This window comes from Thalassophryne amazonica, chromosome 13, assembly GCF_902500255.1.
Source record: "Thalassophryne amazonica chromosome 13, fThaAma1.1, whole genome shotgun sequence".
Lineage (NCBI taxonomy): Eukaryota > Metazoa > Chordata > Actinopteri > Batrachoidiformes > Batrachoididae > Thalassophryne > Thalassophryne amazonica.
This window is the reverse complement of record NC_047115.1, coordinates 43,045,213-43,168,907: the sequence shown is the minus strand read 5'-3', so window position 1 is coordinate 43,168,907 and position 123,695 is coordinate 43,045,213. Positions and strand designations below refer to the sequence as shown.

General features: G+C 40.4%; 5 protein-coding genes, 1 long non-coding RNA gene and 1 pseudogene across 6 annotated transcripts; 4 read left to right on the top strand and 3 right to left on the bottom strand.

Moving 5' to 3' along the window:
• The first annotated feature begins 2,371 nt into the window (after positions 1-2,371).
• LOC117523522 lies at positions 2,372-18,072 on the top strand (annotated as a pseudogene).
• LOC117523523 lies at positions 7,314-7,919 on the top strand. The gene is made up of 2 exons (XR_004564527.1): positions 7,314-7,643; positions 7,821-7,919. It is a non-coding gene; the product is annotated as an uncharacterized LOC117523523 (long non-coding RNA).
• Positions 18,073-21,496: 3,424 nt separating the features above from the next.
• Positions 21,497-45,909, top strand: erlin1 (ER lipid raft associated 1). Its single transcript, XM_034185199.1, has 12 exons — positions 21,497-21,606; positions 30,514-30,642; positions 34,436-34,517; positions 39,358-39,404; positions 39,498-39,559; positions 39,654-39,779; positions 39,891-39,964; positions 41,087-41,145; positions 41,285-41,376; positions 42,391-42,480; positions 44,062-44,141; positions 44,232-45,909. Exons 2-12 carry the CDS (start codon positions 30,530-30,532, stop codon positions 44,421-44,423), a joined length of 1,017 nt encoding a protein of 338 aa, XP_034041090.1. The 5' UTR covers positions 21,497-21,606; positions 30,514-30,529; the 3' UTR covers positions 44,424-45,909.
• Positions 45,910-53,198: 7,289 nt separating this feature from the next.
• Positions 53,199-63,406, bottom strand: spef1 (sperm flagellar 1). The gene is made up of 7 exons (XM_034185251.1): positions 63,095-63,406; positions 62,860-62,971; positions 59,531-59,678; positions 59,344-59,389; positions 54,004-54,085; positions 53,802-53,907; positions 53,199-53,391 (listed from the first exon to the last, which is right to left on the bottom strand). The coding sequence occupies exons 1-7, from the start codon at positions 63,201-63,203 to the stop codon at positions 53,281-53,283; spliced, it is 714 nt and encodes a 237-aa protein (XP_034041142.1). The 5' UTR covers positions 63,204-63,406; the 3' UTR covers positions 53,199-53,280.
• A 383-nt stretch (positions 63,407-63,789) lies between these two features.
• Positions 63,790-94,010, bottom strand: adam8a (ADAM metallopeptidase domain 8a). The gene is made up of 25 exons (XM_034185250.1): positions 93,725-94,010; positions 93,535-93,641; positions 93,381-93,454; positions 91,135-91,213; positions 88,252-88,328; positions 86,507-86,738; positions 77,600-77,677; positions 77,408-77,476; positions 74,999-75,168; positions 74,841-74,922; positions 74,591-74,733; positions 74,306-74,483; positions 73,593-73,682; positions 73,202-73,397; positions 73,018-73,099; positions 72,744-72,924; positions 72,576-72,662; positions 72,418-72,502; positions 70,897-71,008; positions 70,606-70,798; positions 66,529-66,576; positions 66,390-66,446; positions 66,240-66,290; positions 66,024-66,104; positions 63,790-64,195 (listed from the first exon to the last, which is right to left on the bottom strand). Exons 1-25 carry the CDS (start codon positions 93,768-93,770, stop codon positions 64,151-64,153), a joined length of 2,643 nt encoding a protein of 880 aa, XP_034041141.1. The 5' UTR covers positions 93,771-94,010; the 3' UTR covers positions 63,790-64,150.
• Positions 94,011-95,724: 1,714 nt separating this feature from the next.
• Positions 95,725-103,561, top strand: znf511 (zinc finger protein 511). The gene is made up of 6 exons (XM_034185304.1): positions 95,725-96,025; positions 96,094-96,170; positions 98,924-99,125; positions 99,306-99,430; positions 102,904-103,167; positions 103,371-103,561. The coding sequence occupies exons 1-6, from the start codon at positions 95,852-95,854 to the stop codon at positions 103,441-103,443; spliced, it is 915 nt and encodes a 304-aa protein (XP_034041195.1). The 5' UTR covers positions 95,725-95,851; the 3' UTR covers positions 103,444-103,561.
• Positions 103,562-105,386: 1,825 nt separating this feature from the next.
• Positions 105,387-106,654, bottom strand: msx3 (muscle segment homeobox 3). Its single transcript, XM_034185305.1, has 2 exons — positions 106,186-106,654; positions 105,387-106,000 (listed from the first exon to the last, which is right to left on the bottom strand). Exons 1-2 carry the CDS (start codon positions 106,601-106,603, stop codon positions 105,591-105,593), a joined length of 828 nt encoding a protein of 275 aa, XP_034041196.1. The 5' UTR covers positions 106,604-106,654; the 3' UTR covers positions 105,387-105,590.
• Between the last annotated feature and the right edge of the window lie 17,041 nt (positions 106,655-123,695).

Here is a 123,695-nt window from a genome sequence, read left to right as displayed (position 1 = left end):
ATTTGCTATTGTTAAATTCACTATGAAATTTTGTTGTCTTATTTGGGGATTAGGAGAACTATACATTTTTGAAAGGTTTATTGCATAAACATTTAGAAAACCAATGATTCCATTTTCATTAAAACAGATTTTTTTATTATTATTACCCTATAATATAGAAGAGTGTGTTGATAATAAACTAGACCATTAGTCAGCTCTACTGTCTGTGTCGTTGAGTTTTTTTAGGTTGGGAGGGCAGGGATGGTGTCAGCAAAACTACGTTTTCATGAAAGAAAACCAGTGATAGCTAAAGTCAAACGTGTGTATTGGAAATTAAGGGGAACTATGAAATTTGTACCACCTGTGAAGAGTCTGAAGAGGGCAGCTATTTTGTCATCATGCGGACCACGCCCACTGAGGCCAACATTCACTTGGACTGTTGTAAACCTTGAATTATTTAGATGTGTAAATTGTGAGTCAGATTAGTTGTTAGGTCCATAAAATGCAAATAAATTAATAAATACATAAAAAAGAAAAAGTTGAAAAATGTCAATCAGTGTTACCCAGAGCCCAAGATGACACCTTCAGATGCCTTGTTTTGTCTGTAGCTCAAAGGGTGTATTCACCCTCTGACGATTAGCCTGGAGCTTGCTGACGGAGAGTGAAAAGTTAATCAATTTCAATCAACTCCATGCTTTAAATCTTTGGCATTCATGCTAAAATGCTGGCAAAAGTTGAGTTCCGCTACCACTACATCACCTCCGCTAGTATGCCCTTACTGCTCTGTTCGCCTCTGCCAGCCCCCCTCTTACCAACATTAGAGTCTTGACTGGATGCACAACCTCCTCTGGACCCCTTGGACATGAACAAATATGAAGAAATGTGAAGGAAAATGTAGACCCAGTTTTGATGATGCACCAGTAGCAAGCAACACATTTGCAGAGTTATGGTGAGTTTATATGGGCTACGTCATGTGATGTCTCAAATGTTGAGTGAGTGATCAGCTCAGCCAAGCTGCACTGCCAGTGAGCCCATCCTCCAATGGCGAAAGTTGAACTACATCCTATAGTAAGTCAGCGGACTGTCAACAAACGTTGACCTCCGCCAATAGAATATTGCACTCTGCTGAGCTCCTTCGGCCTACGTTGAAGACAAGAAATCTGGACCTCTGGAGCAAGCCTTCGCTGGCGTTTTAGAGATATTTGAGAATCTGCTACCTCAGCCAGCATCAGCCACTTCACATCATGGTGTGAATGGGCCCAAAGATATTCGGTTTCCTGGCTGATAGGAGTAAATCAAAGAATTTTTAATTAAAAAAAGACTCAAAATGATGAATCAGTTATCAAACAGTTGTTGATTAAGCATTCATTCTTTCACTGTCTATAGCTGCTTACTTTGCTTAAGGGTCAGGGGTGGGGGAAGCTGGAGCCTATCCCAGCAGTCACAGGGTTAGTGGTGGGGGTTCACAATGCCAGTCTAAAACAGGGTCATATATAGACAGACAAACAGAGCCACACCCTCACTGACATCTATTGTCAATTTGAAGTTTCCAGTTCACCTAGCTAGCATGTCTCTGAAGTGACAGGAAGCCAGAAAACCCATTGGAAACCCGTTTGCAATGACAAATGTTCCCACTATGTCATATTAAGTCAAGCAACCACTCCATAACAAGTCTTCACTCCATGCCACTTCAAGTATCCAAGGGCTCACATCATGTCCCTGCATCCACGCCACAGCAGGCTGACATGTCAAGTCCTCATGCCACGTTTTCAACCCAGAACTTCCCAACTACACTTTTAAAAAAAGTCTTGATTGTGTTCAAATGGCTGGGTTCAGTTACTGGATTAACTTTAAAAATAATGTATTGTCATTCCCCTTTCAAACTAAGACTTGTCATAAGATTATGGCTATTCGGACGGCCATGTTGATGCCATGAGCTGCACAGTTAATTGCTAAAAGTTCAATGAGAAGTTACATTTAAAAAAGGAACATTAAAAAAAAAAAAAAAGTGTTCTAGGACAAACACGTGGCGTGGGTGTCTTGAGTTTGCCTGTAGAGCCAAATTTGGATGTCGGGCCACCGGATGTTCGAGCCCACGGATCAGGGCCGTTGTCGTGTGTTTATTTGGATCAGCGCAGAAGCGGTGGCGCCATCTAGTGAATAATTAAAAAACCGACAGTTAGAGGCGCATTCGTTTTTGAAGGAGTTGTTGCTTTAATATACAAAGAAAACACGTCTTTTAATCACCGATTTTTCTCTAAAACGTGCTTAAAGGTTAATTTATGGATGTGTGTTAGTTTGCGGTGTGGCGGGAGTTTGGGAGGAGAAATCCCCCAGCAGAGGGAGTCGGTGCAAAACATGAACTCCGTGAACCGCAGGAGCGGCTTTGCGCATGCGCAGAACGCAGCAGACGCTTTCACTTTGCGCTAGTCGTCATGTTGACCGTCGTAGCTTCGTTTTCATCAAAACTACAACGCAAACACACATGAGACTCCTTGGGGAACTGCTAGGTAGATTCGCAGGTCTTAACATTGTAATTTCAGCGAATCCTTTGAAAAACGGAGCGTGAAACACGGTTCAGGGAGTCACAATGTTCTTACACGTAAGAGTCGTCGTCTAAATCTGACAGGTGAGTTCATGATGTTTACGAATTTGTATCATGTCGTCGCCGTTGTTTGTTTGTTTGTTTTTAGCACATTTGTTTTTTTTCTGATGTTATGTTTTGGCTAAACGGGACATGAACCGCGGTTTAACACCTACTAGCCTTGAAACTTAGCTTTAAGCTGCCGTGAATTCGCTTGGAAACAAGAAGCTCACATACAGGAAATAGAGACCTTAAAAACACAAAAACGTATATATTAAGCGTAATCAGCAGTGTCAAAATCTAAATGTTTGCTGATGTTAAAGAAATAAATATACTAAGGCATGCACGTAGTGTGTGTTTACCTCAGTCAGCCTTATAGTATGCAAATATTCATTAAATGGACCTGCATGGACCATATCGGAATTCTGCTACTGTGCAAAGTTGTGGTCCAGAAATGGTAGTGTTCATATTTCCATGCATTTCACAAAAAATTAAACTCTAATCTTTACCATGATCCTAAACCATTTAAAATGGAGTAATTTGCAAGGCTGGACCGTTATGCAGAAAGCCTTTTTTTCAGATATCAGAACATACGCCCCTAGGGTTCAGTTTCAGGAGTGTAAAAACTTAGTCTGTCACACTTTGCATACTGTGCTGAGTTGTTAGACCCCACAAAGAGTGGCCAGAGGGATATTGGAATGGGCTGGCTCATGCTTCTGTCTGCTCTTTTTTGGGGATCATATAGGACAGGGGTGGCCAAGTTCGGTCCTCGAGATCTACCTTCCTGACACTCTTAGTTGTCTCCCCGTTCCAACACACCTGAATCCAATGAAAGACTCGTTAGCAGGGTTTTAATGAGTCTTTCATTGGATTGAGGTGTGTTGGAACAGGGAGACAACTAAGAGTGTCAGGAAGGTAGATCTCGAGGACCAAACTTGGCCACCCCTGATATAGGACAACCTACAAATTAACCAAGCACTTAGTCTGCACTAACCCATGCTTTTCTCCAGAAGACTTTTGCAAAGTACAGTTCACTGTTTTGTTTTGTTTTTTTACCTTTGCCCTTTTGTCCGCAAAATCATTAGGCTTCTTGGGGGTCGGTATACGTAACATACATACCATGTTTGGTGGCAATCAGGCAGTTAAAAAAAGAAGTTCTTGCACTCACAAGCATTTTACAAAGTATACTCCAATGACCTTGACCTTTGACCTTTTGATTGTGGAACCAATCGGCATTCCTGGGATCATCATGCCTAACCACGTTTGGTCACAATTAGGCAATTGGGAAAGATGTTATGGTGCTCACAAGGTTATTACAAATTACACTCCAGTGACCTTGACTGGTAACCACAAAACTGATAGGCTTATTGCAGTCACTGTGCATAGTGCCTATCCCACATTTGTTGACAATGGGTTGATTGCAACTGAAGTTACCTCGCTCACAAGTGAAATGCCACATGAAGGAGTGACTGACTGACTGACTCCTCACTCATAGCCCACTGGCTGTGTAGTGGAAGAAGAGAATTAGTTTAAATTTGACAGGTTTCATAAATGTGTGCTCATTTAAAATGAGTCTCAAGAATAACATTGTCCGCCCATTTTTGAGATGATTAGTGTCTCCTCTTCCACAGGCCTGGCAGCAACTATGCAAACTATTGCTTACAAATCATATTCTGTGGAATGTGCTACATGATGAAAGTATTTTGTTGGCATACCAGCAGTTCTGCACTTGAAAGAAACTGTAATGTGTGTTGCAGCATCCACCACACTACAGAACCACCTTGGGTCCTGGGTAGCAATCACAGAGGCAGACAACCAGCATCCATCTCCACCTCTTAAAAATAGCCAGCCTATGTGCTGCACCTAGGTAAAAATGTGGGTGTTCTCTTGGCCTTTTCCAGTTGTTGGGTATCTCTGTATGGAGGCACCTGCTTGATGGATCATGTTCAGAGAAGTGTGCCACATGGTCAAGATGTCGTAGCTGACGTTCCCTCACAATGCACATGGTACTCCTTGTCTGAGTCTCCCTAAGTAACCGTTCATTTGAGACAAAGTCATCCCAACGATACCCAAGGATCCTCCAAAGAGACAAACATCCAGTTGTTGCTGTAGATCATTAGTTGATGTCGCTGACAACTGATCAGCATCACAATTTAACCATCTCCTATCTACCAGTATGTAGACCTGAGTTTGATTCTGAGTCTGTATTTTCAATCTTTATACATATTTACTTTTGATTGCTCATAAGAGGAAACACTCTACCTGTAGTTATTGGGAGGTAATGCACTATTATTCGTTTAATATTTGATTACTTCTTTTATACACCATATGTGGACAGTGACTTCATATTGTTTTGTCCATACTTAAGCTGAAGTCAAGAGTATTTTGTCCCAGCAGACCTCAAAATATGGAGCGGGCCCCACTCAAACAGAACCAACCATGTAGCTCATGGGAAATGAAGGAGAGGCTCGGCATGGGAGGCTTTGGGCACATCTATCTGTATCAGCACGTGGTAAGTTGTATTGTTCTACTTTGATGGCAAAGAGCACATTAAAAAAGGCCCACATGTGCCTTCATCTTGGTTTTATTTTCTGTTTGGAGTAGGAGTCAGGAGAAAAGATTGCTGTGAAACTGTGTCGCCTGGAACTGAACTCTAAGCACAAAGACCGTTGGAGCAGAGAGATCCAGATCATGAAGAAGTCAGTGTACATTGTGTACTTGGCGTTATGCAGTGGTTCATTAACAAACGTTGTACATTTTGTTAAATAAAAACACAATCTCTCTTGGTTTTTCCACCTCTCTTTTATCTGCTGTAGGCTGAACCATGTGAATGTTGTTCAGGCCAGAGAGGTTCCAGAGGAGCTGAGTGCCATTGCTTTAAATGATCTACCTCTTCTGGCCATGGAGTACTGCTCTAGAGGTGACCTACGCAAGGTACCCCTGAGTGCTTTAGAAGAAAGTTCATATATTCTTTTCACTTGCTGATTGTTTAAGAAATTCTGACTTATTTCAATTTTAGCTCTTGAAATAAGCCAGAATACTGTTGTGGGCTTAAGGAGAGTGAAGTTCTCTCTCTGCTAAATGACATTGGTGAGGTTTTTCTTTTTGCTTTACAGTAAAATAAGTTCACTATTCATGTATTATATTTGGATGCCACAGGTGAATGTCTTTCGATCTGTACAGGTTCTGGTATCCAGTATCTTCATGAAAATAAGATTATCCACAGAGACCTAAAGCCAGAGAACATAGTTCTCCAGGAGATTAATGGGAAGGTGAAGCTGATTCATACTTTGAGGCAGCCTCTGAAATTCTACTTCATCATTGTTTATGAGGATCCTTGTGTGCTGCTCACACTGTGCAATTATTTTTTCTTTTAGCTTGTTCATAAATCATAGATCTGGGTTATGCAAAAGACCTAGACCAGGGTAGTCTTCTGCACATCCTTTGTTGGAACTCTGCAGTATCTTGTAAGTCCTACAGGACTTTGGTGTGTTTCAATAAACAACGTGACAATACCATTACAGTGCAAATGTCTTGTTCATTCACCTGTTTTTACTAAATCTTTGTGCATGTTTGCCAGGCTCCCGAGCTTTTTGAGAGCAAACCCTACACTGTAACTGTGGACTACTGGAGCTTTGGGACAGTGATTTTTGAATGCACTTGTGGCTTCCGGCCCTTTTTACACCACATGCAGCCGGTACAGTGGTGAGTCACCTACTTGTCTTTAATTTGAGTTAGGCGAACCAAGGATAAAGTGCGTGTAGAATCTGTGCTGGGAAGCAACCTTTAGATTTGGTCTCCTGTAATCTTCTTAAAATATACTTTGTAATGAGAAGAACTAGTGTTTCTGCAGTTTTAGTGACAGCTCAATCTTGCTGTGAAATCAAAATATTACAGTGTTATGTTCAATAAAATAGTTCAAATTCAACTACTTTGTTAACACTGTGTAAACATATAAATACATGGTGACAACCTCATAGGTCATTTAAAATCCACAGGCATAATAGAGAGGAATACAGGGGAATCAAAATATTTGCAAGCTGCCATATACAGTGTTAATTGTTCAAGTAACCAGCATGTATTATAACTGCACAGTGTAGCATAGTGTATTGCACATTACCAGCATAGTTATTGTACACATACAGTGAGAGGTTATCTTAGACTGATGAGATAACAGAGTTCAACAGGTTTATGGCAGTTGTAAAAAAAAAAAAAAGATACTTCTTAATCTCTTTGTGCGTATACAGATTGACCTTTAGCACCTGCTTGATGGGAGAAGCTTAAACAAATGACATTTGGGATGAGTGATATGCTAGATGATGTTTTTACCCTTTCTCACACAGCAAGTATGGTGAAGGTGTTCAAGTGATGGCAGGCTTCATTTAAAATTGTTGAGTATTACAGACTGTGATTGGAAAATCTACTGGATTTTGGAATTTAAGCGTGCGAGATTGTAATTTCCATTCAGATATTAAAGATCAACCTAAAATTGTTGAGTATCTGTCAGTTGCTTTGCTCATCTTTGATATTATAGAGTTGTTTATTGCTGAATTTGGGGAAATGTCTAAAGTCCTACATTTATAAGCATGGTCAGTTTGATCTTGTTGTGTACTTACCTGTTTTGTTTTTTAGGACAGTAAGTGAAGAACAAAGGTCCCCAAAGACATCATGGCAGTGGAGGATATGAATGGAGAAGTCAGATTCTCTACACACCTCCCATATCCCAACAATCTCAGCAGGTAGATAAACTAGAGTGCCAAGGGCCCTGTGGGTTACTGGCTCAATTAAAGCCCAAGGCAAAATGGCCATTTTCTGCATAAAAATAGCTGCCATTTCTAAACGAACGAATCTACACAAATAATTTTGGGACAGGAACAGTGTCAGTGACCAATATTGTGCCCGTTAAACTAACAGAAAAGTTATCAGACAGTTGTTGAGGAAATTGAGTCCAAATATCCAAATTGGCGGTTTTTGACATAAAAATGGCCGCCATTTCCAAACGAACAAATCTATGACTATATTTTTTTGATCTGAAATATGTCAACGACCTATATTACGCCCTTGACAAATTAGAAACAAAGTTATCAGACAGTTTTTGAGAAAATAAAGCATTGAGTGCATTTTAGTGCTCAAAATGGCTATTTTCAGCATTTAAAAAAACATGGCCGCCATTTCCAAACAACAAATCTACAAATATGATTTTTAGAGAGGAACAGTGTCAGTGGCCCATATTACACCCTTGCAAAATTTGAAAAAGGTTATCAGCCAGTTTTTGAGATATCACAACAAACAGACGACGACAACGATGGACGCTGCACCATGACATAGGGTTAGCGGCCTATCGGCTGGTAACCCCCCCCAAAAAAAACAAACAAACTTGGAGTTACTAAACTCAGCCATTCTTTGTTCTAATGCAAGCGTGCATGTGTGTGTGTTTAGACCATTGCTGGAGCCTGTTGAGTCCCTTCTGCAGATGCTGTTACTGTGGGATCCTGCGGCACGTGGCGGAGGGTTGGATCCTGACACAAACAAGCCGTACTGTTACACCGCTCTACAGAATATTCTCAAAATGAAGGTTAACAGCACACGCTTGACTCCACTTGCACTCAGATTTACAGTTATTAAATGTGAAGTGACCCAGTGGTTAGCGTCTTTGATTCCTAGGTGATTCACGTGTTGGACATGACGTCAGCCCAGCTGCACTCTTTGGTTTTGGATGCTGAAGAGAGCTTGCACTCCCTCCAGCAACGTCTAGAGACACACACTCAGACTCGCATAGCCCCGCTGAGTCAGGAGCTGCTGCTGGAGACGGGAATCTCCCTTGACCCTCGCAGACCGCCAGCACACTGTCTACCAGATGGATTGGTAAGTGATATACACACACATACTCTAAAATACATAATGACAAATAGGCCCGGCCACAAGTATGCATTGTTGGCCAGTCCAGAATGTTTTTGTCACCATATTTTAAAAATATCAGCCAGTTCTGCACTATAATTATTTTGTTGCTTCAGATCATATGAATCTTGCTGGAATGCGTTTTTAGAGCTACAGATTTAAATAATGTGTTTTAGTATATTGTTCTTGGATGCTCTTGAGAAATCTTATGTAAACTGTAGATTAAATGTAAATAAGCAGATGAGCAGTTGTATTTAAAAAAAAAAAAAGGCTGTTCTCTGCTTTCAGCGAGGGTGGGACAGCTCCATAGTCTTCCTCTTTGATAAAAATCTGACCAAGTACTCTGGACCGCTGACCGCCAGACCTCTCCCAGACAGTGTCAACTTCATAGGTGAAGTGTATAACTGAGTCCTGAGAAGCACATCCCAAAGGTTTTCCTCGTTCACCCTGTGTTGGTGTCACAGTAATCGTGGATGCATATTGTGCACTGTGATGTCTCAGTTAGGGAGACAAAGACCCAACTCCCACTGTCTGCGCTGAGGAAGGTTTGGGGAGAAGCAGTCAGCTACATCTGTGGGCTGAAAGAGGACTACATACGCCTGTACCAAGGACAGAGAGCTGCCATGTACGTCCACAAAATTGCTAAAGTGCACAGGTAAATGTACAGTATGCTTAGATATTCCTTTGTTTGTTTGTTTGTTCATGTCCAGGCTGAGTCTGCTGCGGTACAACACCAACTTAACGCGGTACAAGAACCTCCTTTTCTCCCAGTCGCAGCAGCTCCGAGCCAAGCTGTCCTTCTTTAAGACCAGTATCCAACACGACCTCGAGCAGTACACCAAGCAGAGACAAACTGGCATCTGTGAGTAGATTTTTATGAGGGAAAATATGTAATTTTGACCAAACAGAAGAGAACTCGGTGCTGTTGTGTGTTTTAATACAGCTTCGGAAAAAATGCTAAAGACCTGGCAGGAAAATGAAGAGAAAGCCAATGGGTTTACAAAGGTAGGAAATTGTGAAAATCTTCCAGAGGTTTTGTACACTTCGCATGTAGTTTGAAACAGGAGAACTGTTGTGGGGATTTTGCAGGTTGCTGATGTTGGATATCTGGATGAAGAGATTGTGGCGCTACATTCTGAGATCGTGGAATTACAGAGGAGTCCATTTGCGAGGAGACAAGGGGATGTGATGGAGCAGCTGTCAGTATTGCTCATACTTACACTAATCAATTAGTTATTTATAAAATGATTAACACATACTGAAAATAGCTTTGTGTCTCTTTCCAGTGAGGAAAAGGCTATCGAGCTCTACAAGCAACTGAAATCCAAATGCAAAAGTTAGCTCCTGACATCAAAGTGGTTGTCGTTGTGTGTTTATACTTGAGGCTGTCGTGTTTGTATGTGAATTGTATTCAGCGTTTGTGGTTCATACAGGTCCTGACCCTCCACATGGCTACAGTGACAGCTCAGACATGGTGAAGATCATACTTCAAACAGTCCAGAACCAGGACAGAGTGCTCAAAGACTTGTACACTCACTTGAGGTACTTTGAGAATAAACATTCAGAGTTCAGTGTGACAGAGAATGCATTTTATACACGCAACAAAAATATAAATGCAACACTTTTGGTTTTGCTCCCATTTTGTATGAGATGAACTCAAAGATCTAAAACTTTTTCCACATACACAATATCATCATTTCCGTCAAATATTGTTCACAAACCAGTCTAAATCTGGGATAGTGAGCACTTCTCCTTTGCTGAGATAATCCATCCCACCTCACAGGTGTGCCATATCAAGATGCTGATTAGACACCATGATTAGTGCACAGGTTTGCCTTAGACTGTCCACAATAAAAGGCCACTCTGAAAGGTGCAGTTTTATCACACAGCACAATGCCACAGATGTCGCAAGATTTGAGGGAGCGTGCAATTGGCATGCTGACAGCAGGAATGTCAACCAGAGCTGTTGCTCGTGTATTGATGTTCATTTCTCTACCATAAGCCGTCTCCAAAGGCGTTTCAGAGAATTTGGCAGTACATCCAACCAGCCTCACTACCGCAGACCACGTGTAACCACACCAGCCCAGGACCTCCACATCCGCATGTTCACCTCCAAGATCGTCTGAGACCAGCTGCTGAAACAATCAGTTTGCATACCAAAGAATTTCTGCACAACTGTCAGAAAACAGTCTCAGGGAAGCTCATCTGCATGCTCGTTGTCCTCATCGGGTCTCGACCTGACTCCAGTTCGTCGTCGTAACCGACTTGAGTGGGCAAATGCTCACATTCGCTGGCGTTTGGCACGTTGGAGAGGTGTTCTCTTCACGGATGAATCCCGGTTCACACTGTTCAGGGCAGATGGCAGACAGCGGTGTGTGGCGTCGTGTGGGGTGAGTGGTTTTCTGATGTCAATGTTATGGATTGAGTGGCCCATGGTGGCGGTGGGTTATGGTATGGGCAGGCGTCTGTTATGGATGAAGAACACAGGTGCATTTTATTGATGGCATTTGACTACACAGAGATACCGTGACGAGATCCTGAGGCCCATTGTTGTGCCATACATCCATCACCTCATGTTGCAGCAGGATAATGCACCGGCCCCATGTTGCGAAGGAGATGTGTTGCACTGCATGAGGCAAAATGGTGGTCACATCAGATACTAACTGGTATCCCCCCCCAATAAAACAAAACTGCACCTTTCAGAGTGGCCTTTATTGTGGACAGTCTAAGGCACACCTGTGCACTAATCATGGTGTCTAATCAGCATCTTGGTATGGCACACCTGTGAGGTGGGATGGATTATCTCAGCAAAGAAGTGCTCACTATCACAGATTTAGACTGGTTTATGAACAGTATTTGAGGGAAATGGTGATATTGTGTATGTGGAAAAAGTTTTAGATCTTTGAGTTCATCTCATACAAAATGGAGCAAAACCAAAGTGTTGCATTTATATTTTTGTTGAGTGTAGTTCTTGCTGTATAGCCCCCCCCACACCCACCCACCCACACACACACACACACACACACGCATACATACGTCTCTGTTTTTTCTTTTATTCTTTTGCAGTACAATTCTGGTGTGCAAGAGACGCATCGTGGACTTGTTCCCTAAGTTGGAGAGAGCAGTGGACAACATAAAAACTGCAGAGTCAGCAGTGATGCAAATGCAAATGAAGAGACAGAGAGAGTTCTGGTACCTTCTCAAGATTGCCTGTGTGAGTGTATAACAAAATATTCCATGATGTCAGAGACCTTTGTACAATAGTCAGAGTAAAAGTGCCTTCCTACAGTAGTAAATCTAAAAGAACAAAATTAGTTCACCAGTGGTGTTTTTGGTTGTGTTTTTAGGCTCAGAGCCATTCTCCACCACAGTCACTTCAACAGCAGCCTGTTGAAAGGTAAGGTCTGCATAAGAAACTTGCTTGCTTCCTTTTGTGTGTCCTTGCATGTCAAGCCATAAAAGTACCTTTGAAACAACCTCTGATTGAACTGGCTCCCTTCAGGATGTTTGTGAGAGTGAAGAGCTGATCAGTTGTTCCACGGCAGGGCGGAACCTGTCCTGCATTGTTTCTCTTCAATCTGAGGTTCAACGATCAGCCAAACCCTCCTTTCCAGCACCTTGTAGTAGACTTTACCAGGGAGGTTGAGTAGTGTGATGCCCCTGTAGTTGGCACACATGCTGCAGTCCTCTTTTTTAAATATGGGGACCACCAACCCAGTTTGTCACTCCTTTGACACTGTCTCAGACCTCAATGCAATGCTCAAGAGACGTCTCACCCGAGACGGTCCCCCCACACCCAGAGCCTTCAGCATTTCTGGACGGATCTCATCAACCGAGTTTGAGTTCCTCCCCACAACCCGAAGGTGCAGGGAAGCGACCCTCTCATCTACCGGGGTAAACTCCAACACAGCGACGCTCAGCCGGGGACTCGTGACTATTTCCACACACGCCCGGCGCCTCACACCCTGAGCAACTCTAAAGAATAATAAGGTCCAACCCCTATCAAAGAGAGCGGTTCTGGAGCCGAGCCTGTGCGTGGAGGCGAGGCCCACCACCTCTAACTGGTAGCGCTCCACCTACCGCATAAGCTCCAGCTCCTTCCCACGCCCCCAGAGCTAGTTTCTGCTAGTGTGTGTGTGTGTATATATAATATATATATATATATATATATATACAGTAGTGTTCAGAATAATAGTAGTGCTATGTGGCTAAAAAGATTAATCCAGGATTTGAGTATATTTCTTATAGTTACATGGGAAACAAGGTACCAGTAGATTCAGTAGATTCTCACAAATCCAACAAGATCAAGCATTCATGATATGCACATTCTTAAGCTGTGAAATTGGGCTATTAGTAAAAAAAAAGTAGAAAAGGGGGTGCTCACAATAATAGTAGTGTGGCGTTCAGTCAGTGAGTTTGTCAGTTTTGTGGAACAAAGAGGTGTGAATCAGGTGTCCCCTATTTAAGGATGAAGCCAGCACCTGTTGAACATGCTTTTCTCTTTGAAAGCCTGAGGAAAATGGGACGTTCAAGACATTGTTCAGAAGAACAGCGTAGTTTGATTAAAAAGTTGATTGGAGAGGGGAAAACTTATACGCAGGTGCAAAAAAATTATAGGCTGTTCATCTACAATGATCTCCAATGCTTTAAAATGGACAAAAAAAAACCAGAGACGCGTGGAAGAAAACGGATAACAACCATCAAAATGGATAGAAGAATAACCAGAATGGCAAAGGCTCACCCATTGATCAGCTCCAGGATGATAAAAGACAGTCTGGAGTTACCTGTAAGTGCTGTGACAGTTAGAAGACGCCTGTGTGAAGCTAATTTATTTGCAAGAATCCCCCGCAAAGTCCCTCTGTTAAATACACTCAACAAAAATATAAACGCAACACTTTTGGTTTTGCTCCCATTTTCTATGAGATGAACTCAAAGATCTAAAACTTTTTCCACATACACAATATCACCATTTCCCTCAAATATTGTTCACAAACCAGTATAAATCTGTGATAGTGAGCACTTCTTTGCTGAGATAATCCATCCCACCTCACAGGTGTGCCATACCAAGATGCTGATTAGACACCATGATTAGTGCACAGGTGTGCCTTAGACTGTCCACAATAAAAGGCCACTCTGAAAGGTGCAGTTTTGTTTTATTGGGGGGGATACCAGTCAGTATCTGGTGTGACTACCATTTGTCTCATGCAATGCAACACATCTCCTTCGCATAGAGTTGATCAGGTTGTCAATTGTGGCCTGTGGAATGTTGGTCCACTCCTCTTCAATGGCTGTGCGAAGTTGCTGGATATTGGCAGGAACTGGTACACGCTGTCGTATACGCCGGTCCAGAGCATCCCAAACATGCTCAATGGGTGACATGTCCGGTGAGTATGCCGGCCATGCAAGAACTTGGACATTTTCAGCTTCCAAGAATTGTGTACAGATCCTTGCAACATGGGGCCGTGCATTATCCTGCTGCAACATGAGGTGATGTTCTTGGATGTATGGCACAACAATGGGCCTCAGGATCTCGTCACGGTATCTCTGTGCATTCAAAATGCCATCAATAAAATGCACCTGTGTTCTTCGTCCATAACAGACGCCTGCCCATACCATGACCCCACCGCCACCATGGGCCACTCGATCCACAACATTGACATCAGAAAACCACTCACCCACATGACGCCACACACGCTGTCTGCCATCTGCCCTGAACAGTGTGAACCGGGATTCATCCGTAAAGAGAACACCTCTCCAACGTGCCAAACGCCAGCGAATGTGAGCATTTGCCCACTCAAGTCGGTTACAACGACGAACTGGAGTCAGGTCGAGACCCCGATGAGGACGATGAGCATGCAGATGAGCTTCCCTGAGACGGTTTCTGACAGTTTTGTGCAGAAATTCTTTGGTTATGCAAACCAATTGTTTCAGCAGCTGTCCGAGTGGCTGGTCTCAGACGATCTTGGAGGTAAACATGGTGGATGTGGAGGTCCTGGGCTGGTGTGGTTACACGTGGTCTGCGGTTGTGAGGCTGGTTGGATGTACTGCCAAATTGTCTGAAACGCCTTTGGAAACGGCCTATGGTAGAGAAATGAACATTCAATACACGAGCAACAGCTCTGGTTGACATTCCTGCTGTCAGCATGCCAATTGCACGCTCCCTCAAATCTTGCGACATCTGTGGCATTGTGCTGTGTTATAAAACTGCATCTTTCAGAGTGGCCTTTTATTGTGGGCAGTCTAAGGCACACCTATGCACTAATCATGGTGTCTAATCAGCATCTTGATATGGCACACCTGTGAGGTGGGATGGATTATCTCAGCAAAGGAGAAGTGCTCACTATCACAGATTTAGACTGGTTTGTGAACAATATTTGAGGGAAATGGTGATATTGTGTATGTGGAAAAAGTTTTAGATCTTTGAGTTCATCTCATACAAAATGGGAGCAAAACCAAAAGTGTTGCATTTATATTTTTGTTGAGTGTAAAAGACCTGCAGAAGAGGTTACAATTTGCCAAAGAACACATCAACTGGCCTAAAGAGAAATGGAGGAATATTTTGGTCGACTTATGACAGTAAACTGTTCTTTTGGGTCCAAGGGCCGCAGACAGTTTGTGAGACGGACCCCAAACTCTGAATTTAAGCCACAGTTCACAGTGAAGACAGTGAAGCATGGTGGTGCAAGCGTCATGATATGGGCATGTTTCTCCTACTATGGTGTTGGGCCTATATATCGCATACCAGGTATCATGGATCAGTTTGGATATTGAATTGCAATACATAGTTACAAAATGCAATTACACAATCCAATTGTCCTTAATTCTCTGTCCTTTATGATTGTTTTAAATTCTCCCAAAGTTACAAGATGTGTCAAGTTGAAATCCTGCAAAATGTTCCATGTGGATGGGGCAGTAACTTTAGTCTGGTCTATCGAGGCCCATGACTTTCACTGTCACCCATGAGACAGCAGTTCCCCCTGCAGGTGGTGAGCCCACAGGGTGGAGATGGAAAGTTCACGTTGCCTCTTTGGGCTGAGCCTGGCTGGGCTCCATGGCAAGCCCGGCCACACAGCGCACGCTGATGGACCCTCCATCCAGGCCTGGCTCCAGTCGGGGGCTCCGGGCTTCCTCCGGGCCGGGTCACGTTCCCACTGCCTTGTTTGTCCGTGAAGTCTGTGTTGTGTAACAAACCAGATAAAGCATGCAGCTGTTTTTATATATATATATATATATATATATATATAATCATTAAAATCTGTAAAGGTATTTGTTTTGTATGGCACCTGGTGTATCCTGTCTCTTGCCTCACAGTGATAATATACAAGTCAAGCACACTCATGCTCATGTTTATGCTTATGGGCAATTTAAAATATGTTTTGTTTCCAGTGAAGGTGTCCATCATTTGCTGGATGAGAATCAGCACTATTTGAGGCAACTGACTTCACTGCTGCAAGATGCCACTCAGGAGATGAAGCACAGTGTTATGGTATGTTATATTATAGAAATAATGAATGTTTATTGAGTTCTCAATGGTACGAATATTTTGCTTTCACCAAATTAAATATTCGTTCCATTGAAAGAATGTAAAAAAACATTCATTATTTGTTTTATATAATGGCTAAAATAGATTCTTGTCATTTGATATAATATCAATTTATAAACAACAGAAAAGGGACATTTCGGTGCATCACTGCTACTTTGACATCAACTATCCAATACAAACTTTAAATAGGAATCCAAAAGTAATTCTGACGATGTTGTCCATTTTGCTGTGCACTGACTTTGTGTACTTCCAAAAAAAAAAAAAAAAAAAAGACTTTGTGTACTTCGTCACTCCAGCGAAAAATCACATCAGAAATTTGTCCAGCTCTTCATTCTAACTTCATCCTCTTAGCAGCTCTTCATGTCTCCAGATGGCTTACAGCTTAGTGGATTTGTCTTTTGTGTGTGTGTGTGTGTATGTGTGTTAGAAGAATTAGCACCTTCAATTGGCTCGTTCACATTGTTTGTCCATTCAGCAAAACAAACTCCGCCATGTTTAGCTAAATGCCGCCCCCACTAGTGTATGTGTGGTGTGGGATTTGCTTGCGTTCAATGTACAAAGTGTATGGAACCAAATTGCCACACTAATTGGAACAAATTTCACGTGTCATACAAAGCATCAATCAAATGACAAGGAGCCACTCAGCTGTTAATAATCTGTGATGTTTTGCAAGACCATCCTTGTTGTCTGCACTTGTTGCAATAACTTACCAATCACCATGAGTCTGGTTAGAAGAGGCAAGTACCTCTGGCTTCACTCATTTGCAGGTCTTTGTAACTGGAGGGCTGCACAAAATCATACCATCTTATCTACTTTTTATATATATATATATTATATATATATATAAAAATTTTTTTTTTTTTAAAGCCCTGTCATTTTGTCCATATGCTAGTGTCCAATCCCAAAATTTTGTCCAGAATTGCAACTTGCACTTGTGCCTTTCAACTATGAATTAGTGCAGGGGTGGGCAACATTGTGCCCAGACGGGGGTGCCTTTCCTTGAAACTCAGCAGATAATTTTACTGATGAGCTCCTCTCTTCAATTTAAGTCTTGATCACCTGTAAAATCACCTGTTGAGGCGATCAGTAGCAAGGAAAACCTGCACCATCTTGGCCCTTCATGCCTACTCTTGAAATAGGGCATCTCCAAAGTCAGCATGCTATACCCATTGTAGTTTAAGTTGTGATAATGGTAAATGAAAAGCCAGTAGAAGAAAAAAAAATAGTCTGTTTGCTTTGGGATTTTTGTTAAACATGATGGTGATTCATTGCACACCATGAAAGAACAAACAAAGTTGATTGTCATTATAGTCACATTCTCAGACAAGTGTGGAAGTCAGACTAGTTTACATGCCTAGTTTGACTTGTTTGTAGACCCCATACAAACAAGGTGGGGACTAGTTTTCCTTCCCCTTGATTTGTGCAAATCCTGAATTGTGAAATGAGAGTGGTGTTGAGTACATCAGTTCATTGCTGTGCTCCTCAGATTCAAATGGATCATGAGCACTAAATTAATTTTCAAACCTCGGTGATGAACATCAAGTTCCTTTCTATGAGCGAGACAGACTTGCTTGAAAGAGCACCATTGAAATATTCAATAATGTGAAATTTTATGTATTACAAGATAACCATTTTGATAGCTGTGCAAAATTTTTCTTTTCAGGACCAGGACTGGAGCTGGACTCAGTACGGAGCAGTGAAAACCCAACCTCAGACACTGTAGAACCCGACCAAGAAATCATGTTGCGTGAAAGCTTCCACCACGTGCCTTTGTGTCAGAACACTTGGGATTCCATATTCTTTCATTAATAATGATGAAAGCAAGCTATTCATGTTTTAACTTAAATGTCTTGTTTTAAATAAAAGAATCGAGCTGTAACCAAGATTTATTTATTTTATTGGCAATATCAATTGGAATAAACAACTGCTGCTGACAAACCTACACATGATGAAATGTAAATGTATAACACTTCTATGCCATTGTTTCTCTTTGTACTGTGGGTAATTGTCACATTGTGGATTTTCAGTCTGTTGGTGTTCTCCATACAAACAGTAAACTATACACAATAATGAGTATTGATTTTGTTTTTTTTTCCAAACATGTTAATAAAAATAAACTCTAACAAACAGTGTACATTCACAGACAATGAAAAACATAAAGCCACAGAAACTAGTCTGGATTTTTCAAAAAGGAGTAAGGAGTACAACTCATGTATTCCCATAAAACTTTCATTAATGCTTATCCTGCTTCCTTAATGTGATCCTATACTATTTAATTTCCCTTGATTTATTTAAATATAATAATAAGGCCTACCTTTTATCTTTGCAATCAAAAAAAATATAAATTCTTTAATTATCCTTATCAAATACATAAAATTATCAAGCAAAATTACAAATTCAATACTCAGAAATACCTTTAAAATACAAGTTAATTACGTTTCATTTAAACTGAACTTCATTATATTAGTTACCTTTCCATATGTGATATCTATAACAATATATAGACACACAACATACTATATTTACCTATTTGCAAAAATAGAACTGCAGCATAAATATTTGTAACCCAGTGAATAAACAATAACTCCTGTAAACACCTGATAATTATCAAACCACCACCTCATCCTTGTATCTAGTGAGAATCATGTACTTCTTTCTAAACTAGTTAATGTTTGTACATTGCTTTAGACCCACATTCAAACCCTTTCACAGCTTTACTTCACATACTGACCAAAACTTCTCATGTAATACCTGTGAGTTTTGAAATTAAAATTTCCCCTTAACTTGTAGTCCCCATTTATTTTCTGATAATTGATTGTTTTTGACCTTAAAGATTACACTATGTAACACAATTTTTGTTCCTGGCTTCTAAGTGTTATATTTCAACTGCTTATGTCTGAAGTCTATGGAAAAATGACTACATTCAGCACAAACTTTGATTTGATTTTTTTTTTTTTTTTTTTTTTACGTTGTAGAAAGTTCTAAAAGTTTCTTGAAATTTCTAGATAATTCTGGAAACTTCTAGAAAATTCTGGACAGTTCTAGCAGTTAAAGAATATTCTAGAAGACTACTCAGTATAAGTGAAGGCAAATCGAGAATATTCTTGAAAACAGACAAATTTCAAAATCTCATTGTCCTGATCACAGAAGCAAAGTTTCTGTGGAATAACAGCTATTTTCTATTTATTTAAGGCATAACAGGTTAGGAAAACACACTGTGTACCCAGGAACAAAATAAAAATTTGTTACATAGTGTTATTTGTACTGTTTGAAATCTACAATAAATATCTGTAAACATTTATAATTTTGAGTAAAAATAGTGCGTGTAATCCAGATACCCTACAGTATGAATAATCTGTATTACTGTTTTTTGGAGAACAGTATCTGGTTATTATAGTCACTGTCCACTTAATACAGAACATGCAGTGTTTATGCAGTAAACACAGGGTCAGGATTCCAAATGACAAAACAAGAACGCACAAACAAATTTATTCAAAAGCTGCAAAGGTATGACGTATAGCGCAGTTAACTCTTGGGACACATGTATGTATTCAAAAGAATATTTAGATGCTGCTGACAGAGGTTCACATACACTTATAGTGAACGGGGTTCTCCCGTAGTTCTCCAGTGAGAGAACGTCTGAAACATCCGACGGCTGTGATTGGTAGGTTCTGGTGAATAAGCGCGTCGCTGTTTTGCATTTACTGCTATGCATTATGGGAAACGTGTTGTTGGCAGATTCTAGAATTGAATCGCTCCTTATTTGTAATTTATTGTATGTTTTTATTGGTGGGACGTTTTAAAATTTAAAATCCTAACGAAAAAAAATTATTTAAAAAAAAATCGTGACGCTATTAAACAACACCCTGACTAAAATGTTGGATCGCTGGATGCTTTTTATAAAGCTAGAAGCTTACTGTAGAAACTCGGATGTGAGGGCGATCTGCGACATCTGTCACCCCATTGATCGCTAGGGTTGATTCGGCTGATCTGGCTGGCTAGGCGGGTGTCCCCTTCCTCCCTCAACGCTCCATGTGTGTCCCTCCCGAAGCTCCGCGCTCGGTCGATGAGGACAAGTTACCCCAGCGGACGAGCACCATCGTCGGTATACCAGTAGCTGCGCTCCCTGCTAGAACCTCCAAACAAGCTCAACGCCCATTTGTAGGAGAAACGTAGGGAACTCAAGCTCCAAGCTTCAGACACATCCAAATGAGGCGCTGCACGTGGCAGTCTGCCTTCCTTTTTCTAAATGATGTGTGGTTATAGTTGTTATTTTTCAGTTGACTGACTTATTGGAGCTTTCGTTTTTTGTTTTTTTTTACTTTTCTGCGCGATTGCAAAGATGAAATTTCCTTTTGTGGGATTATTTCATACATTGCTTCATTTAAGTTTCGTCCTCTAACATCACATTATTACATTCACTCATATATTATTATCAATACTATTATCAATACATTTTCTGTTTCTGTGATACAAATCAACTAATATATACATCTATTTTGTAATACACTCACCTTCACACTCCAAAGCTTTTACATTTTGTTTTCTTTCACCACGTTTTTTAAAACAAGGTTCTTTATACAATATTCTTTAAATATGTGCATTTCATTCAGAAAATTTCAACAGCAAATTTTAACAACAAAATCTAAATTAATTAATAATTATTTTGGCTTTAGAAATCCTGTTTCTGTTTCATGACAAAATGATTGAAAAGCACAAGTCAGGGGATGGATACAAAAACAATATCTGACTCTGAATGAGTCTTTAAGTTATAACAACCATTAAGAAATAGTTTTTGCCACTGTGTGTAAAATGATGCTAGTAAAAAAGAATAATACATTTGCAAATATTAGAACAAGGGTTCTTTTGTTAAGTATCACTTGGTATAAATGTGAAAGTACCTGCTTTACTTTTACTGGAACTTAATACCTGCTTTACCTGTTAAATTATTTCACTGATTTGAATATCCATGTTATTATCTACCATTTACAGTTAAATGTTGTCCTCAAAGTTCCACAATTCCGTGACTGTGGATGTTGAACCTGCTCTGTGGAAGCGGTTATTTAGGCCTGAAGCAGACACTTTTTAGACTTCTGTGATATGAGTCACCTAAGTCTATATTTGGATCCAAACTCTGATGGGCATCTGCATGTGCCCACTGTGCAGGTGGCTCTGTGACACAGAATACTTCAAACTTGAATATATTTAGTAACACACCCGGGTGACCTACTATACCTCTGTTAGTTAGACACATATTGCTCATCACATTTCTTGTAATACACACTTGTGACCAGAAGATGCCTCTCGTATATAATCGATCGAAGCTTCGCCCAACGGACCGATTTTAAACAGATTTTAGTGGAAACCAAAAGTTTGCCTCAGCAAATCTTTAGATCATAATCACCATCTTTATCGACAGTGACCATTCGTCAGACATCCACATTTCAATCCGTTTTCTTCCAATCATGATCTGGATCGACGGCTAGCCTCTTGATATCCGACAACACGTGAACGCAGCACAATAGTGAAACCTGTAGGAAGCGTATGGGAGGGGGGATGGGTCGACGAAAGCCAGAAGAGGAGGAGGTGTTTGTGCACGGCGGTAATTTTTTAAAATTCATAAATTAGTGCTTTATTCTGACGCTTAAGCACGGCTAATTATCAGTCTTAAGGGAGCGTTAAGTTAGTTCGCTGCGTGAGCAGCTTGATGATCGCAAATGTTAGCCTCGAGCTGGCAGTGCTTGGAGGAGTGACTTGACTTCCTAAGCTACATAGCTAGCTAGTAGCAGTTAGCTTGGCTATTGAAACAAGCCAACCACAGGGTGTGTCGGAATTTGTTGTTGGCGTATTTAAATTAACTTACTAAAATCCTTACAGTTTTGTTTTAGCAGATGCATTTGTGATGGCTGAGGTCTTGACACATTATGTAGTGACAGAAGAACGCACTTAACGTCCTGGTTTCTCGACTTACAACTCTGCGCTAATATCATGCTAACGTTAGCAGTTTTACTGTGACGTACAGTTTGCAGTTCGGTGTTGCCATTTGTCGCTTCTAGATAATTTCGCTCGCTACTAAAAAAAAAAAACATGCGGTTTGTAGGCAAGTTTGGTGTCACCCCGGCGTTACCAAATGGCTGCTTAGTTGTTTGATTAACGTAACCCACACTGTAAAGTTGTATGTTTGAATTTTAATTAGTAGAAAGTAATTATCGGCTGACGCATTCAAGTAACTGACATTTATCTTGTGTAACTTGCCAGAAAAAAGAAAAACCTGCCCCCAAATAAGTTGTCTATGCGCTCAATATTTTACAGCTAGCAATGTTTTGCCGGTTCTCCTATCTGATTGGCTAATTCGTATGACGTCATCGGTACCAGAACCTGTGATGAAATCAGTTCTGGCAGAATTGAACTGGACGATATTTTGCCATACACGGCTTGCGCTGTTTTGCTGGGCGTCTAAATTTATTCACGGCGGAACAAGGCGATCGAAGTTAAAGATATTAATATTGGTGATTTTGAAATTTGTTTGTCTCCAACTATCAACAAGGACTGGTAGTCATTTTCGACAGCAGCTCTCTTCCTCCTTTGTCAGCACCAACGGTACAGACGTTGCCCAGTTCCGGATCACCTTTTTTAAAGTGCCGCTATACAACCCCTGGCAAAAATTATGGAATCACCGGCCTCGGAGGATGTTCATTCAGTTGTTTAATTTTGTAGAAAAAAAGCAGATCACAGACATGACACAAAACTAAAGTCATTTCAAATGACAACTTTCTGGCTTTAAGAAACACTATAAGAAATCAAGAAAAAAATATTGTGGCAGTCAGTAACGGTTACGTTTTTAGACCAAGCAGAGGAAAAAAATATGGAATCACTCAATTCTGAGGAAAAAATTATGGAATCACCCTGTAAATTTTCATCCCCCAAACTAACACCTGCATCAAATCAGATCTACTCGTTGACATTGACCCTATGCCATGACATTGACCCTATCTGTCTTTTTACAAGGAATGTTTTCGCAGTTTTTGCTCTATGGCAAGATGCATTATCATCTTGAAACATCCCCAAACATCCTTTCAATTGTCCAAAATATCAACGTAAACTTGTGCATTTATTGATGATGTAATGACAGCCATCTCCCCAGTGCCTTTACCTTACATGCAGCCCCATATCATCAATGACTGTGGAAATTTACATGTTCTCTTCAGGCAGTCATCATTATAAATCTCATTGGAACGGCACCAAACAAAAGTTCCAGCATCATCACCTTGCCCAATACAGATTCGAGATTCATCACTGAATATGACTTTCATCCAGTCATCCACAGTCCACGAATGCTTTTCCTTAGCCCACTGTAACCTTGTTTTTTTTTCTGTTTAGGTGATAATGATGGCTTTCGTTTAGCTTTTCTGTATGTAAATCCCATTTCCTTTAGGCGGTTTCTTACAGTTCGGTCACAGATGTTGACTCCAGTTTCCTCCCATTCGTTCCTCATTTGTTTTGTTGTGCATTTTTCGATTTTTGAGACATATTGTTTTAAGTTTTCTGTCTTGACCCTTTGATGTCTTCCTTGGTCTACCAGTATGTTTGCCTTTAACAACCTTCCCATGTTGTTTGTATTTGGTCCAGAGTTTAGACACAGCTGACTGTGAATAACCAACATCTTTTGCAACATTGTGTGATGATTTACTCTCTTTTAAGAGTTTGATAGTCCTCTCCTTTGTTTCAATTGACATCTCTTGTGTTGGAGCCATGATTCATGTCAGTCCACTTGGTGCAACAGCTCTCCAAGGTGTGTTCACTCCTTTTTAGATGCAGACTAACGAGCAGATCTGATATGATGCAGGTGTTAGTTTTGGGATGAAAATTTACAGGGTGATTCCATAATTTATTCCTCAGAATTGAGTGAGTCCATATTTTTTTCCTCTGCTTGGTCTAAAAAAGTAACCGTTACTGACTGCCACAATCTCTTTTTCTTGATTTCTTATAGTGTTTCTTAAAGCCAGAAAGTTGCCATTTGAAATGACTTTAGTTTTGTGTCATGTCTGTGATCTGCTTTTTTTCTACAAAATTAAACAACTGAATGAACATCCTCAGAGGCTGGTGATTCCATAATTTTTGCCAGGGGTTGTACGGAGCCATAATGCAACTGAATGTCCTTTAATTATGTATTGTTGTTTTGGGTATTTGGATGTTATTTAGCTGAAAAAGTCTGGGTGGAGTAGCGCTTCTACTTAAAGTGTGAAGCCACATTATGTGTGCCAGAAATGGATCACTTTTGCCGGTTCCGGATCACGACACTCTGTCACTTTGGGGGCATTCTTGGCATCTGGCTGGAGCTCTTCTAATGCAGAATGATACACACTGTGCCTGACAATGTGTTTTGAACACAAAATGATATAAATTATACTTATTAAATGAGAATTTACTTGGTTTCGAAAGGCGCCGTTATACGTTTTTACGAGCAAAAAATGAAGTGTGGAGGAGAGATTTCTCCTGAATTAAAAAGTAAAAGCCCCCACATTCATGCCCATTCGTGATTTTGAGATGACCCCTAAAGTACACATGGCTCACAACTACAGACACGAGGCTGCTGTTTCATTGATCCGCAACCGGCAAATTTTCACGTCGGAGATAAATGCGCGCAGCAATTAAACAGCAAGACATAACACACTGACATTTTCTATGCAAGTAAGTAAGTATTTTCCCACTCTAGAACCAAAAACACCGAATGGCTAACTCACCTTTGCAATGTTTTAGATATCGTTACTTTAAAACTTGGAGGAATGAGTGAGTGAGAAAAAGCACGCACACCGCAGACGTTTTGATTCCTCTGCTGATCACAAGGATGGCTGGATCTGGTCGAGCTTGTTGTCGTTTGTAGACAAAACATCAATCTTTCCATTGGTACCAAGTATTAGCTTATTCGTGCTGATTACGATAAACGGCGGCACAAATACTACAGCAGTGATCCAGAACTGCCAATGATCCAGAACTGGGCAAGTGACTGTAGTTTCTGTACTGATGCAGTACACGCAAGGGCAGCAAACTCTTCTTTCCGTTTCTGTCCACTGCTGTATGCAGGCCTGGTTGTAACAGGCAATCCGCGGAGCTTACAAAAATGCTTTAAATTGTCAACTTTCCAGCAGTTGAAATGGTCCAAATCATAGCACTCCTCGCTGCTTTCCGCCGTCTTTGAATGTGGATTGGTAACCGAAAAATTACGGTGTACCCATAATGCACCGCGCGGCCCGAGATGTGCACTTCACTTATTACGGCAGCAGCCCCAACTGTAACCGCTTCATATTTTTAACCCCCACAAACCAGTTGTTTTGCTGCCATTGCAGTCAGTTAATATAACATGAAAAAATGTTTCTCAAATGAGAAGCTCAGTGGCTCACCCTGCAGAGCAGCGCACTTGGTGTGGGTGTAAATGCTTTTGCTGAGCTGAGTTGAAATGTGGGATTTATACCTTCCAGCGATATTTCACTCCAACATGATCAACACAGCGTAGTGTTTATACATAAATGCATGCTTTTTAGTGATTGACATCTACATGGACAATGGTAAAGCAGTCCAGAGTTTGCAGACAAAGGAGCATGACATTTGGAGGAAACAGTGGTGCAAAGAGCAATGAGCAAAACTGCCCAAACATAGGTGCATCAAGCTTGTGGCATCATATTCAAGAAGACTTGCAATAATAATAATAAAAAACAACCTTTTTTCATGAGGGCTTGCCTCTACTGGTCGTTGGCTCTCACTGCGGTATTGTATCACTTCCTGTTCCGGAGAACAGCGGTGTTTTGCTGTATCTGTTAGCTGTTAATCTGCGCAGTTAGATTGCTCTAGTTACCTAGATAACGATTTGTTTCACAGTGTAATCTTCACGTGCCTTAACTAAAGCACTCCCTCTGCTGAATCACCTCTAAATTATTTACACATTATTCACTTTGTGTGTTTTTAGGAATCCGCTAGCTTAGCGCAGCTACTAGCTCTTAGCCGGTTTAGCATGGCGGCTTCTCCTGTCTCTCCCACACTTTTCTGCTCTGGGTGTGAAATGTTTAGTTATTCCTCGGCCTCCTTTAGCAGTAATGGTACTTGTAATAAGTGTAGCTTATTCGTAGCTTTGGAGGCCAGGCTGGGCGAATTGGAGACTCGGCTCCGCACCGTGGAAAATTCTACAGCTAGCCAGGCCCCTGTAGTCGGTGCGGACCAAGGTAGCTTAGCCGCCGTTAGTTTCCCTCTGGCAGATCCCGAGCAGCCGGGAAAGCAGGCCGACTGGGTGACTGTGAGGAGCAAGCGTAGCCCTAAACAGAAGCCCCGTGTACACCGCCAACCCGTTCACATTTCTAACCGTTTTTCCCCACTCGACGACACACCCGCCGAGGATCAAACTCTGGTTATTGGCGACTCTGTTTTGAGAAATGTGAAGTTAGCGACACCAGCAACCATAGTCAATTGTCTTCCGGGGGCCAGAGCAGGCGACATTGAAGGAAATTTGAAACTGCTGGCTAAGGCTAAGTGTAAATTTGGTAAGATTGTAATTCACGTCGGCAGTAATGACACCCGGTTACGCCAATCGGAGGTCACTAAAATTAACATTGAATCGGTGTGTAACTTTGCAAAAACAGTGTCGGACTCTGTAGTTTTCTCTGGGCCCCTCCCCAATCGGACCGGGAGTGACATGTTTAGCCGCATGTTCTCCTGAATTGCTGGCTGTCTGAGTGGTGTCCAAAAATGAGGTGGGCTTCATAGATAATTGGCAAAGCTTCTGGGGAAAACCTGGTCTGTTAGGAGAGACGGCATCCATCCCACTTTGGATGGAGCAGCTCTCATTTCTAGAAATCTGGACAATTTTCTTAAATCCTCCAAACCGTGATTATCCAGGGTTGGGACCAGGAAGCAGAGTTGTAGTCTTACACACCTCTCTGCAGCTTCTCTCCCCCTGCCATCCCCTCATTACCCCATCCCCGTAGAGACGGTGACTGCTCCCAGACCACCAATAACCAGCAAAATCTATTTAAGCATAAAAATTCAAAAGAAAAAATAATATAGCACCTTCAACTGCACACAGACTAAACAGTTAAATGTGGTCTATTAAACATTAGGTCTCTCTCTTCTAAGTCCCTGTTAGTAAATGATCTAATAATTGATCAACATATTGATTTATTCTGTCTACAGAAACCTGGTTACAGCAGGATGAATATGTTAGTTTAAATGAGTCAACACCCCCAAGTCACACTAACTGCCAGAATGCTCGTAGCACGGGCCGAGGCGGAGGATTAGCAGCAATCTTCCATTCCAGCTTATTAATTAATCAAAATCCCAGACAGAGCTTTAATTCATTTGAAAGCTTGACTCTTAGTCTTGTCCATCCAAATTGGAAGTCCCAAAAACCAGTTTTATTTGTTGTTATCTATCGTCCTCCTGGTCGTTACTGTGAGTTTCTCTGTGAATTTTCAGACCTTTTGTCTGACTTAGTGCTTAGCTCAGATAAGATAATTATAGTGGGCGATTTTAACATCCACACAGATGCTGAGAATGACAGCCTCAACACTGCATTTAATCTATTATTAGACTCAATTGGCTTTGCTCAATAGTTTTACATCCTCATTGAAGACAACTTTGGATGCTGTAGCTCCTCTGAAAAAGAGAGCTTTAAATCAGAAGTGCCTGACTCCGTGGTATAACTCACAAACTCGCAGCTTAAAGCAGATAACCCGTAAGTTGGAGAGGAAATGGCGTCTCACTAATTTAGAAGATCTTCACTTAGCCTGGAAAAAGAGTCTGTTGCTGTATAAAAAAGCCCTCCGTAAAGCTAGGACATCTTACTACTCATCACTAATTGAAGAAAATAAGAACAACCCCAGGTTTCTTTTCAGCACTGTAGCCAGGCTGACAAAGAGTCAGAGCTCTATTGAGCCGAGTATTCCTTTAACTTTAACTAGTAATGACTTCATGACTTTTTTTTTGCTAATAAAATTTTAACTATTAGAGAAAAAATTACTCATAACCATCCCAAAGACGTATCGTTATCTTTGGCTGCTTTCAGTGATGCCGGTATTTGGTTAGACTCTTTCTCTCAGATTGTTCTGTCTGAGTTATTTTCATTAGTTACTTCATCCCAACCATCAACATGTCTATTAGACCCCATTCCTACCAGGCTGCTCAAGGAAGCCCTACCATTTATTTAATGCTTCGATCTTAAATAGATCAATCTATCTTATTAGTTGGCTATGTACCACAGGCTTTTAAGGTGGCATTAATTAACCATTACTTAAAAGCCATCACTTGACCCAGCTATCTTAGCTAATTAAGGCCAATCTCCAACCTTCCTTTTCTCTCAAAAAATCTTGAAAGGGTAGTTGTAAAACAGCTAACTGATCATCTGCAGAGGAATGGTCTATTTGAAGAGTTTCGTCAGGTTTTAGAATTCATCATAGTACAGAAACAGCATTAGTGAAGGTTACAAATGATCTTCTTATGGCCTCAGACAGTGGACTCATCTCTGTGCTTGTTCTGTTAGACCTCAGTGCTGCTTTTGATACTGTTGACCATAAAATTTTATTACAGAGATTAGAGCATGCCATAGGTATTAAAGGCACTGCGCTGCGGTGGTTTGAATCATATTTATCTAATAGATTACAATTTGTTCATGTAAATGGGGAATCTTCTTCACAGACTAAGGTTAATTATGGAGTTCCACAAGGTTCTGTGCTAGCACCAATTTTATTCACTTTATACATGCTTCCCTTAGGCAGTATTATTAGACAGCATTGCTTAAATTTTCATTCATCTTATCTTAGGGACCTCATAGTACCATATCACCCCAATAGAGCGCTTCACTCTCAGACTGCAGGCTTACTTGTAGTTCCTAGGGTTTATAAGAGAAGAATGGGAGGCAGAGCCTTCAGCTTTCAGGCTCCTCTCCTGTGGAACCAGCTCCCAATTCAGATCAGGGAGACAGACACACTCTCTACTTTTAAGATTAGGCTTAAAACTTTCCGTTTTGCTAAAGCTTATAGTTAGGGCTGGATCAGGTGACCCCTGAACCATCCCTTAGTTATGCTGCTATAGACTTAGACTGCTGGGGGGTTCCCACGATGCACTGAGTGTTTCTTTCTCTTTTGCTCTGTATGCACCACTCTGCATTTAATCATTAGTTATTGATCTCTGCTCCCCTCCACAGCATGTCTTTTTCCTGGTTCTCTCCCTCAGCCCCAACCAGTCCCAGCAGAAGACTGCCCCTCCCTGAGCCTGGTTATGCTGGAGGTTTCTTCCTGTTAAAAGGGAGTTTTTCCTTCCCACTGTCGCCAAGTGCTTGCTCACAGGGGTCATTTTGACCGTTGGGGTTTTACGTAATTATTGTATGGCCTTGCCTTACAGTATAAAGCGCCTTGGGCAACTGTTTGTTGTGATTTGGCGCTATGTAAATAAAATTGATTGATTGATTGATTGATTGATGTTGCCATCATGGGGTGTTGTGAGTAGAATTTGCGTGAAGTGAATTTACTCACATTTGCAATATGGCTGTAACATAAAATGTTGAAAAAGTGAAGCGCTGTGAATGCTTTCTGGATGCACTATATGTGGAATTTTGACTCTGTTGATTGCAGAACACCTAAGTGAATTTAAACTTTGTTTTTGTTTTGTTTTTTTAACCAAATTCTTGAATTTGTTTTCCTTGTTTATTAAGCTGTAGGACTGTACAGTCATTCTGCCAGAGAAAAGAACAGTTCAAAGGAAAGGCTAATATTGCTATAATATTCATATTAATGTTGAGCGTATGTAAACTAATTTTTTTTCGTGTTTTTGTATAGTTTTTAAATTCGAACACTCTGTCAGAAACATGGTGTAAAATTTGTGTCATTTGGCATCAGACTGTCTTCAGTGGTAATGTAACTTTAAAAAAAAAAGGCAACACAAGCTGGCATTTGTATTTCTTGATTCCTATAGTTCAAGGAGATAACTTGTAGATAAAACTTAATGAGTTATTTATACTGTACGGTATATGTGCAGATACTGGACCAGCCCATCAGTGTAATTACCAGCAGGTGCATAAGTTTCATGTTGTAAAAACATAAGTAAAAGCAATAATTAAAACCCATTATGGCATAAAACAGATTAAGGAATAGCTTTTAAAAGTACAAGACACATAGGCAAATATTTCAAAATTGAAGATCCAATTATTGTAAATAAAGATGCCGTTTTGGTCATAAAATGCACGAAAATTATAATTTTTGTGCGTTTTCAGATTTTCAGATCAATTTTCAGAAGAGAGAAAAATTCAGTTAATCAGCCAAAAACTTTGTGCACAAATGCCATACATTTTTAAATTGGTCAAACATGCTCTCTAGAATTAAAGATGCCATGTTTTCATTCATGTTTATGATGGGTTGGAAAAGATGAATATGTAAGGAAAATTGGAAATTCTGAAGCATTGAGTTCTTTATGGACAGAATTACAATCCAAGTTATTAAGAATGAGAAATATGCTTCTGTCTCTAAAGGTGAGTCCTGGTGAGAATGACAATGCCGCATGTTGGGGCAGTATTTGCAGCAATAGCAGGAGTGATGGCCATCCTGTTACACTCCTCCATTCACAAGATTGAAGAAGGTCACCTTGCTGTGTATTACAGGTATCAAAACACCATCCTCTACTTTATTTGCTTGACAGGAATAACCATACTCATAATGACTGACTCAAATGATCTTTGCACCAATTATCTATTCAGACAAAAGGACCATGCCACCACTGTCTTCAGATTACTGATCCATGTTCACAAATTAGGCAGTCAATATTTGTGAACTGGACTATACAGTGCCCTCCAAAAGTATTGGAACACTTGGTATTTCACACATTTTAATTTGAGTATGACATTTCAAATACAAAACATAAACATTTCTAAAGTTATCTTACTTAAACTCAAACTGAAAGCAAATATCTACAAGTTGGTATAAATTAATTAAAATATAAAACCCAAGATGATGGGTTGCGTAAATAATGGAACGCTTTGTATAATACCTGTAAATGATAAAATATTATTAACTGTTATAAAAACGTAGTGACTGCAAGAAAGAGAAGAGTGAGGAAAGCCACCAAGACACCCAGGCAACCCAGAAGGTATAGGTTTCTCTGGCTGAGATTGGAGAAATTGTGCACAGTGCATATTTTGCATCATCAGTTATATAGCTTCATGACTGAATGAATGAATGAATTTATTCGGTACACAGTTCAACAACAAAAACAACTCATAACAAAACCACTTTACACAGATCCCGTGTGGCCAAAAGGGTGGGGGCAGAAGCAAAGCTTATAATTGCCCATCCCTTACACTAAAAGTAAGAAATATATACACATACAGTAGTGTTCTGAATAATAGTAGTGCTGTGTGACTAAAAAGATTAATCCATGTTTTGAGTATATTTCTTATTGTTACGTGGGAAACAACATACCAGTAGATTCAGTAGATTCTCACAAATCCAACAAGACCAAGCATTCATGATATGTACACTCTTAAGGCTATGAAATTGGGCTATTAGTAAAAAAAAAAAAAGTAGAAAAGGGGGTCTTCACAATAATAGTAGTGTGGCATTCAGTCAGTGAGTTCGTTAATTTTGTGGAACAAACAGGTGTGAATCAGGTGTCACCTATTTACGGATGAAGCCAGCACCTGTTGAACATGCTTTTCTCTTTGAAAGCCTGAGGAAAATGGGACGTTCAAGACATTGTTCATGAATGCTTGGTCTTGTTGGATTTGTGAGAATCTACTGAATCTACTGGTACCTTGTTTCCCATGTAACAATAAGAAATATACTCAAAACCTGGGTTAATCTTTTTAGTCACATAGCACTACTATTATTCTGAACACTATTGTATTTATACAGGCATGCAACCATAAACACAATTTTCAGAATACAACCAGACAAACACTGTCACACAGCATGCAATTAAAAAAAAAACAATAAACCCAAGTCTTCAACTATAAGAAAAAATTTTATAATTCCTGTAATGCCTCCTAAAGTCCACCAAAGTACAAAGTACTTTAATGTTGTCAAGACAGTTGTTCCAGGTGTTAACCCCTTTAACAGAAACAGTGACCCTTTGCAGTAGTTCCGATCTTCAATTTCTCAAAAAACAAAATTCCTCTTAAGGAACTACTGGAGTTCCTCAGCTTAAACAGATTGTGGACATGTTGCGGCAGCAGTTTATTTTTAACTTTATACATAATTTGTATTGTAATGTAGTCAACCAACTCCCAGAATTTTAGAATATGTAAACAAGCAAACAATGGATTCGTTGGCTCGGAATATGATTTGTTACAAATAATTCTTTAGCTTTCTTTTGCAACAAAAATATTGGATTAGTATTCGTTTTACATGTATTTCCCCATACCTCAATACAGTAGGTCATATATGCAGGGCTGTGAAAACTCCGCGGATTCCGCAGTTTTCATCATGGGGAGGGGGGTGGGGTGTTAGTGTTATACTCTTTAATCATGAACATCACTGAGTTTTTAAAATGCTTATTGCAAAGCGTTCTCTTTTTTTACGACATCGTGTAAGTTTTATAAGTCCGTGGACACTGAGCTGTGTGTTACAGATACAAATCGGTTTCCTCGGATCCGCGGAGTTTCGCGGAGGAAAAATGCCACTCAAAGTGTAGCTGTTATGACAGTTGTCGTAAAGCAGGACTGGTTGGTTGCTGCGGCGACGCTGTGTGGCTCCTGTGTGACGCTTAAGCTAAACTTAGCATGTGGACATCCCAAACTTTGAGCTTTCAAGTTTTTAAAAGAAGATTTGTGCAGCATGTCTGTGTCACGGAGCGACGTCGCACAGAGAGAAGATGGCGAGAAAGACTGTCTGAAAAGTCTTATAAGGACAAGAATCCGTGAAATCGTCGCTGGCTTCATCAACACACCTGAAAGATAAAATAAACGGGGAAAGTGAACTGTGCCCTCTCAGGAAACGCGGTAAGAATTTTTCTCTCCCTTGAAAATAAACATTCTGCTGTACAAACAGGATTTTAAACAAGATTATGTGACTTTTTTCACTAATCTAGACTTTCTTTCATTGTAAAAAAGACATTGTGGCTTTAAATTGATTTAGGCTGCATGAATTTACACAAGAATATGTGACTTTTTGCTATAAGGTATGTTATTGATATTTTACCATGATTTTCCAAATATTCTACAAGCTTTAGCTGTGGTTTTGAAATGCTGTAACAGTCTTTTCAGTCCTCATAAATTTCATGTGGTTTAATTGTTGTAGTTAATGCATAATTTGGTTTACAATTAAAAGGAAAATCATTCCAGGTCCTACTTCCACGTCATATTCTGTTGTTTCAACATCATTATTGACAGGTCAAATAAAAGGTTGAATATAGGATCATTTAAATATCCACTAATTTTAAGATTTGTTCTTTCAGGAGATGCTGAAAAAGTATCATTAGATAAAAAATTAATTCTGGGGCCCCACGGGGCTCTAGACCCTGGCTCCTGGGGAGCTGTACCCCGCCCCTCAAGACCCCCTGCAAATTTTCCTCGGATTTCACAATTTTCATTTCACAGCCCTGTATATGGAATGAGCAATGAATGAATGATGTAAAATAGGTAATGAGTGTTGGGAAATGAAATTTCGTGCTTTATGCAAAATTGCGATGGCTTTTGACATTTTAGATTTAACAAAATTAATGTGTTTTCCAGCAAAGTTTATCATCAATAACAGCAGAAAACTAATTATTTACAGGTATTATACCAAAGTGTTCCATTACTTATGCAGCCCATTAGCTTGTCTTTTATATTTTTAATTCATTTATATGAAGTTGTAGAGATTTGCTTTCAGATTGAGTTTAAGGAAGATAATTTTAGACATTTTTATTTTTTGCATTTCTGTTATGTTTTCTTTTTTGGATTTGTAATGGCATTAACAAATTAAAATGTGTGAAATGCCAAGTGTTCCAATACTTTTCAAGAACACTGTAAATGCACAACTAGAATTTCAGAGGGACATTACTTAAATATTACCGTAAGTGTTGACAATTTGTAAGACATGGCAAAATGGCAAGTGCCTTATAACAGAATGCAGTCCCTTGAAACAGCCTCAAAAGCACACCCTGAAAACCTGCTATTAATCTTTAGCCAACACCTTTGTGGAACGTTCCCAACATATCTAGGCCTGAAAATTGATTACTATGTTAATCAAGTAGTTGATTCACAATAAGTTCATTTTCTGTAATTGATTAAACTCTTTATCAAGCAAATATAATAACGTTCTCTGGGTCAAGCTTCACAAGTTACAGTATGTACTTTGGTTTATGTCACTGTATTGAAAAAAGTTAGTGTATTGAATCTGTAATGAAAATTAGATGCTGTGTGCAGGTGATGTGCTGTTGACATCTGAGTTCATACAATATAAATATATTTGTTTCAGGGGTGGAGCATTGCTGACAACTCCTAATGGTCCTGGATATCATATCATGCTGCCTTTCATTACTACTTACAGATCAGTGCAGGTAAACTATCCTTTACAACTTGGGTTTATATTTACAAACACTACAAAATATGAGGTGATTTGTATGGAGAAAAGGAAAACATGCACAAACTGGTGGTGTGTGAGCATTTAATGCATGAGAGTCACACCCTGTGAAACCACTGCGCCTCTCCACCTTTACAAAGTAACGAGTGAGTGACATAGCCCACAGAGCACTGTATGCTCAAGATGGCAGACAGTGTTGACTTTTTAGAAATTCCTTCCCCAAGAAACTGTTCAGTTCTGTCAAGGCCTCTGATGAAGAATGTGGCCCGACAACAATCAGCGCAGGTCTGGATCTTCCCCAATAAAGAACCCCTCGAGCTGCTAAAAGATTTCAACTGGCGTTCTGTCTCTTCAGTGCAGAGGAGGGGAGGTAGAGTGCCTTTATTAGAGAGAGTGGCGACATGGTGAGTCAAAAAAAAGCGGTCACGTGACTCATGGTGCCATCTTGGGGCAAAAATAGCATTTGCTGTTAATGTGTCTGCATGTAAATCCAGATATTTTATTTATTCACTGAAAATGCCGGGTTGTTGTACATTTGGATGCACATATAGGTACAGCACGGGCTTCAAGATGTACAGATTCCCTTCAGATCCGAACAGAAGAAAAATTTGGGAAAATAAAGTCAGCCATGTGGGATGGAAGCCGACTTCATCGTCAAAGCTTTATGAGATAGGTAAATTTATTGTTCAGTCCCATGTACAGTAAAACTCACCTAAACCATCGTCGTATAAACCAGATATTCGCAGTCACCGAACAAAAAAGTCCCAAAGTTTTTGTATTGTTTTCCATGTAATAAACACTGTGTACAATGGATTTTTGTCTCACAGCTAATAAAATGTCCCGCCCGATCACAATGTATTTCCATTTAAAAACTCCGAGCAGTCTGGACGTGCAGAGGCACAAATTAAAATTCAGCTCCAACACTCGCCGATTTGTGGAAAGTGGGAAAGGAGTAATTTCTGTGATTAAAAGTCTGACCGTTTAGTTTTTCTCAAACGGTGTTCAGACTCAGACCCACAACCTGTAATGCAGCTGTTAAATCAGACACAAAAGGCTGAGTTTTGACACTTTTCTGCTTTTAATCCTTCGTCTGCCATCATATTATATAGCGTGCACACTGATAAAGGATCAGAAAAGTCTGCATCACATTTAAAGCACGAAGTCGGTAAAAGAGGAAAATGTTCAGCTTATCTTTGATTTGGAGATGATGATTGTAGAAAGAAAAGCTTGTTCAGGGTCAAATTACTCCATAATCAAACATAATCCAGTGATGGAGAACTTTAAAAGTGTCACGCACGTCATTGCATGTCATGGAGTTACAGAGCAGCAACTGCATAAATCAGGCTTTAAATTAATTAAATAAATCATCATAAATTGGAAATTTATGTAAATTTGATAGCTTAACTATTTTTTTTATTTATTTTGATAGCACCTGTATCTGGATGTGGTTAAATTATTATTATTTTTTTTTTATATAATGTTGAAAACATAAAAGGTCCATTCAGTAGTTCAGAGCAGTTAGACCCAAAATCGCACTATGTTCTGAGTTGACGCCACTTTCCAATCCAGGCACTCTAAGGTGAGGTTGGGAGGAATGGCCAAAGGGTAACCTGTTTTGGTTTTGGTAGTGTGACATCTACATCATTTATAGCATATGTAAGGCTGACATGTGCATCTGTTAAATGATTGTAACTGCACTGCCACAACCCACAGATGCTGTCACGCCTCTGTGACATTGTAACTGTGTGTAAGGTTGCAGGAACAGTTTTTGGACTCTAATAGAAAATTATTTTCTCCTGCATATTTCACATTCTTCTGCTTCAATCTTTTGGATAGTTTACAAACTGCTCTGAAAAGATGGTCTCTCTTTCTATATAGTAAGGACACAGATACTATTTCTTTGGTACTGTCAAGAATAATTTTCTCTTTTTCAGGTGCTGTTGTGTATATACAAACAACTCATAATCCAAACCTAAATCCTTTCACTTTCAGTGTTCTTTCTGGCTAAGAACAACACAGTGCATTTCCACTGTCTATTCTCAAACTAGTGCTGAGTGTTTAACCCAGACGTATCAATGCTATATTCAATAGCCCTCTGTGACATACTTTTTGGACAGACCTCGTATCGGACCTTTTTATTTTTTGCAAAAACCATATGGATTTGAATCACGTGTGATTGCATCAGCCAAGCTTGAACCTTCGTGCGCATGCGTGAGTTTTTTCACGCCTGTCGGTTGCGTCATTCGCCTGTGAGCAGGCTTTGTGTGAGCAGTGGTCCACCCCTCTCGTCGGATTTTTATTGCGAATAAATGTCTGAACGATTTGGAGCTTTGCTGCATCAAATTTTTCCAGAAACTGTGAGACCTCCAGCTGGACACCATTCTGAAAATTTTAGATGGCTTTCAGCGACGATTTTATGGGGATTACACAGATTAAGGAGTGCTCCAGCCGGTTTAAAGACTGCCCACAGCGTCTGAGAGTGCGCCGTGCTCTGAGCGCCGATCGACAGGCTCAAACCCCGCTCAAACAACCAGATCATTTCCAACGTGAAGGCTTTGTTGATCCTGGACGTCGTCTAACTTTCACAAAAAAGGCAGAAGGCGTGGACATCAGCACTTTTTCGGCACATTCTACTGTTGCAGGAGTTTTTTTCATGGAAAGAGAAGCGGAGGATTGCGCCACCATGCCGCTCATGGCGCGGGACAAAACCACCTCTGTGTTGGTCTCACAGGCCGGCTTTCAGGTGGCTTTCAGACGGCTTCCAGTTGCTTTTCAGTCATGTGAGTATCCGAGAAATTGTGCATGAGCCTGGACATGCCCCAACATGTGCTGTGAGGCTTCATCACGGCGGTGCTTTGCGCCATGCGGCTCTGCCGCGACGCGCGGAGTTCCTCCGCACGTCTGTCTCAATGTGCCGAAAAAGTGCTGAAGTCCACGTCTTCCGCAATTCCTGTGCTAGTCAGACGACATACCAGATCAAGACAGCGTCCAGTTTAGAAATGAACGGCACATTCCACTGTTACAGGAGTTTTTGTCATGGAAAGAGGAGCGGAGGAACTCCGCGCGTCGCGGCAGAGCTGCATGGCGCAAAGCAACGCCGTGATGAAGGCTCACAGGACATGTTGGGGCATGTCCAGCTCATGCACAATTTCTCGGATACTCACACGACTGAAAAGCAACCGGAAGCCGTCTGAGCCATCTGAAAGCCGTCCTGTGAGACCAACAGAGAGGTGGTTTTGTCCCGCGCCATGAGCGGCATGGTGGCGCAATCCTCCGCTTCTCTTTCCATGAAAAAAACTCCTGTAACAGTAGAATGTGCTGAAAAAGTGCTGATGTCCACGCCTTCTGCCTTTTTTGTGAAAGTTAGATGACGTCCCGGATCAACAAAGCCTTCACGTTGGAAATGATCTGGTTGTTTGAGTGGGGTTTGAGCCTGTCGATCGGCGCTCTGAGTGCGCCACGCTCTCAGACACTGTGGGCGGTCTTTAAACCGGCTGGAGCACTCCTTAATCTGTGTAATCCCCATAAAATCGTCGCTGAAAGCCATCTAAATTTTCCGAATGGTGTCCACCTGGAGGTCTCTCACAGTTTCTGGAAAAATTTGATGCAGCAAAGCTCCAAATCGTTCAGACATTTATTCGCAATAAAAATCCGATGAGAGGGGTGGACCACTGCTCACTCAAAGACTGCTCACAGGCGAATGACGCAACCGACAGGCGTGAAAAAACTCACGCATGCGTACGAAGATTCAAGCTTGGCTGATGCAATCACACGTGATTCAAATCCATATGGTTTTTGCAAAAAATAAAAAGGTACAATACTTTATGGACAGATCTCGTATGGCACAGACACATAACATTAGACATGGCACTTTATTTACTGCCATTCTGAATTTGAATCCAACTTTATCCTCAAAAATAAGATGAAATTTTAAACCATACTTTCGTTTTTGTTTTGCATGAAATTTAAAGTTCCTTGAAAAGCAAATAACCTGCAACAACCTCAGCCTTTACATAATGTTACTCATCAACCTTACAGTTGAAGATGAAATGTGATGCAATAGACGTGGGTTAACTTTCAACAATCTGCTGCAGTTTTCCAACCTTTATACTCATAAATTGATTGGGCAGGAGTGTTGGTCAAGCTGTTAAGTGCACTTGTTTTCTGTGTGGAAGGTTGCCGGTGTTGCCAACCGAATGGTCCCCTGCTAAAAATCGGTCCCACCTGCCTTCACTGCGCATACATCATTTTGGAGTGTCAGCAGCAATTCACAGATTATTGCTTAGTTTCTGCTTAAAACTGCACTCCAGTCATCATCTATCGATTCAGCATTATGTCGTAACAAAAGACTTGGGGGGGGTCACAGCAGCATGTCTGAGTCTGACTCTGTGCACCCAAATCAGATGACAAAGTAAAACCTCTTAAATCATTCTAAAGTCAGTTTTCAGCAGAAACAAGGCAATAATCAATGAATCGCTGCTGATGTTCCGAAATAAGCATGAGCAGTGAAGGCAGGGATGACCGTTCGGTCTGTGACGCTGGTTCAAGGCCACCCCTGCCCATATTCTCCATTTAATATGGAGTTGGGTCAAGTATTGCATCCTGTGTGAAATGTGCCAAATAATCAACATGCAGATCCACCTCAGATCTGCTGTGGAAACCCAGAGTGAAACAAGGGTGAAGAAGGTGAAGGGACTTGCTATACTCATAAACTGGATGATACAATTTATAAAATGATTGATGTTACATATCTACCCCAGGTATGTTTATCAGAGCACCCATGTTACTTCCCAATCACGTTTGGCTCTTTGTTTCAGACTACCCTTCAGACTGATGAGATAAAAAATGTGCCTTGTGGAACAAGGTAAAAATAAATAAGTTGAATATATGCTGCTGAAATGTTGTGCCATTACTGAAAAGCTTGTTCACTTTTTTCCTCTCTCCCCCCTGTCTTCAGTGGTGGTGTCATGATATACTTTGACAGGATAGAGGTTGTCAATATGCTTGTCCCTACAGCAGGTACATTTCCTCACTTCTGTAATTTTTAGTTGGCAAATCAGCTGTGCAGTCTGTTTCGTATTGCAACACTGTTTGCTTTTGTTTTTATCTTCAGTGGTGGACATAGTAAGGAACTACACTGCAGATTATGACAGAGCTTTAATTTTCAACAAGATTCATCATGAACTTAATCAGTTCTGTAGTGTACACACATTACAGGAGGTCTACATTGAGTTGTTTGGTGAGTAACTAGAATGACATTTTGATCTTCAAAAGGCGTATTACCTGTTCTCTCCTAATATGTGAGTCACAGTTTATGGTGTACTCTAACAGCTGCTTATTTGTGTTTCAGACATCATAGATGAGAATCTAAAGACAGCATTGCAAAAAGATCTTAACGTGATGGCTCCTGGACTCACTATACAGGTACACACGCACACAGGGCAGCGCACTCGCACAGCACTAGGACTCCATCACCATGGCAGATAGAAGAATTTGGTTTCCTCAAGACCATGATACGTCAGATTAAAAATTAAATATGTTTGGGCAGCGTTTTGAAGACTGGTAGAAAAATATTAACTTTCTCTGAGTGATTGAGATTTCTGTTGTTGGACAACCTACAGATGTTGGGGCTCAGTTCAGGGACTGCTTCCTTTGAAGACTGCTGTCATCAACCACATACATCATAGTGGTGCGGCTAGGCATTTCCAAAGCTCCTTGGAATGCGGCATATGAGCACAGTCTAGGATACAAAGTAGAAGTCGACTGATACGATTTTTAAGGGCTGATATTTGCCTGCAGTAAAATGTGTCAAAATTTAGTATAACAAATCTTTCTTTTAAATATTTTGCAGCATATGTTTAATTCACAGAATGTTTCAACATGACCTTCACACAAAAAGTGTGAGGAGCTATAAATAACATTATTATGAAGTTGAACAAATAAATAAATACAACCGATACAGCTCCAGTCTGCACAATGCTATCTTCTATGCCACTTTGTGGGACAGCAGCCTTCAGCACTGACAGGCTGAACTTGTGACGTCTAACAAATCAAGTAGTGCTGTGGGAGGGACTTTGTTACGAACCAGGAAGCAGGGATTCATATTTTAAGATATCGGCGCCGATAATCAGCCAGGTTGACAATCATTGAACCCCTAATACGAAGGATACAGCAGGTGTGTATCCTGTGTAGCCCAGACAATCCCAAGAGTCATTGTGCAGTGCACAGTGTCTCTTGGGCCTCTGCAGTATCGAGAGGCCAGATCTTAGCAGAATACAGCCTTTGAATGGGTGTGGCCCCTGAAATGATAGACAGCCCATGTTCACATGTGGCTATTAAAAGATGCATGAAAAACAAGTCATGTAGATGAAGGATATGAATGTGGAAGAAATGCTTTTGGGTGCCCTGAAACCATAACTTTTCTTTTTTTTTTTTTCCTGCAAAAACACCACAATCTGATCCATAGCTTGATCTTGATAGCTGGTGAGTTATTCATTGGTTGCATTTCCTTCTGTTTCTCTGCGTTGTTTAAACATCCTTATTCAGGCCGTCCGTGTTACAAAGCCAAAGATCCCCGAGGCCATCAGGAGGAACTTTGAGCTCATGTGAGTTTTGTGGAGCTGTTTTTACCAGTCCAGTTATGCTGCAAGTTCAGAATTCTCACTTATGTTGTACCCACGCAGTTTAAGTCCAAATGTCCAGAGAAGAAAATATGACAAATAACACTGTTTTCTTTGTTTTCAGGGAAGCAGAGAAGACCCGCCTGTTGATAACAGCTCAGACTCAAAAGGTGGTGGAAAAAGAAGCAGAAACAGAAAGAAAGAAGGCCATTATTGGTAAATGTCTGTTTTTGTAATGCAACTTCAAAGGTTTTTCTTTGGATAACTGTAATTTCACGTTTTAGCACCTTTGGTGCCATTTTTGGTGGGAAAAACAGGTCCACTCTCTCAGTGCACCACGTGCATCTCACTACTTGAGGGCAAACCTAAATGCACTGAACACTTAGCATGGTGACGAGAAGGAACTGTATGTGGCAAAATGTTTGCTAGCTAGGTTACAGCAGCCACATAATCTACCGGCATAATTTAACAAACTACCCCACAATCGAGTTAAATTAGTTAAATTTGTCTCCACATATGTCACAATGATTAACAGAAAAATTTCGAACCAAGCTGATGTTAATCCACAGAACTCCTACTTGAACATGTCATTTACATATATTACTTTCACTAGAGACCTAATGAGAATCTAAATCTTCCCGTTTAAAATGCAGAACAGAACCAGATGCAAACCCACCTGTTAACCAGCAGCAGTCTTACATTGCATTGTTTTTAACCATAATATTTTAACAAATACTATAGAGAAAGAAACTTAGCATGGTTGATGTTAATTTACCCTAAACACTGTCTGAGCTCCTTCTCTCTCTCTCTCTCTCTCTCTCTCTCTCTCTCTCTCTCTCTCTCTGCCAACTTTTATTAATAAAATTTATCAGGAAAATTCCGTTTTAAAGATATTATGTACTATATTTGTTTTGATACAATACATGAAATTAAATATTTTTTGCAGGGGTGGTGGCCAAGTGGTTAATGCGCTTGGTTTCAGTCCAGAAGGCCACATTTCTCCATGTAATGTGGAGTTGCGTCAGGAGGGGCATCCGGTGTAAAACCTGTGCCAATTCAACACGCAGATCCACCTTGGATTTGCTGTGGCGACCCCGAGTGCAAACAAGGGAGCAGCCGAAGGGACTTACATTGATATGGGGAAGCAGGGGGAAACATTGCGTGTAACTTGAATTTAAAAAAGTCCTCTCTTTGACCAGCTGTTAAAATTCTTAACTTTCCCTCCCACAGAGGCTCAGAAAGTGGCCCAAGTAGCTGAGATTCGGTTCCAGCAGAAGGTGATGGAGAAAGAGACAGAGAAGAGGATCTCTGAAATAGAGGGTTAGCCTGTATTCACTTCTCCTGTGATTGACATTGTATAGCACCAAAGCAATAAGTTGTTTCTCTGTTTGTGGATTAACAGATGAATCAGCTGTTCTAAAAGAAAATAAGCATCTGGAGGAACACATGAATGTGATTATGTCTTGAGTGTTTGGGTAAAATTATTTGAAGACGTGAATGGGCTGTCAGTTTTTATTATTATTTATTTATTTTTTTTGCATTTTGACATTTTTAGATGACTGTGTGAGTAATGTGTGCTGTGGGAATTTGGTTAAAAGCTGAGTTACACTTACGCAAAGGTGTATGTAAGTGTGCTCTGTATCAACATGATTACTGTAGTTACAGTGCATCTGGAAAGTATTCAGAGCTTCACTTTCTCTGCATTTTATGTCACAGCCTTATTGCAAAATGGGTGAAATTAATTTTTTTTCCTCAGATTCTGCACACAATACCCCATAATGACAATGTCAAAGCTTTTTTTGAGATTTTTTCACATTTTTTAAAAAATGTACAGAAGGTGTTTGTTTTTTTTAGATTTTTGCAAATTTATTAAAAACAAAAAAGTTTGGAAAAGTTCTTCCTACAGCTGGCCGCCCATCTAAACTGAGCAATCGGGAGAGAAGAGCCTTAGTTAGGGAGGTGACCAAGAATTCCATGGTCACTCTGTCAGAGCTCCAGCATTAATCTGTGGAGAGGAGAACCCTTTGAATGGCTGTGGCCCCTGAATTGATAGACAGCCCATGTTCACATGTGGGTATTAAAAGATGCATGAAAAACAAGTCACGTAGATGACCATCTCTACAGCAATCCACTAATCAGACCTGTATGGTAGAGTGGCCAGATGGAAGCCATTCCTCAGTAAAAGCAGGAACTGGGAGACTAGTCAGGATTGAGGGCAAGATGAATGCAGCAATGTTCAGTGCTCTTGACCTCAGGCTGGGGCGACAGTTCATCTTTCAGCAGGACAATGACCCTAAGCACACAGCCAAGATATCAAAAGAGTGGCTTCAGGACAACTCTGTGAATGTCCTTGAGTGGCCCAGCCAGAGCCCAGACCTGAATCTGATTGAACATGTCTGGAGAGATCTGAAAAAGGGTTGTGCACCAACGCTCCCCATCCAACCTGATGGAGCTTGAGAGGTGCTGCAAAGAGGAATGAACAAAACTGCCCAAAGATAGATGCACAAAGCTTGTGGCATCATATTCAAGAAGACTTGAGACTGTAATTGCTGCCAGAAGTGGATCAACAAAGTACTGAACAAAGGGTGTGAATACTTATGTATGAGTGATTTCTTAGTTTTGTTTTTTTTTTTTTTTAATAAATTTGTAAAGTAGAGTAGAATTTTGGGGGGGTGGTGAATTTACTCCATTTTGGAATAAGGCTGTAACAACAAAATATGGAACAAGTGAAGAGCTGCGAATATTTTCCGGATGCACTGTAATTACAGTAGGATTCACAGACATTCCAAGATTGCAACACATTGCTCTAGGTGTCACGTCAATGCAATACACTGAGAAATTCAGCTCTTAACTGGCGTGTCACGTCCGTTGTTAACTTCTCACACTTCCTCTTTTTTCCAGATGCTGCCTTTGTGGCGAGGGAGAAGGCTAAGGCTGATGCCGAGTATTACACTGCTGCCAAGTTTGCAGAAGCAAACAGGGTAAAAGACATCACTGATAACAGCTTTGGGTGGGAATACAGTATTATGTCAATATAATCACATAGTCTGGTCTTTCCTACCTCTTTACAGCTGAAGTTAACTCCAGAGTATCTGGAGTTGATGAAGTACCAGGCCATAGCAGCGAACAGTAAGATCTACTTTGGTCAGGACATCCCTAACATGTTTGTAGAGGGAAACAGCGGCCCACCCAAGCCTGGAAAATCATCTAATCTGCCCAATCTTGAACCAGAAACACATGAGGTGAAGTCAGGGGAGTTCTGATTGCTCATGTCTGCCTCTTTGCACAGGACAGGGGAACCTGTTGAGGACGTGTCTGTGTGGTAGGGAGTTCTTGAGACGATGGCTGTGATAGTTCTCTTGAACAAATACTTCAGTCTTAAATCTGAATGGGAAGAAAACAGAAGGTAAGGGGTAAGAAGGTCAAGTAAAAAATGGAGATAGATTATAAAGATTATACCTTGCTGTCCTGGAGGAGACGGTGGGATTGCGGAATGAGAACAATGCCATAATTAAAATCACAAGCATAATGAATGATGATGCCCAGGAAGGCATTGTGTGTGCTTAATGTGTGCTTAGAGTCTGTGCAGTGTGTAAGTTTGCTTTTGGATGTGTCCGTTTTTGTTTGATGTATGCAAGATTAACCTAATGATTTTGAGCATTACTGTGTGTTTTGGCCGAACTGGAATCTGGCAGGTGACACTAATTAAAAGCAGGGTGCTATACATATGTTATGCAATGGGGAGGTTGTTTCTGTTCTCTTACACTAAATCATTAGTTGGTTCTTCTCTTGGCATGAGTCTGGACTGTGAAATCGTGTCACATACTGTTCACTTTTTTTCTTTTTTTTTTAAGGTTCTTGTAACGATTCTAAATTAAATGATTTTCAGTTTTCCTTTTCAAGTTGGAAAAATATGAGGTGGTGTAACAGCGTTCAAGAGCAGAGCTTCTTTCCTTTGGAAGTTCATTTAATTGACTTAATTCGCAATGCCTGCAGTGGTTTCCTAACTTATTTTTTGCGCTCGTTCAGATTTTTGATTGCCCGAGAAGATTGAACAATTGTAATGTAGAACTCGCATAAAAGTTGCCGTCTACGATCAATTTGGAGGAGACACCTTAGCTAGAACAGCAAAGACATTTAACAAGATATGTAGTTTTTTTTTGTTTGTTTTTGTTTTTTGAACAATGAACACTGTCTTTTTAAAATATGAAAATTTGAGACTCCACTATTAGTTAAAATTGGAAGCTTTGTACTGCAAATATTCCAGTAACAGTTGATATTGCAATTTTATTTCATGTGTTTAAATGTCAAACCTGATGATTGCATTTGTCTGTTAATCTCACAATGGCTCCTTATCCCTTTTGAATGTTTACATTTTTCTATAAATAGTTTAACACAGAGAGACTGAAGCCTTAAATTTTTGGGTTATTCCGATTATTAAAGTTGCTAAGAAGGACAAAACTAGCGGTGGACACCACTCGTGCACGGAAAACATCCTGGCTGTTGACCTCTGAATAATAGTTAAGACTGCACTTGTTTCGCTTCGGTGTTGGGATCATGTAAAAATTAAAAGGATGGGATCATTTAAAAATTAAAAGGAGGGGGTATGATTAACTCGTTTTTTTTTTTTCCTTGTCTATTTTGTACAGTCTGAAATTTACACAATGTCTCCTTGTTTTAAAAGGTTTATATGCAAAATGTTTAAACAATGATCTTAAGTGAAATAAAACCTATTTTGGTACCTCTCTCTCTGTTGGTTTGAGTGAGCACTGCACTACACTCCTGCGCCAGCAGGAGGAGTAGTCGAGCCATGTGTTAAATAGACACTGGCTCAGTAGAGTTGAGGTCAAACTAGCGTGTTGCCTGTGGGGATCCACGGCCTCCAGATTGGGTAGTGTTTATAATAAATAGGTAGCTGACATTTTTCAAGAGTGGTAATAAATTAAGCATACTTGTACAATGAGTTGGAATGGCGTGAATCCAGAATATTTTTAGAACCTTAGACCTCAACAATTTTTAGAAGAGGAACTCTACCTGTTTATTTCCTGCTAATTATGTATTTTTTTTTATGTTAATTTACTTAATGTATTTATAAATTGTTTAGGTTCTTGTTATCATATACACACTCTGTTTTGCTTCTATTTTGTCATTTGATTTTTAAATGGACCACAATGGAAATGTTTACACTTTCTTGTCGTCCATGTATTTACAATTAATGTACTTGCATTGAACTTAAGATCAACATAAGACTTAAACGACTAAACCATTTGAACTACAAAATAACAAATCATCATACTAACAAAACTGTTTAACATGAACCACAATAATTAAAACTTCGAATTCCCATGGTTCATTGCAGTACAATGTCCATTGTTTACTTGTTACCTAATCTTTGTCCTATCATCTTTGTTTTTGCAGCATTCTTTACCCAAAATACATAAGCACACTACATGGCAAATGTCTGCTCTACCCAGTTTTTGCGTGATCAAAGCTAAACGCACACAGAGGGCACTTGGATGTTACAGATCGTGGTTCATGTTTGTTTAAGTGTTGTTAGTGTCATTGATTTGTTTTTTGTAGTTCAGTTGGTTTAGTTAAGTCATGATGAAGATGTAACCTTACATTGAAACGTCAGCCCTTGTTTTTCTTATGCACCTTTAAATAATTGTAATTTGTTGCACAGACATCTGTGTTGCGCAGGTGTTCCGTTCCTCTTCAAGTTTCATCCTGACCTGGTTGCACCATATTGCGACTGGCAGAAGCATGGGTGAACCTTTCTTTTTTTGCATGAACAATTTCATGTTATATGTCTTGGACGTCAATAGTTAAGAAATATAAATGGCACTATACTGTATGGTAAATCTGTCTGGAGTACGCAGTTCTCAAAAAACAGGAAAGATACCAAGGCACTCATGACGACTCCGAAGGAGTTGCGTGTAAATGAAGTACAAGACCTTTTCAGCGGTTTGGAAATGTTCACGAATCTATCCCATGACTTGTCTGAAGAAATCTGGCTGTAAGATTGATAATTTGTATTAAAATAATTTGTCCAGTTACTTCAGGGCTGCAAATTAAAAATAAATAAATCAGTGTCTAAATACATATGGGTCTGACTGCATAGGCTTTCTGAATGCCAGTGTTCCCAAGTGTTAGCTTTTCATGTCAGGATTTGTTATAGATTGGATTATAAATCTTGCGAACAATTAGTTCTTCCTTTCTTGAACTGAGGCGGGTTTTGTGGGGTCTCACTCGTTGAACGGATGGTCTTGTTTGGGGTGGAGGTGTGCACTGTGCACCACTCCTTTACAGGAAATGAGCTGAAGGTCAGCCCTGCTACTTCCTAGATGATCAACACTCACTCATCTTTCCTTCCTTTTGTTGCCAAGTTTCCATTTGCTTGATCCTGGATGTGTCCCTCCCCCACAAAGCAGGGCATGGCTGCTGCTGCCGGACATGCAGAACATGTGGAAGTTGAAAACTCTGAAGCTTGCAAAACCACCCCTCCAAACCTCACCTCGGCGAGATGCTGACCATGATTCATCATCAGCACTCGCCTGCTTCATCAGCAGCTGCTCTGTTACACACATTCCAACACTGTGTTAGTGCAGTAAACACTCGCACAAAGATCATTAGCTCAACTATTTCTCATTTCTTTACTGTCTTCTCTGTGAATCGCAAACAGGAATGCTACAGCTTCATTTATATCTCTTGACTCCTCATACTCATCCTTCTGATTTTGTCATGCAGCATCTGTTATCAAGGTAAAATAAGTTGCACCGCTGCCAGAGGACCTTGGTTGATTGTTAGCAATATATCTTAAGAATGCCTAATCTGATTTTGCCCAAATGTGGTTACGTTGTGCGCGTGAATGGGAAGAAATGTTTTTATTTTTGTTATGATCGGACAACAGTGCAGGTCAGAGGTCAAGGTCAAATTTCCCTATTTAAAAGCCCATATAACCTTTTTTTCTGCATGGATACTTTGAAATGTGGCTGTGGCTTCTCAATACTGTTTGCTTTTACTGTAGTTACATATGCTGAATTTTTTTTCCCCTCATTTTTTAATTTACTGAAACACAGAAAACAAATTCTTCTTTCTAGACAGCAGTGTACAAGAGGTGATTGTCCTGAACAGAACACCTCGCTGGAGCATTCCACACTGCTTCTGCTTAACTTTCTCCTGCAGTTGTTGCAAAAGGAACTGGGAAGCATAATATGTCTCGATGGTTTGTCCCTTCTGGAGATAGTCCACCGTTACGATGCTCTCAACATCCCAGAAGACAGAGACCATGATGTTTTCAGCAGATAAGACAACTTTGACTTCGACAGGGGAAAACTCACAATTCTATTGCTTCAACTGTTGTTTGGTCTCTGATTCACATGAAGCTATCTATATCTGCCTCAAAAAGCTGAAGATTTTCCCCAGACATCCGGAATCTTGTGTGTTTCTGACCTGTCGTGAGAACCCTTGGAACCCAGTGTGCTGACAGTTTCATCATTCCCGGTTTTTCCATCAGAAATGAATGAACTCTCTTCTGGGAAATGCCTACAGTACTGGCTATGTAACATTCACACATCTGTCACCAAGGACCTTATCAGTGAAGGTGGCAGTTCTGGGTCTTCCTGATCTTGTTCCATCTTCAACCCTTGTTCTGCACTTCTTCAATTCAGGTGACGAGCACTTAACTGTAACATAAGACAGGCCATCGTCCTCTATTATATAACGGCTGAGTGGATCCTTGTCATTTGATTGGTGCTTTGTATGTCACATGACATGGATTAATTCATCCCATTTGTGTTGCATTACATTTAGAGTGCAGCTTGGTTCCATACGTGTTGTACCATTGCACTCTGCATGCGCACACCCAACACGTGCACACACTCACACACAAAACAAATCCACTGTGCTGTCTGGAGGCTGTTAGCAGGAAGAAAAAAACGACTCATTTCTGACGTTTTTTTTTTTTTTGCTGCACTAAGGACGTACACGGTCTTTTTTTGGTAGTACATGCACGCACAAGCACCGACCAGGTTGCGTGTGTGTCCGCGGGGGACAATAACTCTCTCAAGACATAATTTTCTTCCTCCTGTTAGGAGGAAGAAAAAGACAAGCTGGACTCATTTCTAATGTGATTTTTTTTTTTTTTCCCACTGCACTGAGGACGTATAGTCGACCGAGCCGGTTGCATGTGTGTGCGCGTGCGAGTGGGGGACAACGACACGATGATTTGATTGAGCTAACTGACGCTGCTTGTAACATACACACAAAATCCACTCCGCTGTAAGCCGTCTGGATGCATGAAGACCTGTTGACATGAAACGCTGATGTGATTTTTGGCTGGACTGAGGAACTACACACAGTGTTTTTTTTTTTGTTTTTTTTTTTAAATGGAAGTCCGAAGTCAGTGCACAGCATCACTGGACTACATGTTACAGTGTAAGAACAAAATGTAAGTCCCTTTTCTATTGTTCATAAATTAATAAACTATCAAATGACAATGATCTATTATAGCTGTTATGTTCCAGCTTTCACCTCATGAAATATTCGAACCATTGAACTCATAAACATTCATTATTTGTATAATGTCACTACCATGTCCTCATATATCTCCTTCGCATTCTTTTTTTGTGAGATACTGAATCACACCACGCCCATCAGCTGTGTCCATTTTGCCAATCTGACACACCCCTACTCACTTTACTGAAATATTGTCTGCAAGATTGAATTCAGTGACTCAAAATTTCACATGCTGCCAACAGAAACAGTTTCTCACTATGCAAAAGATGAAGAACCACACCCCAAAATTTTCAAACATTTTAAATGGTGAAAATGTTTCAACAGCCGGAAATGGGTGTGGCATGTGCCACTATGGGCAGAACATTCCAACGAATCAAGCAAAGTATGACGGCTCAGAAGTTCCAAGCAAAACGTGTCGGCAGGTAAATGCACACGTTTTTAGATCAACAATATCAAACTGTATATAACATGTTATATCTGTGTGTTCCAAATTGAAGCTGTTGATATAAAAGTATGATGTAAGATCTGACACGGTTATTTTGCATTAGACTTGGTGATTCTGACTGAGTTGTGTGGGATGAAGATTAATAAGTACAACAAACCTGACGCACAGCAGGAGGTAAGCAGGTCGTCCAGCTCCTGTTGTTCTGCACTAACAAAAGGGGCCATAATCAAAGACAGCACAGGGACAGATAAAGACAGACAGACGCACAGGTCTCTGTCTTATCTAATGTCATTTAACCTTTTGTGAATTGCCCCACTAACCCCGCTGTCCTGACCCGATACATGGGAAAGTTTTTTTTTTTTCTGTGAAGCATAAACTTAATTTTTCCATCCACATTTGAGATTTTGCAGAATGCATGCTGCACCAAATTCGGTCATCTTGTCACCTTCATTGATACATTCATTCAGGAAAATTAATGACTTCCTATTTTTTGCTGATTACCACACTTAAAGAAAGGAACAAGCAATTTATAGAAAATGTAATTTTAGATGTGTGTAACAGCAAGCAAAATCTTCATGAGTCCAGCTGTTTATTTTAGGATAGTCATCTGAGCACTTGTTGATCAGATGTCAAAGGTTTTGGCAAGGCACGGAAGTGAAAGAATAGAAAAACAAACATGCAAAACCTAAACTCCTCACAACAGAAGTTACTAGATTGCGTAATAAATCCTTTACAACAGAAAGTCATTCATCTGATCTTCAGATATGTAAACACACTCATTAAACACAGTCAGGCGGGATATCTGTGACAATGCAAAGATATATTTTACGATGGGGACAAATGTTGCTATGCCTTTAAATAACAATTACCACCAGATCGAGGTTTAATGAAAGAAACTGACCAGCAAGCTCATTTCAAGTTACATGTAACTTTAAACCCACATGCTGCGTTTTCTGGGGTATAAGTGTCACAGAAGTATAAGTCACAAATGTTAAATAATGCCTCTTGAAGAGGAAAAAACCCATATATATATATATATATATATGGCTCACAATATGCTAAACCATTATATTACACCTGAGGTATTTCATGAATGTGTTTATGGATTTTTGAATAGAAATGTTTGTTATTGTTAACACTAATGTAACTAATGTATATATAGTATGCATAATTTGAGTGTATTTCGTTGCTCATAAAATAAAGAAAAATTGAAAAGAAGTTTGGAAAATCCACTTTTTTCCATCACATATTATAACATGATTGGACCTCACTTTTTCAACCAGGTCATATTTTTTTCAAACCAACCTCAAGGCATTGTGCGTTCGTCAATAGAAAACCCATGAAATGAAAAATTAAAAGTAAATAAAAGGCCCTTGAGTCAATTTTAAGTACAAAAAAAAAAAAAATTAAAAATGACCCTTGCGGATGTTAAGCCATCTGTCAAAACCAAGTGGGAGATATAGATGGTTAAAAGTCGCATAAACTACAGCTAACCTTTACACTTAGATGGGCATTCTACTTTGAAATATGTATTCTCTGATATACATCATCAATTTGTATAAAAGATACGCGTTTTAAGAAATTATAACAAGTTGAAAACAACCTGAGAATTGTCCGTCAAAAATAACATCCGCAAGGGTCCATACTCTTTATTAATTTCACTTTTCCATAATGGAAAAGTGAAGTTTTTAAAGTTAATAGTTAATGAGTTATCTTGAGCTTTGTGGTTTATGAAAGAAATATATGTGTACTACAATTTCAAACTAGTTTGCAATAAAAACATGTAACTTGAAAAATTGACCTTTGTGTTACACTTTCATAACAGTTTAGCATATTGTGAGCCATATAAGCCACGCTGGAGTATAAATCGCACCTTTTTCTGAATTAGAAGCTCTTTAATTTGGGCTTTTTGTTCCTTGTTCTATTGTACTTTTTTATTATTGCCATTTATTGTTTTATTAGTAAAGTTTATTTTACTTAGTGTTTTGATTCCTGGGAAAGTCATATATAAATAGTTATTATAATTACTATTATTAATAACAAACATGATTTTTCCGGATATAAGTTGCGCCAGAGTTGCAGGTCCTCTCAAGCTAGTGCGCCTTATACTCCAAAAATAGGGTATATGTTGAGAAAGACAAAGAGAGAGATGGAAGAAGCATCTGCTTCTACTACATTGATATGCAATCTGTTCTGCAGGTTTGCATGAAGGTATAACTGTGTTATTTCAGTTTTAACCACTGCAAAAGTTTTTATAAAAATAATGGTTTGTTGCTTTGATTTCTGTGCAGAAGTAGTCTGTTTCTCTCACTGACAACCACACCTCCTCCTAATCTATCATCAGTTCAGTATCCAAAAGGCAGAGGAGGCAGACTTACCTGCAGAGGCAGTTCTGGTGCGTCCAAATTCATTTTTAAGCCACAAAGTGACAGCATTTATTGTTTTTGAGTTATGTGGACAAAATGTAAGGGATGGGCTTTATCCATCCATCTACTTATTTACCTACCCACTGGGTTTTACAACAAAATGCAGGTGTGGCAAATAGCCTATAGGACAATCATGGCTTCTGGGGATACGTGACTATATCAAATTCATCTCTATCTATGAGGTAAACATTGTGGTTCACTTTCTTTGTCTGTTTGTTTATTAGCAGGATAAATTAATCTGTTGTACACTGATTTTGGTAAATGGGAAAGTGGTTTGATTTTGGGAGTGGAAATTTTCACTATATTGTGATTTGGTGTTTGCACAAAGTCTACAATGAAGTCCCCACATAAGTGCAAAAAGGCTCGTTTGTGGGGAAAAAGTCAACGTCTCAGTCAACGTACAACTGCCATTCTTTGTTAGTTGGCAGAGGTTAAAAAAAGGCATTGGTAGTTGACAGATGTATCCATTCTGTGAGTCCCCTTCTTGTTGATAAAGTTATGGACCACAAACTAGCTACTCTGGTACTCACATTTAACTATAACTATAACGACCAAACCCCTCCATTTATTTCACATCAACACATTAATTACTGGTTAATTACAGATGTGTAGTCACCTCAGTACTTTATATTGCAGCATTTTATAAAATAGGAGTTTATTGCATTTGTCATCAGAGCCACTCTGATCAATAGTAAAACTCTTTGTGGGCTAGTGCGTGATGTGTTTTGATCACTACATGGTGCCTTTTGCTTTGTACATGTCCAGATGCCGTGTCAGGTCTTCGATGCGCATGTCCTTCAGGTGTAAAAGGCGCTCTAACCTATTCACTTTCGTCTGCAGGATCTGCATACACATACACACACAAAAGGGTTTGGTGAAATTATTGTACATCTGCACAAACTGTAACAACCTCATTGATGACATTTCCTACATCTTCTTAAAAAGACATTTCACACATTTGTGCCATCCTGTTATTTTAACATGAAGATGTGGCCAGAGATGAGTACTGTAGGAAAAAAATCTGTTATAACCGCTGAGTCTTTTATGACTCACTAACCGCTGCTGACACAGTGTATGACACACACACACATCACCCTCTCACCCTCTCGTTCTCTCAAACATCTGTAACTTTATGGGCAGCATCTGCATAATTTTTCCCTTACCGGGCTTGAAAATTAAAAGTGATTTTGCTTGCAGATGTTCTCCAAGCCACTAGAAAGGTTTCCCCTCACGACTGGACTTTGTGTACATACCTCCACAGTCTCCTGCAAAGCCACCACTGCCTGCTCTTTTTCCTGCAGGGCGAGTTGGAAAGAAGGGTCCATCTCTGTGTAGAACTGCTCCATCTGATGCTGTTTGCTGTACAGTAGAATAAAAAAAATAAATAAGCTGCACTAATATTAACACAGCTACTGACTGACTCATTGACTTTGAAAGCAATTTTTTTCACCACACCTTTTTTTCAGTTTGTTTTTTTCATCTTTTTTCAGATCTCTCACTTCCTGGGGCGGATGATTTGCTTTGATGTGATGAGTTTCTGAAGATTAAATAAAGCTGTTAATTACACACACCTACAGTCAATTTAATTCAGCTTATTTTATATAGCGCCAAATCACAACAATGCTGCCTCAAGGCGCTTCACACAATTAAGGTGTACCAACTCCCCCGAGCAAGTACACAGATGACAGTGGTAAGGAAAAACTCCCTTTGATAATAATGAGGAAGAAATGTCAAGCACACCAGACTCAGAGGGGTGACCCACTGCTTAGGCCATTCAACAGTTACAAGGTTTCTACAAAGTTTTAACATTTTTTTTTTAAACCAAAGAAACAGAAACAAAAAAATAGAAGAGTACTAAAAACAGAGTCTGTTGTGGCGATAAAAGGCAATCCATCTTGGTACTTAGTCACTGCCTCCAGGACTTGAATACAGTAGGAAGGGTGTCCTAAGGTCAATCCTGTGCCTTGGGGTGCAGGGCCAGCATCCACTGAAGATCTCATCAATGCCTCAGACAGAGAGAAAAAGAGCAGAATCAGTTGGCCGGAAATACCTGCACTTAATGCATTTATTTACCAGTAATAAATCAACAGGGGAGCAAAGAGATTACTAAGGTAGCTAGCCCTGTGCTTCACTAACAGACCCAGAATTTAGATGTAGTGAGGCTGGTATACTAGCCATACAAGAGGAAGAATTGGGCAGTGCAGTTTCATTTGAGGGCAGGTGCTAAAGGGGTAAAATATATGCATATTTTAATTTAATGATGCAAAATGAATTTAATGAATATTTTAATTACGCATAATTTCTCTACTTCCGGGAATAGGAACATGGCACTTTCTCAGAGTGTTTGGGTAAATTACACACAAACAAAGTGAAAATGCAGAGAGACGATGCGGTGGAAAGAGGACATGTGTTGCGGGGTGTTTATGGCTCAGAGCTCAAACATGTCGAGGCGGTTTTACACGCGAGAGACTGCAGCTACTCTGGTTACCTGTGTAGGCTAACACTTACTGACATGGCCTCGCACATTTGCCTCATCTTCCCTTGTTCACTGGGAACTGAAAAAAAAGCCACTTTTCAAAACTGTTTCGGTGATTGCAGCCGAAAACAAAACAGTACACCATTTTCCCGTGTGAAGTTATGGCGTGGCTGTTCCCATAAGTGGTCCCGCAATATCACGCAGGGTTCAAACAAGACTGTTCTGCCCTATTGATGCATCTCTAGTCTGGATTTGAATGTCTCTATGGAATCTGACTGTTTTATCTCTGCAGAGAGATTGTTCCACAAAACAGACACATGATAAGAGAAGGCCCTGTGGCCTACCGACTTTTTGTTAACCTTAGGGCCCTGTCCCACTGGCGTTTAGGAGGATTTAGGTGGGCGGAAATGACAAATGTCCCGGGGTGGATCAGCGAATACATGAGGAAGAAAAGCGGATATAACAGGGAACAGAAGCGAAGGCGACCGCGGAGGCGCCCCCATGAGGGGCACAGCGGCAGTGATGCACTCGCTTCATCCGTGCCCACTCTGTCTGCATGCGCGACATACCATTAGCGACCGTGATGTGGCCGTGCTGGGCATGCATCATATCTGTTTTGCATGCTGTCCCGGTCCGCCACCAAGCCGCACCAAGCCGTCGGTTGCGGATATCAGCGGATGACAGGGGATATGCGGTGTGTTGGTTGTGTATGTCTTGCGTATGTCTTCAGTATGTGTTCAGGCAGTAATGCGGATCTCATCTGCAGCAGGATTTTTGAGCCGCTCAAAAATCCTGGCTGCGGACATGCGTGCCTCTGCAGATGATCACGGACGTGTTCGGATGACGGCCGACTCATACAGGAATGTTACACGGTTATTGCGGTTGTTTGGCGGATGTGGGCCACTTTTGTGCGCATTCCATCCGCAAATCCTCCTAAACGCCAGTGGGACAGGGCCCTTAGGGACACAAAGCAGTCTTGTGCCCTGAGAATGTGCCTTTTCAATGTTAAATTTAAATGGCCACAAAATTTGTAATCCAGATTAGATCTGGATCAACCTTTGTCAGATAATAAAGGATACCATTGTATATAAAGGCCTCAAATATGAAAGACATTTGATCTTGATTGACAGAGTTATGAATTTTTGAAAATTCTTTGGCCTATGACCTTGAAAATTGAATCACTACTTGCCTATCAGGATATGAATCCTCTGTAAAAATTTCATAACGATATATGAAAAACTGTGGGCTTCAGGCTGTTCAAAAACAAGCAAACAAACAGGCAAAAACATAAACTCTGCCCAACTTCATTGGCGGAGATAATAAAAAATCACATATACATAAGTATTTGCAGCAATTACAGCCTCAAGCCTTTTTGAATATGATGCCACAAGCTTGGTGCACCTATCTTTGAGCAGTTTTACCCATTCCTCTTTGCAGAACCTCTCAAACTCCATCAGGTTGGATGGGGAGCATCAGTGCACAGCCATTTTCAGATCTCTCCAGAGATGTTCAATCAGATTCAGGTCTGGGCTCTGGCTGGGCCACTCAAGGACATTCACAAAGCTGTCCTGGAGCCACTCCTTTGATATCTTGGCTGTGTGCTTAGGGTCATTGTCCTGCTGAAAGATGAACCCAGTCACCCCGTCACCCCAGTCTGAGGTCAAAAGCGCTCTGGAGCATGTTTTCATCCAGGATGTCTCTGTACATTGCTGCATTCATCTTTCCCTCAATCCTGACTAGTCTCCCAGTTCCTGCTGCTGAAAATCATCCCCACAGCATGATGCTGCCACCACCATGCTTCACTGTAGGGATGGTACCTGGTTTCCTCCAAACATGACACCTGGCATTCACGCCAAAGAGTTCAATCTTTGTCTCATCAAACCAGAAAATTTTGTTTCTCATGGTTTGAGAGTCCTTCAGGTGCCTTTTGGCAAACTCCAGGCAAGATGCCATGTGCCTTTTACTAAGGAGTGGCTTTCACCTGGCCACTCTACCATACAGGCCTGATTGGTGGATTGCTGCAGAGATGTTGTCCTTCTGGAAAGTTCTCCTCTCTCCACAGAGGAATGCTGGAGCTGTGACAGAGTGACCATCTGGTTCTTGGTCACCTCCTTAAGGCCCTTCTCCCCCAATCGCTCAGTTTAGATGAGCGGCCAGCTCTGGGAAGAGTATTGGTGGATCTGAATTTCTTCCATTTACAGATGATGGAGGCCACTGTGCTCATTGGGACCTTCAAAGCAGCAATGTTTCTGTATCCTTCCCCAGATTTGTGCCTCAAGACAATCCTGTCTCAGAGGTCTACAGACAATTCTTTTGACTTCATGATTGGTTTGTGCTCTGACATGCACTGTCAACTGTGAAACCTCATATGTAGACAGGTGTGTGCCTTTCCAAATCATATCTAATCAACTGAATTTACCCCAGGTGGACTCCAATTGAGCTGTAGAAACATCTCAAGGATGATCAGTGGAAACAGGATGCACCTGAGCTCAATTTTGAACTTCATGTAAAAAGCTGTTATGCACGTGATTTTTTTTTTTTACTAAATTTGCAAAAATCTCATCACATTTTTCACATTGTCATTATGGGATATTGTGTGTAGAGGTTTGAGGAAAAAAATGTATTTCATCCATAACAAAATGGTGTGAATACTTTCTGGATACATCGTAATATTTGTAAAATAAAGAAAACATTTGTTAATGTGAACAATGCATCTGCTTTCTGTTCAGGAGATTCACAAAATGTGTGGAATAAAACAATGCCGTAATGCTTGAAACCGATGACTTTTGAGGACGTTAAGCAACATAACTGGGGAAAACAGAAGGGGGAAAAAAACAGTAACTGAAAATCAGCATAATGGCTCTAAGGTTACGGTTTGATTGTGCACCACAATTATTCCATTCTTTGGGGAGAGCCCTGTATAAGCTGATTATCTTAATAGCAACAGACCACCTGAAGGAAACTGTATCTTTAATGGTAAAAAGGGGTCACATATGTTACTTATTTATTACTTACTTATTTTTTTATACACATTTGATACTTAACAGCTTGTATTATTTATTCACGCATTATAAGCTTCATAACAGTGAATGCGCCTAAGTCGTCTGTACAGTACTCCATAGTGATTGTCGTAACATGGACTAGCATCCTGCATGAAATCATCAGCATGAAGGCGGAGGGGGAGTGTGGCATAAACAAAGAGGCAGTAGGAGACAGAGGGTTAAGATTAGCAAGGAGAAAGCCAGGAATCTGGAAGCCTTGAAGTCTAGCAGAGCTGTGTGCTGGCCATCTGGTGATGTGAGGAGCTGATATGAGCAGAACAGGGAAGAAGAAAGAGTGGAGGGAGGAGGTGCTGGCTGGAGGTCAGACAGAGAGGGACAGATGAGGTGTGGGAAACGGGAAAGAGCCCCGTCACTGATTCACTCCCTGAAGGTGGTGGCGTCCTCTAATCAGTCCTGCCTGATAAGAATTAAATGTAGGTATGTTCTCTGTTGTGTGTGGTCACTGATTAACTGAGTGGGGCACAAATCCTGACGTATGAGACCAGACAGAGACAGACAAGAAAATCTGATTTTGCAGTCAGCGCCAAAACCACCTCAGTACCTCTTGGATTTACTGATTTGGTGTTTGTCAGACGACGAGTCGACAGGAACACGTGGTGGTGCCGCATATCACCGCATCAACATCTGCCACACTATGGAAACACTCAGGATCATCATATAGCAGATGGTCACCACCTCTTTGAGTCTGGTCTACCTGAGGCTTCTTCCTACAATCAAAAAACACCTGAGGGAGTTTTCTATTCCACTGTTGCCAATGTGCTCACTCAGAGGGTGGGTATGTTTAGACTTTACCTTTGTGAAGTGTATTGGGGTGACATAGGTTGTGATTTGACACTATATGAATAAATTGAACCAAATTGATTATTTCTGCAAAAATCACACCACCATCTGCAAAATTATGTCAGCAATCAACATAGCAACAATAAAAGCAGTACCCTCGTCAGCAACAGTTAATCTGACCTGCTTCGAGGGCGGTTTTTCAGAGACCACTAACATGAAAGATATATCCTTCAAAAAAGTTAGGATCACTATTGTAAAGTCAGCCCCTCATTTTCATGATTGCGCTCAATTTCTTTATTTGGCTGCCTGAGTCACAGTTTTGTAATTTCCTAATGTGTCAGCAGCTTCCTGTGCCATGATATCAGGCAAATCAGTCAGATGATTGTTTGTAAATTTTGGAGATTTTTATTTTATGGGTGAAGCAATTACAAAATGTGCAGAGAGTTATGAAAAGCAGTATCAGAAGTGTTACTCTACCTATGTGTAACTTCTCCAGGTTACAGGCATCATAGTAGTCCAAATCCTGAGTTCAAAAGAGTCAGCAGCTGTCATTCACATTACTCACAAACACTCAGGAAAGCTTTCTGATACCAGAAGACTTCAGTATAATATTCTGTAATTACCAGTGATGGCTCATTGTATAAGCATGCGCAATCATACACACCGGTAAGTACTGTGTAGTGTGCTCCAGTCTCTGGTCTAACTTCTCCCTGAGTGCGTTCAGCACAGGCTCGATGACTCCTGCAGTGCTCAGTGTGATCTTCTTCACTTTCTCCTCGGGCACATTAAAATTCAGCTTAGAAAACACCTTCCTAATCATAGAAAAAACCTTTTACATTGGCTGTGCTAGTTACAATAACAACAACTTTTTAAATGTGATTTAACATAATATGATGACAAAGACCAAAATTGTCCAGTAAATACCTTGTGAAACCATAAATTTGTAGCTTGGTGTCATCATATTTTTTGGTTGGCTATTGTATGCACATTTCAAAAATGTATACTTTTGCAATTCTCCACAAAATTCCAATGGAAAATTGTCCCAAAACCTAGTGAACCTGAGTATGTATTGGAGTTTACGTCAATCGTTGAGAAATAGAAACAGTATGGTGCTGTATGATAAATCTGTCTGGAATAAACTGAGTGACCGTGGAAGAAGGAAGCAAGTGAGGGAAGCCACCAAGACACAAATGACAACTCTGAAGAAATTATAGGCTTCTGTGGCTGTGGCAATCCAGTGTCATGGCGGTATTACAAAAAGTGCACAATGTAAGGTTTGTGGCTGGGGCACTAAAATGGGGTGCTTTTTGTGACGGGGGCACAAATGCATTTCGTGACAGGGGCACGAAATGTGGGGTGACAAGGGGGTTTTGGGGGATTATGGTAAGGGTTAGGGGGGCATAGACACTTATGCTATGGTTATAGTTAGAGTTAGGATCATAAATAGCAAAATAAAAAAACCGTGTCACGAAAACGGGACGGTTTTCGTGCCGGGGGTGAAAAAAATAACGTGAGACTGGGCTGGGCTGTGACTAGAGAAAGCGACTATAGCGCAGCCTTTATGAGTTGCACTGCCAGTTTGCTTTAGGGCGGAGTGGCACAGAGAGATATTTTCTTGAAATGAACGTGAAATTTCAACTAATTTGCCAGAGAGCACATGCGAGACTTGAGCATAGAATTGAGCAGTTTTCTTGTATGAAAATCCTTCTTTCTCTCTGCTTCATCCAGATGAAGCAGCGACACGTAACAAATGCATATATTAACATATGTACCAATACACATCATATCAGCCTAATCTGTCATTCTGCTTAATTCCCAGAGAGGCAGGAGAAACGGAACAAAGGGCAAAAGTCAGGATGGGTTTTTAGATGGTCTAAAATCAGTTTTTGCCAAGACGCAGGCAAAAAATATGTCTGAAACCTGTTTAAGCCAGTTTTCTTGGTGAAAACCTATGAATTCCTGGTATAAACCTAAATTTAAATGTCATATACTCACTGTGTCCTCCTTATTTTATGTACTATACATCAAATACCTGTTGTTTGAAAATGGCAGACTGGTTTAGAGGAAATTTTTAATGTGCCAAAAACTTAGATAATATGGCAAAAATATTAGGTTAATGGCAAAGTATGCAGAATTTGCACTATGGGGAAAGGCAACTTGGTACAATATTAATAACATGCAAATTGATTGACAACACATTTTACAATGTTTTATGAAACCTTTTTGTAGCAGTAATGCACTCACATCATAATAGTTAACATTATCTGATACTACCAGCATGATTTCTGAGGAATCACCAATTGAAAATTGCAATTCTAAGTGATAACATAACAGCACTATATACTCAAATTGTATGACTGAAGCTGTGTCTACTCTGCATAACCAAGTGAAACTGATTTTTGTTGTCGAATTAGCCCAAGTTCACACCTAAATCAAAGGATCACACCCCATTTGAAGTAGGTGTCAGCAACAAAACCAAAAACCAGTTTTATTTTTCCACATTTCTTGAAGTAGGCTTCCAAGACAATGAAATCAAGATAACTTTCTGCTACCTCTTTTGAAGTAGGTGTGTCAGATACATACTGGAAAGTATAGAGATCCCATATATACCTTACATAAGGGTCCAACTATACTGTTGTACATTACCGTGCATGTCACAGAATTTTGTTATGATATTTAAGTATTTTATGTAATTATTTTACTTTTAAACTGATTTTAAGTATATGTTTTCATATTTTAGATATATTTTGTGGTTTCACTGGCAAAAACGGTATAAATGTGTTTTTGCCAGATGTGAACATTTTTTTTTAAAACCATGATGCATCTAAAACATCCCCACCATGGCAGGAGTAAAATATGGAGGTCTCTTTCAGGTCGTGGCCAAGTGGTTAGTGCACTTCAATCAACCAATCAATCAACTTTTTTCTTATATAGCACCAAATCACAACAAACAGTTGCCCCAAGGCGCTCCACTTGATTTCAATGCGGAAGATTCCTGGTTCAAACCCCACCCTTGCCACATTTCTCCATGTAATATGGAGTTGCGTCAGGAAGGGCATCCGGTGTAAAACTTGTGCCAAACCAACATATAGATCCATCTTGGATCTGCTGTGGCAACCCCGAGTGAAACCAAGGGAGCAGCCGAAGGAACTTACTTTTACTTTCGGATTACCACTATGTATGCTCTTCATTAAACACTGTCAAACTAAAGACTGTCGCAGCCCATTTTTATACCTATCCATTTTACTTTAACATTTGTGTGTGTGAACATCCTTTTCAGGAACATCCAACAATGTTCCCGAAAAGGACCACCCAGAAAGCATCCCACCTGTGAGAACTCTCTGCCTTGTGTGTGTCTGCTGAGTCTGAGATGAGCTGTTATGGAAGACTGGGAGCAGCTACACATGTACACCAGAGATGGAGATCTCCCCCACCCAAAAGCACTTCACAGGTAAGAGCTCTGTTCCCCTTGTGTCTCTGCCAAGCAACTGCAGAAGTCATGTCTCATGCTTTTTTCGTGCTGCCATCATGAAATGAGTCACATTTTTGTTTTGTTTTTTTTGTTTTGTTTTTTTAATTGGACTATTTCTAACCTTACCCCTTCCCCTTCTCCTAAGCCTAACCATAACCATAGCTCCCACAGAGTTATGGTAAGGGTTAGGCCACCCCACATTTTGTGATACCATCACGAGATTCATTTGTGCTCCCATCACAAAAAGCTCTACATTTTCCTGACGGTATCACTAACTAATAGATTAGTTTACTTTTTGTGATGCTATCACGAAATGGCGTGAGATTGGGTTGTCCCAGAATGTACCAGCCATCAACCCACACTATTGGGACACTATTCCTATTTTATTGCATGCTGTTTGCTACCTTTGATGCTCTGTGCTCTTGTTTATACCTCAAATTGTTACACACAGTGTAGACAGAACCCCCCCACATGGACTTTAACAAACTTTATGTGATGTTGTCCTGCTGTGTGTCTCTTGCCTGTTCAGAAGGTTCCAGTTACTGAGCTTCTGCTGTGTGGAGTTTGCAGGGATGTAGTTGTGCATGTCAACGAGCTTTGGGAAGAAATATTTGACAACTTCAGCAGCCATCACTACAGAGGAATCAGCCGAGAGGCACAGTCAGGGTGCATGGCAAAAATGACAGACAAACTAGCTGATTGTAGCTGGAATGTTATTCCACAGCCAGGATTAGCATCAGAGGCTAAACAAACTACCTCCGTCACTGAAGTCTCTAGTAATGTGTCTTTTTGGCCGGGAGAGAGGGATTTTGTCGATCCATGCGTACAAATCCTGCAGCTCCTCTTCACTCAGTTCTCGAGCCATTGTTTTAAAAGTGTTTGTGCAACACGCTGACTTACTGAGTTAGCCTGTTAGCTTCGCTGCACAACAGGTTGTTGACAGCGGTTGCTATGCAACCGGGCGGTACCGACACAACAGAGAAAAACATAATGCTGATGGTAATTAATCACTTTTATTATTACCAGTACCCTAAACCTAACGTATTAAAAAAGAAAATAAATAGCCATTTAATTTTCAGATGTTTGCCGACAGACAACGTCATCAAATGTGCAATATAAAATTACAATCGTCAACAACACTTTAGTACAACAGCACCTTTCTCCAATGCATTTTTATTTGATCGTCTTTTGCGGGTTTGATTGTTATTACTCAGGGTTTTTTTTTACGTTGATGATCACAATTTTACCTCAGTGTAACTGATTATGGATGACATGAGAATAAAATCAACTTGCATGTACGAATTCGAAAACATAATTAGAATTACAAAACAAACAAACAAAAAAACAAACAAACAAAAAAATCCTAAAATCTGAATTACAATCTTAATGAAAGCCATCAAAGTGCTCATGTTGTTGCCACTTTTTAAAAAATCCTTTAACATTAAGAGTCCTTACAAAAGCAGTAGCGTAAAGAACAGGAATCAGTAAAAGCCTAAATAGTGCAATTGCAAAAAAAAAAAAAAAAAAAACCCAAAACAAAACTTCACATCTCCCAGGATCAAGGCAGTTTGCATTTTAAAATCAAAATTCATCACCATGGCAGCACAGCTGTTCGTCATTAGCATGCTGGTCGAATCCATCAGTCCCAGCCTGAGCCAGGATGCCAAAAGGGGATCTGTCCCCTGTTGTTAGTCCATCGTTGGGACCCACAATAATAAAGACAAACGTCTCCTGAGAGGATCCTCAAGGTGAGACAACAAGATCAAGGCAAGAGGATTTCAGTGTTAACATCAAGCTGAGTTATTCCTTCTGTCATCTCGGCCTGTTGAGGGGCATCATGGCGGTTCTCCCTGCAACCTGCAAAAGTCAACAAAGGCTGTTAATTGCAGACTTTGTTATAAGTATGATTTCAAATTCACATCTTCAAACTCTAAAGGTGCATTGGGGTCCATAGTTAGACAGTGGCACAAATGCTGTGTTTTAGTCTCTATGTACCACCCAACCCAGAATAATGTACCTTTCGTAACCCAGTCCAATGAACTGCCGTGAGACTGGGCTGGTACCACCACAATGGACCATTAAGGATTTTACACACAGTCCTTAAGTAATTGGATAAACTTAATATAATGATTATTTCCTTTAATACAAATTATACTTTTACAGACAGTTTTCTTTCGAAATGTCAGGGGATGGTGACATGAACATTCCCAAGTCCCTCAGTATGTCTTGGATTTCATTTATACCATTTATTAAGAAATACAGTTTGGTACTGTATGAAAAGTCTGTCTGGAGTAGGCAGTTCTCAAGAATTGAGTGACCATGCAAAAAGGAGACTCTTGAGGGAAGCCACCAAAACACCCACAAGGATGTGAGGGAATTACAGGCTTCTGTAGATGTGAATGTAGAAACTGAGGAGAGTGCAACTTGTACTTATTATGGCTTCATTACCAGCCACAGTTTAATGGTGAAGTGGAAAAGATAGTTTTCAAAAAAAAAAAAAAAAAAATAAGATCACATCTCAGCTCAAGTATCCCATATACCTTCCCAGGCAAAGCTGAAATTCCACTTTTTTTTCTTTTTTTTTTTAAGAAAATCCTTCTCTGTTCCACCTAACCGTGAAGCTGTATACCCAGTGATTCAGAAAGTAGAAGCACTGTGCAGAGTTTCCCCGGTCACCTTCAGTGTTGTTATGGGTGTCTTGATGGCTTCCCTCATGACTTTCCTTCTTACACAGTCACTCAGTTTTTGAGAACTGGCTACTCCAGAAAGATTTACAATGCAGTACCATGCTGTTTGTATTTCTTGATGACTGATGTAATGAAGCTAAAGACATATTCACTGACTTAGAAATGTTTACGTATGCTTCCCCTAACTTGTCTCAAGAAAATGTACACACAAGTGATGATTTGTAATTACAATAAACCTTATTTTTCATTTTTCCAGTTACTTAAGGGCTCTGAAAATGGAGGAACTGCATAAAATAATGACTGTAATTACTCAGTGGTTAAACCAATATTTTTGTTAATCCACCACAAGTATATCTTGACCTTTTGTTTTTATTTCAACTTCACTGTGGTAGTGTACTAATAACACTACTTATAATCCATTATACACCACTTTCAGACAGAAAAAAACTGCAAAGTGTTGTACATTATAAACCATCAAACAGAACAATAAAACATCATGCATTTGTAAGAACAAGTAAAACTGAACATGAAATGCAAGTAAAACATACACCAAATATAAGAAATAAGATAAAAACTACAAAGGCTAATTATAAACAGTAGAAAATAAATAGGTTTTAAGATTTGCCTTAAAAGTTTCAGCTGAAGTGGACTTTGTAAGGTCATCTGGCGAACTGTTCCACAAAGTAGGAGCACAATAGGCAAAGGTGTACAGAGACCAAATTACACTTTAAAATTAAACTTGTGTCACTGTCCAACATCTTATGGACTGGACTGTATATGCTGCATAAATACTACACTGTTTAAATAAAGCTTACTGACTCACTAACACCAAGCCACTGCTTTTTCATTATACAATTATGTTGGGACATTGGCCCAAGCCACAGCCGTTTTTATAATTGTGAATGCCTCAAATAACACCAAGAATGTCTGAATGCCAGCTGCCAGAATCTGCAGGATTTTGGAAAGTGCGGTTGACTGCTTGCTGCCTGAATACGTACCAGCTGAGTGTGGTGCAGCAGTGACGGCACCGCAGACGACTTTGGCTTTGTTGGAGGCACTGGAGGCTTTGGCTTCATGAGCTGAGATAGAAAGGGTAATCCAAAAATGATTAAATGTGATTGTGTGCGTGCATCCACATGCACATTTGCATGAAAATGACAAGGGATGGCTGGCATACAGTTCAGTGTGCAATCTGTGATATTGTAATGTCTTACTGGTTTTGCTCCAAGTGGGGGCAGAGGTCTAGATGGAGGCAGTGGCTTAGACTAAGAAAAACAGGGGGGAAACAATTACACAATTAATGTCCCATTACTTCTAACAAATGAAAATTGATAAGAAATGCTTTCAAATTTTCTGAGGATCACCTCAAAAACGGCTGGCTTGCTTGGAACGAACGTTGGTTGCATGAGTGGCCTGACAACCTACAGAAATCATGGGAAAGATTGGTTTAAATACTTGAGGGACATCAACTGTAATACAACACAATACATGAAATTGGGTTACCTGTTCAATCTTTGATGGCTGAGGCACAACTGGCATTTTCTTAGGTGGCTGATAAAGGGAGCAAAAAAAAACTTAAGCATACATTTCAAGAAATAAACCTTATTTGGTTTCTCATTGCAATTACAACCTACTTAATTTAAATAAATAAGCACATGGACCGCCATAAAATTCAATTCATTGCACATGGGGACACCTAAACTTACCTACACCTAAATGTAACTATATAAAAGACCTGATCTCAGATACTAATTGCAGTTACCCAAAATTTTTATGTCAAACTGACAGAGGTCAAGGCGTCCAACTCTGTAGTGCAAAGACTGTTGCAACGAATCATTATAATTTGAGAAAGATTTCTGTCTGTGTGTTTTCCACTATTCATTCAAGGTGCTTAGGCCACTTTCCACAAAGCCTGCTGTGTACATGTAGGTTGACCCCAGAACTGCCCTAAAGATGTATGTTTTGGTACATTGTAACAAGTGTAACATGTTGTTGTTCATTCGAACTGAAAACTGTTAACGGCCTCTTAAATGTCTGGGGAAGAGGAAAAAGCGTGGCTCCAGGGGAGGCGTGAGGCACCGACTCTGGAGACGCCGCAGCAGATTCCCCCTGCCTGTCATCACTCTGTCTAACGTCCGCTCAGTAAGCAGTAAACTCGATGAACTTGTGCTGAGAGCCGAGCATGACAGTGAATTTAGACAGAGTAATCTTGTGTGTTTGACGGAAACATGGCTTAAAGATCATCACGATACACCGAGCCTGTCAGGCTACACCGATGTCAGAGCGGACAGGGACGCGCGCACTGCGCACAAATCCATCGGAGGGGGTCTGTGTTTGTTTGTGGATAACAGCTGGGCCACTCAATACAGCATACGAGAGCAAGTATGCACACCTGACTATGAGATACTGACTATCTTTTAGACCCTTTTATCTTCCGCGGGAGTTCGGACAGATCACTGTCATTCTCGTATACGTGCCCGGTCCAGATGACGACGCAGCAGGAGAGAGAATAGCAGAGAGCTATAATAATGCACTCACCCGCTCTGTTGACCAGCCCGTTTTCATTCTGGGTGACTTTAACTCCTGCAGTCTGTCTGACCACCTGCCCACTCTACAGCAATATGTAGACTGTCCTACACGTCTGCATCGGACGCTTGACCGTTGCTATGGCAACATCCCAGAGGCTTATAAAGCGGTATGCAGACCGCCTCTTGGAAAATCTGACCACAATGTGATTCATCTTTTGCCTAAATACAAAGCTGTGGTCAAAAGAATTAAAACAGTTAATAAGCAGGTACAGGTGTGGTCCGAGGAACTGGGACATTTTCTTTGAATCCTGTCTGGATGGAGATGAACTCACTGACACCATCACATCTTATATTAAGTTCTGTGAGGATAACGTGTCAGAGACTAAAACTGTGAAAATATTCCCAAATAACAAACCCTGGGTGGCCAAACAATTGAAAATCTGTCTTAATGAAAAGAAGGCAGCCTTCTGCTCTGGTAATGTGCAATTAATGCAGGAAAAAAGGAGACAGCTGAGAGGGAATATATTTAAGGCAAAAATTGAGTACAAGAATAAAGTAGAAAGTAAATTTTTCAGTGGCAATATAAAACAAGCCTGGGAAGGTCTAAATACACTGATGGGCAAATCCAGTAAGAAATGTGATGCTCTTACAACCATTAATCAATGTTTTGTTGATGAGTTAAACCGTTTCTTCTGTAGATTTGATAAAGTGGATGATAAACAGGAATGTGATGAGATCTGTAAAAATCTTCCAGCAGGAGCTCCCACAGCTATCACTGAGGATGCCGTGGCTAAAAGTCTTTCTAAACTGAAGCCAAACAAGGCCACTGGCCCAGATGGCCTGAAAGCCCGTCTACTCAAAGACTGTGCTCCTCAATTAAAAGGAGTCTTTTCCAGATTGTTTAATTCCCTTCTTGTCACAGGAGTGCCCAAATCTTGGAAATTCTCCATAATAAGGCCTATACCAAAAAAACCAGGGGCAAGCAAACCTGAAGATTTTCGGCCCATTGCCATAACCTCCATATTATGTAAAACTATGGAGAGTTTTAGTTGACGTCCTGACCACCACAGTGGTCAGTGAACTAGACCCTCTGCAGTTTGCCTATAAGAGGGACAGAGGTACTGATGATGCCGGATTGATCTTGCTGGACATGATCTCAAAGCAGCTTTCACTTGCTAAAGCATATGCTCGGGTTTTGTTTGTAGATTTCAGTGCAGCTTTTAATTCTATGAAATTACATATTCTTCTGAAAAGGCTGGCTGATTTAAATGTTGAAAAGGGCCTGATGCTCTGGATCAGAGACTTTCTGTCTTGTCGTCCTCAAAGAGTTTGTGCTAACAACATTCTGTCAGGAGAGCTCATCATAAGCACTGGCTGCCCACAGGGTACCGTTCTTTCACCTCTGCTCTTCTCTCTTTTTACAAACGAATTTGCAGTTAATGACACAAACTTTAAACTGATTAAATACGCGGATAACATGGCCCTAGTCGGCCTGCTACAGAAGTGTGACTCCTGTGGCGAAGCCTCCTATCTCGCTCACACTAAGGCTCTTGAAGCTTGGTGTCTCGACAGCCAGCTGGAAATCAATGTGTCTAAGACAAAGGAGCTTGTTTTTCACACAAAGCAAGAACTGACCGTGCAGCCAGTTTCACTCGATGGCCAGCTTGTTGAAATGGTTGAAACTTTTAAATATCTTGGTACAGTTCTTGATAGTCACTTGAGCTTCTTTGAAAACACTGATTTTAGCTTTAAGAAATGTTCACAGCGACTCAGTCTTCTCAGAAGATTGAGTTGTCTTGGTGTTAATCCGCAGATTTTAGAGCTTGTGTATTCTGCACATATTGAGAGTATTTTAACATTTCATCTTTGTGTTTGGTTTGGTCACTTGAGTTGTAAATGTAAGGACAAATTAAATAGAATTGTAAAAATTAATTAATTATTAATTAATTAATTAAGTGCAAAACAACATTGTCATTAACATTAATTAAATCAAATGAAACATTATTACTTAAATCCCAATATTGTGTTGCACTTAATTGACAAAGTTATGTGGAAAAAGTTACCTTAACTTTATCAATTAAATTCAACATTTTATTTCTTAGAGTGTAGCAAAGCTGTTGCTGATAATTAAAGTTTGAGTGTTTTGTATTGTCAGAACTGCAAACTAATAGCCATATTTAAGTTAGCTACATCAATATTGATCAATTTAGGTTAGGTCAGTTTTAATTTATTAATTTGATTCAATAACAAAAACTAATAATTTGGATCAAGGCAAAGAATTTAGATTGAGTCAATTGAAATATTATTGTTTACATCAACATAAAATAATCAGGTCATAGGAAGTTAAATAATTTATGTGAAATGAAATCATTTAGATTATGTGAAGTCAAATATATTAGATGTGATATCTGGACATAAGTTTTTTTTTAGTTTAAGCAGGGTTATACTTTTTTCAGTGTAAAGGTCAAGGTGATTGTGTTTAACAGGTCAAAATTATGATTTTTCTCTCTGATGTTGACTAAACATGGCACACATATGGAGGCAGTTTGTGGAATCGCCAAGGCGATATCCAATTTACAAAAGTTATGTCACTGGGGTCAAGGTCATTGGGGTCAAAGCTCAAAATTTAAGTTTTTCATTCCAATTTACATAGAACCTGACACTCATGTGGAACTGGGTTTCCTAATTGCCCAGTAAGAACAAATTTGTCAAAGGTCAGCCATTGGGGTCAAGGTCATGCTTGCCTGTCTGTTTCTTGGCCTTCTCCTCCCAGGTCCTTTTGCTGATTTCTACCAAACTTAATACGTCAATGAAGGATGACCTTGAAATTGCTGCTAAAAAATCATTTTGGCAAAGGTCAAAGAAGTTCATTTTTCAACCCAGTTTGGATTAAATGTGGGACACATAGGTTGATTCCAGAAGGTCAGCCAGAGGTCAGTCATTTGGGTGAAGGGCAAGGTCATTTTGGTCAAATGTCAGATCATCATATAACTGTTACTGTCTTCATGCCCACTGATACTGTTACCTAATATGAATCAAATTGGAATCTTACCTCTGGAGCTGCTCTGCTGGGTTTAATAACTCCAGGAGATGATCTGGCAGTAGCGAATGACAGAGCTTTACAAACTTGAGTTGCTGAGGACTCCACAAAGGTAGGCTGGCTGATATGCACGGGCTGAGGACCTCCCTGCGTACTGCCGGACCTGAACAATGGGTTGGACTGTCCTGAGGTAGACTGGAGACATCTGTTAAGAAACAGACAAGTATAGTCAGGAAGGCCAGAATGTATGGTAAAATGTTTAATTGTACACACTATAATCCAAAAATGTCTTTTTTTTCTTACCTCTTAGCAGGTAGATGTTTTCTTCTAAGTAAGTAAATCAAACTTCCAATGACCAGCACCAAAATCAGAAGTGCACCCATTGCTTTTGACACATTAAGCACCAAATCTATCCCTGCACAGACACACACACACAGACACACACACACACACACACACACACACACACACACACACACACACACACACACACACACACACACACACCACACACACACACACACACACACACACACACACACACACACACACACACACACACACACACACAAAACCATATATATAGAATGACTGTGGCAACATCCTCAAGGGTGGTGATCATGTATCAGTGTATGTGCATAAACTGTCAGGGAAGCAAACTATCTGGTAATATCATTACCGTGTTTGTATGTACTAATGGGGGAATTCCACAAAATCTGTCTATTTGTGTTCCGCTCAACAGAGCACTGTTGTTTCAGAGTCCAGGAAAAATATATTTGTTGACAAAAACAGCGCATAATGGAGGCACACAGTCGTGCTCTGCTGGCTTATAAAAGGTCAAGAATATAAAGAGGCTTGCTGACCAACTTTTTGCAAACTGGAGTCTAACATTTGTTTGAATCTAAACAAAACCTCCTCTTTTAAAGATTTACCCGCTCCTATCACAACAGTTTATAGGCCAGGCAAATGCTAATTATGTTTTCCTGAAAGCTATATATCTCTTCATTCTAGCATTATAGGAATCAGTACTGTGTTACTTCTTGATTTTACAGCTTTTCAAATAGACCTCCTATTGATCAAAATCTCAAATGTCCAAAAAGTTTTTTTTTCTTTTTTTGCGTCTAAACACATAAAGGCCAAATACAATATAAAGTAGCATTCAAATCATACTAAGTATCATGATTGATAAACATATACAAAATGAAGTGTAGTCATTAAATATGAAAAGAATCTCTCAAAACTACGATCTGAATAGAAGAATTATTTTATGTCATACATTTTCACAGTAGAAATAATTATATTCTCAAATGTTGAAAAGGTCAAAATAACTGTTTTTTGTCTGATTTGCATTTTGCTGAAACAGAAATTGCATGCACTTAGCATACATGGTATTTAAAGCCATGAAATGCATCTTATTGGGGAAACAGAAAGATGCATTTGATGCCATCTTGGATATTGGCGGCCACTGGATTCAGTATTTGTGTGTGTGTGTGTGTGTGTGTGTACAAAATTGAACATCAAATATGATATTTACAGTGTGATTAAAATGATATTTAATATTCTATTTAGCATTTATATATGTTTAAAGGCAAAAATATTATTTCACAAACATGAAATTTTTATTGATTGGTGTTCACTTGGAAATGCTATAAAATCAAGATGCTACATGACACTGATTGATATCATGCTGAAATTAAGTCAAGAGATACATACTTTTCAGAAAAAATATAGTTATGAGGCACATTTAGTGGGTTTGGCCCATACGCTATTGTAGAATGAGTCAAAATAAAACGACCATGAACCAGCCTTGAGTGTAAAATGTACCTTTAGGAAGCTCTGTCTGGTGCACATCACAGTAGGGTGGGGCCCAACTGGGGTCACAGTGACACTCCCTCTCATGGTTACAAACCTGGTGAAGACCACAAACAGTCACCATTGCTTTGCCAGGCACCGCAGTGGAGAGAAGTTAACACACTGCTTACCCCATGATTGTTGCATTTGGCTGAGCAGTCCATTGCTCCATAAACTTTTATATTTTTGATTTCTTGGCATCGTTGATTGTAGCAGACCTGAACAACGTACAATGATATTGTGAAAAAATGGACAGTTTGCAGATTTAGTAGAATGTCAATGTGAGGCAGGTTCCATACCATGTTGTTGCCACACTTTGTCCCAGTAGGTACCATGCCCAGATCTGCTGGGTAGTTGTCTTCCGGGTTCATAGTGGCTTCATTGCAAATGACTCCATTTGTGAGTGTGATGAAAGACTTCTTGGAGGTCACTGGGAATTCCCAGCCTCCAGAGCAATAAAGTGTTCCACATGACTGACCTCTGCAAACAAAACCGACAAGGTCAATTCCAATAACCTGCAGTACCAAATGGTGAAAAATTATGTAGGTGCACAGCTGTCATATGGTTACATACTGGCCTGAACATCTCTGGCCAAAAAAGGTCTTCCTGCAGATCCTGTCCTTGTAGAAGCAATCATCTGCAGCTACTTCAGCATCTAACCAGGATCAATGGAAAGCTGATATCGCACCAATCTCACAATTAAATATGTTGGTCAGCAACATATTTAAGTTTAAAACTAAATTCACTGTTGATTTACCCGGGCCCCAAAGTCTCTTGCAATGTTTCTGATGTGAGGGACACTGTCCATTGTAGCAGTATCCTTCACCACGATTGCAGGACCAGCCATTCTGGGCATAGGCATCAGCGGGACAGAATGCAGACAGGCCGGTGCAGAATTCAGCCAAGTCACATTCTGAAGTGGTCGGTCGGCAGATGCTGCCAGTTGGTTTCAACTAAATGGAGAAAATGAGTTACAGATGTGCATAATACCATCCAGCACAGTATTTAGATACTGAAACATGACAAGTATCAATTCGTCATCTGTCTTTTTTTCATGCAATTTCACCTCATGGTTATTAGTGTGGCTGCTTCAAAGAATTGATACTGGATTGTACTTCCATAGCAACAAATTATCTTACGTCACTTACCTGGCAGTTGTGGCAGCACTCTCCCTCTGCACATTGTGCTCCGGTGACAAATTTGCAGGTAGTTGCATTGCAGCAGGGATTCTTGCATTCCTGTCAGAATGTACGAAGAAGTAAGTAGTATATAGCCCCTGAGACCTGCTGGTATCACTGCTTATTTCCGGATTACACTGGGTGAAGTTACAGGTTACTTTCCCAGCCAAGGCTGGAACACAGATAAGGTAGCATGACTGGGTATTGAACCCAAGTCTCCATATTGGTACCTCAATTCCTTATACAATGAGTAGCAGCTCTAAAGGAGGGTGGAGGAGTTTGCAGACCCCCTCCCCTTCCCGAGCTGCTGACCAAACGTGTGATAAAATATAGGAAACGTCATGCATAATTAAAGAATGCTTGATGAATGCTGCTGCATCAAGAGTTAGAAGATTTTCTGTGTTTAAAATAAATTTTTTTTACATTAAAATGATGGGCAGAGAGTCACTACTTAGCTTCTCAGATTGCCTTAGAATGCAGGAAAGATGCAACAGATTTTTAAAATCAGCAAAGGGTTGGTTGATTGGTCACAATCAAGTCACCCCCCCCCCCTTACCTGGAGCTAGACCCGCCTCTGTCCACTGGCCTACCTACTCTACTTGGAGGTACCGCCTCCATTAATATAACATTTTATTAAAGTCTTTTTTTTTTCATTTCTTTATTTAACTACAGCAAGCATATACCTCAGCAGTTCCACAGTCACATTGTTCTCCAGGCTCGAGGAATGCATTTCCACACACGGGACCTCCATAGATACGATCAGTAGAGGGATTATCCAGCAGACAGGCAGGGTCGACCTCATCCAGGAACCTGGTGAGCTGCTGCTGACTGCAGCTACTGAAGAGCACTGGGTATATCAGCCTAGACAAAAAAAAAAAAAAAAAAAAAAAAAAAAAGGGGGGGGGGGAGAGAAAAAATAAGAGAAGACCAACTCATTGCTTTCCTCCAATGACAGAAGCTGAGCTTACCCAACACTGTCAGCCATGATGCAGCCTTTACTGGAACTCAAAGAGCCACAGATGCAATTTTCTACATCATGAGACAAACCGAGGTTGTGACCCATCTCATGTGCAATCGTAGAAGCCACTCCTATCGGATTAGCATTGTGGTCCTGGATGCAGAGCAGATTCAAATAAACCAGGAAACCAGAATTAACTGTGCATAATGAGGAAATAACTTTACATTCATGATACATGCTTAATGTACAAATGTGTTTACCTCGTTGACAGCTCCAGAGTTTGAGGTGCACATCGCGTTGGTATTTGCTAAACCTACAGTTGAACCATCAAAATCCACTCCTCTGAATTAAAAAAAAAAAAAAAAACTCAAACATTTTGACCTTGTCTTTTGAATGTCTAGGCGAGTGGCAGCCTTACGTGATGAGCTGTGCGTTGTCGTGTCTGGTCCTCTGAAGAAGGCTCTGCTGACGCCACTCCAGGAATCGAACAAGGGTCTGCTCAGGATTTGTGCTGATCTCTATCTGATCTGCCGCCGACCAGATGTCCACACCTACCAACATCACGCGCACACCCACTGGGCGATATAACTGAAACACAGCAGAGCAGAGTGAGCACGAACCCCACCATACAGCACGGCGACTGTGCAACATGTGCAGTAGGAACAGGTTTTCAAATCAGTGGGTACAGACAGGAAGACTAAAGGACACACTAGTGAGTGCAAAGCCTGCCACCATAGGGATACTCTACTAACAGGGAAATTATATTCTTCTTCATTACAGCAACCTGGGTCTGACCTTGAACAAGATCAGGGCTACTCAAGGTCAAATCAGAAGTAGCATATTACCTATCTGGCACTGTTTAGCTAATCGAAACAATCAAAGGCTGAGCAATCTTGATTGTGGCTTTCAAGGTCATGCGAGTGTAGCAGAGGCCAGCAGGTGTCACTGTGCATATGTAGTTAGTAAACCTCTGGTCGCAAGGCCAGAGCCCTGGGTTTTAGCCTTCTGGTTAGACAGTCTGACTCCCATGCCGGAGATCGTGAGTTTGCATCCCAAGGGGAGCGAATGGGTGGAGTCATAACATCACAATGCAGAGTGCAGCCGCTACAATGGTGCCGCGACCCAGATGGGAGTGAGTTTAGGGGGGTGAGTGTAACGGAGGCCAGCAGGTGTTGCTGTGCATATGTAGTTACTAAACCTCACTCCCAACAGCTCAAAAGGATTCTCTAGTCACAAGGCCAGAGCCCTAGGTTTTAGCCTTCTGGTTAGAGAGGCCAACTCCCATGCCAGAGATCATGAGTTTGCATCCTGATGGGAGAGAATGGGCGGAGTCATAACAACACAACGCAGAGTGCAGCCGTTACACGAGATCAAATGAAAGACCAGTTATGACTTCCTATTCATGTCTCAGAGAAACTATGGGTGTATCTGGCACCATTCAGAGTCTGTGAGCAGTTAAACTTTGAGTGACCTTGGATATCACCTTCAAGGTTGCTCAAACATTAACTGTTTGTCGTGGCTAAATGGCGCCCAATAGGTTACTATTAGACATGGAAAGGAAGTCATATGAGGCATTATAGCATGCAACTTCTAATGTGACCTTGAGTAACCTTGAACATATTCAAGGACACTCAAGGGGAAGTGCAACGGTATATTTAGAAAGGTTGTTAATAATAATAATGACCTGGATTTATAGAGCGCTTTTCAAGTCACCCAAAGCGCTTTACAAGTTGCATTATTCATTCAATCGCACATTCACACGTTGGTGGTGATAAGCTACTAATGTAGCCATAGCTGCCCTGGGGCAAACTGACAGAAGCGTAGCTGCCATTCTGCGCTTACGCCCCCTCCAACCACCACCTCATTCATACACAGGCAAGGTGGGTTAAGTGTCTTGCCCAAGGACACAACAGCAACATGCAGACTTTTGACTGGTTGGGAGCTTGAGACTGGTTGGTTTGACTGGTTCGAACCGCCGACACATCAGTCACAAGACAGCTCACCCCCCAAAATTTGGTTATCCATCAATTTTTTATACCTGCTTATTCCAATTCAGGGTCCTGGGAGCCTATCACAGCAGTCATAGGGTGTAAGGCGGGGTAAACCCTGGACAGGATGCCAGTCTGTCACAGGGCTACAAACACATTCACACCCTCATGCACACCTAACCTGCATGTCTTCGGATGTGGGAGGGAACTCATGCAAACACGGGAAGAACATGCAAACTCCACAAAGGAAGGCCCCTGGGTGGGAATTAGTTCTTGAGATATTTTGTTCAAAGGCACACAGACAAACAAATGCAGGTGAAAACAGTTAAATCGTCTGATGACTGCCGGTGAGCTTAATCACACAATGCAGCCCAGTGAGTTTATCTTTAAAATCTTCACTGGATGCTGGCGTCTGAACAGTGGGACCCCCTGCGTTTAGCTCTGTCAGAGTATGCAAACTGGACTGCTTGATATGTGTGAAAATTTTCAACTAACATGTGAAGATTCACAGTTAAAGTAATTTTCCATGTTAAAGAACTTGTCCTCCCTTTATTTGGTTGGATTCTGGAACAAATCGTATCAGAACAGATTTGCTGGTGAGGAGCGATGAAGTGGCTGAGAATGTGGCATTCCCTCTGAAAAGCTGCTACTTTGTGAATAAATAAATAAAAGAATGCCTTTTCAGCTGCAAAAGAAAATACACTGAATACCCACAATGTGAGAGGTTTAGTAACACTAGTGTGAAAAACAAGTTTGTTTCAGAATGAATTTGTTAACTGTACCACTGTTTGTTCAATGCACTTTTTTTTTGACAAATCAGACTGAGTTCAATTAAATACCTTATCCACGTGGTTTGCAACTTCAAGGACTCTGGTTTCCATTTTCTTCCTGCTGCCAAATTTCTTATACTGGAAATAATCATAATTTAAATTCACATCATGATTAATATAAGAGATAATCATCAGGATTAACAATAATGGTTTTACTATATTGATAATAAACTGCAATAAGAGAGAAATTTGGTCTCCAACCTCAGTATGATCAACCACCACAACCAGCTCCACTGTCCTGGGCTTTCTTGTATGGCTTTTAGTCTGGGCTCTGCTTTTCTGACAAACATAGAAAGAAAGTGAAAAAAAAAAAGACATCTAAATTACTTAATGTCCTGTCCAGTTGAAGCACACTACAATTTTAATGGAATTAGTTCATGAATATATGCCAACAACACTGTAAATCTGAAGCATGGTTGAGTTATGTGTATATTAAGTTTATAATGTATTCACTAAACAACCCTACAGTCTAATCTACTCCCCAGTAGGTGCTGTAAAAAAGTTATTGCCCCTTGAGCTTCAAAAAACAAAACAAAAATTCAGGCTTTTTATATTAAAATTTCTAAATTTCTGCCCTTTATACTCACAGTGAAAAGTAATCTCTACCTCACGAATTAGAAGAAATAATCTAAAAGCCAAAATGATGGTGTGAACAAGTAAGTGCCCCCTTTAATAGAACTATAACACATACAAACCATCACTTTTACATCCAGTCTTCTTCAGATAAGTCATGGGATGGATACATCAACATTTCCAAAACACTGAATATGCCTTGGTCTTTATTTACATCAATTATGTAAAATTACAAACAGTATGGCACTCTATGGTAAATCTGTGTGGAGCAGACATTTCTCAAAAACTAAGGGACTGTGCAAAAAGGAGACGAGTGAGGAAAGCCACCAACACACCCAGACAACCAGTTATAGGCTTCTGTGGCTGTGATTGAAGAAACGATGCATAGTGCAAGTTTTGAATTTTGTTTCACTACTCATAGCTTCATAGTGGAGTAGAGCAATGAAGAATTTTCTTTCAACAAAACAGATCAAATCTAGGCTTGCATCTCTGATGTGCCTTCAGGCAAATTGTAGCTGAACTTTCAAGTCTTTTTTTTTATTAAATCCTTCTCTGTACCACTTCATCATGAAGCTGTATAAGTGGTGATGCAAAATTTAACACTTGCATTAGGCGAACTTGCACTTGCACTATGAACGGGTCATCATTATCACGAAGTAAGTTACAGTTGTATGCAAACGTTTGGGCACCCCTGATAATTTTCCTATTTTCGTTTATAAATCATTGGTTGTCTGGATCAGAAATTTCAGTTAAATATATCATATAGCAGACGAAACCACTGATATTTGAGAAGTGAAATGAAGTTTCTAGTATTTACAAAAACTGTGCAATAATTATTTAAACAAAATTGGGCAGGTGCATAAATTTGGGCACCCTTGTCATTTTATTGATGTTAATACATTTAGCACTAATTATTGGAACACAAAATTGGTTTGGTAACTCATTAAGGTGGCCATTTGCAATTGTTTCTTCTCTTTGCATCCCTTCTAATAAGTGGCAACATGGGAGCCTCTAAAGAACTCTCAAATGACTCTCAACATCATGGTTTAGGGGAAGGATACAAAAAGTTATCTCAGAGATTTCAGCTGTCAGTTTCCACTGTGAGGAACATAGTGAGGAAATGGAAGACTGCAGACACAGTATTAGTTAAGGCCCAAAGTGTCAGGCCAAGAAAAATCTCAGATAAGCTGAAGTGAAGGATGGTGAGAACAGACATAGTCATAGTCAACCCACAGACCTGCTCTAAAGACCTACAATATGATCTTGCTGAAGATAGTGTCTCTGTGCATCGTTCAACTATACAGCGCACTTTGCACAAAGAGATGCTGTATGATGCTGTAATGCAGAGGAAGACTTTTCTGCGTACACGCCACAAACAGAGTCGCTTGAGGTATGTTAAAGCACATTTGGACAAGCCAGCCTCATTTTGGAATAAGGTGTTGTGGACTGATGAAACTAAAATTGAGTTATTTGGACATAACAAGGGGCAGTATGCATGGCTGAAAAATAACACAGCATTCCAAGAAAAACAGTTGCTACCTACAGTAAAATGTGGAGGTGGTTGCATCATGCTGTGTGGCTGTGTGGCCAGTGCAGATACTGCTGAAGCAGCAGGACCTTTGTGGCCAGGACGACGGTGGGGGATCAAACCCACGCGGCTCGCACCAAAAAACCGTTCCTCTACCAGGTCAGCCAAAGAGGAACTCCCCGTTAGCCAAGCTAGCGGGAACGTTTTTTCAATTGGAACCCGGGACTTTCATCCCGCTACACATCTCCCCACCATTTTTGACTTCGTCCCGAAGTCACAGGTGCATGTTAGCATACTCTGTGACCCACATCCTGTTTGTGATGCCAGATTGAAGCAGCAGGACCTTCGTGGCCGGGACGACGGTGGGGGATCGAACCCACGCAGCTCGCACCAAAAGACCGTTCCTCTACCAGGTCAGCCAAAGGGGAACTCCCTGTTAGCCAAGCTAGCGGGAACGTCTTTTCAATTGGGACCCGGGACTTTCATCCCGCTACACTGGGAATATGGTTAAAGTTGAGGATCACATGGATTCCAGTCAGTATCAGCAGATTCTTGAGAACAATGTTCATGAATCAGTGACAAAGTTGAAGTTGCGCTGGGGCTGGATCTTTCAACAAGACGACGACCCTAAACACTGCTCAAAATCTACTTAGGCATTCATGCAGAGGAACAAGTACAATGTTCTGGAATGGCCATCTCAGTCCCCAGACCTGAATATTATTGAAAATCTGTGGTGTGATTTTAAGCAGGCTGTCCATACTCAGAAAAAAACAAACCTGACTGAACTGGAGATGTTTTGTAAAGAAGAATGATCCAAAATATTTTCAACCAGAAACCAGACTCTCCTTGGAAGCTATAGGAAGCGTTTAGAGGCTGTTATTTCTGCAAAAGGAGGATCTACTAAATATTGATTTTTTTTTTTTGTTGGGGCACCAAAATTTATGCACCTGCTAAATTTTGTTAAAAGAATTATTGCATACTTTCTGTAAATCCTATAAACTTCATTTCACTTCTCAAATATCAGTGTGTTTGTCTGCTATATGATATATTTAACTGAAATTTCTGATCCAAACAACCAATGATTTATAAAGGAAAATCATGAAAATTATCAGGGGGCCCCAAACGTTTGCATACAACTGTACCCCAAGGCCCATTTGTGCCGTGTTTATCCATACATTCCATAGCACAAAGCAGAGAAGAGTCTACAATTCCCACTGAATGTCACCAGTACTCATTTACATCTGGATGGACTGACATCATGCAGATGATGTGTCTTGTCCAAAGACGCATATAGGTAGTGTGACTGCGAATAAAACCAAAGTCTATATGGGTACTTGCTCTACAATATACTGCTGTTTGAGAAGGGTTTTAAATTTTAACGTGCATGAGTGGTAGAGGATTTGATTGATGGTCCTTTCTTTTTAGCTTTTAGCATGGCTTCCCATGTTTAAAAATGTGTCAAATGATGGGTTCGCCCATGGGACAAATATTTGTGTAAAATTAAGAAAGGTGAAGCTGAAGACAGACAAAACTTGTTTTTGTAATGTGTGGAAACAGTTTTGGGAACTTCTGGGCATGTCACTTGGATGGAAATTGCTAAAGGGGGGAAAAAGTCATAAAAGTTAAGAAATTATTGTCTTCACAGTGGTGCTGGTGGTGATGGGGGTGGGGTGGATGTTAATCACTTAATTTATTCACAAGTATATGCAAATTTAACCAGCTCAAATCTAGAGTGGCTACATATGGTTTATATCCTGCTCATCATGTGCCCGCATGTAAATAATATAATCAAATCAAATCAATTTTATTTATATAGCGCCAAATCACAACAAACAGTTGCCCCAAGGCGCTTTATATTGTAAGGCAAGGCCATACAATAATTACGGAAAAACCCCAACAGTCAAAACGACCCCCTGTGAGCAAGCACTTGGCGACTTGCTAAAATAATATAGCACCTTCAACTGCACCACAGACTAAAACAGTTAAATGTGGTCTATTAAACATTAGGTCTCTCTCTTCTAAGATCCTGTTAGTAAATGATATAATAATTGATCAACATATTGATTTATTCTGCCTTACAGAAACCTGGTTACAGCAGGATGAATATGTTAGTTTAAATGAGTCAACACCCCCGAGTCACACTAACTGTCAGAATGCTCGTAGTACGGGCCGGGGCGGAGGATTAGCAGCAATCTTCCATTCCAGCTTATTAATTAATCAAAAACCCAGACAGAGCTTTAATTCATTTGAAAGCTTGACTCTTAGTCTTGTCCATCCAAATTGGAAGTCCCAAAAACCAGTTTTATTTGTTGTTATCTATCGTCCACCTGGTCGTTACTGTGAGTTTCTCTGTGAATTTTCAGACCTTTTGTCTGACTTAGTGCTTAGCTCAGATAAGATAATTATAGTGGGTGATTTTAACATCCACATAGATGCTGAGAATGACAGCCTCAACACTGCATTTAATCTATTATTAGACTCAATTGGCTTTGCTCAAAATGTAAATGAGTCCACCCACCACTTTAATCATATCTTAGATCTTGTTTTGACTTATGGTATGGAAATTGAAGAATTAACAGTATTCCCTGAAAACTCCCTTCTGTCTGATCATTTCTTAATAACATTTACATTTACTCTGATGGACTACCCAGCAGTGGGGAATAAGTTTCATTATACTAGAAGTCTTTCAGAAAGCGCTGTAACTAGGTTTAAGGATATGATTCCTTCTTTATGTTCTCTAATGCCATATACCAACACAGTGCAGAGTAGCTACCTAAACTCTGTAAGTGAGATAGAGTATCTCGTCAATAGTTTTACATCCTCAATTGAAGACAACTTTGGATGCTGTAGCTCCTCTGAAAAAGAGAGCTTTAAATCAGAAGTGCCTGACTCCGTGGTATAACTCACAAACTCGCAGCTTAAAGCAGATAACCCGTAAGTTGGAGAGGAAATGGCATCTCACTAATTTAGAAGATCTTCACTTAGCCTGGAAAAAGAGTCTGTTGCTCTATAAAAAAGCCCTCCGCAAAGCTAGGACATCTTACTACTCATCACTAATTGAAGAAAATAAGAACAACCCCAGGTTTCTTTTCAGCACTGTAGCCAGGCTAACAGAGTCAGAGCTCTATTGAGCCGAGTATTCCTTTAACTTTAACTAGTAATGACTTCATGACTTTCTTTGCTAATAAAATTTTAACTATTAGAGAAAAAATTACTCATAACCATCCCAAAGACGTATCGTTCTCTTTGGCTGCTTTCAGTGATGCCGGTATTTGGTTAGACTCTTTCTCTCAGATTGTTCTGTCTGAGTTATTTTCATTAGTTACTTCATCCAAACCATCAACATGTCTATTAGACCCCATTCCTACCAGGCTGCTCAAGGAAGCCCTACCATTATTTAATGCTTTGATCTTAAATATGATCAATCTATCTTTATTAGTTGGCTATGTACCACAGGCTTTTAAGGTGGCAGTAATTAAACCATTACTTAAAAAGCCATCACTTGACCCAGCTATCTTAGCTAATTATAGGCCAATCTCCAACCTTCCTTTTCTCTCAAAAATTCTTGAAAGGGTAGTTGTAAAACAGCTAACTGATCATCTACAGAGGAATGGTCTATTTGAAGAGTTTCAGTCAGGTTTTAGAATTCATTATAGTACAGAAACAGCATTAGTGAAGGTTACAAATGATCTTCTTATGGCCTCAGACAGTGGACTCATCTCTGTGCTTGTTCTGTTAGACCTCAGTGCTGCTTTTGATACTGTTGACCATAAAATTTTATTACAGAGATTAGAGCATGCCATAGGTATTAAAGGCACTGCGCTGCGGTGGTTTGAATCATATTTATCTAATAGATTACAATTTGTTCATGTAAATGGGGAATCTTCTTCACAGACTAAGGTTAATTATGGAGTTCCACAAGGTTCTGTGCTAGGACCAATTTTATTCACTTTATACATGCTTCCCTTAGGCAGTATTATTAGACAGCATTGCTTAAATTTTCATTGTTACGCAGATGATACCCAGCTTTATCTATCCATGAAGCCAGAGGACACACACCAATTAGCTAAACTGCAGGATTGTCTTACAGACATAAAGACATGGATGACCTCTAATTTCCTGCTTTTAAACTCAGATAAAACTGAAGTTATTGTACTTGGCCCCACAAATCTTAGAAAGCATGGAAGCATGTATATAGCATGTATAAAGTGTATAAAATTGGTCCTAGCACAGAACCTTGTGGAACTCCATAATTAACCTTAGTCTGTGAAGAAGATTCCCCATTTACTTGAAAAAATTGTAATCTATTAGAGAAATATGATTCAAACCACCGCAGCGCAGTGCCTTTTATACGTATGGCATGCTCTAATCTCTGTAATAAAATTTTATGGTCAACAGTATCAAAAGCAGCACTGAGGTCTAACAGAACAAGCACAGAGATGAGTCCACTGTCTGAGGCCATAAGAAGATCATTTGTAACCTTCACTAATGCTGTTTCTGTACTATGATGAATTCTAAACCCTGACTGAAACTCTTCAAATAGACCATTCCTCTGCAGATGATCAGTTAGCTGTTTTACAACTACCCTTTCAAGAATTTTTGAGAGAAAAGGAAGGTTGGAGATTGGCCTATAATTAGCTAAGATAGCTGGGTCAAGTGATGGCTTTTTAAGTAATGGTTTAATTACTGCCACCTTAAAAGCCTGTGGTACATAGCCAACTAATAAAGACAGATTGATCATATTTAAGATCGACGCATTAATTAATGGTAGGGCTTCCTTGAGCAGCCTGGTAGGAATGGGGTCTAATAGACATGTTGATGGTGTGGAGGAAGTAACTAATGAAAATAACTCAGACAGAACAATCGGAGAGAAAGAGTCTAACCAAATACTGGCATCACTGAAAGCAGCCAAAGAGAATGATATGCCTTTGGGATGGTTATGAGTAATTTTTTCTCTAATAGTTAAAATTTTATTAGCAAAGAAAGTCATGAAGTCATTACTAGTTAAAGTTAAAGGAATACTCGGCTCAATAGAGCTCTGACTTCTTGTCAGCCTGGCTACAGTGCTGAAAAGAAACCTGGGGTTGTTCTTATTTTCTTCAATTAGTGATGAGTAGTAAGATGTCCTAGCTTTACGGAGGCTTTTTTTTATAGAGCAACAGACTCTTTTTCCAGGCTAAGTGAAGATCTTCTAAATTAGTGAGATGCCATTTCCTCTCCAACTTACGGGTTATCTGCTTTAAGCTGCGAGTTTGTGAGTTATACCACGGAGTCAGGCACTTCTGATTTAAGGCTCTCTTTTTCAGAGGAGCTACAGCATCCAAAGTTGTCCTCACTGAGGATATAAAACTATTGACGAGATAATCTATCTCACTCACAGAGTTTAGGTAGCTACTCTGCCCTGTGTTGGTATATGGCATTGGAGAACATAAAGAAGGAATCATATCCTTAAACCTAGTTACAGCGCTTTCTGAAAGACTTCTACTGTAATGAAACTTATTCCCCACTGCTGGGTAGTCCATCAGAGTAAATGTAAATGTTATTAAGAAATGATCAGACAGAAGGGGGTTTTCAGGGAATACTGTTAAGTCTTCAATTTCCATACCATAAGTCAGAACAAGATCTAAGGTATGATTAAAGTGGTGGGTGGACTCATTTACATTTTCAGCAAAGCCAATAGAGTCTAACAATAGATTAAATGCAGTGTTGAGGCTGTCATTCTCAGCATCTGTGTGGATGTTAAAATCGCCCACTATAATTATCTTATCTGAGCTAAGCACTAAGTCAGACAAAAGGTCCGAAAATTCACAGAGAAACTCACAGTAACGTCCAGGTGGACGATAGATAACAACAAATAAAACTGGTTTTTGGGACTTACAATTTGGATGGACAAGACTAAGAGACAAGCTTTCAAATGAATTAAAGCTCTGTCTGGGTTTTTGATTAATTAATAAGCTGGAGTGGAAGATTGCTGCTAATCCTCCCCCTCGGCCCGTGCTACGAGCGTTCTGGCAGTTAGTGTGACTCGGGGGTGTTGACTCATTTAAACTAACATATTCATCCTGCTGTAACCAGGTTTCTGTAAGGCAGAATAAATCAATATGTTGATCAATTATTATATCATTTACTAACAGGGACTTAGAAGAGAGAGATGTAATGTTTAATAGACCACATTTAACTGTTTTAATCTGTGGTGCAGTTGAAGGTGCTATATTATTTTTTCTTTTTGAATTTTTATGCTTAAATAGATTTTTGCTGGTTATTGGTGGTCTGGGAGCAGGCACCGTCTCTACAGGGATGGGGTAATGAGGGGATGGCAGGGGGAGAGAAGCTGCAGAGAGGTGTGTAAGACCACAACTCTGCTTTCTGGTCCCAACCCTGGATAGTCACGGTTTGGAGGATTTAAGAAAATTGGCCAGATTTCTAGAAATAAGAGCTGCTCCATCCAAAGTGGGATGGATGCCGTCTCTCCTAACAAGACCAGGTTTTCCCCAGAAGCTTTGCCAATTATCTACGAAGCCCACCTCATTTTTTGGACACCACTCAGACAGCCAGCAATTCAGAGAGAACATGCGGCTAAACATGTCACTCCCGGTCCGATTGGGGAGGGGCCCAGAGAAAACTACAGAGTCCGACATTGTTTTTGCAAAGTTACACACCGATTCAATGTTAATTTTATTGACCTCCGATTGGCGTAACCGGGTGTCATTACTGCCGACGTGAATTACAATCTTAATTATAATCAGGTCATGTACTTTCCAGGGGGTCTCTGTGGTGTAAGTGTTAACAGTCCACCACGTATTGTTAATGAGTTACCATATATTGTTATTATTCTTTTGATGAGTAGTCAGTTGATCTTGAACTGAACAGAACTCTGAAATTTCTAAAATTCATAGCATTTTGCTGCATACTCTTCCTGCTTTAGGAATCTAAAATACAGTACTACATGATCATACGCTTGAGGCTTCACAGTCGGGTGTATTTCTGTCCACTTTGTGTATCTTTACCAGACTGCCGAACTGGAACAGTCCAGATGGACGGGCTCCGTGATCGTAGAAAGTGGTTGTGTTTCCATGGGAACAGGAGCTCCTCTTCCTTTTCAGGTGTTTGTAGTTGTAAACTGCATGAAGCCCCTCGTCAATGTGAGTTTTGTGGCTCTGCCTGCCAGCACGCCGTCCCGCTTCGGCACCAGACAAAGGTTCAATGAGGTACAGCTGGTGTGTGAGACGCACAAACCCTCTGTGGAGCAAAAAGAAATTTAGACGTAGGCAGAAGAAGCCATCACATCTTTGACAAATTATGTAATTACTGAAAAGAGCTCAGCTTAACTGATCATATCAGTTGTCTTCATCATTCTACTATTGGCACTCCCAGAAATATGCATTTTAAATGCAGTCAGAAGTAGAGCTGAAACAACTAATCGAGTTAATTGATTAAAATCGATTATTAAAATAGTTGTCAACTAATTTAGTCATCGATTAGTTGCTAAATAACTTTGTTTTACCGCAAACGTTTCGTTTCTTCCATATAATCAACCGAGCTTTACTTTAAATCTTGAACCAATGAAGGAATGCTTCGAGCTGCTGCTTTGTTGGTTTCATTTGTTTTATTTCGCTTTATCTTAATTTTTCCCCACTAAAACCCCAAAGAGCATATGTCTGTGAGGAATATTTACCTTTTTTATGTTAAACTGACCAGTTATGGTCTTCTGAAATAGCTGATAGATGTATTTTATGCGAATGCCGATGCTAACGCGTTAGTATGTCTATGGTGTTTTCAATGTTAAAGTTAGCATTAAGCTGCTGGCATTTCAGCATGGTTGTGCATTTGTTTTCTGTATAATAATTAATGGCTCAGGGTTTGTTGTCGTAAAAGAGTCAAATGTATTACAAATTATAATATTTTTTAAATTTCTTTTTATTTATATATGAATAATAATAGCAACAATAATAATAGTAATAATAATAACTAATAATGCTACAATACAATTTTAGAGAAAGAGACATGAGTCACATGTGCCATTGTGAAATGACCACATAGTTTACAAGTTATACAGAGAATGTTGCACATATAATGAGTCAGGCTACAGTTTTTGATTTAGGTTTTATGGTTAACTGGTTATGCTAATTGCTCATTTGCAGCAACAAAAGTACCTCTTTTTTCACCATATACGAGTATTTTATAACATTTATATGTTTCAATGTTGTTTTATGGCAACTCAGCACTTTGATAAAGCAATGCCATTTGAAATAATTATTTTTGTTCTTTATTATGAACTGTTTTATTCTTTATTATTTTATATTTCAACAGCCAAGGGACATTTGACGATTTGTTAATTTTCAAGTATTTTAAATTTTCAAATAATGTTCTGTTGTTAAATAAAGTGATGGAAGGAGAGAAAAATTGTTTCCCTGGCACATTTAAAAAAAATTCCCCGCTAATCCGATTAATCGATTAATCGTGTCAAAGCCCCATCAGATTCATCGATGATCCAAATAATCGTTTGTTGCACCCCTAGTCAGAAGAACATAAGGCAGTTTTTAGTAGAGATGCCTGCACGCCATGCACGGCCTTTCCTAGTTGGGTTATGAAAATGACTGAAGAACAGCTCCTCAGAAGGCTGGAGAGTGCATAATGCATGCATGAGCTATATATTACCCAACCATCATGGAGTGAATGAGAGTTCCCATTTGTTCAGGGAAAGCAGCAATTAGTAATACAGGGTGAAAAGCTGGTTTTAAGGTTTACTTACTTAAGCCCTGAGCACAGTCCCATGCTGGCAGAAGACTCATCCATTCCTACAACGTGTCCATGATAGTAGCAGTGACCCTGAGCAGACACCCATCATGGAAAAATATCAGAGATTTCAACTTACACTTTGGTTTAAAATATCTCAATCATAATAATGAGAACACTCAAAAGAGACGGAAGATACTTCAGTTCTAAATGGTGTCTATAGTCAAATTATTAACTGACATGGTAGGAAAACAATGGCATGTATAGTTTGCATAAAGTGATGCAATCTAGCAAAGAATTCTGCAACCCCAAATCAGTAAAAAGGGTTGGGACGGTATGGAAAATGCAAATATCCCCCCCCCCCCCCCCCCCCCACAGTGATTCTTACATCAATTTTGATTTCTATTTTGTTGCACACCGCACACTCTAAAAAAAGAACTGCTGTCTCAATTAGAAAAATTGAGCTAACAATTTGCATAGATTTTTTTTAAATAGAGAAGTTGTGTGGCATTAACTCAGTAAAAGCTAAGTTGAAATAACTTTAAAAAATGCATGCAAATTGTTACAATTTTTCTAGTTGAGACAGCAGTTCCTTTTTTACAGTGTATGAACCCAATTCATTTCATTTGTTAACATTCATCCATTCCTGCATTTCAGGCCAGCAACACATTCCAAAAAAAGTTGGGATGGGAACAATTTTGAGCTAGTAATGAGACTAAATTAATGAATAATGAAATAAATAAATCATGATGTTATTTCAAACAGATTGTCAATAGGTGATTGTAATCATGATTTGGTACTAAAGCAGTATCCATGAAAGGCTGAGTCTTTGAGGAGCAAAGATGGGCAGAGGATCAACAACTGTTTGAGAAAATTATTGATGTGTTTAAAAACAATGTTCTTCAAAGAAATATTGGAAGGGATTTGGATATTTCTCATTCTACAGTGCATAATATCATTAAACATTTCATGGAATCAGGAGTTTCAGTGTGTAAAAGGGCAAGGATGAAAGTCTAAGCTCAAAAGGCACTGTACCTGGAACTGTCATTCATCAATAGTTGATATAACAACATGGGCAAGGGATTACTTTGGTAAACATTTATCCAGCACTACAATACAGAGTTGCATTGACAAATGCAACTTAAAACTTTACTTTGCAAAAAAGAAGACTTATGTTAAACATGTCCAGAAGCGGTGTCAACATCTCTGGGCTCAGAGACATATGAGTTGGCTCATCACACATAGTGGAAACTTCTATTGTGGTGAGACAAACCAGTATTCCAGATCTTTCTGAGAAGAAATGGATTCTGTATGATGAAAGATGAATACGACCATCTAGGCTTTTATCAGTTTCAAGTCCAAAAGCCAGGGTCTGTTATAGTATGCGGTTATGTCAGGTAAGGTAATTTATACTTTTGTGATGGCAACATGAATGCACACTGAGAGAAAGTACACTGAGATTTTCCTGTAACATATGCTGCTTTAAAGATGACCTCTTTTCCAGGGATGTCCATGCATTTTTCAGCATGATAACGTAAAACCACAGTGGGTACACAATATAAAGTCATGACTGTGGAGGAAGGTATGGGTACTGGACTGGCCTCCCTGCAGTCCTGACCCTAATAGAGAATGTGTGGAGAATTTTGAAATGAAAATGTAATGACAACGGCTGATAGATGTCTTCATATTAGTGTTTAATAGTAGCCATAGATGTATCTTTAACCAGCCCCTTAAAACCGGAATTCTAAATATCTCCTTTTTTTTAACACTGGAACACATTTTTTGACCTTTAGCATGTGACCTTGGCTTTTAACTAAAATCACTTTGTCCTTGGCTGACCATCAATCATCCCAAGTTTGGTCCAAACTGGATGAAAACACTTCGAGTTATTCTGCTCACACACGGATGGACAGACACATAGGGCTGAAAACAGTATCCCAGCGTTCGCTACCAAGTATAAGTGTTATAATAATATCAGATCTTTACCAAATGGCCTGTTTCTGTGTCTGATGTTTTAAATGGAACGGCAGTACTGGTAATGTATCAACACAGCGGCCTCCACGTGGACGCTCATACTAAACTTATTAAAACACATTGATTCATTGTTATAGTTAATTATACACTAATAAATCCATGATTATATCATATTCTATATACTATGTTCAATTTCTATTAATGAACACCCCTAAAAACTACACACTGTAGCTTTAAAGCAGGCCTTCTCTGTGCACGGACAAAGAATTGTGGGATTTTGGTCATTTTTGACATGAAACCCAAACCACATATCACCATAAAAGATGGATACTTTTTCTGCACAACATGACTCCTTTAAAAACACACATACATACTGTTGTAGGTTGAAAATACTGACACATACAGGTACAGACTGAACCTGAGGATCTATATTAACTGTGTTTCTTCAGGAAGACAAACACATCAAAACTTGAATTCAATTTAAAAAAAAATAGTAGTAGTAATAATAATAATCATGCATGATCTTTTAAAACTGCACAGTTGGTTTAAGTGCAAGACAGCAATCGGAACAAACCCACATCAAATGTGTGGGCAGATATACTGCAAGAAATATCCGCTTAGCTCAACCAAACCTGTTTTCACCATCAGCCCTGCTCACATGTCTACAAATCAATTCATGCACTGAAAATAAGCACTTTCTCTTCTTTTAAAGTCTAATTGATGACTTCATGTGTAGAGGGAATTTCATTTGGCACTGGGCTGCTTTTTAAAGCGTAACATCTGCTTTCAATTGAGCTGACTAATAGGTGGTGGATGTGACAGATTAGTCAGAGTGAGAACATGCAAGACTCCCAGAGTGACTGTGACTACTCAGCCTCAGACTCTCAGCGTTATATTCATGCCGGCAAACAGCAGCGTTTCATACCTCAAGATCTGGCGCTGTTGTCACCGGGATGCCCTGATCAGAATAGTAGGTCACAGAAAAGTTTTTAGCAACAAGATCCCTAAAAAGAGCACAGATTTATGTCAGCAGCATGAAAGATCAAGAGAAATAACCACAGTCACAGTAAAACAAGCCCCGCATGTCCTCGTGCATGGACAGGCCCAGGACAGCCTGTAGCCATCAAATATTAAATTCTTACTTGGGTGCATATTCCTAAACTGCCCAGCAAGTGCCGGTGTTTAGTAGATGACAGCACAGCACACAGTCTTGTGTTATTCATGCAGATCCTGCACCAAAATTTGAAACAAAGGCTTCCAGAAATTTTGGAACAGTGTTTCGAGTTTGCCATGAATAATTTGCAGTACCAATGAAATGTTTGAGCATCTTCTTTACACATTTTAGCAAGTTCTTGTACCTGTCATTTAATTCTGATTAGTTCATGATGTAATGGGTATCATATTTCACCTCGGGTTTGCTAGTTTAAAGTTACTGTGTGTAGGATTTAGGTGTGTTTATTAACAGAAATGGAATATAGCATTCAGAACCATTTGCGTATGCGTGTATTACCTCAAAAATAAAACATGGTGATTACCCAGCCAGTGAAGGTCAAATGTAGACCTTCATAGCTACTTTGAAGCTGCCCCCCGCATGGAGGTTGCCATGTTGCATTGTCACATTGACACAGTAGCCTGTTGTGTGGGCCGCTGAAGAGGAGGTACTGCTGGCCCACCACCACCAGAGGGCACCCTGCCTGGAGTGCGGGCTCCAGGCACCAGAGGGCGCTGCCACCTCACAGGAGCAGCCGGGGTGACAGCTGTCACTTATCACCTACGACAGCTGTCACCAATCATCTGATCTTCAGTGGTATATCAGCAAGACGACATCTCCACCTCTTTGCCGAGATATCGCTCTACCAAGGAGGTAACGTGCTCAGCCGATTGTGTTGTCTTTCCGACACTATTTCTTTGTTGCTTTGTGTGTTTGATAGCAGACAGTGAGTATTTACAGCTGGAGACTTTGTTGGACTTTTTCCCTACCTCTTTGATAAGTACTCACACTCCTGCACTTACCAGTTTTCTGATGAGAGGTGGAGGTGGTTTTCCCACCATACGAGTTGCTGGGTGCAAACGCACCCACATCTAACTGTTTTTGTTCCCCGCCAGCAGTACCAGATCCGACAAGCGGAGGCAGTGGCCACCTGGGAGTTCGGGACTTGGCGGCTCCAGTATTCCTGGGGTTCGGTGGCGGAGGAAATCGTGTGGTTCCGGTTCTGCTTTGGACAGACGTCTCTTATCTTCGAGCCTGCCCACGTGACACATTTTGTGAATTGACTTCATTGCCTACTATTGTGATCTGCCGTGTTTGTTGTGCTTATTCACAACAGTAAAGTGTTGTTATTTGACTTCCTCCATTGTCCGTTCATTTGCGCCCCCTGTTGTGGGTCCGTGTTCCTACACTTTCACAACAGTAGCCCATATGGGACAAACTTACTCCAACTTTCATATTTCACAGCACGGCAAGAAGACTGGAGAATAATAAGGAGGATTCGGTGGTTGCTCCCCTATTGACTGTCTACTGGTTGTTAGCGCAGGCTAGCAACTTAGAGAACCCTGATTTTCGTATCATAACAGAAGGCAAGGGAGCATAAATCCTCTTCACCAAAGGAGTGCAAACATGAACGGAAACAAGATTGTGACTGAAGATGGCATAAAGTAATGTGGAACCTCACCAGTAGATGGCACTAAATCCTACATACTGTAGTTTTAAGTTGTTAGCTCATTGTGAAGGTGAAAATCCTTCAAAGCCCTCCAGATTTTAATTAATATGTCCTTGTTATATACTCTTTAAACTGGATATGTACAAGATTACAGTATTTGTTGGTTTTTGAGTTGTTGCTTACAAAAAGGTGGCTGGAAAGTACTAACCCACCCACTGCTCCACATTTATACAGCGTATGCAGACTTTAAAGGAATAATATTACCACCAATTGTTATTATTTTATGCAAGCTAACATTGGTCACAGGTGTCTTCAAATCTAATAAAATTTGTGGTTAGATATGTACCTCTGCAATATACATCACATAAGTCTAAAACAAGCCATGTCAGGGATAGATTTTGCTTAAACCGGTTGTGTCTATGTGTCTGCACACACACACACAGAATTCGATTGGCTTCAAAACCCATATTTAACTGTAAAAGTTAAATTAAAAACAGATTTTGCACAATACCTGTTTCTCTCCAGGTGCAAAGTGAGGTTCTGTCCTGCAATTGTCAAAGAGTACCGAAGAACATCAGGGTAAGTCTGCAGAGACAGACAGCAGACATCAGAGCAGTGTTCCAGAGTTCTAACATAGTCCAGGTGAAATGCCAGATGTGTCTTACCTGCGGTGCAGCATCTGTACTGTGAGATGAATCCTTCAACCTTTGAGGTATCACTGTCTGGTACTCCATCACATGAGGTAGAGTCCACACACTGCCACCTATTAGTTCTGCATGAAGAGAGAGCCAAAGCCAGAAAGATGGTGAGGCAAGGAAGGAAGGAAGAAAGAAAGAAAGAAAGAAAGATGCCTACCCCAGGAAGAAATGCATATCCACATGAAATATGTGGAGGAGCTCATGTTGCTGTGTGGGACTGTGTGTGAATGTCTGAAGGAAATAGAGTCTGAGGACCCTGATCTCTCCGCCCCTCTGTGTCTGGTAATATCCTGAAAATTACCATTCAAGGCTGAGAATCATCATGAGTCACAGACCCAGGCACAAGGGGGGGAGTCTCCGAAAGTCTAGATTTTTAGAGCTCGTGTACAATTAGTAGGATTTATGTTTAATTAAAAAACCCTAGGGGTGAGGGGGGATAAAATGCTTGCTAGAAACTTCTCTTTTTTGTCAGATTGTATTTTCATTAGCTGCAAGACCTTTGACTTCCCTAACAAATAACAAATTAACGCAAATGCCAGAGCTATGTATCTATATATCTAAATATTGTCTTAATAAAAGACAAATCTGCGGTAAAATGTCTTTATATTCAGTATTGAGAAGAACTTCATGTGGCACACTGACCCAGAAGCCGAAAAGGGATCTTTGTCGCCACCTACTGGTCTAAAGGTCAGCTAAACCTGAAAGTTAATATTTTAGTACTTAAAAAAAAAAACGCAGGAATTGAAGGTTAAAATGTCTCATAAAAAGTCTGTAGGCATGTTGAGTGAGGCATATTAGAAAGTGTAGTCAAAAATATGTTTTAAAGCTTCTTTTTATGAAATTATCTGTACATTGTTTTCAATGGTTTCAAGACCACAGATTGTGATAACAAAAATAACTTGTTTAAACGTTAGAATTTAAATCAGAGCAGCCTAATAAACAGCAAAAATTCAAACATCCAACATTAAGTAAACCTTTGCTTATAGTGTCAAGGTTAAGCCCAGATATATAGAAGGTATTGTGCATTTTGTGATAAAAGCATGAAATTTGACACACATATTCTAAATTAACTAAAGTTTATTTTCAGATGTGGAGGTATCCTGGAGCTGAACTCTAATGACCTGCAGGGCTCAATGAAGAATTACACAGGGGTCAATGCTCCAATCATACTGAAAACTATACCATATTATTTGTCTGATCATAACTATTCCAAAAAGGTATCATTTGGACTATTTATGACTGAATGTTATGGAGTTATGGGGTAAAAACAGCAAAAATGGTGACAAAGGTCAATTTCAGTTTGTACACGGGTCAAAAGTTAAAGTTGGTCCAATTTTGGTAAAAAGTGATGAAAACTATTGGTTGAGATAACAGGATTAATAAATAGAATAGTTTTGACTGTGTTGAATGTTTGGTCTCCAAAGTAAAGGTCAAACAAGGTCGACATCCATTGGATTCTATGACACGTGACATGTTACCCCACAACATGATAACTACACATGACATCCAACATTAGAGTCAACAATTATATTATATAGCATCACAGCGTCTTTCTTTATTATTAATGTGACTGTTGCTCATTAGTCATATTTGCCTTTACAATTAATTATTTAGTGTGTAGTGTAAATAAATGACGTGTATGTTCTAGAAATGGAGTGCCTTTCTATAGCGTTTTCCCATGTGATGTTCAAAGCACTTTAAAATGATGCCTCACATTCACACACTCACACACTGATGTCAGCATGCTCTCATCCCATCAGCTGCATACCAGGAGCCATTTGGGAATTAAGGACCTTGCTCAAGGCACTTTAGTGAGTTTCCTGTCTGATGGGGGATTGATCCTCTGGTCTCACCCCTGCCTCTCTCTAACCTCCAGGTCAACACCTCCCCCTTCAAATTCATCATGTACAACTAACAGTCCAAAACCACTCCAAATATTCAATTTGTAATGACAGCAAATACAAGCAAATTGAGCACATCCTCATGAAGTGTGACATATTGTCTTTCCTTAATGATACACAACTTTAATATACAAGGTTTATCAGATGACTTCTTTTATTTTTTAGTCCTTTTTGATAGCATTACAAGTTTTATATACACACTCCTGCCCACTAGGTGGCGGTGGTTTCTCTTTAACGATGTGTGTCAACCACTTGAAAGAGAGGAGAAATAGAAACCAAAATAAAGTAACCGCGACGTCAGCAACTTCACCAAAAAATCAAACATGAAAGATGCTGCAGCCTTTTAACCTAAATGTAAGAAAGAAATGTGAACATCTGACACGATGTTGCAGTCAGAGCCTGTTGGACGCTTCACAGACGGAGCCATAAAAACGTATCTGAGAGGAGGAAATACACCGGAGGAGGAGGAGGTGGTGAGGAGGAGTAGTGTGGAGGAGACTCCCTTTAACTTCACTCCTCAGCTCCTCCACCTGCACAGAGACCACCGCCTGTTTGAGGTAAAACACGGAGACAGAGTTATGCCACTGTCGCGTTGCTGTGGTAACGGCGTGAACTGTGTTTTCAGGACGGGGACATTCAGAGACACATGTACCTGCAGGATGTCTACACCTCAGAGACACAGGAGGACACACCTCAGCTCAGGTCTGCTGCACAAATCACACGGTCACCTGCACGATGTGTCCAAAATTTACAAAAGTGGACGTTGCTTGAGGGTTTGGATTCGTGGGTGATCCTGTTGGTTAGATTCAAGAGGTGTAAAGAATCGTCAGATCTGGTCCTTGGTTGAATCACAACTGGTCCATCCCCAAATCTCTAAATAAACCATCTTAAGGCCCGGTCACACGGCACTAACGAAGGACAACAAAGCCCAAAGGAAACAAGAAATCTGGACTTTTGTTGACTTTCGTTGGCATCATTTAACCTTCGCGCAGCTTCGTTCCTGCAGCTGGCGTCAGGATTTTTAAACGAATGCCACCGAAAACCTGAATTCATCCATATTTCGTTTTACGGTTGTTCTTAATGTTGTTCTTGATGTTGTTTCTTATCGCTTGCTTAGTTTTTGTAGCATTACTGTTTAGTTTGACTTCGTTCGACCAGCGGAATGTTTTCACACAGTAAAGAAGCCGGTTTGTGACTGCTGCTGTGGAGGAGAGATGCAGCTTCTCCGCGGGTGGTGCTGGTGTGTGGTGTGGGGCTTCTGCCGCTGCGTGTGATGGGGCGAGTGCGGCTGCTGTCATGCCGTGGTGTTGGTTGGCCAGGAAGAATTTGTCGGCCTCCTCCGCCACCGCACGGCAAACCGGGATCTTGGTGTTGCCCAGCGCTGCTCTCGCCTGAGGAGGGAGTTGCTGCACAAAAAGTCTGGAGCTGCAGTATTCTCTCCAAGAACTCTGAAGGCCGGGCTTGCTGTCCTCCAGCGCGGGCGGAGAGAAGAGCCCGCTGGCCCTTTCAGTGTCTGACAGTTCAAAAGTTTTGAGGAGGTGATCCTTGATTGCTGCGGGGGGCTTTGCAGGAGCACGATCAGCGTCATTGCCATAGAGCTGCTGAGGGCCGTCACAACATAATAATATTTAGTTTAGTTTGCGGTGAGCTCTCAGCGCGAGCTGCACCCCGGTTTGTGCAAACCAGGCGGCAGTTTACAGAAGTATTACTTTGAGCATCAAGTGTGGAAAAAGTTTCAGCAGCAGCGGACATTTACATGTGAACAGCTTTAATCCACAGAGATGTGACATATGAATGCAGAAAAAGTGTGATCGCAAATGGCTGTATTTCCTGAAAAGCGTTTCAGTTTCTGAATTAAGTATGAGACAGTCCTTTTGTGCACGCATGTACGTGTGCTACAACACATCCAAACACTGAATGCATTCATCCAGAATGAATCAGCTGGAGAGAAGGTGAAGCACGTGCGTGCGTGCCTGCGTGCATGTGTGTGTCTGATCCATGTATGCAGTGCCTGTGTGTGCGTGATCAGAACTGGTAATCGAACCTGCACATGTGCATGTGACTGACTGCTTGATCACACAGCAGCAGCCCGGTGATCATAAACAATAGGACAGCTCTCTCTCTCTCTCTCTGTCTTAATCTCAATGCTGAAACAAGAGACAGGAAGTTTTAAGTTTGCTTGTGACTTTAAATAGTAATATTTTCTACTTTTTTGAGGGGACACAGAAGGACTCTGAACTTTGCAATCTGATGTTCACAGCCCTGACAAGGAAGCGGTGCTTCCCGCTGTACATCTGAAAACCTGAGTGCCGTTTGCTTTACCGTTTTGAGAATGGAGCGCATTTCTACAATGCAAAAAAAAAAAAAAAAAAAAAAAAAACGAAGGCAGGAGTGCGGCAAGGGCTACAGGCAACAGTACGCATACATTAAAAGCAAACATATGCAGCTGTAAGCAAATCTCCGAATGCAATGACATGCGAAAAACGCTGAGTATGTGCACATTTCGGGTGTACAGACAGCAATTAGAGTTTTGGTATTTGAGAAATATTTGGCGTGCTTGGAGTGTGAATTATTTTTGGTAGAGTATTTAGCGTGTGTGGTTAGTGTGGTGGTGTTTTTTTTTTGTTTTTGTTTTGTAAAAATGAGGCCTCTTATGAGTGTTGAGCAAGCGCTTCAGTTTTTTTTTTTTTTTAATTGGAGCAAGACGGAGCACGCAGCGTGTCATCAGTCTGAACCAGACAGTGAGGATTCTGATAATGAAGGAGATGATCCCTCTTTTGTTCTGGACGAGCAACCAGAGCAGGTGGATCCACCGATGTGCGCACAGGTCTCCACAGTGACGTGCAGCCAAGGGAGGCGGGTGAGGCACAGCCTCACCTGTCATCATGGAAAGAAAAAAATGTAAAATATTTATTAGCATTTATTATCTGAAGCCTGTAAGAACGGATTCTGGTCTGGTTTATAATACCTGAAGCCTGTAAGAGCTGGTCCCAGCTGTATTATACCTGAAGGCTGTAAATTATCTTGGTTCTGTTTATTATTCCCAAAGCCTATATTAGCTGATGCTGGTCCAGTTTATTATGCCTGTAGCCTGTAAGAACTGACGCTGGTCCAGTTTATTACACCTGAAGTTGATCCCGATTCAGTTTGTTATGCCTGGAGCCTGTCAGAATTAATCTTGATCTGGTTTATTATACTTGAAACTGATCCTGGTTCAGTTTATTGTACCTGAAACCTGTAAATCCCAGATTAGGCTACTCCTAGCCTTTAAGAATCTGCAACATGATCACTGACTTTTGTCTGATTGTTGGGCCTATCAGGATTACTCAAAAGGTTTTAGCTGATCTTCACAGAAACCTGGTATGATGAGAATCCATTATAATACCCATTAAAATGTGACCAGGATTAAGATATTTCTTTTTTCTCACTTCTCCTCTTCTTGCCTATCCTGACAGTGTGTCTGAGTTTGCCTGTCACATCACTGGGTGCAGTGCAGTTTTCAGCACTTTGGAGGACTATGAGCATCACTATAACTCCCTGCACAGGCAGGTGTGCTGCTCCTGCCACCGCTCCCTGCCGACTGCACGGCTCCTGGACATCCACATTCAGGAGTGGCATGACTCGCTCTTCGCTATCCTTGCACAGAAGCAAGATATGGTGAGTCAAAGAAATCCTGTACAGAGGAAGTCAGGCTTCTGAAGAAAAAAAAGAAACCCTTTGTAAATTGTGATGGTTTAATCTTGAACATAGCGCTGTGCATGAAGTGAAATATTTGATTTGTCCTGTGAAGAATGGGGCTTCTATGACAGATTTTTCCTGATCTTTCATGTCTTTCAGTACCAATGCTTGGTGGAGGGCTGCGGACAGAAGTTCAGGACTGTTAATCAGAGGAAAGACCATCTAATACGATTTCACAAGTATCCTCCAGACTTCAGATTTAACAAAACCAGAAAAGACAAAGGGTAAAACTACACCTAAGTGACCATAGCCACTAGATGGCAGCAAAATGCATGTTGAGAAATAGTGTACTTCTCTGGTTCTCACTCCTGATCCTCAGGGACCCCTGCCCTTCACATTTTCCATCCTGCTCTATCCAACACTGATAGGCTGAATTTTGTGTCTTCCATCTGTTGATTGGCTGAACACATTTGACTGAACTGATTAGCTAGCCCGACAACTGGCCTGAATTAGGCTGGACACCTATCTCTCTCTCCTAGCCTGTGATTGGTTGGCGGCCGAGACAATGACGTCAGCGTTGGTCAGCCTCACTTTGGTCACATTTGGCAGTGTGGTGCGAGTGCTGCTCTCCTATTGGTCATTTAGGAGTGTGAATTCCTAGTTCTAAATGGCGCCCAGTATCCAGCCTAATTCATGCTGGTTGTCAGGTTACTGATTATCAGTGGTGGTCACAGCTCTGCTAATCCGCCTACCGCTAATTATTGAAGATAATGTTTTCATTATCGGATTAGCTTTTCAGATAACTTTGAAAACCATCATCGGACCAATTATCTTCTGCTAAGTTTTGGTCCGATAATTTTTAGTCAGCTAACATTTTTGCAGACGTAGCTTTTTGTAGTAGTAGTAGTAGTAGTAGTAGTGCACAGTTCTAGCCTCTACAAACAGACAAGAGCTAGTTCACTATTATTTGATTTCTTTGTGCAAATGACATCGTTATTCAAGCATTCAAATGGCGATTCCTATCGCCACACAACTCTAACCACACACGAGAACCTTTTTGGCAGTTCTTGTTATTGAAAGAAACCTTGTCTCCCTAACTGGATAGAGTTGTGTTGTCATCACGCGTGCACTTAGGCGCTGTCTAGCGGGATCTTGAAAATTTCTTTCTTTTTTTATACAAATGAAAAAAAATGACATATTTTACAAAAGCACATTTATTTGTAAACACCAACACATGTTACATTGATTCACTTGTGTTGGTTTTTACATAGAATGAATGAATCAATCAATCAGTATGAGTGGAGGCTTAGTTTACCCATAATTCCCTCTGGGCATCTGTGTGTTAATGTTCAAATCTTCAGAATTAGTGCATTATTTTAAAATGAACAGATATGTGTTATATAATACTTTGTACAGTTTATATTAATGTAGTTATTCTATCTGGAATAATTTTATTTATAAAGCAAAACCATAATTCAAACCTGCTTTCCATTTCAAGACCTCTGCCTCATCGCAGGACCACTGTATCCTGTCAGGGTAAATGATGTTCTCCTACAGCAGGGGGCAGAGTGCACAAAGACAGAAGCTCTGGCTTATTGGCTGTTTGAGTTTGTGATTGGCATTGGTTCTGATAGAAGCTTTGGCGGTGTTTAAACTCAAAATCAGCTTCTTAGTAGCTGAGAGTGTATTTGAGGCAAAATTGAAAGTTATCGGTTTATCTGTAGCTTCCGGTAAGTTTTTAGACAGTTTATCGGTTTAGCATAAAAAAGATAACATTTCAGTTAGCTGATTACCAGTTATCGAAGGTAACTTTTTGGTTAGCTGTGCCCACCACTGCTGATTAGCTAGCAAGGAGAGGTGAAAAATGCACAGTTCTGATGGTTCTCAGTACTAAAACTGAGAACCATCAGAAAACAGCAGTTTACTTTTTTCTTGTAGTAATACAGTTTATTCAAAAAATCCAGCAAAAATGAAATGTTTAGATTCTATGTAGACTTTTATATCTCAGTAGACATAGTTCTGGTTTTCTTCTGAGCTAACACGTTGATTTAAGTCCTGTTGGCACTTTCACGGGTATGCATCCCTGAAACACAGTTTGAAACCGGGCTATACCTTGGAAAACTTTAGATGGTCTAGGTTGGTGTCTGTTTTGAATCAGGAGACCATTGTGCTGTGGTCTCATTTTAACTGTGAGAGAAATTTCAAGATGTTTGAAAATTCCTTTTTTACCTCTGCTAACGAAGTTGGGTGAAGATTATGTTTTCACCCCAGTTTGTTTGTGAACAGTCTGTAACCCACAATTTTTCATATATCGTTATGAAATTTGTACACAGGATTCATATCCTGATAGGCAAGAGCTGATTCAGTTGTCAAAGGTCAAAGTCAGGAAAAACTTGGAAAATTGAAAAAAATCCCTGTCCCTTGACATTGAACAAATTTTCAAAAATTCATAACTGTGTCAAAAAAGATTTGAGAGAGTTGTGTAGGATTTTATCCTTTATCAACTGACAAAGTTTGATCCAGATTACAGATTTTATGGCCATTTCAATTTAACATTGAAAACCCCATTTAATGTATATTTTACATTATATCTTAATCAGACGTGCCCTCATCACTCTCATATTTGAAAGTGAGGTGTGGACTGGCAGTCACTGTTACCTGAAAAACTTTCATCTGGATCTGATCCGGATTGTGGATTTTTTTTTAGACATTTGAATTTAATATTGAAAAGCGCATTTGGTGTACATTCTGCATTATATCTCAGTCAAAAGTGCTTAAATCACTCTCATTTTTCTGGTATGGATTTACCTACACCACCAAAATTGGATGGAGGTTCAAATTTTATGCCTGTTTGTCTTTCTTCCAGTTATCAGTCAGAAACCAGTGACAAATTGTGCATAGCAAAGATAACCAATGTTCTGTGAATATTATCTGAAAAATAATTAAAAGACTGAAAAAGTTGGAAAAAAGTGACATCACAAAATAAAACTTTGATTCAAATGCATGAACTAAATACATACTCCTGACATTTGATCACATCTAATTTCGCTTATGAAAAGCCACGTCTAACAAGACTTTGACCTTGAAAGTTTTATCCAAGATAAAATTTTGTGGAATTGGAAATTAGCGTTGGCGGCGGTTTACGCTCTGTGAGCGCAGTGCTCTAGTTTCTGTTGTGAACTTCCATGAACCCCATAACTTTGTCGTGTATGTCATTGTAAAATCATTTTTCCGAAGCAACAAAGTTGTGCAATGGTTGTTTTTGCACATGTCACATTTTACAAGTCTGCTGCCTTACGTCATGAAGCTGGCTCACACAAAACATACAAAAGAATTTGTTTCTGTCTTTAACAGATAAATATGTTGTAATTTCATGTTAAAGATAGCCTTAATACCTTGGAAATAGCTGTTGGCTGCTATATTAATGTACCAAATGTCATTTAGGACACCTATAAATATTCGTCTTGGGACTGTGACTGTGTGCATAGAAGCTTTAATGCTCTGGACAAAACTTGCACTTAAAACAGCTTAGTACACATTATTGTGACATACGTCACAGAAATCTATGTCTGAACTCATGCTTGCTGTGACGCACAGAACTGGTCTTTAGCTACAGAAACCTCTCATGGCTTATCGACCTGAAAGTGGCTGATTTGTTTATGTGAGACAAACTGGATGTTCTGTTTGAAAGAGACATTTGCTGGAAATACGTCAAACATGACTCCTTTACATGATTTGTCTTTGTTTTTGCTAACAGAAGCAGAGAAACGGTCCAACCACAGAGAGACACAGCTATGGAGGTGACCGACGACGTGTGTGAGTCCGAGGACATTTATGAAGTCGTGTGTGATGTGGCGTCCACCCAACAGGAAGAGGAATCCATGGAGACGCCTGTTCCCGAGGATGAAGCCGCTCCCCTTAATGAGTCTGCATCTGCTGAGCAGCATTCAGATGTTTCTCCTGCAGTTCACAGCACTGCGAGCTCCGCCGCTACACCTCTGAAGCCAAGATACTCCTATAGGTTAGTCATCAGACCTGATCAGAGCTCAGCCTTCTGATCTGTCCCTGCAGGTTAACCAACGTGCATGAAAGGTTCATGCATGCAGTTGACAAACCTTTATGAAAGCACTGTATGATTGAAGTGTTGGTGATATTTACTGTTTGTCTTCTGTAAATGGTAATCATAATGGATAATGTTGATCAGTTGTGTTGTTCTTTTTTCAGGGTTCCTGCAGCTGTGTGCTTTGGTCACGGCTCCATCCGTGGCTTCAGAGCCCCGCGTGGGAGAAGAAAATGAAACAACAGAATGGAACTCCATTTTCTCTTCATTCAGATATCAATTTTATTCCAATGTTGTGTCAGTAAAAATAAAATTGACTTTGCTCAAAGTGTTCTTTCCTTTTAAAATATGCATTTTTTTTAATGAGCGTTCAAAATAAAGTAGCATAAATGTTCATTGTCGCAGGTAGAAGCTGTATTACTGATAGGAAGTTGAACAAATATTAAAAATGCAAAAATTGTGCATTTAAAATATCAAGGCAGTGCTGATCAGTGCTCACAGGGGTGATATGGAAATGTTATAACCCTGTAGAAGAAAACAAGAGGTGGAAACATGAGAGGAACTTCAAAATTTGCATGATATATTTTAATAATAACTGTACAAAACACACACACACACACCAGTCAGATATAAAAATGACTGTACATGAAAAAGACTGATGGTGTAGATCTGCCACTTGAGTGCAAAAATATTTGATAGATCTAATATTGCTTTTGTAGCCCCAGACTTAAATGAAACATTTATTTTACATGTTCCTATGTAACATTTGAAGGATAATGGCTAGTGTTTGACATTTAAAATTGTGTTGAATTTAAATTATTTTGAAAAAAATAAAATTGGTGTTGTTTGGATATTTTATTTAATATATTTGTGTCCTAAAAGACAGTCATTAGATTAAATAAGGCCAGTGAATATTGAACATGCAAACATGGGGAGGGCAATGCAGTTGTGCACAAATTACGTACTGTACTTCAGTGGCATCAACTAAAAAACAAGCTTCTTTGTACAAAAACCTCTACACCAATTATGTTCTTTAAGCTCAAAATGGAAAGGGGGAAAAATTGACAAGATGAACTAAATTAAAATATAAACCATGAAACATTGTGTATATGTACGGGCATGGTTTAACGCAAATGTTTCTCAACTAAATGACTTTAAGGAAAGTCAGGATGGATACAAGAACATATCCAAGTGAACTGTTAACAAACAGAAAATGGACATTGAATTAAGATTATGTTGTAGAGTTGTTGTTTTTTTTTTTTTACTTTGAACTGCATAATTGCAAATTAAATAAATAATGAAGCCTGTTTCTTTTTTATTTGATTTGATGCCACAAAAATAATGCAAATTTGTAGGAATTTTGAAATAGTTGTGGGCAACTTTTTTGTTTGCAGCTCTTTTGTGCCTTTTTGCCAGTTGTTAAATCTTTGGGATTTAGCACAATAAAAATTAGATTGATGCTTCATTGTGCTGCCCTCTGCAATTTTATAAACTGTAGTTTTTTTGTATAAGTATTTTATTGCCAAATAGATCAAAAACTGTAGAGAAAACTTTAACTCAGCTTCAACTGCAACTTCAGATTTATAATAACGGGCATTATAAGTTTATAATAAGTTGTTACAGATGTGATTTTTACATGAATTGATGTTTGTGGGCTTTTTAAGCTTTTGAATGAGGACAGCTCTTTAAAAATTCTAAATCCTTCATTTTCAAGGTCATAACTTGCTGCAGCATATAACCAAATTTCTGTTAAATAATTAAAATTGTTTTAAATTATTTATAATATCGGGATCTGAACGGAATGATTAATATTTGTATTTTCTTCCTTCCAGCCACAATGAAAAACAACAATATGACATTTATTTTAAAAATAGTGTGAAAAGCCCCTGAAACAATCCTGGAGATTTAATATGAACGGCAACAGGTCTGATCTGTGCCATTTAAGGTTTTAATATTATCGGCCTACATGGATCACTGTAATAAAACATTTTAAATAAATGGAGTTGCGACGGAAAAAGTCACAATATACAATGTTAAACTTTATACCCCAGCAAAAATGAGGTAAAAATATCATTTTTAAAAAAGGGAATATCTCAACAGAATAAAAACTGCGTATTAGAAATAATTTACAACAGCGCGAATAGAAAATAATCACCCATAAAAACTGGAAAGTTTAAAAATTAAGGCGGATTAGTTTATTTTAAATCAGTTTATAGAAATACTCTGAATGGTTAATAAACTAAAAAACAAAAACATTCATCTCATCAAACATTCATCCCATTAATTCCACTTGTTTAAAAGAATCATTCAGATTGGTTCAGATTTATACATTTTTGGAGCGTGGGTCATTTTGCGTTCTAGACGCAGTTCAAAGTGAGCCAGGGTTACGAAGACAAGTAGTACATCCCATATGGTCCGCCGAATAGTCCCGGTATGGGTAAGGCGGGCCGCGGTCCGTTCAGGGCGCTGTAAGGGTGCGGCGCGCCCATGGGTGCGCTGAGGCTCAGCGGAAAGGCGAAGGCCGGCAGCAGCGGCTTTGCAGCCAGTTTCAGCTTCTCCAGCTCGGCCTCCTGAAGTCTCTTCGCTTTGGCGCGGCGGTTCTGGAACCAAATCTTGACCTGGGTCTCCGTGAGGCTGAGGGAGCTGGAGAATTCCGCTCTTTCGGCGATGGAGAGGTACTGTTTCTGTCGGAACTTGCGTTCCAGAGAGAGGAGCTGGGCGGTGGTGAAAGGAGTTCTGGGCTTTCTGTTGTTCTTGTGTTTCCGCAGGTTGCACGGGGACGGGCTGGAGAGTCCTGCAAATGAAAAGCGATTAAAAAAATGAATAAAAATCTTAAGAACGGTGCAGGGGAGACCTTGAAGCCATCTGGATTTTGAGGGATTTCGCGGTCCTGGAGACACTTTTTAAACGCACCAACAATTTTTAAAAACTTAGAAAATTCTTACAAATGTGTGAAAAAGTGTAACAGCTTGCACTCACTTGGAGGGGAGGCGTAAGGAGTTTGGCACCACGGGCTGTGCTCCTGGTCGCTGAGGTCCACCGCTTCTGGTTTGGAGAGATAAGGACTCCTCGGTGACGCACACTCGGCCTCCGCCGGACGGGAGTGAAAACTTTTCACCGGCGTTCTGTGCGAAATGAGTGAATCCACGCTGAAAGGAAGCTCTGTCCTTTTGGTTTTATATCTTCCAACAGGTGGCAGGTCCAGTCGCTGGTCAGGTTCCGCGCTGGCCGTCCGCTCGTTTGGAGAGGTGCCTGGTGATCCTTGCGCAGGATTCATTACGCACAGCTGAGGTGCCATACAACCAATTCCCGGCGTCGATCTCTCCGCTGCTGCTGTTTTCGAGTTTTTCCACTTGAGTAAAGTCGTGCAGCTGTAAAGATTCATCCAATGCCGCATGCAGCAGCAGCAGCAGCCTGGTAAACTTGACTTTTTACGCACGGACTCGCCTCTCGCTCACTCAGCGCCACAACTTGCTCTCTCATGTTGTCGCCGGCCTATCGGTCTGTTTGTGTAGCCACGTGACAGCATGCAGGGAGGCTCTGATAGGTCAGACTCGTAATAGGCGTAATAGGTGCATCTTTTAACATGCACAATAACCAAAGCAAAAAATAAACACAGACAGGCCCAGCAAGTTGGCTGTGATAGTTTGTTGGTAATTGCAGCTGTCCAGGGCCACTGTTTGTTTGTTTTTTGTCAGAAGGATATCTGAAATTGGCATGAATTGATTTCAGTTTGGGTACCATGAAGGATTAGTGGTTAGCACTGTTGCCTCACAGCCAGAAGGGCCTGAGGTCACTGACAACCTGGTCCTTGTGGAGTTTGCATGTTGTTGTGTTTGTGAGAATTCCCTCAGAGTGTCCCAGCTTCCTTCTGTTTTTTAAGGCATGCAGGTTAAGTGGAATAGAAACTTTAAATTGACTGTAGATGTATATTTATGAGGAGGCCTGTCACTTCCACAACATTAGGCTCCAGCTCCCCTGTGACCCTTTACTGGAATAAAGAGGTATAGAAAATAAATAAATTAAATGTGGTGGGAAGGCTTTGGGAAGAAGGGGTGACTCAGTTTCGATCTGGATCAAAAGGTGCATATCACCCTGTGACCTTTCAGATTTGAGATTCGACCCTGGTCCCTTAGATTTGTTAATCAAAATCACAGACTTCTTCAACCACACACCCATTGATCCAGTATCCTGTGAATCTGCATTAAAGGAAGACACACTCTTAGGCATAAAATGTTGAATTTAACTGATAAAGTTAAGGTAACTTTTTCCAATTACCATTGTTAATTAAGTGCAAAACAACATTGTAAATTAATTAAATCAAATGAAACATTATTACTTAAATCTCAATATTGTGTTGCACTTAATTGACAAAGTTATGTGGAAAAAGTTACCTTAACTTTATCAATTAAATTCAACATTTTATTTCTTAGAGTGTAGCAAAGCTGTTGCTGATAATTAAAGTTTGAGTGTTTTGTATTGTCAGAACTGCAAAATAATAGCCATATTTAAGTTAGCTACATCAATATTGATGAATTTAGGTTAGGTCAGTTTTAATTTATTAATTTGATTCAATAACAAAAACTAATAATTTGGATCAAGGCAAAGAATTTAGATTGAGTCAATTGAAATATTATTGTTTACATCAACATAAAATAATCAGGTCATAAGAAGTTAAATAATTTATGTGAAATGAAATAATTTAGATTATGTGAAGTCAAATATATTAGATGTGATATCTGGACATATTTTTTTTTTTTTTAGTTTAAGCAGGGTTATACTTTTTTCAGTGTAAAAGTCAAGGTGATTGGGTTTAACAGGTCAAAATTATGATTTTTCCCTAACCCTAACCCCCCCAAATTAATTAAATAAATAAATCATGATCGATCAAGATCAAATGTCACCTAGATTTTTTTTCTTGTTACAAGTTAAAAACACCTTTTTCATGCCCCCCCCCCCCCAAAAAAAAAATCCAATGGAACAAGTGAAAACTCCTTTAAGATTTCTTTTCTTTTTAATTTAAAATTTCACCTTTATTTCACCAAGTTAGTCCCATTGAGAACAAGATTTCTTTTACAAGAGAAAACTTGACAATTCTAAAGTTTCCAAGCCACCTAACCCCCATGTCTTTGGATGTGGGAGGAAGCCAGAGTAATCGGAGGAAACCCACACAAACACGAGGAGAACACGCAAACTCCACATAGAAAGGCCACAGGTGGGAATCGATCCCGTGACCTTCTTGCTGTGAGGCAACAGTAAGAAGACAAGACAAGTGACATCTACTGGAATTAAGTCAAAGCATCCCCCTTAGAAAGCACCAGATAATCCATTTTTACCCAAGGCCAAAATATGGCCTTCGGGTATTGCGAAGACTTTGTGTCTGTCTGTCCGTCTGTCTGTGATCAGCATAAGTCCAATCCTATTACTGCCAGGGTCTTCAAATTCAGAGGGAGCATTCTTGGGACACAGACCTTGGACAAGTTCAAATAGGAAGACTGCACATGCAAAGTTTTTGCAGCGTTCTCTCTGGAAGACAACTGGTTAGGTGGAGTTAACTGTTTGTCTCCCCGAGGTATATCTCTGCTTTGATCCTGCTGGCGCCTGTCTGCTCTCTCTCTCTCTCTTTGATGCCCCCTGTCTGAAAATGGGTTTAGGCTGTTTCAGATCATTTTCATAATGTACGGATAGAAATAAAAACCCCACACACACTTCCTGCTCCTTTGTCACTGGCACACACAGTACCTGTTGAAAAACCCAATCACTATCTAAATTACACACACACACACACACACACACACACACACACACACACACACACACACACACACACACACACACACACACACACACACACACACACACACACACACACACACACATCTGCTGCCTTGCCAAGGCAGGGGTTTAAGAAGGTAATTGCGGTTTCCAGAAGAGTTTTCCTTTGGATCACTGCATGTTGAAGCAGGTTTGATATATTTCCACTTCATTTCTTTGTCTTTCATGAGAAGTGGCAGAGCAAACTTTAGGGAGGAGTGTGTGTGTATGTGTGTGTGTGTGGGGGGGGGGGGGGGTCTGAGTCGTGTGGCTACTCAGCAGTGAGTGTGTATCCTCTTTAAAAGCAAAACAACTTTTCTGTGTGGCGTCTGGTTTGTCGACATGTTAATGAGTTTGAGATCCGTACTGACATTTACAACCAGCCTCACTTTGAATAAATTCTTTCTTTTGTGCAGAAAGTATCATATTTATAAGTTGTCACCAAGTCTGAAGAAGTGCTAAAAAAAAAATCAGCCTTAAATATCAAATATCAAAATCAAACTTAAAATAACAGATGGTACACCAAATTTGAATAGGGAGAATGTTGTCGCTGATATTACCACAGCACCGTTGAAGTGCATCCAGTCATAACAAATGAAGCCAACATGGAAACGCTAGTCACGAGGGTGACTGCAAAAGTAAGTCAATCCCCATAGAATTCCATGTCAAAATGTCCAGCTTTAGAGCACAATTATACATGTTTACAGCATGGTATAAAAAACAGTTTTGGTCTCTGTAGCTAGGCTCCCCGTTTATGACAGTTATACGGGTGTGGGAGCCGGTGGGGTTTTATAGAATTTGTCAGTTCTGTCAGTGACAGAAGCAGGATGGGGATAGGACCACATCTGTGATTATGGTTATGTTCCATAAGAAGGATATCTTGCCAAGGCGTTTCACAACATTATGCTTAACTATTTTTGTTTCTGTACTACCCATGTGGATCTGTCCTACCCACACTATGTATTCTACAATTTTCCATTTGGGTTCTTTTTGTTGTTGTTTAAAATTCAGGAAAACATTCTTGAGATAACTCATCAGACTCAGATATTTAAGCTATAAAATTATAATTAATTTGTCATGTGTTCACTTTGATGACAGGTATACCGTGGCAGGTCCAGACACCTGCCTTCTAGCAAAAACCAATTGAAGTGGTTGCTAGCTACTGTGGACCCAACCATATTTGTCCTTTCTGAGCATTTTATTACAAATATCTGAAATAATATAGCTTACTATGCAGTTAATTTTACTAACGGCCCATCTAAGAAGTCTGTCCTCCAGTATTTCCAATTACTAAACTTTTAGTTTTTAATTTGCATGTTAGCACCATTAGCATTAAGTAGCAGCTATTGATAGCTTGGTGACATTAGCTACACTGACTGTGGCACAGTTATAGGGCAGCGCAGTCTCATTTGAACGCCTACGTGATATCGTGAGATTTGACCACATCTGGGGACAGCTGGTGTCAGGATGGCAGAGAATCCCTGGGCGGAGTGTGGGAGTTTCAACACAAACCATTCAGCCCAGCTCAGTAAACTTAAAAGCATACTTGCTGTCACTTAGCGGACTTGAACTAACAGTCTTTTTCAAGACTTTTTTACTTTTTAATTTTTTTTTTTTTTAACTTTTTACTGTGCTCCAACGCCTAAGGAAGACCTCTAACGGTCGAAACATCGCGACGGAGCACTTTTATCAGCTAACTTTCATTAGCGTTAGCAGGCTAACTAGCTTGCTAACGCTTTCGTTTTTATTTATTTTTATTTTTATTTTATTTTAGCACCGTTGTCGTGCGTTGCCTGTGCTGCTTCATGGCCTGTTTGGTGCCTTGATTGGGGCACTCCTTCTGCTGAATCACCTCTGGATTATTTGCACATTATTCACTTTGTGTGTTTTTGGGAATCCGCTAGCTTAGCGTAGCTACTAGCTCTTAGCCGATTAGCATGGCGGCTTCTCCTGTCTCTCCCGCACTTTTCTGCTCTGGGTGTGAAATGTTTAGTTATTCCTCTGCCTCCTTTAGCAGTAACGGTACTTGTAATAAGTGCAGCTTATTCGTAGCTTTGGAGGCCAGGCTGGGCGAAGTGGAGGCTCGGCTCCGCACCGTGGAAAATTCTACAGCTAGCCAGGCCCCTGTAGTCGGTGCGGACCAAGGTAGCTTAGCCGCCGTTAGTTCCCCCCTGGCAGATCCCGTGCAGTCGGGAAAGCAGGCTGACTGGGTGACTGTGAGGAGGAAGCGTAGCCCTAAACAGAAGCCCCGTGTACACCGTCAACCCGTTCACATCTCTAGCCGTTTTTCCCCACTCGACGACACACCCGCCGAGGATCAAACTCTGGTTATTGGCGACTCTGTTTTGAGAAATGTGAAGTTAGCGACACCAGCAACCATTGTCAATTGTCTTCCGGGGGCCAGAGCAGGCGACATCGAAGGACATTTGAAATTGCTGGCTAAGGCTAAGCGTAAATTTGGTAAGATTGTAATTCACGTCGGCAGTAATGACACCCGGTTACGCCAATCGGAGGTCACTAAAATTAACATTAAATCGGTGTGTAACTTTGCAAAAACAATGTCGGACTCTGTTGTTTTCTCTGGGCCCCTCCCCAATCAGACCAGGAGTGACATGTTTAGCCGCATGTTCTCCTCTGAATTGCTGGCTGTCTGAGTGGTGTCCAAAAAATGAGGTGGGCTTCATTGATAATTGGCAAAGCTTCTGGGGAAAACCTGGTCTTGTTAGGAGAGACGGCATCCATCCCACTTTAGAGGGAGCAGCTCTCATTTCTAGAAATCTGGCCAATTTTTTTGGATCCTCCAAACTGTGACTGTCTAGCGTTGGGACCAGGAGGCAGAGCTGTGGTCTTATACACCTCTCTGCAGCTTCTCTCCCCCTGCCATCCCCTCATTACCCCATCCCCGTAGAGACGGTGCCTGCTCCCAGACCACCAATAACTAGCAAAAATCTATTTAAGCATAAAAATTCAAAAAGAAAAAATAATATAGCACCTTCAATTGCACCACAGACTAAAACAGTTAAATGTGGTCTATTAAACATTAGGTCTCTTTCTTCTAAGTCCCTGTTGGTAAATGATATAATAATTGATCAACGTATTGATTTATTCTGCCTAACAGAAACCTGGTTACAGCAGGATGAATATGTTAGTTTAAATGAGTCAACACCCCCGAGTCACACTAACTGTCAGAATGCTCGTAGCATGGGCCGGGGCGGAGGATTAGCAGCAATCTTCCATTCCAGCTTATTAATTAATCAAAAACCTAGAAAGAGCTTTAATTCATTTGAAAGCTTGTCTCTTAGTCTTGTCCATCCAAATTGGAAGTCCCAAAAAACAGTTTTATTTGTTATTATCTATCGTCCACCTGGTCGTTACTGTGAGTTTCTCTGTGAATTTTCAGACCTTTTGTCTGACTTAGTGCTTAGCTCAGATAAGATAATTATAGTGGGCGATTTTAACATCCACACAGATGCTGAGAATGACAGCCTCAACACTGCATTTAATCTATTATTAGACTCTATCGGCTTTGCTCAAAAAGTAAATGAGTCCACCCACCACTTTAATCATATTTTAGATCTTGTTCTGACTTATGGTATGGAAATAGAAGACTTAACAGTATTCCCTGAAAACTCCCTTCTGTCTGATCATTTTTTAATAACATTTACATTTACTCTGATGGACTACCCAGCAGTGGGGAATAAGTTTCATTACACTAGAAGTCTTTCAGAAAGCGCTGTAACTAGGTTTAAGGATATGATTCCTTCTTTATGTTCTCTAATGTCATATACCAACACAGAGCAGAGTAGCTACCTAAACTCTGTAAGGGAGCTAGAGTATCTCGTCAATAGTTTTACATCCTCATTGAAGACAACTTTGGATGCTGTAGCTCCTCTGAAAATGAGAGCTTTAAATCAGAAGTGTCTGACTCCGTGGTATAACTCACAAACTCGTAGCTTAAAGCAGATAACCCGTAAGTTATCACTAATTTAGAAGATCTTCACTTAGCCTGGAAAAAGAGTTTGTTGCTCTATAAGAAAGCCCTCCGTGAAGCTAGGACATCTTTCTACTCATCACTAATTGAAGAAAATAAGAACAACCCAGGTTTCTTTTCAGCACTGTAGCCAGGCTGACAAAGAGTCAGAGCTCTATTGAGCTGAGTATTCCATTAACTTTAACTAGTGATGACTTCATGACTTTCTTTGCTAACAAAATTTTGACTATTAGAGAAAAAATTACTCATAACCGTCCCAAAGATGTACCGTTATCTTTGGCTGCTTTCAGTGATGCCGGTATTTGGTTAGACTCTTTCTCTCCGATTGTTCTGTCTGAGTTATTTTCATTAGTTACTTCATCCAAACCATCAACATGCTTATTAGACCCCATTCCTGCCAGGCTGCTCAAGGAAGTCCTACCATTATTTAATGCTTCAATCTTAAATATGATCAATCTATCTTTGTTAGTTGGTTATGTACCACAGGCCTTTAAGGTGGCAGTAATTAAACCATTACTTAAAAAGCCATCACTTGACCCAGCTATCTTAGCTAATTATAGGCCAATCTCCAACCTTCCTTTTCTCTCAAAGATTCTTGAGAGGGTAGTTGTAAAACAGCTAACTGATCACCTGCAGAGGAATGGTCTATTTGAAGAGTTTCAGTCAGGTTTTAGAATTCATCATAGTACAGAAACAGCATTAGTGAAGGTTACAAATGATCTTCTTATGGCTTCGGACAGTGGACTTATCTCTGTGCTTGTTCTGTTGGACTTCAGTGCTGCTTTTGATACTGTTGACCATAAAATTTTATTACAGAGATTAGAGCATGTCATAGGTATTAAAGGCACTGCGCTGCGGTGGTTTGAATCATATTTGTCTAATAGATTACAGTTTGTTCATGTAAATGGGGAATCTTCTTCACAGACTAAAGTTAATTATGGAGTTCCACAAGGTTCTGTGCTAGGACCAATTTTATTCACTTTATACATGCTTCCCTTGGGCAGTATTATTAGATGGTATTGCTTAAATTTTCATTGTTACGCAGATGATACCCAGCTTTATCTATCCATGAAGCCAGAGGATACACACCAATTAGCTAAACTGCAGGATTGTCTTACAGACATAAAGACATGGATGACCTCTAATTTCCTGCTTTTAAACTCAGATAAAACTGAAGTTATTGTACTTGGCCCCACAAATCTTAGAAGCATGGTGTCTAACCAGATCGTTACTCTGGATGGCATTTCCCTGATCTCTGGTAATACTGTGAGAAATCTTGGAGTTATTTTTGATCAGGATATGTCATTCAAAGCGCATATTAAACAAATATGTAGGACTGCCTTTTTTCATTTACGCAATATCTCTAAAATCAGAAAGGTCTTGTCTCAGAGTGATGCTGAAAAACTAATTCATGCATTTATTTCCTCTAGGCTGGACTATTGTAATTCATTATTATCAGGTTGTCCTAAAAGTTCCCTAAAAAGCCTTCAGTTGGTTCAGAATGCTGCAGCTAGAGTACTGACGGGGACTAGCAGGAGAGAGCATATCTCACCCGTGTTGGCCTCTCTTCATTGGCTTCCTGTTAATTCTAGAATAGAATTTAAAATTCTTCTTCTTACTTATAAGGTTTTGAATAATCAGGTCCCATCTTATCTTAGGGACCTCGTAGTACCATATTACCCCATTAGAGCGCTTCGCTCTCAGACTGCGGGCTTACTTGTAGTTCCTAGGGTTTGTAAGAGTAGAATGGGAGGCAGAGCCTTCAGCTTTCAGGCTCCTCTCCTGTGGAACCAGCTCCCAATTCAGATCAGGGAGACAGATACCCTCTCTACTTTTAAGATTAGGCTTAAAACTTTCCTTTTCGCTAAGGCTTATAGTTAGGGCTGGATCGGGTGACCCTGGACCATCCCTTGGTTATGTTGCTTTAGACGTAGACTGTGGGGGGGTTCCCATGATGCACTGTTTCTTTCTTTTTTGCTCCGTATGCATCACTCTGCATTTAATCATTAGTGATCGATCTCTGCCCCCCTTCTCGGCATGTCTTTTTCCTGGTTCTTTCCCTCAGCCCCAACCAGTCTCAGCAGAAGACTGCCCCTCCCTGAGCCTGGTTCTGCTGGAGGTTTCTTCCTGTTAAAAGGGAGTTTTTCCTTCCCACTGTGGCCAAGTGCTTGCTCATAGGGGGTCGTTTTGACCGTTGGGGTTTTTCATGGTTATTGTATGGCCTTGCCTTGCAATATGGAGCGCCTTGGGGCAACTGTTTGTTGTGATTTGGCGCTATATAAGAAAAAAGTTGATTGATTGATTGATTGACCTGCCAGTTTAAGATGTGCCCGTTTAAAATGGTTTCTGCAGAAACCCTCATCCTGCGAATGGTTTGTGCTAACATTCCCACACTCCGCCCGGGGATTAGTCTCTTCTCACAAACAACGTCAATTCTAACGCGAAAATGGTGTACTGTTTTGTTTTCGGCTGCAATCACTGAAGCAGTCTAGAAAATTGCAGGGTTTTTTTGATTTCCAGTGGAGAAGGGAAGATGAGGCAAATGTGAGAGGTTGTGTCGGTAAGTGTTAGCCTACACAGGTAACTAGACTAAGTTGCAAAACTGCCTCGACATGTTTGTGCTCTGGGTCAAACAAACAGTAACACATGTCCACTTTCCACCGCATCGTCATTTTTCTTTGCATTTTCACTTTGTTTGTGTGTAATTTGCCCAAAAACTCAGAGAAAGTGCCATGTTTTTGTCCCCAGAAGTTGAGAAATTACATCATATGCATCATACTTTACCTACCCCCTTAGCGCCTGCCCTCAGACAAGACTGTGCTACCAAATTGAGGCTATATGCTAGTCATAGATTCTAGTACCTACTCCCAAGCCACCAGAATGACCACCTCATCCACACAAATATGTGCGAGTCAAACATGAGCCCAGGTTACCTAGGCTGTTGGCCTTAGCTGGCTTTGAAACTTTGACAGGTGGACGTGTTTGGGCTTCATTGATCCCAACTTTGGTTTTACCCACACTCCACCTCTTTACCCTTTTATGGGTTGGCTGCCATGTAGGTGGAGTCAAGCACTGCGAAGATGGTGACATCCAAAACAACCCGCTTGAGCTTCACATCTACTGTTCAGAAAACCTGTGGGTGACTGCCCCTCCCTGAGCCTGGTTCTGCTGGAGGTTTCTTCCTGTTAAAAGGGAGTTTTTCCTTCCCACTGTAGCCAAGTGCTTGCTCACAGGGGGTCGTTTTGACCGTTGGGGTTTTACATAATTATTGTATGGCCTTGCCTTACAATATAAAGCGCCTTGGGGCAACTGTTTGTTGTGATTTGGCGCTATATAAAAAAAATTGATTGATTGATTGATTGATTGACATTTCAGTAGGTTTGTCCATAATTTATGGAGTCTGGTGTACTGTAAAGGAATTCTCATCGTGAGAACTGCTAATTGTACAAAATGCTTTTATGGCATATATCATACACGCACACGCACGCATGCACACACTAGCAGCTAGCTATAACAAGAAAATAGCTTGGTATTGTCAGTGTGGATATCATGGTAGAACCAGTCAAGAAACTGAAGATGGTGTTATCAAAATGAAACAGAGAAAGACAGTGACAGAGTGAGAAACGAGATAAGGCAAATATCATCTTTTACTTCTTGGCGAGTGTTAAAAGAGGCCAAAGGATTGAAGACACATCCAAACTGGCCTCATTGCCTTTGGACTAGTAAGTCATAACTTTTGCTTACTTGTCATGTCTTGTGCTGTTGTGCTTTTTTGATCTTAGGCTGGATTAGTGAAGCTGTTTTTTTTTTCATTGCGCCTCATTATCTCTGATTATCGCTCACATCGGGGCATCACAGTTGCATCATTCCCAATGTAAACTGACATGACTGATAACTGGTTCCTGAAATAATAAAGTTGAGCGTATACAAGCACACTTGGCCCGAGTGCAGTTCTTTGGCAGGTCTGGTCATGTCAAAGCGGATGAAGACGCCCTCAGCGTTCCTTATTGATGTTTCTTATCCCGATGGTGCTCACAGGGAACTACAATCACACGTTTGAGGTTTTCCAACTCTGTTACACTTTGTGACTAAAGGTCACACTGGTGACATTAGCTATCACTGATTTGACCTATTGGCCCTGAATATAAGATTCAAGTGCACATTCCCATGATGTGACACTCCTAACGAAGGTTGTCAAACACCATGAGCAATCAACCAGAGGTGGGAATAGGTCACTGTCAAGCCATTCTCAAGTTATCAATCTGCAAGTGCCAAGTCAAGTCTCAAGTCAACTGTCAAACACATGGTGGTCATTATGACTTGAGACTTGACATGGGACTTTCTGACTCATGACTTGATGGTGACTTACTCCCACCCCTGCCATCAACTATAAACTTTACCTTCACCAAGGAGGTAAAGTTTTTGGCCTCGTTCATTTATTTGTTTGATTTTAGTATTATAGCTTAAAAAGGCATGAGTGGATTTTAGAAAAAGTTTGGTATAAATGTAGAACACATATCAGGGAAGAGTTTGTTGGATTTTGATGTTGAGATGAGATGAGATATACTTTATTGATCTCACAGTGGAGAAATTATGTTTACACTCCAGTTACCTCAGACAGCAATTAGTCCACAGTTATTACTTGTTTACTGTAATAATGGCACACATCAGAATTAAGGACAGCACAAACACTTTTGACATTGTTTATGTGCACTAAATTTGAAGAAGTCTGTTATCCGAATTGAGGTAAGTGGGTGAAGGTCGCGCAGCAACCCTGAGTTGTGCCACCATCAGCTTGGGGGAGAATGAGGACTAGCAGCAGCTAAAACCACGCTGCCCCCGCAGAAGGGAATGGGTGTGACGTGAGCAGAAGCCGGATTGGGCGGTGTGTGATGGGAGGGTAGGAGGGGGGTGGGGAGAGGGAGTGGAGCATGCTTCAGTCCTATGAAAAACAGTTTATTGTCTTTGAGGGTTGAGATAAGAAAGGAGCCAAATAATCACCAAGGCCTGAAGACATTCCTCTGGAGAAAAACAGTCAGGCAATTTGTCCTTCAGGCTTGATAAGCCTGTCGTGTTGTGGTTTGAGCAGTGAAAAACACTTTTTATAGTTCCACGTAAACAACCAAATCCCAATTATGAATTAAGAATATTCCCCGGCCTACGAAATCTTCAACTTCATCTGCAAGGCACGCATCTGCTCCAAGATGTCATCCAATTTGCGTCTGAGTTCAAGAGTCATCGCGGTCTGACAATGCACTGCCTTGCCCACCTCGTTAATCATGACAGACAAGCAAGAGGCCATGGTTCTTGATGCCACCGTCTTGCCAATTTTCTGATAGATCAGGGCAGCACATAAGCCAAAGAGTACCAGCCCTGCTACCATAAGACCAAATATGAATAAATCCTCGAGATCCTCAACGGAGAAAGGCGCCAAGCATGCAATACGCCAAGACCTCCAGGAGTCGAGAACATAGCTCGCAGGATGCGTTCCATCTGGCCAGATAGGATCCCCCGGTCCTGACCTTCTTGTAGAAAAGATGGTGTCAATAGCGTTCAGAGACCAGCTGATCAATTCCATGGTTAATCCAATAGTAGTCCAATAGATCCAGTATCCAATATAATTTAAGGAATTCACAGTCTGGTGAAGTCGGGACTTGAAGGTTAAAGCAGAGATAAGGGAGAGTGGAGGAGATGCGACCGCCCTCGTCGGAGTCCCAAGCTGAATCGATGCCTCTGTGAGCACGCCTGTCAGGTGTCAGGAGTGAAACAGCGTGTGTCCTGATTCTCCGGAGCACAGCGGTGTTCTGCTGTATCTGTTAGCTGTTTGAACTGAGCTGTTTGAGTTCTTTGAATTAACAGTCTTTTTCAAGACTTTTTTACTTTTTACTTTTTTTTTTTTTTTTTTTTTACTTTTTCACCGTGCTCCAACGCCTAAAGAAGACCTCTAACGGTCGAAACATCGCGACGGAGCACTTTTATCAGCTAACTTTCATCAGCGTTGGCAAGCTAACTAGCTTGCTAACGCTTTCGTTTTTATTTTTATTTTATTTTTTAGCACTGTTGTCGTGCTGCTCCACAGCCTGTCTAGTGGATTTTTATTTTATTTTAGCGCTGTTGTCGTGTGTTACCTGTGCTGCTCCACAGCCTGTCCAGTGGATTTTTATTTTATTTTTTAGCACTGTTGTCGTGTGTTACCTGTGCTGCTCCACAGCCTGTTCAGTGGATTTTTATTTTATTTTTAGCACTGTTGTCGTGTGTTACCTGTGCTGCTCCACAGCCTGTCCAGTGGATTTTTATTTTATTTTAGCACTGTTGTCGTGTGTTACCTGTGCTGCTCCACAGCCTGTCCAGTGGATTTTTATTTTATTTTAGCACTGTTGTCGTGTGTTACCTGTGCTGCTCCACAGCCTGTCCAGTGGATTTTTATTTTATTTTTTAGCACCGTTGTCGTGTGTTACCTGTGCTGCTCCACAGCCTGTCCAGTGGATTTTTATTTTATTTTAGCACTGTTGTCGTGTGTTACCTGTGCTGCTCCACAGCCTGTCCAGTGGATTTTTATTTTATTTTAGCACTGTTGTCGTGTGTTACCTGTGCTGCTCCACAGCCTGTCCAGTGGATTTTTATTTTATTTTAGCACTGTTGTCGTGTGTTACCTGTGCTGCTCCACAGCCTGTTCAGTGGATTTTTATTTTATTTTTTAGCACCGTTGTCGTGTGTTACCTGTGCTGCTCCACAGCCTGTTCAGTGGATTTTTATTTTATTTTTTAGCACCGTTGTCGTGTGTTACCTGTGCTGCTCCACAGCCTGTCCAGTGGATTTTTATTTTATTTTAGCACTGTTGTCGTGTGTTACCTGTGCTGCTCCACAGCCTGTTCAGTGGATTTTTATTTTATTTTTTAGCACTGTTGTCGTGTGTTACCTGTGCTGCTCCACAGCCTGTCCAGTGGATTTTTATTTTATTTTTTAGCACTGTTGTCGTGTGTTACCTGTGCTGCTCCACAGCCTGTCCAGTGGATTTTTATTTTATTTTTTAGCACTATTGTCGTGCGTTACCTGTGCTGCTCCACAGCCTGTCCAGTGGATTTTTATTTTATTTTTTACCACTGTTGTCGTGCGTTACCTGTGCTGCTCCACAGCCTGTCTAGTGGATTTTATTTTGTTTTTTGCCACCGTTGTCGTGCGTTGCCTGTGCTGCTCCGCAGCCTGTCTAGTGGATTTTTATTTTGTTTTTTGCCACCGTTGTCGTGCGTTGCCTGTGCTGCTCCGCAGCCTGTCTAGTGGATTTTTATTTTATTTTTTGCCGCCGTTGTCGTGCGTTACCTGTGCTGCTCCACAGCCTGTCTAGTGGATTTTTATTTTATTTTTTACCACTGTTGTCGTGCGTTACCTGTGCTGCTCCACAGCCTGTCTAGTGGATTTTTATTTTATTTTTTACCACTGTTGTCGTGCGTTACCTGTGCTGTTCCACGGCCTGTCTAGTGGATTTTTATTTTATTTTATTTTATTTATTTATTTTTTTTTACCACCGTTGTCGTGCGTTACCTGTGCTGCTCCGCAGCCTGTCTAGTGGATTTTTATTTTATTTTTTACCACTGTTGTCGTGCGTTACCTGTGCTGCTCCACAGCCTGTCTAGTGGATTTTTATTTTATTTTTTGCCACCGTTGTCGTGCGTTGCCTGTGCTGCTCCGCAGCCTGTCTAGTGGATTTTTATTTTGTTTTTTGCCACCGTTGTCGTGCGTTGCCTGTGCTGCTCCGCAGCCTGTCTAGTGGATTTTTATTTTATTTTTTGCCGCCGTTGTCGTGCGTTACCTGTGCTGCTCCACAGCCTGTCTAGTGGATTTTTATTTTATTTTCTACCACTGTTGTCGTGCGTTACCTGTGCTGCTCCACAGCCTGTCTAGTGGATTTTTATTTTATTTTTGCACCGTTGTCGTGCGTTCGCTGTTGCCGTGCGTTACTTGTGCTGCTTCATGGCCTGTCTGGTGCCTTAACTAAAGCACTCCTTCTGCTGAATCACCTCTAAATTATTTACACATTATTCACTTTGCGTGTTTTTAGGAATCCACTAGGTTGCGTAGCTACTAGCTTTTAGCCGATTTAGCATGGCGGCTTCTCCTGTCTCTCCCGCACTTTTCTGCTCTGGTTGTGAAATGTTTAGTTGTTCCTCGGCTTCCTTTAGCAGTAACGGTACTTGTAATAAGTGCAGCTTATTCGTAGCTTTGGAGGCCAGGCTGGGCGAATTGGAGACTCGGCTCCGCACCGTGGAAAATTCTACAGCTAGCCAGGCCCCTGTAGTCGGTGCGGACCAAGGTGGCTTAGCCACCGTTAGTTCCCCCCTGGCGGATCCCGTGCAGTCGGGAAAGCAGGCCGACTGGGTGACTGTGAGGAGGAAGCGTAGCCCTAAACAGAAGCCCCGTGTACACCGTCAACCCGTGCACATCTCTAACCGTTTTTCCCCACTCGACGACACACTCGCCGAGGATCAAACTCTGGTTATTGGCGACTCTGTTTTGAGAAATGTGAAGTTAGCGACACCAGCAACCATTGTCAATTGTCTTCCGGGGGCCAGAGCAGGCGACATTGAAGGAAATTTGAAATTGCTGGCTAAGGCTAAGCGTAAATTTGGTAAGATTGTAATTCACGTCGGCAGTAATGACACTCGGTTACGCCAATCGGAGGTCACTAAAATTAACATTAAATCGGTGTGTAACTTTGCAAAAACAATGTCGGACTCTGTTGTTTTCTCTGGGCCCCTCCCCAATCAGACCGGGAGTGACATGTTTAGCCGCATGTTCTCCTTGAATTGCTGGCTGTCTGAGTGGTGTCCAAAAAATGAGGTGGGCTTCATTGATAATTGGCAAAGCTTCTGGGGAAAACCTGGTCTTGTTAGGAGAGACGGCATCCATCCCACTTTAGAGGGAGCAGCTCTCATTTCTAGAAATCTGGCCAATTTTCTTGGATCCTCCAAACTGTGACTGTCTAGCGTTGGGACCAGGAGGCAGAGCTGTGGTCTTATACACCTTTCTGCAGCTTCTCTCCCCCTGCCATCCCCTCATTACCCCATCCCCGTAGAGACGGTGCCTGCTTCCAGACCACCAATAACCAGCAAAAATCTATTTAAGCAAAAAAATTCAAAAAGAAAAAATAATATAGCACCTTCAACTGCACCACAGACTAAAACAGTTAAATGTGGTCTATTAAACATTAGGTCTCTCTCTTCTAAGTCCCTGTTGGTAAATGATATAATAATTGATCAACGTATTGATTTATTCTGCCTAACAGAAACCTGGTTACAGCAGGATGAATATGTTAGTTTAAATGAGTCAACACCCCCGAGTCACACTAACTGTCAAAATGCTCGTAGTACGGGCCGGGGCGGAGGATTAGCAGCAATCTTCCATTCCAGCTTATTAATTAATCAAAAACCTAGACAGAGCTTTAATTCATTTGAAAGCTTGTCTCTTAGTCTTTTCCATCCAAATTGGAAGTCCCAAAAACCAGTTTTATTTGTTATTATCTATCGTCCACCTGGTCGTTACTGTGAGTTTCTCTGTGAATTTTCAGACCTTCTGTCTGACTTAGTGCTTAGCTCAAATAAGATACTTATAGTGGGCGATTTTAACATCCACACAGATGCTGAGAATGACAGCCTCAACACTGCATTTAATCTATTATTAGACTCTATTGGCTTTGCTCAAAAAGTAAATGAGTCCACCCACCACTTTAATCATATCTTAGATCTTGTTTTGACTTATGGTATGGAAATAGAAGACTTAACAGTATTCCCTGAAAACTCCCTTCTGTCTGATCATTTTTTAATAACATTTACATTTACCCTGATGGACTACCCTGCAGTTTCATTACACTAGAAGTCTTTCAGAAAGCGCTGTAACTAGGTTTAAGGATATGATTCCTTCTTTATGTTCTCTATTGTCATATACCAACACAGAGCAGAGTAGCTACCTAAACTCTGTAAGAGAGTTAGAGTATCTCGTCAATAGTTTTACATCCTCATTGAAGACAACTTTGGATGCTGTAGCTCCTCTGAAAAAGAGAGCTTTAAATCAGAAGTGTCTGACTCCGTGGTATAACTCACAAACTCGTAGCTTAAAGCAGATAACCCGTAAGTTGGAGAGGAAATGGCGTCTCACTAATTTAGAAGTTCTTCACTTAGCCTGGAAAAAGAGTTTGTTGCTCTATAAAAAAGCCTTCCGTAAAGCTAGGACATCTTTCTACTCATCACTAATTGAAGAAAATAAGAACAACCTCAGGTTTCTTTTCAGCACTGTAGCCAGGCTGACAAAGAGTCAGAGCTCTATTGAGCTGAGTATTCCATTAACTTTAACTAGTAATGACTTCATGACTTTCTTTGCTAACAAAATTTTGACTATTAGAGAAAAAATTACTCATAACCATCCCAAAGATGTATCGTTATCTTTGGCTGCTTTCAGTGATGCCGGTATTTGGTTAGACTCTTTCTCTCCGATTGTTCTGTCTGAGTTATTTTCATTAGTTACTTCATCCAAACCATCAACATGTTTATTAGACCCCATTCCTGCCAGGCTGCTTAAGGAAGTCCTACCATTATTTAATGCTTCAATCTTAAATATGATCAACTTATCTTTGTTAGTTGGCTATGTACCACAGGCTTTTAAGGTGGCAGTAATTAAACCATTACTTAAA

What these genes read in the sequence shown, in the direction of transcription:
- erlin1 (XM_034185199.1), top strand. Translation starts at nt 30,530, where the DNA reads ATGACAATGCCGCATGTTGGGGCAGTATTTGCAGCAATAGCAGGAGTG. An exon ending in CTCCTGGACTCACTATACAG is followed by an intron (nt 39,965 to 41,086) that starts GTACACACGCAC and finishes ATCCTTATTCAG; the next exon opens with GCCGTCCGTGTTACAAAGCC. An exon ending in AGGAGGAACTTTGAGCTCAT is followed by an intron (nt 41,146 to 41,284) that starts GTGAGTTTTGTG and finishes CTTTGTTTTCAG; the next exon opens with GGAAGCAGAGAAGACCCGCC.
- spef1 (XM_034185251.1), bottom strand. Translation starts at nt 63,203, where the DNA reads ATGGCTCGAGAACTGAGTGAAGAGGAGCTGCAGGATTTGTACGCATGG. An exon ending in AACTGGAACCTTCTGAACAG is followed by an intron (nt 59,679 to 62,859) that starts GCAAGAGACACA and finishes TTCTATGATTAG; the next exon opens with GAAGGTGTTTTCTAAGCTGA. An exon ending in CCTGGAGAAGTTACACATAG is followed by an intron (nt 54,086 to 59,343) that starts GTAGAGTAACAC and finishes TTTAATCTTCAG; the next exon opens with AAACTCATCACATCAAAGCA.
- adam8a (XM_034185250.1), bottom strand. Translation starts at nt 93,770, where the DNA reads ATGAGCTCCTCCACATATTTCATGTGGATATGCATTTCTTCCTGGG. An exon ending in TGGTGGTTGATCATACTGAG is followed by an intron (nt 77,477 to 77,599) that starts GTTGGAGACCAA and finishes GATTATTTCCAG; the next exon opens with TATAAGAAATTTGGCAGCAG. An exon ending in AGTGCTGCCACAACTGCCAG is followed by an intron (nt 73,398 to 73,592) that starts GTAAGTGACGTA and finishes TTCTCCATTTAG; the next exon opens with TTGAAACCAACTGGCAGCAT.
- znf511 (XM_034185304.1), top strand. Translation starts at nt 95,852, where the DNA reads ATGTTGCAGTCAGAGCCTGTTGGACGCTTCACAGACGGAGCCATAAAA. An exon ending in TTGCACAGAAGCAAGATATG is followed by an intron (nt 99,126 to 99,305) that starts GTGAGTCAAAGA and finishes CATGTCTTTCAG; the next exon opens with TACCAATGCTTGGTGGAGGG. An exon ending in AAAACCAGAAAAGACAAAGG is followed by an intron (nt 99,431 to 102,903) that starts GTAAAACTACAC and finishes TTTTGCTAACAG; the next exon opens with AAGCAGAGAAACGGTCCAAC.
- msx3 (XM_034185305.1), bottom strand. Translation starts at nt 106,603, where the DNA reads ATGCGGCATTGGATGAATCTTTACAGCTGCACGACTTTACTCAAGTGG. An exon ending in TCCTTACGCCTCCCCTCCAA is followed by an intron (nt 106,001 to 106,185) that starts GTGAGTGCAAGC and finishes TTTCATTTGCAG; the next exon opens with GACTCTCCAGCCCGTCCCCG.